Source organism: Cupressus sempervirens, chromosome 7 (genome assembly GCF_028749045.1).
Source record: "Cupressus sempervirens isolate cs-2001-9-10 chromosome 7, ASM2874904v1, whole genome shotgun sequence".
NCBI lineage: Eukaryota > Viridiplantae > Streptophyta > Pinopsida > Cupressales > Cupressaceae > Cupressus > Cupressus sempervirens.
This window is the reverse complement of record NC_143124.1, coordinates 408117282-408261460: the sequence shown is the minus strand read 5'-3', so window position 1 is coordinate 408261460 and position 144179 is coordinate 408117282.

Below are 144179 nucleotides of genomic sequence, written 5' to 3'. Positions count from 1 at the left end.
TCTCCTCCATATATATCTTTTATTTTGACCCACATTTCATGAGATATCTTGTAGTCTTTGAGTTCATCAAATTCAGTATAAGTAAGAGGATATGCAATATCAATCATGATGATGTTATGATTCTTCTTTTCAGCAATATCTTCAATAGATAATGTTTCAATGGGAGTCCTGTATTTAGTATCAAGATATTTTTTCTTTGAAACATTGATGATAGCCAAATGTAACCTCATAAGTCCTCGTCATGCTGCAAAACTGTCTCTATTTAGCTTGGGGATTTTTTTTCTATAAGAGATCCTAATCTTTAGCTTAGGTCCTTGAAACAATTTTCACAAGCACCAAAAGCTCTGATACCAACTACTAGAAATGTAAGAGGAGTAATTGAGAGGGGAGGGGTGAATCAATTACTACTAAAATAAAGTCTAAACTTTGAATATTGTTGATGCTTAGTAAACACACATACAAATGTTGTAACTCGGTAGTTAGTGATTATGAAAATCTTTAAATTTTATTTGTGATTATCATTACTTTAACTTAGTTTCAAACACATGAAATAAAATAGCATGAACACATTTGACACCAGGATTTAACATGGAAACTCAATTTGGGAAAAACTACCAATTGTAACTAGTTACTATTTTCACTCTTCTAAATTGAGCCCTATTAGGAGCTAGCCTTGTTAAAGGTTACAAAACACACTATTAAATGTGTGACCCTATTAAAGGATTTAATCACCCTATTAGGAGTGGACTTGTTAAAGGTCTTTAGATAATTCAATAGAACTACCGCCTTGTTGGATGGTTTGCATATAGTTGTTAAGCCAACTCTATTAGGAGATTTAGATCACTACAACAATGGTTAGAGAGTAATAATGATATGACCTAATTTGAATCCAACTAATTTTTTGATTATATATCTTTGTTCTAGCTTGTAGTTGATCCTTCCTAATTGAATGAAGCTTTTATACTCCACAAGTATATTCTATTTATCATTAAAATTCGCTTCCTCTCTCTTCATCTTCAATACATTCATAACTTCTTCATACTTACACACTTTGAATTAGCAACTCAACCTTATACTTATATCTTTCATATTGTCAAGTCAGCTCAAATACAACTTAGAATAATTAATATTCATTAGCTCATTTGGCTACAACCAATAGATAAATCAATTAAGCTTAATATGCCAAAATGATAAAATCGTTCATGACCCGAACCAAATCAATAGAAAATAACTCAAAAATGATTTCCTATGTTAACAAATAGAAGCTCAGTTAACACTACAAACTCACAAAAATTCTTTGGCAACTGAGTGATCTTAGTTAGCACTAGTTCCATCCAACTTTTCTTTATTAATCGAGTGATCTTGGTTAACACTAATTTTCTACTTACTTTCCTTCAAGACTCGAGTGAACTCAGTAGACACTACCTTTTGAACTAGGCAACCATATGAATGCTCAGTAGACATGGAAAACTATCTTCACTACCCAAGTGAGATTGACATATATTGACTACTAATGATATGACATTTGTGTAACATCAAACACAATACACAATTAATCAATTGTATCCAACAATCTCCCTCTTTGGCATTGATGACAACACATCATGTCATAGTATATTGAAATTTTTGATTTATTCTTGAGAACTCCCTCTGTTAGTATGAGCTCTTCCTTTTACTAGATTAACCAAGTGAGCTCGGTTAACACTCATTTTCTACATACTTTCCTTTGATGCCTGAGTGAACTTGGTTGACACTGCCTTCTAAACTAGGCAACCATAGGAATGCTTAGTAGACACATAAAACTATCTTCACTACACAAGTGAGCTCAACATATACTAACTGATAATGATATAACATTTTTGTAACATCAAAGACAATACACAATTAATCAATTGTATCCAACACTATAGAAATATATTTGTTCCCGAATGTAGAGCACTTATGATTTTACAAAATAATATTGAGGTTTTTGTACAAGAAAATGAACTATTGTGGAATTTTTTTTTTGCCTAAACATAAAAGATGTTAGCAAACAAGATGAACACAAGAGAAAGGAATAGACACAATAACTATTGAATATTTTCAAAGTGATGAAGAAAATTCAGGTGTACCAAGCTTATAGGGAAATGTATCACATATTCATGATACTACACCTACACTCCTATATTACAACAAATAAATGACTATCCTTATATAGGAGAAATACAAGTCCAAATTGTTTATTAAAATGAACAAGTAAAAAAGATGGAGCAAAAATGAAAACATGTTTCACAAACTAGAACATTGATAATAGACATTAAGGAGTAAGTAAACGAGAAACAATAACAAAAGGAACCAAATATAGAAAAGTCTACTATAGATTAAGAAGGACCACCTGTCTTAGGGTAAAAGCACAAATGTATGTCACTCTTTTGTAAATGAAAAGGCAAACAAAAGTATATCTATTCACCTTCAATGACATAAAATGGTATTATTATTTAGCATTTGAAAAGTAAGTAAACTAATGAAATGTGTACAAATCAATGAAGCTTAGGATTAGAATTTTTAATAATGATTTGGAATAAGAATTGATATATTTTCCTAATTTTTATAGGTAGTTTTTTTGGTTTCTAAAAAATGTTGAAAATTAGTGGTTTAGTTCCCAGCACAAAACCATTTGGAAATAAAATTATTTCCCTCTAATATTAGGCTATTTCATAGATAACATATATATCTAGTAAAAAGGGAATTGAGGAGACTAAATAGAAAGAGAAGGAAAAGGAAAAAGGAAAGCACAAAGGTTCATAGATAGTGCCAAGTGTAACTACTATTGTCTCTAGCATTGAAATATGAGTTAAACCGAGTGGTGGAACCTTCTTACCTACTTTGACTCTAGCAATGTCAAGAAGCCATACTTATAAGAAGAACAAAGGGAAAAAATGATAGTTCTCTAGTTAATACCATTACTCTAGATGAAGTTATTGAAATGTCAAAATGGGATCTAAACAATCTCACATTTGACTGGACTATCATTGTGCAAGATATATTAGTAAGAAATAAAAGAGAAAAAGAGTTAGGTAGAGAACATCAACATAAATAAGTGTTGCATGATATAAAATATATATTTGTTGATTCATGTCATCATTATCTCCAAGTTAATGCAAATAGTTGAAAAAATTCAACACTAGAGATACAGAAGAAATCGAAAAACTAATGACCTAGTCTAAAAATAAGTTTGAAAATAAACTAATACATAAATTTTATGTTGTAATTATATTAAGGAAAGAAAAATTATCGACAATTGTACAAAATATTGAATAAATTGTTCCAAAAATTCAAAATGTGTACAACATTCTTTGTGACATGCCAATATTCACAAATGAATTTTAGACAAACATTAAGAAGATTTAGGCTAATATGAAATTATCATGAAACACTATCTCTTAGTCAACTAAATTATGCTCAATGCACTATAGTAGATTATTATTTGCACAAGGAAGACTAGTCAAGCTACACATAGAAAATAGTAGAGTGAGGGGCAAGCTTATCTCCATACAGACCATGTTGATACCTCACTTGGATTTTATGCAATGTGAGTTGTTTTTAACAAAGGATCTAATTCAAAGAGATCATAATCTTTCTATTACAGATAGCTTACTTAAGAGACAATTTAGATATAAATATTCAAGTTTTGGAATTAGTGATAACCACATGGAATCATGCTCTTTCCATGATCATTCAAACACATAAACCATTTATTGAAAAATATGGTTTGATTCCATCTACACAGCCCCAGTAGCAGACATAAGTGTCAAAATCAAGGTAAATAGATAAGGAAGAAGTGAGAAGAAGTAAAGAGCCATTAATGGGGATAGATGAGAAAGAAATTGAAGCTTATCAGTTAGAACAAAGGTGTAATGCCCTGCCAAGGGATCCAAAGAATTTCACTAAGTTTACCAAACAATTTTTTTTTTAAACATGAAAGTAGAACCATACACAACACTTGCGGAAGCAATAGTAACATCTAACTAAAAATAACATAACATAATAGATTAAATTCTTCAAAGATCCCTTAACGTTGAATTACTTCTAATCATAACTTATTCTTCTAACATTACATCCTTAACAATGAAATAACAAGGATACATCCAATGTTCTTAAAACATATACACGTGTACATTTTAGATTTCTCAATCATCCACTATACATGTTACAAGGTATGAAAAGCTTAAAAGAATAAACATCCATTTAAATAAAGTACATCATCATCCAATATTAATCCATGATGTAATAACATAATGAAACCATAACCATACATGATACATCATCATCATAAAGATATAAACATCCATCATAAAAGATGACCATACATCACAAACATAAATAACTAAGTGCATGGTTCCTCCCAACCGTAAATAGCACCATTACACCATCATGGATCCTAGCCATCCCTTCGTGCATAACATTCCAAAGCACCGAAGAGATCATCGGTTACTAACATAGTAGGAATGTCACTCCTAAAAAAATCTTACTAAAATGCAAAGCAAAGCATAATATATCATCAACTAACATATACAAATCATTAATATAAGAAAGATATCAATAAATATATCCATCATAGGGTATATCATCTACCATAATGATCCAAGAACATAATGAAGATAAATACCAACCAAGAATACTCCAGCCATGGTGTCTCAATGGATCTCAAATGATAAGAGTGATAAAACACTACCACCCGACCGCGTGGAACCTAACTGGTCCACTCCCACCGTGCTGAGGAGATAATCTCAAGTCCCAAACATGATATCATAACCACAAAGCATAAATATCTATGAGTCCAAGAATCCTAAAAGTACACTAACTCAAAGGTTCCATCACACACAACACCGACATCTAATTCCTAGAGGCACAACAATGACATGCAGGAAACCTACTCTGCAAGTGGGAAAGTGTCATTGCATTTATCTTGTACAAGTTACCCTGGTAGTTAGCTAAACTCCATGGGTCCATACAAATCTCATGCGGCCACTAGTATCCTCTGATATTGACGAGGCATACTATGGAATGCAAGGTCGCAACCATGCATCTCACTACTCCCATCCTAGCCTGTACAAGTGCTCAAGGCATGGGCGAGAACATCAAAACAATTATCTTTTTAGGTTCATTTAATACACATTTAGTGTGTAAATGTTATCACTTATTAACCAAACTTAAAATGAGTTACCCTGGCAGCCACTTAGGGCCCCAGCCCCCATTGCAAGCCACTTTCTGACACTACAAGTAGATTACCTACCCTAATGCTCATGGAATCATAAATCACCATAGTCCTATTAAGCGACTGTAAAGAAAATTCAAAAGATAATCCAATAAAAAGAATAATCAAATATCCATGATAAAAGCATCAAATATCCATAATAAGAATCATCAAATCACCAAGATAAGAATCATCAAATCTCCATGAGCATCTGAAAAAGCATCCATAGAAAATCATGACCACAACAGTTCTCTATTGGCAACTGACGGCATCACTGATAATCAAAGTATCCATTGGTTCTCAATAACCAAAAATATCTCAAAATAAATCACCATATCCTTTGGTTCTCAATAAGCAACCAAGAATATCTCAAAATCATACTGATCAAAGACTCCAAAATGTTTGAGTGAAACATGTCACAACATGACATCATCAGGAAATAAATCCACATTTTAGTCCCATCATGGTGACTAGAAAATAATCCAAGGATAACTGATCGATGACCCAAAAATAGTTAGCTCAACTGTCTCGGATACATATACATCTTAGCTTCACACATGAAGATGGATGAACAATAAAAATTAGTAAATACAAACATTTCATAGAGCATACGATCGCATTACAATGGTTGCGCTTATAAAGATCGAGACCAAATAAAATCAACATGTCATCACATCTCATAACGTCCGAGCCTCTGGTAACAATCTAGGACTAGTCAACACTAATCAACCCAAAAACCCAAAACAAGAAGCATATAGAATACACTATGCAAACACATGTTTTTGTTTTGCTATATTACATAGTTGAATTGAGTGTGGAGCTTCAGTTTCCATTCTCAAGTGTAGGGGTTTCAATTTCCATTTTCAAGTATACTTCAAATGTCTAAGTTTTATCATTTGATCTACAAGTCAACCCATTTGTTCGCCGATAGCATTATCCTTCCATTATTAAGAATTACATTCTAGGAATAACTTTAGGATAAACATTACTCATTAAATTGATCATCATTGACCTTTAATTAAATTGTCCTCTATATTTAACCATGATCCATATTCTAATTGATTAACTCTTCCTTAATGTTACTTCAACTTTTTGAGACAATCAAGGATCATTATTCATTAAATTATAAGAGAACCAATTATCATTCATTGAAATAGGAGAATTATAACTTTATTAATATGATCAATTAAATCAATCAATTCTCATAAGTGCACAATCAATGACCTTTCAAAATTCTAATAGTTCTCAATTAGAAACTTAATTAAGTATTACTAAAGTTTGAGTTTTTTAATTTAATCGTTATCATCGTTGACAACCATATAATATCTAAGGTCATAATTCAAGTCATAAAACTTATCAATTAAATCTCTACTACATAACTTAATTATTAATTAAATCAAATTAACTCTCATTAATTGATTTAATTAATAATTACATAACCACAGCAATGTTCCAATTAATATAAGTTAACTAATAACTAACTATAATTTTGTAAGTTAAAAGTCAACTATAACTCAAATCTCTAATATTCATATTAATAGTTCAATAACGGCTTGTTATTATTTAATAGTAAGTTATAGGAAATCTATAATGACCACATACGTCTTTTTCAAAGAATACTAATATTCCCTTGACAAATTCATATTATCATTAACCATTTCAAATAAGACTCTATTGCATAACTATAAATAATCGATCTAGAGAATACCTCTATGAACTTCATTAGTTAGTATTTTTCTAACTCTTAACACCATTAAGGTATATCAATAATATATAATGTATTAATCATAACAATAATTCAAATCATAGTAATATTATAACAATGTTATAATGTACCCATGACCCCTGGTCAATAGATCTTAACCAATATCGTTAAAGTCTCTTAATTAAAATCATCATAATAATCATCATTAAATATCTTTACCATCCCTTAATTATCTTATACATATTAAATAGTATTTAATGTACATTAAATATTAAAAGTCCTCTATATAAACTATATTAATATCTCTTCTCTATTAATAATAATCGGCAAATTATTATTAATCATTTATCATTTATCTTTTCAATAAGTCAATTGAGAACCTAAAAATAATAGATAATAGCTCATTCTATTAGTTGTCTTGATTAATTACTTAAATAAAATTCTATTAATATTATATATATAATATTAATATTTAATAACTCCAAAATCAAATTACATACATAAACCTTCAAATGATATCTTTCTACAAAACTATTGTTAAACTCAACCGAAATCCAAACCTCATAACACACACACACACACACACACACACACACACATATATATTTACATACATATATATTTATGCTTATATTAAAAAACCATTAATATTTAATAATAATCATTATCAAATTTAACATTCAATTTATATATTAATACTAATGTAATGAAACATCGTCACCGTACCTTGCGCATTGTTTGTTATCGGTGTGGGTACCAGACTCTGAATCTCCCTATGACTACAGTACATTCTCCTGCAAATGTTGTCGCTACTTACATATTGTTATACCACGACTACCACAGGCATGTCGTCAGTCGCAGGTACCTTGTAACATCAAGTCGCAGGCTGGGGTTAAAAAGGATGGGGGTGCGGTTGGTGTAAACCCCACCCACCCAACATTGATATGAATTTTATTTTATTTTTAAATGAATTTCACTTTACAAATAATCCAATTCAAATTATATATATATAATTTCCACTGCGATATAAATATATATGTATATATAAATATATTTATATATGTGTGTATATATGTGTGTGTATATATATATATATATATTTATATTTATATATATATGTATGTGTATAAAAATATGAAGATTATTAATTATAACAACATATATGTATATGTGTGTGTATATATGTTTGTGTGTGTGTGTGTGTGTGTGTGTCTATATATATATATATATATATATATATATATATATATATATGTATGTATGCAGATTTGCATAACTTGATAAGAGAACAAACAAAAGTTTTCTAAATATATAAATTAAGAATTTCATAAAATAATTGTTCTCTAAATTTATCCATTAATTTCTCTAATAGGTTTGACTGTAGATTTAGAAACCCTTATCAAATCTATTTTATCAATTTGATTCCAATTCGAACCCAAACCCAATTCAACTCTAAATTCTTCCTCAATTGGATCTAATGTTTTCCATTGTTTTCTTCTCAAACAAATAAATACATATCTAGGTTCCGTTTCAAATTGAAAATTCATTCATGGAATATAATTAGACACATATAAAAAACATGATGAAGATAGGAAGAGAAATGACGCAAAGAGAATATGCGAATATCACGAGTGCACCTAGACACTGATGCTAATCCGCCATGTCTCAGAAGTCCATAGAAAAATTACTTCCTTCTCCAATCATTCACAATTCCTCCAAGATCCAAGCCAACTGAATCCTCCAAGTGACTAGAAATGCTAGAAGCAGCATAGAAGCATGTAGAAAATATATGAGCATATGAAGAAGAATATGAGATTGTAACTTGCAACTTCCATTCAGTTTCTACTTCAGCTTGTACAAACACACTAGGAGAGCCTCAATTTAAAGGCCTCTAAGATGCATCTAGAGTGTCTCTAGAGACAACTAGAAGATAAGCATGACAACTAAGCATGACCCTTCTCCAACCTTCTAGATAATTCTTAAGGTTGTAGACACCATGTGCTCAAATAAAAATGCTAACTACTAAGTGTAGACAACTAGTGCATTCTTAGAGTGCAAACTCCAATGTTGTCTTCATGACAACTCCCGATAATTTGCCAACTCCTATGTGAGCAAATATTAATATAATATTTAATTTACTCTTTTAAATTTTAATTAATTTATTTATTAAATCTCATGCACTTACTTTTATAATTCCACTTTTCAATCTTAATATATTTATATTTTAAGCACATGAAATTTAGAATCTTTTAATAATTTAAATATATTTTTCACTTTTAAATTTCATTTTCCAAAACTTAATTGCTAAAATATTTATTAGCTTTAATAATATTATTATTTAGTCATTTATTTAAAAATGAACTCCAAATATATTATTATTAAAATAAATATTGTCACATTCCAAATTTAAACTTTTAACTTTTATTTTCAAATTTAATTATTTTATTTAATTAATTTTCTAATTAATTAAATAAAATAAATATTAAAATATCATATTAATTTTCCATTTAATTAAACCATTAATTAGGCTTAATTAATAGAAGATACTCCAAAGACTCACAAGGTAAAAATATGAAAAATCCATCATAGCCAAAATACATACAAAATCAAACCAAGTGTTTATATCACGAATTACGTTATCTAACATATTCAGAGGGTACTCAACTCAGATACTTGTCCTAATTTTCAATTAGGACAAATGGCTTAAAAGGGTTGGGATTTGGACTTGAGAATTTATCTCCCCTCTCTTATCATTGAGATAATGTGATAGGGTATGCTCATCCTGGCAATTCAGGGAAGTCGATACCCGGTACCTACAACCTTCATAAAAACTATGCATGTACAAGCACAATATATACTAAACTAAATAGGCAATGGCAGGAAGTGGTGCATCGTGTAGATCCTGACTAGTAGGTGACTACGACTCCCTTCCTTAACCACATTAGACACACCATACAAAAGCAAACACACAAAGAAAATACACACACCATACACATGCAAGTATGGGGTAAGTATCCATAAGAAAACACATATGATAATAAATCATCTTACTAATCATCATTAATAACTAAAAGCAATGTAATAATCGTCATGCATGCATGAAATATAAAGTCTAAGTGATCTCATCACATAATAAACTGAATCCATAGCACAATATCTGTTAATCTCAAAAGAATGCTAGTAACCAACAACATGAAACTAGCTCTAAAAGAGTTCAACAATGTTAGCAAAATGCGAACTAGGGGTAGGCACTACATCCACCCCCCCTGGGATTAGGCTTACTCCTAGAAGCCTACAAGAATGACAAAATCAAGATACACACTTTGTGGGTCCCATTGAACCCTTTTCCTCTGTAGGGAGGCATGATTCCACTTAAGATATTACAACACCTTTAGAGCAGTATGATTCTGGTTTAATGGTAAATCGAAAACCATATCGATCCAACATCATTCCTTTAGCAACTACTAAAATATATCCCTTAATACATTCTAGACAAGAGCAACTTAATTCTTGCAAAGATAAACAAAGCCATACTACCTTAAAACATAGATAGAATGATACATGTTTTACAACTAGTATAGGTTTCAATTTTCAAGTTTCCCAAGTTTAGGTTTGCAGTAGAATTTTTAGTTTTGCCCTCATTTAGGTTTAAGTAAATTTTGTAGTTTTGAAAATCAAGTGTTGAAGTATGAAAAATATGCAAGTAACAGTTTTAAGTTTTGATTCAGTTCACCTAGTTTCAAGTTTTTAGTTTGATAGTTCAAAGTTTTTATTTTTTTCATCTAGTTGACAACTAGTGGTATTCAAATATACCCAGAGCTCCCAATGTTGAAACTCAGGCTCTGATACCAAATTTAATGCCCCGCCAAGGGATCCAAAGAATTTCACTAAGTTTACCAAACAATTTTTTTTTTTAAACATGAAAGTAGAACCATACACAACACTTGTGGAAGCAATAGTAACATCCAACTAAAAATAACATAACATAACAGATTACATTCTTCAAAGATCCCTTAACGTTGAATTACTTCTAATCATAACTTATTCTTCTAACATTACATCCTTAACAATGAACTAACAAGGATACATCCAATGTTCTTAAAACATATACAAGTGTACATTTTAGATTTTTCAATCATCCACTATACATGTTACAAGGTATGAAAAGCTTAAAAGAATAAACATCCATGTTAATAAAGTACATCATCATCCAATATTAATCCATGATGTAATAACATAATGAAACCATAACCATACATGATACATTATCACTGTGAAGATATAAACATCCATCATAAAAGATGACCATACATCACAAACATAAATAACTAAGTGCACGGTTCCTCCCAACCGTAAATAGCATCATTACACCATCATGGATCCTAGCCATCCCTCCATCTATAACATTCCAAAGCACCAAAGAGATCATCGGTTATTAACATAGTAGGAATGTCATTCCTAAAAACATCCTACTAACATGCAAAGAAAAACATAATATATCATCAACTAACATATGCAAATCATTAATATAAGAAACATACCAATAAATACATCCATCATATGGTATATCATCTACCCTAATGATCCAAGAACATAATGAAGATAAATACCAACCAAGAATACTCTAACCACGATGTCTTAATGGATGTCAAATGATAAGAGTGATAAAAAACTACCACCCAACCACGTGGAACTTAAGTGGTCCACTCCCACCGTGCTGAGGAGATAATCTCAAGTCCCAAATAGGATATCATAACCACAAAGCATAAATCTCTATGAGTCCAAGAATCCTAAAAGTACACTAACTCAAAGGTTCCATCACACACAAAATCGACATCTAATTCCAAGAGGCACAACAATGACATGTAGGAAACCTACTCTGCAAGTGAGAAAGTGTCATCACATTTATCTCATACAAGTTACTCTGGCAGTTAGCTAAACTCCACGGGTCCATACAGATCATATGTGGCCACTAGTATCCTCTCATACTGACGAGGTATAATATGGAATTCAAGGTCGCAACCATGCATCTCACTACTCCCATCCTAGCCTGTACAAGCGCTCAAGGCATGGGCGAGAACATCAAAACAATTATCTTTTTAGGTTCATTTAATACCCATTTAGTGTGTAAATGTTATCACTTATTAACCAAACTTACAATGAGTTACCTTGGCAACCACTTAGGGCCCCAACCCTCATTGCAAGCCACTTCCTGACACTACAAGTATATTACCTACCCTAATGCTCATGGAATCATAAATCACCATAGTCCTGTACAAGTGACTGTAAAGAAAATCCAAAAGATAATCCAATAAAAAGAATCATCAAATATCCATGATAAAAGCATCAAATATCCATAATAAGAATCATCAAATCACCAAGATAAGAATCATCAAATCTTCATGAGCATCTGAAAAAGCATCCATAGAAAATCATGACCACAATAGTTCTCTATTTGCTACTGAAGGCATCACTTATAATCGAAGTATCCATTGGTTCTCAATAAGCAACCAAGAATATCTCAAAATCATACTAATCAAAGACTCCAGAATGGTTCAGTCAAACATGTCACAACATGACATCATCAGAAAATAGATCCACATTTCAGTCTTATCATGATGACTAGAAAATAATCCAAGGATAACTGATCAATGACCCAAAAATGATTAGCTCAAGTGTCTTAGATACATATACATCTCAGCTTCACACATGAAAACGGATGAAGAATAACAATCACGAAATACAAACATTTCATAGAGCATATGATCACATTAGCATGGTTTGGCTTATAAAAATTGAGACCAAATAAAATTAACATGTCATCACATCTCATAACCCCTGAGCCTCTGGTAACAACCTAGGACTGGTCAACACTAGTCAACCCAAAAACCCAAAACAAGAAGCATATAGAACACATGATGCAAACACATGTTTTGGTTTTGCTATATTACATAGTTGAATTGAGTGTGGAGCTTTAGTTTCCATTCTCAAGTGTAGGGGTTTCAGTCTCCATTTCAAGTATACTTCAAATGTCTAAGTTTCATCATTTGACCTACAAGTCAACCCATTTGTTCCCCGATAGCATTATCCTTCCATTATTAAGAATTAAATTCTAAGAATAACTTAAAGATAAAAATTACTCATTAAATTGATCATCACTGACCTTTAATTAAATTGTCCTCTATATTTAACCATGATCCATATTCTAATTGATTAACTCTTCCTTAATGTTAATTCAACTTTTTGAAACAATCAAGGATCGTTATTCATTAAATTATAAGAGAACCAATTATCATTCTTCGAAATAGGAGAATTATAACTTTATTAAAATGATCAATTAAATCAATCAATTCTCATAAGTGCACAATCAATGACCTTTCAAAATTCTAATAGTTCTCAATTAGAAACTTAATTAAGTATTACTAAAGTTTGAGTTTTTTAATTTAATCGTTATCATCGTTGACAACCATATAATATCTAAGATCATAATTCAAGTCATCAAACTTATCAATCAGATCTCTACTACATAACTTAATTATTAATTAAATCAAATTAACTCTCATTAATTGATTTAATTAATAATTACATAACCATAGCAATGTTCCAATTAATATTAGTTGACTAATAACTAACTATAATTTTGTAAGTTAAAAGTCAACTATAACTCGAATCTCTAATATTCGTATTAATAGTTCAATAACGGCTTGTTATTATTTAATAGCAAGTTATAGAAAATCTATAATGACCACATATGTCTTTTTCAAAGAATACTAATATTCACTTGACAAATTCATATTATCATTAACCATTTCAAATAAGACTCTATTGCACAACTATAAATAATCGATCTACAGAATACCTCTGTGAACTTCATTAGTTAGTATTTTCTAACTCTTAACACCATTAAGGTATATCAATAATACATAATGTATTAATCATATCAATAATTCAAATCATAGTAATATTATAACAATGTTATAATGTACCCATGACCCCTGGTCAATAGATCTTAACCAATATCGTTAAAGTCTCTTAATTAAAATCATCATAATAATCATTATTAAATATCTTTACCATCCCTTAATTATCTAATACATATTAAATAGTATTTAATGCACATTAAATATTAAAAGTCCGCTATATAAACTATATTAATATCTCTTCTCTATTAATAATAGTTGACAAATTATTATTAATCATTAATCATTTATCTTTTCAATAAGTCGATTGAGAACCTAAAAATAATAGATAATAGCTCATTCTATTAGTTGCCTTGATTAATTACTTAACTAAAATTCTTTTAATATTATATATATATATATATATATATATATATATATATATATATATATATATATATATATATATATATATATATATATATATATATATATATATATATATAATATTAATATTTAATAACTCCAAAATCAAATTACATACATAAACCTTTAAATAATATCTTTCTACAAAACTATTGTTAAACTCAACTGAAACTAAACCATATATATTTGTATATATATATACATGTACATACATATATATTTATGCTTATATTAAAGAAACCATTAATATTTAATAATAATCATTATCAAATTTAACATTCCATTTTTATATTAATACCAATGTAATGAAACATCGTCACCGTACCCTACGCATTGTTTGTTATTGGCGTGGGTACCAGAGTCTGAATCTCCCTGTGACTGCAGTACATTCGCCCGCGGCTGCTGTCGCTACTTACATATTGTTGTACCACGACTGCCACAGGCATGTCGTCAGTTGCAAGTACCTTGGGACATCAAGTCGGAGGCCGGGGTTAAAAAGGATGGGGGTGCAGTTGGTGTAAACCCCGCCAACCCAACATTGATATGAATTTTATTTTATTTTTAAACGAATTTCGCTTTATAAATAATCCAATTCAAATTTTATGTATATAATTTCCACTGTAATTTAAATATATATGTATATATGTATATAAATGTTTATATATATATATATATATATATATATATGTATATATATATATATATATATATATATATATGTATATATATATATGCTGATTTGCATAACTTGATAAGAGAACAAACAATATTTTTTCTAAATCTATAAATTAAGAATTTCTTAAAATAATTGTTCTCTAAATTTATCCATTAATTTCTCTAATAGGTTTTACTATAGATTTAGAAATCCTTTTCAAATCTATTTTATCAATTTGATTCCAATTCGAACCCAAACCCATTTCAAATCTAAATTCTTCCTCAATTGGATCTAATGCTTTCTATTGTTTTCTTCTCAAACAAATAAATACATATCTAGATTCCGTTTCAAATTGCAAATTCATTCATGGAATATAATCAGACACATATAACAAACATGATAAAGAAAGGAAGAGAAATGGTGCAAAGAGAATATGCAAATATCACGAGTGCACCTAGACACTGATGCTAATCCGCCATATCTGAGAAGTACATAGAAAAATCCTTTCCTTCTCCAATCATTCGCAATTCCTCCAAGATCCAAGCCAACTGAATCCTCCAAGTGACTAGAAATGCTAGAAGGAGCATAGAAGCATGTAGAAAATATATGAGCATATGAAAAAGAATATGAGCTTGTAACTTGCAACTTCCATTCAGCTTCTACTTCAGCTTGTACAAACACACTAGTAGAGCCTCAATTTAAAGGCCTCTAAGATGCATCTAGAGTGTCTCTAGAGACAACTAGAAGATAAGAATGAGCCTTCTCCAACCTTCTAGATAAGTCTTAAGGTTGTAGACACCATGTGCTCAAATAAAAATGCTAACTCCTAAGTGTAGACAACTAGTGCATTCTTAGAGTGTGAACTGTAGTGTTGTCTTCATGACAACTCCCGATAATTTGCCAACTCCTATGTGAGCAAATATTAATATAATATTTAATTTACTCTTTTCAATTTTAATTAATTTATTTATTAAATCTCATGCACTTAATTTTATAATTCCACTTTTCAATCTTAATACATTTATATTTTAAGCACATCAAATTTAGAATCTTTTAATAATTTAAATATATTTTTCACTTTTAAATTTCATTTTCCAAAACTTAATTGCTAAAATATTTATTAGCTTTAATAATATTATTATTTAGTCATTTATTTAAAAATGAACTCCAAATATATTATTATTAAAATAAATATTGTCACATTCCAAATTTAAACTTTAAACTTTTATTTTAAAATTTAATTATTTTATTTAATTAATTTTCCAATTAATTAAATAAAATAAATATTAAAATATCATATTAATTTTCCATTTAATTAAACCATTAATCAGGCTTAATTAATAGAAGATACTCCAAAGACTCACAAGGTAAAAGTACGAAAATCCATCATAGCCAAAATACATACAAAATCAAACCAAGGGTTTATATCACGAATTATGTTATCCAACATATTCGGAGGGTACTCAACTCAGATACTTGTCCTAATTTTCAATTAGGACAAATGGCTTAAAAGGATTGGGATTTGGACTTGAGAATTTATCTCCCCTCTCTTATCATTGAGATAATGTGATAGGGTATGCTCATCCTGGCAACTCAGGGAACTCGATACCCGGTACTTGCAACCTGCATAAAAACCATGCATGTACAAGCACAATATATACTAAACTAAATAGGCAATGACAAGAAGTGGTGCATTGTGTAGATCCTGACTAGCAGGTGACTATTACTCCCTTCCTTAACCACATAAGACACACCATACACATGCAAGTATGGGGTAAGTATCCATAAGAAAACACATATGATAATAAATCATCTTACTAATCATCATTAATAACTGAAAGAAATGTAATAATCATCATACATACATGAAATATAAAGTCTAAGTGATCTCATCACATAATAAACTGAATCCAAAGCACAACATCCGATAATCTCAAAAGAATGCTGGTAACGAACAACATGAAACTAGCTCTAAAAGAGTTCAACAATGTTAGAAAAATGCGAACTAGGGGCAGGCACTACAAAAGGTATGACAAGAAACATCAAACTACTTGATTCATCTAATATATGTATTGTATAGTCTATTGTAAATAAGGTTTTGCAGTCATAGTCTTATGGGAGGGGGGGGTGGGTACTATTGTTTTTGAAATGTAAACATGTAATCATGACAAAGTATTTTTGCCACTAATTTCAAAGGGAGATATTGTTGGTTTCTCTATTTTTCATTGTCTAGTAGTTTCAAACACTTAGTCATATACAAAGAATATTTAGTTAGTCAATAATGTGACTGGTGTATTCTATTTAGGCCAAGTCATGTAAAGACTTTTAAATAATCATATAAATGTTGAGCTCGATAAGGGTCATGAAATTTTTTGGTCACCGAGTACTTTCATGTATAAGCTAAGTATAGTTAATGATAAGAACATAGAATACATCAATATTGAGTCATATAGAAGGAGACACATTTGTTAAGGTTGAGTAATAGTAGGAAGAACAATTATGAACAACCATTAGAGATGGTATATGCAAAGTAACACAAAGTAAAAACAAATTTCTAAAATGGTACAAAATTTGAGGTAAAATTTTTTTTAGCTGACATGTAAATAACTTAATTATTTTTTACAAAGGTTATTACATATTTTGACATGGATCGTTAATCCTATGAGGGACTTACAACAAATCGAATGAAGAGGCAAAAAGGAAAACATTTAGATCATTGATGTTAGTTTAGAAGACTCTACATATGTCTTTCAAAAGAGCGCATCTAAAACTTTTTTTTATATAGAGATGAAGAAGAGAAGATTATGCAAAAGTGAAGAAAAGTATTATGCAAAGGCATTAGGTTTTTGAGGTTGCATGTGAAAGTTGTGAAGGAATAGATGTTAGTGACTTGAATGAAGTAGTGAAGGACAAAATATAGATATATCAAATAATAGATCATATCATAAATAGCAAGGAGGGGATTTGTAATCAAAATTATAAGTGTAGACTAAAAGATTAGGTACAAAACCAATTTTGATAGAATTGAATCAAAGAAAATCTCTTAACAGGAGAGGTTTTAACAAACCTTTTAAAATCTCTTAATAGAGTCCTTACTTCATTGTAAGTGTTAAATCCTCTAATCAAGTTAGACATTATAGTTTTGTAAAGACTTTAACTTCGCATACCAATTATAGGGCATATCATCAGAAGTGATCAAATATGTAGTCCTAGTATGCTAAATTTATTACTATAGTAGTGAAGATTTGTGGGTGTCATCCCCATCCTAGTTTTACCATTACCTTAAAGGGTTTCTGGCTAACCAAAATCTTTTGGGTTATGTGTTTACATTTCATGGATGTGTTATATAGTTAAATTTATTTTTACATTTGATAAATCAAGTTATGTTATTCATGAACTAGATATGAGATGATTAATATGGTGAAGTACCCCCATCCCCTATTTTGAAAAATAGGCATACTAATATCTGCTCATATACCTTAGGTACCCAAGAACAACCACCTATTGGAAATATTAAAGATATGACAAGTTACTGAGAGGGAGGTTGGGGGGGGGGGGGGGGGGGGCGTGAATTAATAACTTCAAAAATTTCCTTTAAATTTACCACACATCCTTCTATGCTACTGCATACATTAGTACTAAAAGATAAAACATTTATCACATAAAAGAACACAATATTTTGATGACCTAGAAACCTTCAAAATAGAAAGTAAAACTAGGGTGAGAATGATACCCACAAAACTTCAATACTGAAGCATAAAGTTGAGCTATTAAGGCTTACATTGACCACTTCTGGTGATCTACCCTGTTAGGAGCACAAAGGACTACTAGGTCCACATTGTTAGAGGATTTACAAACATACAATGAAGTATGCATTTGGTTAAGAGATTTATACAAAGACTATTAAGTCTACCATGTTAGAGGATTTAGAAAATGATCCACTTGTTAAGATGAAGTAGTGGATCTACTTACAACTGATTTTTGATAAGATCCTTTATGCACTAATCACCTTATGTGATGGATATAACTTTTCTGCCTCTATAATGACCTTGTTGTATACCTTGAACTGCTACTAATAATCCTTTGTAGGCACTTCTCAAAATTACTTCACATTACTTTACTATTACTTCATACACAATTATATCTTACAATAGACCTTACATATATGTCTTTCAAATTCACAAAATTTCAAGGTTGGCCAAAACACAAGTGAACAACATATTAAAAAGTTGGCCTAATAGTAACAAACTGAAGTTCATTGAACTAACTTGGTAACCCTCTAATACATGATATCCATTGCATTACTCAACATCATGATGCACTTGATAGAAGTGAAGGCTTAGTCCATACTAATCACTCAATGTAGTTCTAAACTCGATAACCACTAGTGATTTGGTAGTTGTAGTGTCACTCGGTAGATACTACACACTGAGTTTACCTTACTTTACTTGGTAAACACTACTTCTCCCAATGCTCAGTTTACATTGAATCTCCATGACACAAACTTACTACTTGATAGACATTGTGAAGCATGGTAGAGACTGGAAAGCTCGGTAGAAACTCTAGTCTTCACATTGCCTATATTCACTCTGTAGCTTTAGGAATGCTCGGTGTAAACTACTTAACTGCTAAGCTTACAAAGTAACCACTGAATGTCTAATATAAATTGTAGACTGGGTGATGATCTTGGTAAGCATTCATAATCAAATAAGTGTTATCACTAATGATAAATACAACATAATGCCAACAATCTCCCCCTTTGGCATTGATGACAAAAACACTTATGAACCAGAACTTATGTTCACTGACATTCTAATTTTGATTTTTTAAAATTGATCTTTGTTAAGCTATTGAATATACATATCTTACATATCTCTCCCATACATATGGCATAATATATACATAGATTTAATTTGTATATATCAATTTATTTTCTTTCTTATTTCTCCACAAGTCTCTTTTACTCCCCATGTTCTCTTCCCTTGTTCATATCATACTCCCCCTTTCTGACAATAATGCCAAATAGTATATATAATAGATTCAAATAGAGACACTAAAATGTGAGAGAAATTAAGAGTGTACCTTGAGAATAAGAGACAATTTCTTATCCCAATTATCTTGCAAAATTTTGCAGTTGGAGACTTCCACTTGAACTTCTATAGAAAGTTCAATCATATGATCTTCTATTGAAAATTTGTTGTCTTGGATCAATTTTTTTGAATAAGCAATATGTTTCTACATTTGGTCCATAACTGGAAGGATCATATTCTAGATGTTAGTTAGTGTAGACCTAATCCTAGCTTCTTCTCTTAGTAGCTCTGCCTACATTTCTAACAAAAATTTCACCTTCATGTGATGTGATGAGCTTGAACTAGGGTCAAGCTATAACTTTTGAGCGTTAGCATTCATGTCCACATCAATATTATTTAATTTTTCTTTAACATCCTTGGTATATTTGGTAACATTACAAAGCTTTCCAAAAAGTAATGCTACATTTGTAAAGGATTGTTCAAGATTGCTCAAAATTGTGGATAATTCTACCTACTTTATTGCAATGTGCTCGACAATGTGATCAAGCAACTTATTGTCAAATTTATTCTCTGCTTTTTCAATGAGCTTCTCTTGGCCAAAGGTGTCCTCATTGAACTTATTTATAGCCTCTTCTAATTATAAAAAAATGTGTTGAGATTGATCAAAATCAGCACCTATAGCTTCAGTAATTATGTTTTTGGCATTCTTGATTATTGTGAATTCTCTATCCCTCTCTTCTCATAGCTACTTCTACATTGCCTTTTGCTCTAAAATTTGATTGACCAATCTCATTTCGTTGGCTGAGGTAGTGTCCAAATCTATCTTGGGAATAATAATTTCCTTATCCAAGTCTATATCTTCATCAATTTCCTTACTAGTAAGAATAAGTTCTAGAGGAGTCTTTGGTTTTACTTTAGTGCTTCCTTGAATTTAGAAATAGAAACAATAGATTTTAGAAATAATATATACATAGATTTTATCTGTATGTATCAATTTATTTTCTTTCTTATTTCTCCAAAAGTCTCCTTTACTCCCCCTATTCTCTTCCCTTGTTCATCTCATACTCCCCCTTTCTGAAAAAAATACCAAATAGTATATACACTAAATTCAAATAGAGACACTAAAATGTGAGAGAAATTAAGAGTGTACCTCAAGAATAAGAGACAATTTCTTATCCCAATTATCTTGCAAAATTTTGCACTTGGAGACTGCCACTTGAACTTCTACAGAAAGTTCAATCATATGATCTTCTATTGAAAAATTGTTGTCTTGGATCAATGTTTCTGAATAAGCAATATGTTTCTACATTTGGTCCATAACTGGAAGGATCATATTCTGGATGTTAGTTAGTGTAGACCTAATCTTGGTTTCTTCTTTGAGTAGCTCTACCTACATTTCTAACAAAAATTTCACCTTCATGTGATGTGATGAGCTTGAACTAGGGTCAAGCTATAACTTTTGAGCACTAGCCTTCATTTCCGCATCAATCTTATTTAATTTTTCTTTAACATCCTTGTTACATTTGGTAACATTACAAAGCTTGCCAAAAAGTAATGCTAAATTTGTAAAGGATTGTTCAAGATTGCTCAAAATTGTGGATAACTCTACCTACTTTATTGCAATGTGCTCGATAATGTGCTCAAGCAACTTATTGTCAAATTTCTTCTCTACCTTTTCAATGAGCTTCTCTTGGCCAAAAGTGTCCTCATTGAACTTATTTATAGCCTCTTCTAATTATAACAAAATGTGTTGAGATTGATCAACATCAACACCTATAGCTTTAGTGATTATGTTTTTGGCATTCTTGATTATTGTGAATTCTCTACCCCTCTCTTCTCATAGCTACTTCTATGTTGCCTTTTGCTCTAAAATTTGACTGACCAATCTCATTCTGTTGGCTGAGGTAGTGTCCAAATCTATCTTGGGAATAATAATTTCCTTATCCAAGTCTATATCTTCATCAATTTCCTTATTAGTAAGAAGAAGTTCTAGAGGAGTCTTTGGTTTTACTTCAGTGCTTCCTTGAATTTAGAAATAGAAACAATAGTTGATATAGATGGACTAGCAAAAAAGAATTGAATTGGTCCAACTAGAGGAAAATTGAGAGAAGTACCAATTGTATCCAAAATCGACGTGCTTCCCAAAAATGATGTACTAGTAGCTAATGTACAAGCTGGAATATTTACAATTGAATAACTAATAGAAATTGGTGCAATTAGAGGTGTGGTAGACAAAATTGTAGAATAAATTGGTAGATTTACTATACATGGACCAGAAGAAGTTGATATAGTTGTGGAACTAATACTTGTGGACATTGCTATAATGGATTGCTTGGGTGTTGATGAAGAGGACTAGGGCTTGGTAGATGAAGTAACTGATACTTCCATTGAAGATACTTGAAGTTGTGAGGTGGTAGGTTTAGATGATATTTTTGATGTAGATGCAATCAATTCCATTGAAGCTGACTCCAACCTTGATGATGTTGCCAGCTTAGGTGGAGAGTGAGGAAGGGAAGAATTTACTTCTACTGCAATCTTCATTGGATCATCTTCTTCATCCACTTACTCCTTGTCTTCCTCTTTAGCTTCTTCCCCTTTCTCTTCATCATTAGCCCTTAGTGCCTAATAATCTTCAACATCAATAATAGCACATAGAGTGCTATCATCTTCTTCATCATCACTATCACCATCATCATCCTTGATCTCAATTGGATCATCACTAGGCTTATGGAGATGATAGATATTCTTCCATATGTTTGCTAAATCTCTTACAACATGCTCAATGTCCTTAATTAAAACCAAACATGTGTGAAATCTGATCATTATTTTACCTTCCTTATTCTTCATGGTTGCCTTTACTTTTTCCTTAATGAGATTCGAGAATAGTTTCTTCAAGGATTGTTCATAGATATTCTTGGTTGTCTTTGTAGCTGACTCACACCTCAGTTGCAATCCTACTAACAATTCTTTTGAGATACAAGGAGCAATCTAGTTTGGGGAATACTTCCACTTTCCCATTTTGGTGAGTACCAGCTCCTCAATCTAGATCTTCTCAACATCAATTTTGGTTTCCAACATTAGAGACTTGAAGTTTGTGATGCCAACTCGTTCTTCCATCTGTTTCATCCTTTCTTGGAAGGTAAGTTGGGGCTTGTTAAATATTACTTCACCTTTATCTTTTCCTTTTCCTCTCTTGGTGAAAATAGTTGTGGAGGCCTTTGGAGGTTTAGTAATTTTAACCCTCCCTTTCTTCTTAGCTAGCTCTACCTCCTTTTTTGATTCATGCTCTTCTTCTTGTTGTTCTTGATCCTTTTCATCATCTTCTCCTTTTCACTAGGTAAGCATTGAGGGACCAATGGCAATTTTCATCTTAGCAATCTTCCTTTTTCCTTTACTAATTGCTTGAGGTAGCTTAATTTCCAATTCAATTTTGGCTTTTGTCTCATCATAAGTGCCAAATACTTGTTGCTTGGGATCTATAGGCTCATTTACCAATGCTTCAATGATGTCTCTAGTTTCATCAATATTGACCTCATAAGGGAGAGGTTTTGCCCATGCAACTCAGGGCCTGACTACTTGAATGTACACCCTATCATAGTCTACCATGAAACATACATCATCTTTATAATCCTCAACATGTTTAGGAGAAATCTTGAACCTATTCTTCATTCTTTCTTTGAAGTCTTTAAAATAATTATTCATTATACTATCAAAGTTTACACACATTTCTACAATAAAATCATTTATCTAATACAAAATAGTAACATCCTTTCTCCATACGATAGATTTGGATGAAAAGAATTTTTACACATAAAAGAAAAGACACATCAATGAAGAACCAAATTTGCAGGGATTATTCTTTGATGACTTGATGTTGTCCATATTCTTGTTTAGATTCTTTAGTAGTAGCTCTGACAGGTCAAATTCTAAGTTTTTCTTCACAACTTTGAATGCTAAGCCTATTGCCTCACATGACACACTATTTAAATGATTAGAACTATAAATTTTTTGTGCAATTACATGAATTTTGAACCTTAGCTCTACATTAGTAATAGTTCTAATTTTCAAACCTCTACCATCCCACTTGGTTAGGGTTTTCTTCAAGAGTTCATCCCAACCTAGGGTTTTGGTGGATTTAGCTTTGCTCAAAATGGGAAGGCCAGTAATCTTGTGAATCATCTTTTTGGTGATCAATATGGGCTACTCCAACCATAACTGACCATTGTGTATATGGCTATGAATATACCTAATAAATTTTATCTGAATGCTTCTTAGCAAGTGTGATATGCGTGTCAACCCTTTAGTTTCCAAATGCTTGTGCTCAGGTTTCAATGAACCATCAACACTCATTTCTTCTAAAGTAGTATCCATTTCTAGGGATCCTATCTCTTGAATTGAATACTCAAAATGAGTGTGGATATCATTAATTAGAAGTACCTTTGGTAGAATTTGTGATTGTGCACCATTAGTGTCGAGTTCCTCCATCACTATTGCAACTAACTTGAAATTTGGTGATTTCCACTCTACACCCTTGACCAACATCTTTGATCCACTTTTTGCCTTGCTTCTACTGATGCTTCCAGATGTCATTACTACTTAGTAAGTGATGGAAATCTTCAAAAAAATTCCCTAGTTTCAAATTCCCTCAAAATCACTTGGAATCGCTTGAATGTACCTGGAAATCTTTTTGCTCTTTAGATATGGTGAAAAATGAAGTCAATTTTTCCCCTTTTTGATGAAAATTTGTCATTAATACTAGGTACAATACTAATGTAGTACATGAAATATTTTCATCCACTAAGCTAACTCAGAAAGAGTATCAACTCGATAGATGAACCAAATTCCTTTTACTCTTGACCTCACTTGGTAAGGTCTTTAAACAACTTTTCTCAATCGAGTCTAATGCAACTTGGTGAAAACCTTTATATGATCTTGGTGTATCTAGAATATTGATTGGATCATTTGCATTCCTCATATTTCTTGGAACAACTTGTGATTTTCTTGTTGAGTATAGCTACAACACATTCTTAAGAATTTAGTTTGACGGGATGGAGTCACCCACTTCTTGAGTGACTTTACTTACATGATTTGAGCTTGTATCCTTAGTAGATTTAGGAATCCATTGCTACCTCATTTGTTTCCTTATGTTGTTAGCCCTTGCCTTCTTTTCATCTTCCATTTTGCCAATATTCATTCAATTTTTAGCTATATGACCAAATTTAGTACATGTGTAACACCTTATAGTAGTATCCTTCTTCCTTAAGTGATGTCTTGCATAATTTATGCCAGTGTGTCCATATTCTCCACAATAATGACATCTGCACTAGGTATTGTAGTCCCATCCAAATATTTCCTTTACAAGTTGTTCAGCTGGATTGAATGATTTGGATTTGCATTGAGATGCCTTGTGACCATGCCTTTTGCATTTATGACATTTGCCTTCAAATTTCAATTTCTCCTTGCATTCATTAGCTTTGTGACCATGCTGATTATAGTTATAGTAGTTTCCATTGAATTTTTCTTTGCCATTGCTCCAACATTTGTTTGATGTATGACCAATTTTCCCACAATGATTACATGAGGGTTTTTTATTCCTTTTTGCACCTTTCTTGGAAGATTCACCTTGTTCTTTATTGTATCCAAGTCCTGCTTTACCTTTTTTCTTAAGAAGATTTTGCTCATTTTGTTGATTCTATTGATTCATGTCTTCTTGTGATTTCAATATTGATGGGAGACCCCTCAAACATGGCCAATCACGGCAAAAGTTTTCAATATTATAATAATGGAGAAAATTTTAATCTCTGGGAACCATGGGTTAGACATATGTTTTAATGGTTATCTATAGTATTTAAGATGTAGTTCAAAGGCATTTCCATTAGAATAGGAAAGCGATCTGCATGAGGAGACAACGTGGGAAACATAGGGCTTAAAAAGTGGAAAGATGGTTTTAATAACCATCAGTATGTAACTAAAAACATCTCTTTAAAGAGAATGGAACCGAATAGAAAGGTAGAGAAAAGAAGTGTGGAGAGACTCTTGGGAGAAACTAAGAAGAGAGCGAAAAGAAGTGTAGAAAGGAGTCGGCTCTCTGGCTGAAGGCCAGAGAGCCACACATATCAATTATGTTTCTATGTATTTCAAGTTTTGGCTTTAGTAAATTTAAGATAGTAATTTTTGTTCTCTCTTTTCTCATCTATGTTCCATGCAAGTTAGTTTCATTTGTTGGCGGATTGCAAAGGTGGCAAATGATAACACCATGTACACTCCGTGTCAACACCAAGCATGAAGAACCCGATTTCTCCTTCGAGATTGTGAATTGCAATTTGTTCATTAAAGGTGGTGACTCCTTCAACCAGCCCAATAACTATGGTGGAAGAGATTTAATGTCTCTTAGTTAATTGCGTATGCATTGGCAGACTGAGTTTTTGTGCTAAGTGCAGCCCGAGTTGGAGGGCTGTATAAATGGGTGCTAAGAATGGAAAGACCTAATTTCAAGTAAGAAATAGTGATGAGGATTTGTTCTTTGGACAGTTAACAAAGCCCAAACTTTACAGATTATTCATCAATAAAGACCCGAAAGGTATGGAAACTCAATGAATGTAAATCATTGTTGGTGATTATGTTTATACAATAAAGAAAATGTGGTCAACATTTGAAATAAGATATGGACATGTTTAATGATCACAAGCCGTGGGTTGGTAGAGGTGATATCTGAGTTTATATAAACATATAGTGGTGAGTTTTGTTATACAATAATGATCTTTAAAGACCCGATTATGGGTGCAATGGATGGATGTGAAGATTTTAAGCCCATCATGTTGATGTGGGGTATCTCCGGTTACATTTTGTAGCCATGACCGTAAAATTAGAGAGCTTCAGCGAGCCTGTTACATCAGAGTGGTATCAGAGCTAGCGAATGGTCTGGTGATATCGAAGTGGGAAGAATTATAAATGGTTGCATTAATCCATCAAGCTAGAGAAAGAATGAAGAGAGTTCTTGGGAAGGTCTCAGGCAGAGATCTTAGTATTGTCTCCATGAGGATGAAGCTGGGTAGAAGGTACACGAAGCAACCACTGAGCGAGAGTGGGAAGCATCTTCCAGAATCCCCAATGGTTAAGATGCCAATATAGCAGTAGCATGCGAATTGTGGATAGTGACACTAATGAAGACGTCATTAGAGTGACAGCCAAAGTGGAGGAGCAACAGACCATGACAAAGAAGCCAACACATTTCCTTGGGACAAGGAAATTTGTTAGTCCGGGAGTTTGATGGGAGACCCCTCAAACATGGCCAATCACGGCAAAAGTTTTCAATATTGTAATAATGGAGAAAATTTTAATCTCTGGGAACCATGGGTTAGACATATGTTTTAATGGTTATCTATAGTATTTAAGATGTAGTTCAAAGGCATTTCCATTAGAATAGGAAAGCGATCTGCATGAGGAGACAACGTGGGAAACATAGGGCTTAAAAAGTGGAGACTAAAAACATCTCTTTAAAGAGAATGGAACCGAATAGAAAGGTAGAGAAAAGAAGTGTGGAGAGGCTCTTGGGAGAAATTAAGAAGAGAGCGAAAAGAAGTGTAGAAAGGAGTCGGCTCTCTGGCTGAAGGCCAGAGAGCCACACATATCAATTATGTTTCTATGTATTTCAAGTTTTGGCTTTAATAAATTAAAGATAGTAATTTTTGTTCTCTCTTTTCTCATCTATGTTCCATGCAAGTTAGTTTCGTTTGTTGGCAGACTGCAAAGGTGGCAAATGATAACACCATGTACACTCCGTGTCAACACCAAGCATGAAGAACCCGATTTCTCCTTCGAGATTGTGAATTGAAATTTTTTCATTAAAGGTGGCGACTCCTTCAACCAGCCCAATAACTATGGTGGAAGAGATTTAATGTCTCTTAGTTAATTGCGTATGCATTGGCAGACTGAGTTTTTGTGCTAAGTGCAGCCCGAGTTGGAGGGCTGTATAAATGGGTGCTAAGAATGGAAAGACCTAATTTCAAGTAAGAAATAGTGATGAGGATTTGTTCTTTGGACAGTTAACAAAGCCCAAACTTTATAGATTATTCATCAATAAAGACCCGAAAGGTATGGAAACTCAATGAATGTAAATCATTGTTGGTGATTATGTTTATACGATAAAGAAAATGTGGTCAACATTTGAAATAAGATATGGACATGTTTAATGATCACAAGACGTGGGTTGGCAGAGGTGATATTTGAGTTTATATAAACATATAGCGGTGAGGTTTGTTATACAATAATGATCTTTGAAGACCCGATTATGGGTGCAATGGATGGATGTGAAGATTTTAAGCCCATCATGTTGATGTGGGGTATCTCCGGTTACATTTTGTAGCCATGACCGTGGAATTAGAGAGCTTCAGTGAGCCTGTTACATCAAATATTCTGTCATTGATTTGTTTTTCAGCGTTTAGGTCATTCTTCAATTTTTCAACAATTTCCTTTTCACATCTTAGTTCTCTCATTATTCTTTCATTAATTTCCCTTTAATAATTTATAACAGTTCTTATTCTTTCATTCCGTGCTTTGAGAATCCTAATTTTTTTCATTTGCTCCAGTGATTTGATCAATGAGGTCTTCATGCTGATTGGATTGATTTTGTTCTTCATTGTTTCTTGCCTCCAAGTCTTAATTTTCCTTATTTCTTTGTTCCAAACTTTCACATAGCCTTATTGATTGAATTTCTTGTTCTCTTTTGAGTTTCCTCACTTCTTCTTGCAGAGAGCCATTCTTTGCTAGGAGTTCTTTGAGTGCCTCATTAGCTTAATCTAAGCTACTTGATGGGAAAAAGTCTTCAATCTTTTCTTCAACATACTGATGGTCATTCATTTGTCTTGCAAGTTCCTTTTTTCTTTTTAGGGATTGGGAAAGATGCTCCTTTTCTTCTTTGAGTCGAGCTATGGCCATCTCCAGATCTAGCTTTTCATTTTCAATTGCCTTGTCAAGTTTGAATATCTCCATTTTTCCTTAGATCTTTGCTCAAGCTGCCAAACTTTTATTCTAAGAACCACAAAGCTTTGATACCAATTGTTGGAAATATTGAAGATATGACAAGTTACTTAGAGGGGAGGGGTAAATTAGTAACTTCAACTCTTTCCTTTAAATTTACCACACATCTTTCTATGCTACTACATACATTAGTACTAAAAGATCAAACATTTATCATACAAAAGAACACAATATTTTGATGACCTAGAAACCTTCCAGATAGAAAGTAAAATTGGGGTGGGATGATACCCACAGAACTTCAATACTGCAGCATAAAGTTGACGTGTGAAGGCTTACTTTGACCACTTTTGGTGATCTACCCTATTAGGAGCACAAAGGACTACTAGGTCCACCTTGTTAGAGGATTTACAAACATACAATTAAGTATGCACTTAGTTAAGAGATTTATACAAAGACTGTTAAGTCTACCTATTTAGAGGATTTAGAAATAGATTCACCTATTAAGATGAAGCGGTGGATCTACTTACAACTAATTGCTGATAAGATCCTTTATGCACTAATCACCTTATGTGATGATATAAATTTTTTTTCCTTTGAAATGACCCTACTATATACCTTGAATTTTTGTTGATAATCCTTCATAGACACTTCTCAAAATCACTTCATATTACTTCACTATTGCTTCATACATAGTTATATCTTACAATATACACCTTACATATATGCCTTTCAAATTCAAAAAACTACAATGTCAGCCAAAACACAACTGAACAACATATTACAAAGTCGGCCTAATAGTAACTTACTCAGGTTCATTAAACAGGCTCGGTGACCTTCTGATACATGGCATCCACTACATTACTCGATATCATCATACACTTTGTAGAAGTGAATGTTTGGTCCTTACTAATCACTCGATGTAGTTTTGAACTTGGTAACCACTAGTGAATTTGTAACTGTAGTGTCACTCAATAGATATTGTACACTAAGTTTACCTTGTTTTACTTGGTAAATATTACTTCTTCCAATACTCAATTTACACTGAATTTCCATTACACAAAATTACTGCTCAATAGACACTGTGAAGCACAATAGATACTTGGAAGCTCGTTAGACACTGCTGGTCTTCACATTACCTGTACTCACTAAGTAGTTTTTGGAATGCTCAATGTAAACTACTTAACTACTAAGCTTACAAGGTAACCGCTGAATGTTTAGTATAAACTGTAGATTGAGTGATGAGCTCGGTAAGCATTCAGAATCAAATAAGTGTTATCACTAATGACAAATATGATGTAATGCCAACATCATCCCCATGAAACATTTCCATGTATTTTTAATCTAGAGGAAATTCATTTTTTTAGTTTATCATAATACAATTAAAATTTATCAAAAAAAATGGTTCTTATCTTTAACAATTTTGTATGACTTTTCTATGAATATTACATGGCATTTCCTTGTTTCCCCAATATCTTGATATTTATTTATGCTAGGATGTTTATATGCTCAAAATTAGACACTATCTTTTCTTTCTATACATATCTTATAGGTTTTAGGTATCTTGGATTCTATATGGTATAATGAAATTCATTTTCTTAAAAAACTCAAGCTTAGAGAGAAATTCTATGTTAGATAAACCAAGAAATGTGTGTAGGTAACAACTTATTTCTTTGGCTCCACACAATTATTTTTTTGCAAGTTAGGTAAGTGAAAAGGATGTAGTTTGGATATTATCATTCAGCTAAATATCAATATTTTAGAGGAAATAGTTTTTCTTATTTACTTTTTGGGCTCCCCGTTCAACTATAATAATTCATTTATTAGAGGGCTTTCAATACATCTTTTCTAAGCCATGAAATCATATTTTTCCTTGATTATAACCTTCATTTAGTTGATAGTTATAGAAGTATGAACATAGAGTATGTCCATGTAGTAAAGGCCTCTTAAAATTGGTAATACTACATATGCCTAAATTGGCATTCTACTACTCAATGAATTGCAACCAACATTTTTTAGTGATGGATACTAACATTAAAGAAATTTCATAACATGATATTTTGTAGTGTTTTGAAGTAGCAAGCATTCTTTAAGAGGTTTGTAGAGTAAATTAGACTTTATATCACTTTTAAGATTTTCTTTTTTCATGTGAACATTCTAGTGACACTAGAATATTTACACCACTACTAATCAAAGGAAAAAGAGCTTGAATGTATTGTCATATAATATCCCCATTTTGTATTTTAATTTGAAGTATATAAATGGAAGGCTATGAGTTCTTAAATTTTAGTATGCTACTTTTTGGCTTGGTATTTTAAGAATATTATAGTTTGATGTATGTACATCTCTACATTTTAAAGAAATACCATACCTTGTAAGTAAAATAACATAGTTTTATGAAAAAACATAGAATGTTGATGTTGTTATAAATAACATAAGTTGTATACAAATTTGATAAGTTATACAGTTTGAAACAAGAACCCATTAAAAGAGACATTACATTACCATAGATCAATTAGTGATTGCGAGTCCTTTTGGATGTATCATAATTTTATCATTAACATTCTACACTTTATGATCCACTTATATTTAAGAGTCATGATGCCTAGTTGCATATTTGTAAGAATTTGTGGAAATGTATCAATGTGATAATCCACTATGTGATCCATGAAACCCTCATGCCCGCAATCAATACTATATATATATATATATATATATATATATATATATATATATATATATATATATATATATATAATATTGAGAAATTTGATATGTAGAGCAATGTTCTTGTTGAATATGACATATTTTCATTATGATCCTCCTAATTTGATGTTTTGATAAACTTTCAAAACCATAGGGTTATGTTTGCATTTTGATGATCTGTACTTACATCTGCATAGTTAGGACCTAAATGATATAATTAATGATCTCGTGCATGTTCTAATCCTTTTCTTTGATAGAAGTAGAAATTCAAAAATACTTCTAATGTAAAAATTGTGATGTTTAAGTGGCAGTATGTTACATTCTCATATTTAGGATTTGGATATTTTTACATTTATAGTAGTATTCTACATCTATGATATGTACTATGAACCTAATATTGTGAATGAAATGATCAAACACATATGGATACAAATTTAGGACAAGATTGAATTAGATTAATATGTGATGTGAAATGTTAAGTTGATTAGGATGATTATGATTTAATGTGATATGCAGATTAATATAAATTTGATTATGATGGTTTATGATATGCAAATTTTGGTATTTTAATAGTTTGAATGATTTATTTGAAATGATAAGGAAAGGGAATTTGATTGAATTATGTTAATATCAATTACATAGCATTTAAGATTATATGAATTAATGATACATATTTTATATTACATCCTTGGACTACTAATGCATCAAGTTAATGTGCAGGAAGTGGAACCATGGAAATTCTTGGGGGAGGGAGAACAAGTTTCAAACTTATGTGAACATAGTTTAACCAAGGCGAATCTTTGTAAGATTTAAAAGCCTCATTGTGATGTATTTTATTTCATAAATGTAAATTTACTTATATGTTGAGATTTTTAATCATAAAGATGCATTAGGAACATGTCATGGTGATGTGGAATGTGCTTTAATGTGTCACTTGACACTTGTGGATTTTGTGTGGAATGACATGTCATTTAGTGTTTTGGTCATGGTGGCATTTTACCCTAGAACTAATTACCTTGTTAATGAGTAAGTAAAACCACTTGACAAGGGATAGGATGGATCACAATCAAGGGAATTTCAAAATTTTGACTTGAGTAGGGTTTTGAGGGGGTCATTAGCTGGTCCCAAAGTGTCTCTTAGGTGAAAATAAGTTACCCATATGATAGCACATCATGTTAGGGACCTAATTTTGACCATGTGAGTACCTAGATAGCCTAGGGGTTGCTTTACCCATGTATTCTTACACGAATTAGAAATTAGAGTTGTCACATGTGTTTCTCCCATGCTCCCACTAAGCCAAATATAGAGAACTTAGAGGGAGACAAGTTTGTAAGAGAAAGTGAGTTGATGTCCTTGCTGAAAATAGTTATTGGGAAGTACTTATTAGAGAGTCTTGGTCAAATTAGTGGGTGTTCAACCACTCTCTAAGTTTAGAGATAGTAAGGTTTTGGAGGGAGATTAAGGGAGCTCTACTACAACTATAATTTCCTTTAGCTTGGACCAAGGTTGGTGATTCAAACCATGTTCATTTTCCTTTCTTTTAGTATTGTAAAATAAATCTTCAAGCATGGAGTATGTGTCTTGGAATCATGCATTGTGTGATGAATCTTTGTATTGTAGATTTTGGTATGGAGTTGTGACAATGTAAATGTGTAGTGTGTTCATGTGAATTTATTGGTTTGCTTCTTGCTTGAATCTCCTTGTTTTGGAGTTGAATGTCAAGTGTTGTTATGGGTGTGAGGGCTTTACTCAACCTTTGGGAAAAGAAGAGAAGTCTAGGGTCAAGGGCTTGGTTGGGCTTGAACTATAGTTGAGAACCTTGGAGTATGGGCTCCATTGTATGCCATAGTCATTCATATCTTTCTTTGAGGGTGATAAGGGACATGATCATGTAGAAAGGAAGATTATGGAGTATGGGTATTCAAGGGTGCCATAGTTAATGGTGGTATGTTGGAGGATATTTGTGAAAGCCATGAAAGGTCATGAAATTGTTGATTTGTGAAAGGCTCAAAAGGGCATGAAAATTATTTATTGCAGATATGTGATGATATAGAAAGTCTCCTTTTTGAAAGCACACCTTCACTCTATGTTCAATGATTCTAATGGAGAGTCAATGTGTAAGCCATGAGAAGGATTTTTTTGTGTTATGTAATATGTTTAATGCATTGGAAAATGTTGTGTGTGCATAGCCCATTTGGACTTATTTCCCCTACTCAGTGGGTGGCTTCAAAGAAGCTTAGGATGGGAGGTGAGCCTCCATGGTTCCTAGATTGTGTGTATATGTAGGTTTTTTGAAGATGAATTCCTTGAAGACATTAGGGTTTCACCCTTGATAAAGTTGAAAAGATTGAAGTGTGTAAAGGGGGACCAATGTTTCATGTCATCTTAAAAGTGTTGTGATTTTAAGTCTACATTGTTATTTCAATGTGATGTAAAATGAAAATTTCAGATTATTGTATTTTGTTGAAAAGGTGTATTGAGAAGTTGTGTTGTAAAGAATTATTCATTGTAAGTCTTTACATTGAGGGATCGATGTAATATGAGAAATCATGTAAAAGAAACAATTCTCCTTACAATTCAATTAGTGTAAATCTTTCATAGTGGTTGTAATTTTTATTGTAATGAATGATTTGATTTAATACATAAGTGGTTATAGTGTAAATGTATATGTTATGCATTCATTATAATGGAAGGAAGATATCATAGTCCATTTCATGTTCAAAAAAATTAGTCCTTTTGGCCTTTCAAGTCCTAATAAAATTCATAGATTAGGTAACACTAGTACACTCTCAAAAAATATGCATTAAAATACCATGGTAGGATAAGAGGAACATAGTTTGGAAATGAATACATAGTTCAAAATCCATAAGAAGACAAGCCTATAGGTCCACATTAAGCCTCCAGAAAATGTATGGGAAAAGATAATAGTTCCCTCTCTTAGATTACAGAGTAATATTTTAATCAAGAGGATATACTAGGAATCTTGTGCTTCAAATTTTTTTTAATGATAAGAACACATGTATTAATAGTAAGGCTCAAATAGTAATAATAACTTACTCCCTAGATTGTTTGTAGGAAGATGCCATACTAATCTCGTGATCCTTAGATCATCATATTTGAAAATAACAAAATATATGTATGTATATATATATATATATATATACACACACACACACACACACACACACACACACAAATTATGGCTATGTCAAATCAAAAGAAAATAAACCTAGACACTCAATATTTTTAACAAAAAACTAGGAAGTACCCTATAAAATCCCCACCAAATAATAAAGTAAATCCAAATATAAAAATACATATATATAAAACCACACCCACCCAAGTGCTTACCTTTCCTTGGAGGAATTAGGTGCATGTGACAAGTAATCACGAGGGGGAAAAAATTATTGACATAAGTCTATCGCAAACCCCAAGCCACCTTCCATCTTGGATCTTGAGTAATGCATTTTTTCTAAGGGGAAGTGTGATGTTCCTTGAAAAAAGTTGTTCAATCATGAAATGTTTGTATCTCCCTAGGCACCAAGTGGTGGGAGTATGAACTTTGGTTAAAAAACAAAAGATAAAACAACCAACTTAGAATAACATCTTCCCCTCTTCAAAAGTCATCTTATGAAAGTTCATGTCATATATTGACACTGTCATAAAGTCAGAAAAAGTCTCCCCTTAGTGTCCATCTTGGGTAATGGGAAGATGGCTGCCCAACCAAATGATATCCACCTTGTAAAAAAGGTGTTAGACTAGGGGTAAAAAGGGGATAGCTGGATGTAGACTCTTTTCAATTTTATAATAAGGTATACATTGGTTAAGATGGGATGAGGACATGTGTAGGGTAGTGTTGGGACATGGAATTGTGACAAGAAAAAAAATTATGATTAGGAGTAAATTTACTAAATAATGTATGGAATAGTTAGGAATGCATTTCATTAATTGGGAATTATTGTGACTTATTTAATATATTATAGAGTAACTATGCTATAGATTAATTTTTTATAGTGAATAAGACATTGGATTATAGGATTAGTATAGTAATCATAGAGTAATTGATTTATATAAATAAATATTGGTGGATGGATGAGAATATGTAATGACAATGTTTTAGATAGTGGGTAATAGATGATGTTTTATAGTTAGAATATAATTTATTTATTTATTTGAGGTATAAAAAAATATTCATAGTTAAGAGTAATGATTATAGTTGATAAGAAAATCATTATTCTCAATTGGATATCTATGCATACCTTACTTATTACATTTAATCATTATAGGATGACTTCCAGATAATATTAAAAGATTAGTAAATAGTAATTCATTTCAAAATTTGGAAAGTGGATAAATGTTAAACAATGTAAAATACTATGTTGTAAAACATCTTCATCAAAACAACCATGGAACCATTTTAGCAACATTGATGCAAAAATTGTGCTTCCCAATTTGATCTGTAATATTTCACCTCAAGGATAGGTTGTGAATCAAAAATGAAACATCACCTATCCATTTTGTCATATCTAGATTGTCAATTAACATTAAAAGATATATTGGCACTAACGTCGAAAACTAAGATACATGCTTTCAAAAAAAAAATTTAAACATTTAGTTGTGTTTTACCTTGGTAAATTTAGGGCATGACATTGATATTAATTATAGAAATAATATGCAAGAGGTGTATTAAATCAAAGAGAAATGAATGAAGCCCTAACATCTTCTACATGACATTTTTGCATGCCCTAATGTCTTCTACATTGTAAGGTTAGGATCAAATATTCCTTTGCAGCTATGAAAGTGCATAATAGTCAATTAGAGCATAGAAGGATAATAGAAATGTCGCTTCCTCACCTCTACAATTAAGCAATGCATGTAGTATTAGCCCAACCTCCTACCTGTAATCTGCCCAAAAAATGAAGTGTGTTTCTTTTCTTTTTTATGTTTATGATCTTGTGTTTGTCAAAATTTTCACAAGAAAGTTAAGTTTGGTCCAATTTTGGACCAACAGTGAATCTTTAAAAAAAAAAAGAATTTAAAAAAGCCAATTGATTTAAACTAAAAAATCATTATTTTAAAATTGATTAAAGGTTCTTAGATAAAAAATGAAGGTAGAAAATTGACACTCAATGTATTAGTGTGATTTCATTAAAATTTCCATAATAACCTTAGCTGCCATCAAAAATTTTATAAAAAAACTTATGTAATGTAAAATATTGATAGTTTCTAGACATATAAGAAAAAAAAAAAAAGTCATTAGCCAAAATGATCTTTAGTCAAATATGTTGGTAAAAAATCAAGGGCAAATGTACTAGTTTAAAATTTAGGAGCCTAATTCCATACTAGATTTTAGATCTATCATCTTGTGTAATATTGCCTACAAAGTATTCCTTAATTTTTTAACCAATCATATCGAAACTCTACTGGATGAAAATAAAAAAACCTATGTAATGTAAAACATTGATAGTTTCTAGACATATAAGAAAAAAAGATTAAAATCATTAGCCAAAATGATCTTTGGTCAAATATGTTGGTAAAAAATCAAGGGCAAATGTACCAATGTAAAATTTAGGAGCCGAATTACATACTAAACTTTAGACATATCATCTTGTGTAATATTGTCTACAAAGTATTCCTTAATTTTTTAACCAATCATATCAAACCTCTAATGGATAAAAATATTGGCCTTACCAAGAAAGGTTTTGTCTCAGGTTGACAGTTTGTTGATGTGGCTATCTCAACTCATGAGATCATTCGCCATAAGGAAAGAAGTAGAAGACCAAGGATGGCCCTAAAATCGGATATCTTCAAATCGTAAGACAAAATCAACTAGGACTTACTATTTTTTTTCTATAACTCAAATTGGCTTTAATAAAAGAGTTATTAAATTGATGAGAATGATAATACAGATGAATGAACTCTATGTGATCACAAAAAGAACTCCCTAGGGCTCCTTCATAGTTAGAAGGGGTTTACATAAGGAGGATCCCCTTTTCTATTGCCTCTTTATTATGGTGGTGGAGGTCTTGGGAACAATATTTATTTGTAAATCTAAGTAGGGAGTATTATACTAGATTAAAGTGGTTATGTCTCTCCCCCATAGGGTTTCAGACAATAAATCATGGATGGAACCCTCCTCTTTAACATTTCCTTGCCTATTGAAGTTTGGCAATGGATGGGACTCATGGATTTTTATGAACACATCTTCAGGCAACATTTCAACTTTGAGAAAATAAAATTGTATTTCTCCACTGCTAAGTCCAAATTGTAAGATTGAACTATGCATATATTGGGATTCAATGTGTCTACCCTTCAAGAGACTTATTTGGGTCTTCCTCACACAAAAATTCTAGAACTCTATTTACAAGAGATTATAAAAGAAGCTTGCATGTGGAAAAGGAAAATTTCTTAGTAATGTGGGAAAAATAAAACTCCTTACAACTTCTCTTTGTGTTATCTTGGTCTATTTTCACTCCTTATTTAAAATTTCTAACTCTACAAGAATGATTTTGGATAAGATCCAAATGAATTTTGTTTGAACTATCCTGAAGCAGAAATTTAGGATCAGTCTAGTCAATTGCGACGCTATTTTCAAACCTTAAACTTTGGATGGTTTTGGCTTTAGAAAGGTGGGATATCTAAATATGGTGCTCCTCACTAAAATCACATTCTAGGTGGGTTATTGGATGGGATGGAAGCCTCCTTTTTTCTAAAAAAAAATTCATGTTATGAAAAATCTGAAGGATAATTTTGATTGTTGGTCTTGTACTACATGTCTTCTTGTCATGCATGGAAATCATGATTGAAAAAAAAATTAGGTGGTCTCCCTAGCAGATTGAGTTAGTGAGGGAACTTTGGAATTTGGTTAATCTGTCTACAATCCATGTTTATCTCACTTAAGATAAGATTTTTTTGGATGATATTTTAGTTTGGTGATTTCTTTGTCCAAATATCATATATCTTGTTAATGCGATCAAAGGATCTTCCTCTCTGCTAGAAAAGATTTTTCATAGAGAAACTAACACCCAAAATTAACTTCTTTTGGTGGGTGATAGTACATTAATTTTTATTCCTATGGATAATTTTAGGAGGGGCTTTCTTCTACCCAAAAGATGTGTCCTTTGAATGCTAGTAGAGGAGGAAATTTATCACCTCTTTTTCCCATCCCTTTTATCTTAGAAATATGGGTTGGAATCCAAAGAAGTTTCAAAGATCTTGGGTGTTTGAGGGAGTATTCAATAGTTTGTGATAGATAGAAAGATTCCTAGTTATCATCTTCCCTCCCTACTCCCTTGGAAATCAATCCCCCTACATACCTACTAGAATATTTGGATGGAAAGGAACAATAAGATATTTAGAGACATAACTAAATTTGAGGGTGTATTTTTTCTCATTCTTGTCAAATTGCTACAAGAAAAGATTAGTGTTTTAAGTTTGAAGAAACACTCTAACCCTCCTTCCCCATGGTATTTTCATGTGGTCCTAGAATGGTTGCTTCTTGAATCTGTCTACAATTATGAAAACTCAAACCACATGGATATGGCTATTATGTAATAGATTCTATCCCTCATTGATTGGCTGAAGATGAATTTTGATGGTGCTAGTTAAGATTGTATGGCTTCTCTTAGTAGAATCGTCAAAGATAGTTGTAGGAATTTTATCTTGGCTTTTTTTGGTAACTTTAGCATCAAGTCAAACAACATGGAGGAATTTTTAGCTATTTTATTTCACTCCACACTTTCATGTGGAAGAACGAGATATGGGTGGACGGGCATTCCAAGTTTTATCAATAATGTCAATCACTAGTTGATAATGGGATGATATTTGGTTAGTGCTTTGGTAAATATCATGCTTATCCTAGATAGGGTAGAGGAAACTAAGAGCCAATAAACATTTGGGGAAGGAAATAGGGTGGTAGAAAAGATAAAATATCTTGCCATAGAGATTGATGGGGTGGGTTATTTGCAGCAAATGATATCTCTCTCAGTAAAAGTTTAAACTCTCATTAAGAGAGAATTTTTACATAACACTCTAAATGGAAACTGAGCTATATAAAGTCTCCAACTAGCTCACTAGAGCTAGATTTTAATTGGACTTTTTTAGAGATTTTAAAGATGTATGGTTGGAACCTAGTCATTATTATTTCAACTTGGGTTTAATGTCACATTACTATCAATGATATTTGAGAAAGATTTGGGGAGATGGTGCCAAGTACACTCAAGGATTCCATATTAATTTTGACCTTAAAGATCATACCTTATATATTTTTCTTGATATTAAAAATTAAATATTGGGTTATGGTTTAGTTCAAAATGCTCCTTACATGTGGCTAAGTAGTGCCATAGTGTGTATTTATACTATCTCAATTTGACTAACCATTGTATGGGAAGGGATTTATGTGAAGGGACACATTTAAGTAACTTCACAAGAACATAACAGTGTAACTAGGTGAGTCTCTATATATTCTACCTCATCTTTAATTTATATAAAATTACTAACTTCATATTGGAACATCTCCAACAATTGGATTTATTGTTGATATGGGTGGTCAAATGATGAGTGTGGAACCCACACAAATTGAAGACATGTAACATCAGAACCTTTTCCCTAGATGACCATGGTTTATGGTAGGATTCTTCATTTAATTCAACATATGGAAGGGCATGGTGAAATGTTTTCAATGCAGCTTGTGAATACCTAGAAGGGTAAAAAAGTCACTATTATTGGCATCATATTCAAGATTAATGAAGATGTTATTACTTAGGTCACTAGGATTTCTCTAAATTGTAGGAAATGGAAAAGGAGTATTAGACAGTTGTCAATACAACCAATCTAGAACAATTTTTTAAGGTTGATGAAGATCTAGTTTGCATGCATAGGGGATTTGATAGAGAAAAGTTCTTAGAGCAGTGGAAATATGTCTGATTTTTTATTATAAAGTGTTTGACTCTAGAAGACTTGTTTAGGGGAAGCTACTACTGCCATTTTACCTTTCTTAATATTTTGTTTACATTGATAATATTTCCATTCCATTCTTTTAACTATGTGATCTTGAAGCTTCCATTACATAGGTTAGAATGTGTAGGGAGGAAGGAATAAAATTACTATCCTTTGCCAATGCCAAATTTTTTATGAATAGAAATTTTAGCATTCCTTCTCCTCTATCTGTAACATCATCTTATTACCCTCTTGTGTGTTATATCAACCATGTTTTTTTGTTTTCTTTCATCACCCCCTCCCCATAGGTCTCATACGATTCCCTATCATTAAGTGGAAAAAATTAAGGTCTCCCTCTATATGTATTTTAAAAGATTAACCTAAAGCTAGATTTGTCTATTTGTTATGGGGGACCTATACTAGAGTTCATTGGAGGGAATAGACAGCCCCACAAAATTTCTTCTAACCCTTTAAAGAAGATAATAATAGATAATAAAGTCAATCTAGATGAGGTGTAGTTCGAGTCTTAGTCTAAGGAATATCAAAAGAATGAGAATAAAGCCTAGAAAAAATAGACAGAAATGAGGGTAAATTATATTGAAAATGATAAAGATGGCTTACAACTAGATAGTATTAAATCCCTCCCTCCTAAGGATGATTCAATAATGTGCAAGGTGATCTTGCATGCCTCTATCAATTTTGAAAATAGAGACAATGAACCTTATTAAAATGAAGGGCAATTAGGGGTTGAAAGAATTTTCCCCCATGAAGGCCACTTCCCCCTTGATTAATCAAGGTCTAGCATTTCCTTCATCCCTTTCCTATCATCCCAAATCCCTTGCTAAGGATATGGATTCCTTTTAATCCCCCTGCCCTCCCCTCACCCCCTTCCCTTCCCCCAAATTTTATTAAGCCCTTCTTTGGGTAGAGAATGTTAAGTAGGTTCATATCTTGCAGGAGGAGAATCTAATGAATCTTAAAGAGGATTTTAGAAATTTTGAGAAGACACTCTTGAACCTGGACCTAAATTTCACCACTTTGGTGGATGTTGTAATTAAAGTCATGCACTTGTTAAAAACTACTCTTCAACTTCTCGACCAGGAGGAAGAAGATAGATTAAAATACCACATTTTTTGAAATAAATCTATTCTAACTAGAAGATACATTATACATTCTAGAAGAGGACTCTCTCCTCTAGAATGTAATATAGGTTTTTTTTTTATATGATTTAATATTTCCTTCTTTATAAAAATTGACATATTTTCAAGTGTTAAAATACATTCTTATAATTTTTTTTAATTACAATATACTATATCTAATTAAAACATTATAAAATCTATATGACAATATTCTTTTCTTTGGGCTCTATAAAATGGTGTTTATATGTTATTAAAAAAAATCATATAAAATAGTAAGATTTGTTGAAATTTTAGTTCTCTAAAATAATTTTATTTCTTTAGTAATTGAATACAAGCTAGTATAAAAACTACATTTAATAGACATTTCTAATTGGAAAGTATGACACCATATATAACTTAGCTAAAATGAATTTATTTGGATCATATGTTTGAACAATATTTATTTCTAGATAGAAATAATCAAATTTAGGAATTCTAATAACTCATCCTAAAAAGTGACATAGCCTTGTAATTTTACCCCACCTAGTTAAAGGATTTACAAATGACGTTTAGGTCAAAAATAATGCAAAGGATTTTATCTACACTAGTTCAATTGTTAGAAACCAATAGTATGACTTGATTTGATAAAAACTTACAACTCTCTTGCAGATTATAGATCTATGTTTTAATCCTCCATTCTCCTTGGCATTCATACTCTTCGTTTATAATAGTTTGTTCACCATTCAAGAATTCATCCCCTTACGTTTTCTTTGTCAACATGCCAAAAAAAATCTATTCTATTTAGCCACCAGATGAAGCAATACCTTACACGCCTTATCTTCCTTAGCTTCTTGAACATGCCAATCTTTTATTTTGGCTATCTATCTCTATAAATAGAGAATTTAGATCTTTTGCTGCTGAACCATAATCACCTATTTTAGGGTTAGGTAGGATTCAATGAATCTACCAAATTTTCTATATTTCTTCCTCTAGAATCTTCCTTAAATTCAACTCAAAATGTTTTAAATTGAATTTTGTGCCACTAGCTCATCATAGTTATCCTTCTCATGGTTCACATAATTCAAGATGTCAAATTAGTTATCTTAGATTCAATAAATAGTTGATCAAATATTTTACCATCACTCGACATCAATATGTTATCACTCAATACTCATAGTGTTGTGTCACTTGGCCAACAAGAGTTCACTCAAAAAACACTAAACTTTACTAATGCCCAACACCAACTAAACTTTACTCAACATATACTAACATTCACTCACCTTCCACTATTTTTATTCTTTTCTTGAAACCTATTTATTTTTACTTAACTTCTACTATTTTCTTCTTGACTTCCACTATCTTCTGCTTGACTTGCACTCAATTCTTAGCAAGGCTTGCAAAACACTTTACTCACTTGATCTTCTTCATATCTTTTTTTTTGTAATCTTTCATTTTAGACTTTAAATTATTATCAATTTCTTACTTACTCATAGTGCTCCTTTTATACACCAAATAACTCAACCTTTCCCTAGGTTCTCTTCTTATCTCCTCTTTTCAAATCCTCTTCATTAATCAACCACATGATAATATTCAAACCAAAAAGAAATTGTCTCACCAATAGGTAGCAGGTTTGACATCATTGAAAAAATAGTTATTGTTCCGTTAAAGGTTCCATACTTCAAAACAATCTCTTTTCAACAATCTCCCTATTTGGCATTAATGGAAAACTAATACCAATAACAATACAAAAAGGAAACTAATATCTTTGAAATTAATCCCTCTATTAGTATATGTCCTTCCTCTATATAGGGTAATGTAAAATTTGTCAATCTCCTTCAATCTCCCTCTTTGACAACAATCTTTATCTAATTTTCTCTGATATTATTTCTCCCTCATAGATATTTCTTCCTCTTTAGGTTACTTCTGCGTATATTTCTTCCTTTTTAGGTTACTTCTCCCTATATCTATTCCATTTTAGGTTACCTCTCCCTCTTTGAAAACAATGTCAAAGACTTTGGATTTGTTCATGCAAATATAATAAATTTAGGTTCTCCCTTTGATACTTTGTATATGATTATAAATCTTCTAATTCAGTTGCTCCATTATTTTAGGTAGCTACAAAAGTAAGATCCAATGCATCAAGTTGTAAGATACAATATTCAACTTAGTTTATGTAAGGCACTACTCATATTTCTTAAGTAGCTTGGGATTGGGTTACCGCCCCTAGTTTACCCCTAAGATATTCATGTGCATCCTTAGGTAAAGCTTCTGTGAATATATCAACTATCTATTCATTTGTATTCACATATTTCATCCTTGCTTCTTTCTCTTGAGCCAACTCTCTCAAGTAATGATACTTGATTAAAATGTTCTTTGTCTTTGTGTGCATCACACGATTCTTTGATATGTTATAGCACTTCTATTATCACAATAAAGTACCACAAGTTTAGTAGTTTCCCCCTTTATGCCTTTGAGTAGCTATTTGATCCATACCACATTTGTACAATTTACTAAAATAGTCACATATTTAGCTTCAACAATAGTTTGAGATATACAATTTTTCTTCTTACTAGTCCAAGTGACCAATCTCTTTGCTAAGAAAAATGCTCCACCACTTGTACCCTTTCTATCATAAATGTTTCTAACACAATCAACATCTATATGAGCTCTTAACTCAAACTTGTCATTTTTCTTGTAATATAGATCACAATATTCAGTTTTGTTCAAATATCTCATGTTTCTCTTAACATCCGTCAAATGATTTTCCTTAGGATTTGTAGAAACTCTTGCAACAATCTCAATCGCTAATGCAATGTTAGGTATATAATGTACTACATATTGAAATTTACCAATCATAAACCTATAAAATGTTTGATTCAATTCAGCAAATTGATCATTCTTTGAAAGTTTATGTCCTATTATCATAGGACTGCTAGTTGGTTTTGAATCCTCCATTCTAGAAGTTTTTAGTATTTCCTTCACATACTCAAACTAAGTAATGTATATCCCATATTTCATTTGATATACTCACAAACCAACAAAGAACTTGATCTCTCCAACTATATACATCTCAAATTATTTCTTCATTTCATTAGTAAATGTCTTACATAATGCCTTTTGACCTCCAAATATGATATCATTAACAAAAAATTCAGTTAGTAAATTACCTTTACCTCTTTCTTTCTTTAAATACAAATTTTTATCATCAATCTTCTCAAAACCAATCTTCATAAGATAATTGTAAATATTTTCATACAATGCTCTTGGGGCTTGCTTTAAACCATATAAAGCATTGTGTAGTATACATTCCATATTCTTATTGTTTAGATCAAAAAATCATTTTCGTTGTTCTATGTAAACCTCTTCTTCTAATATACCATTCACCAATGCTGACTTCATAGCCATTTGATAAACTTTGAAACCTTTCTATATATAGTGCACAAGTAGAGTTCTTACTCCTTCCAATCTTGCAAATAGGGAAAGTGTTTCTCTGTATTCAATTTCTTCTTCTTTTGCATACTCATTGAAAAATAATTTTTCCTTATTCCTTTTAACTTCACCATTCTCATCTAACTTGTTATGTACACCAACTTGGTTCCAATTACATGCTTGTTCTCTAGTCTAGATACCAGAGTCCATATTTTGTTATTTTCAATCTAATCAATATCTTCTTTCATGGATTTACTCTAGTCCTCCTTCTCTAAGGAATCTTTCATTGACTTGGGCTCATGCATGCTCAAAATTTTTTTATCGCTTCTCAACATATTACTCATCATTGGTCTAGCTTCTTTATCTCCAATAATTTGTTCAGCAAGGTTATGTCTTTTGACATACTTTGATAGTCTTGTTTCTACTCTTCTTTCTTCAATGTGTCTATCAATTTAATAATCACTATGTACTTCTCTATCATGCAGATTTACATTACATTCATGTACAATTATCTCATAATCATATTGTATGTTAGCTTCTATCTAGAACTTGGCTCCTAAAAGCAACTTAGTTCTTGAATGCAATTTGACATTCATTGTATGTAACTCAATAGTCACTGAAACTTGTTTCTGCTTATTTACAACTTGGTTCACAACACCTTCATTAGTAGCAATACCTTCATAAAGGTATACAAAGGATTTGAAATCTTCAGGTTCAATCATAGATTTAACTTCATGTAACTCTATATATTCATAAAACTTCATATTTGCACTTTCCACAATTTTATTAGTGTTAGTATTTAAACACCAATAAGCTTTACTTCTTGTGGAATAGCCTAGGAATATACCTTCTTCACTTTTAGCATCATGTTTACCAGTCATGAAGTCCTCAAGAATGTAGCACTTTCTTCCAAATACCTTTAAATATTTTACATTGGGTAAGTATCCATACCATAGTTCAAAAGGTGTAAAATAAATATCTTTCTTTACTTGTACATGGTTCAAGGTATAGATAATTGTACTTATAGCTTCTCTCTAGTATTTAAAGGAAAAAATCTTCTCCATCATGAGTGTTCTAGTATAGTCCATTATATATATGTTACTCCTTTTAACAATCTTATTTTGTGGAGGGGTCCTAGGTGTAGAAGTCTATATCTTTATTCCTCTATCATTATAGAATATCTCAAACTCATATGATGTAAGTTCTCTACCTCTATCAAATCTTAGACATTTTAAGCTATTGCATGTCCTCCTTTTCAACTCTTATGAACTACCACTTCAACATTTGGAAAGCATTATATTTTTATTTTAGAAATATGATTGTCATCATCCTAGAACAATCATCACAAGATATCATAATCTACATGTCACCTTTGTAACATTGCACATCAATTGATCCACACAAATTAGTATGAACTAATTCTAGAATTTCTTTACAAGAGTGAATCTTACTTTTAAAACTATATTTGGTCATCTTTGCTAACTAACATTGTTTGCAAATCTTATTTTTAGGTTTCTTCAATTTAGGCAAGCCTCTAACTCATTTCATCTTATTGATATTGATTTAGTTATCAATGTTAACATGACATAACCTCTTGTACCATTGTCACAGATCATGGAACTCTACAACAAGACAAGTACCGTCATTCATGTCAAGATAACATAGATTAGCTCTAGTCAAATCTCTATTTCCAATTAGTTTTCCATCAATAACATAGATATTTGCTTTCTTGTTCTCAAACTCAATTTTGCAATGTGAACTATTCAGTCATGACACACTCAAAAAAGTTATATTTAAGTCCTTCTAGATAATAACCATTGTAACTCATGATCTTTTCTACTCATTTTATTGATACTTTAGCTTTTATTAGATATGGTGGATCATTACTGAATATTATACTTTTACCATGTAATAATCAAGGGTAATGAACTTAGTTCTATCTCTAGACATGTGATGTGAGCATCTACTATCAATGATAAATCTATCACTCTTGTTCACATAAGATACTAGTGTAGTTCCCTCATCCTCATCATAATCACCCTTCATATAAACATACATCACTTCATCATCATGGTCATTAGATTCAGTTTTAGTTTCCTCCTTAGCAATGTAGCAATACTTCTTTTCTTTGTCTTTATAATATTTGTTGTTCTCATATCTTTTACTTTTGTGTTTGTCTCAACTTCTATTGTTCTTCTTCTATGGACATCTAGTAGAAATATGAGCAACCTCATTACAATTAAAGCACATGATAGGTAGCTAACCTTGAATTTTCCTCTCCCTCTATGAAATCTCCTTGCCAACAATGCTGCAAGATATTCTACATACTCCTCATCAGTATCAGTATCAATAGAAACATATTTCACCCTTTTATTTTATCTTTAGGTTCCTTGAATGATAGTTTAGCTTTCAAAGTAGATTCAACATTTTCAATTTTGAAATTATCAAAATTAGAGATTTAAAAGGCAGTGAGTCTACTCATCTATCCTTCAAGGATTAAATTACTACCAAGTATACATCTTAGTTTTTATATGGTAGAAAATCTAATAGCATAGATATACAGTAGCATTCTCAATATTTTTTTGATTATAGTCTCATCATCAATGATATCATTAGATCCTATAATATCATTCACAACGTCTATTATTCTAGTGCAATATCAAAAATGTTCTCAGCTACTTGTATTCTCATGTCATCAAACTTCCCTCTTAGACTTTTAGATTTGGCTGTCAAAACATTTGTATTTCCTCTATAAATTGTTTGTATAGCATCTAACATCTTCTCTGTGGTGCAACAATATTTGATTTCATCAAGCTTAAGTCACTTAGGGTAGAAAATGGTAGATTGAGCATAGTCTCTATGACTTCCTAGGTGTAGCTTCATCAAAATTTGTCATGCAAGAAATTTTTCCTTGTTTAATTTGGGGACCTCCCTTTTATACATCTTTATCTTTAGCTCTTAGTACCTTCAAACTATTTCCTCTGAACCATCGATGACTTTGATACTAATTATTCAAATTATTTAAAATAATTAAGAGGGGGGCTAAATCAGTTATCGAAGGTCCAAATTTACATATAAATTTTGTAATGGTAATTTGATTTATACCCATAAACCATAACATGCATGCATCTATTAGATCATATAATACCTTAACTTGGTATTGAGATGTTTTCCATGATTCTTAATGATAGGAATCCTTTCAAACTCCTATGTTGAAAGGATAATTTAGGATTAGCTCCAAGGTTCTAGGCAATCTTGTGACCTACTAGAATCTACTCAGTTGAAAATAAATATATTTGTTCCTAGGGAGGCCTTTTCTAGTGCAAACTAATTCGGATAAGATGTTTGATCTACTATAATGAAAATTAGCCACAAAAGAGATATATTTTGTTGGAATTATAATAGGAAAGGTAAACTTTTGAGAGGTGGAAGGGGTGAATCAGTAGTTTAAACTTTGACCCATAAAAAAATTCACCACACATCCATCTCATACATTCACTAAGTAAATTGAAAATAACATGTAAAGCATGTACATTTAAAACATGTAATCTAGTAAACATTCACACATATATGAAACTACATATGATTACCCAGAAAGCCTCCAATGAGAAGGTAAAATTGGGGTGGGGATGACACCCACAAATCTTCACTACTATAGTAATAAAGTATATCCAATGAAGGTTACACTGTTTGATCGTGAAACATGATCTACCCTGTGAAAGCTCTACCTTATAAAAGGCTTACAAAGAATGTCAGGTCTTACCCTATTAAAGGATTTCAACACCCTATTATAAGTTTTCCTATTAAAAGGACTTCAAATCACAATTAAGTAAGCACCTTGTTAGAGGATTTCAATACAACCTATTAGGACTACTCTTGTTAAGAGATTTAACTGATTCATCTAGTAGAATGACTTAGTATTGATCTTGCAATTACCACTTTGTTGCTTGATGAAGGACCATCTGTAAACTAATATATTCTTGATCCTTCTTGATCCTTTAACTGATTTTGCAATGCAATTACAATGCTATATAATTTTCCCTTTCTCTATTCTCCTTCAACTATTCTACAATGCAATTACAATTCACAATTTCTTAGCCACCATGAATGCTCTATTTGCACATGAAAACTTCTCTTTGCTCCTTCTACACTCCTTAGACAGTTTAGGGTTTTTCATCCCTAAGTAGACCTAAGTGACTTAGGGTTAGGTATGAATAAGTAGCGATGGTTCATCCATTTCACTGCTTAGTCCTTCCCTTTTCCTAAATGGTTGCATGTACTTCATAGGGATTTCAACTTAAGACTCATCGTTATCTCCAAAATATTATAATTCAATCTTTAGGTCAGCTAAAAAAAGGTTTACATAGTTGTTTGTGCCATTACAAAAAACTATGACAAAACTATCTTACTTGGCATCTGAAGTCTTTGATGCTTGATATATACTATTTTCTACACTGTGACTCAACATCTATATCACTCAACATCCACTGCTTAATTAGCTCTAGAATCACTTGGTGTACACTGTCTAGTTAGTACATGAGTGACTCAAAGAATGAATGGCTTGACACTCACTATGGACTTGGTATTCTCTATTATATACATATTGTGCTCAACATGTAGTACTTGTTTGACATGAATTAAGTAAATGACTAAAGTGTATAGACACTCACTAGTCAAAACCAATCTGAGATCAACAATCTTCCTCTTTGAAATGAGTGTCAAAAACACTTGTTGATGCATTAATATCCTTATTCTTATGTGCATAACATATCTCCTATTTCTCTTATGTACAAAATTTCAAAGATATCATAATTTTGTAATAACTTATACCTCAAAATCTTATAGCTCCCTAAGTTACTCATTCTATTTTGTACTCAAAATATTGTACTCCTACTGAGTATATATGCCTCAACTAATACTCTTTCATATAAGACTCTTTCATTTCATGCTTCCTCTTCCATGCTCTTACTCTATTTTAGCTTAACTTTCTTTTTCCCCCATTTCTTAAGCTCACTTTTCTCCCCCTTGAATCTTATACTACTTTATTTCTCCCATTTTTTTACACTTATGTCAATGGCTATACACTAATATTGTGTTTGTCCAAGAAATATTTATGGACCTCTAGTATAATCTTGAGACTTGCATCCCAATTCTTACATGCTACATCCAAAGACTTAATTTGGATAGCTAGCTTGACAACAACGTGAACTAGGTCATCTATTGTAGAAAGATTTGGTTCATTCTTCATAAGAGTTTCTCCATGTGTGGAGTCAATGTGGTTTGGATTTTAATCAGTTTGACCCTTATGTTTCCTTCTTTTACTAATAAAGCTGCTAACTAATTCTAGGTTTGCAACAAAGTTCTAAAATGCTTCTCACTTTGAGCTAGAGTCATAGGAAATTTTGCACTTGATGCATTAATTTGACTTTCCAAACTCAAAATGTGGCTTCTTGTCTCTTTTGTGAAGAGTGTGGGGTTGTATAGTTAGAAAATTTTCTAAAGGACCTTCTTCACACTTTCTATCTTAGTTGCCAATACAACTTCTGTAAGTGTTATATCACTTGATATTTTCTCATTCAGTTTACTTTGGAATTTATTTAGGGACCATTCTAATGATTTAGCATTTGTATCAAGGTCTACATCACTATTCTTTTCCACTATGTGTGTTAATTATTCAATAATTGGCTTTGTATCATCTAGAGTAGGTAGATTAAATGCATCTAAAAAGATGTCTTTAATATCCAATAAAGCATGTTTCTACCTATGCTCCCTTCTGAGTAGTTCTTGATTCTTCTTTCTAGCCAGGGCTTCTTATAGTATACCCATATGCTCTATTGTCATTATGGAATAATTATATCTAGGTAAAACAATTTCTTCACCCAGGCTTACATCTCCATATTGTATTACCTCTTCTTCCTTTGATGAACTTGGACTCAACACTAAGAATTGGAAAGGTTGTGCATCTGTGCTTACCTTCTAAAGAGTGTGACTAGGAGTGCGAGATTCTAGTAAAGTTACAAGGGCTTGATTTTCTACTTGCTCCTTCAACTTTGGTGTCAACTCAGTCCCTTCAAGCTTGTCCTTTTCTACCACAATGCCTTGAATTGTACCTTGTACTTGTGCTGAAGGTGTTGATAAGTCTACCTGACCTCCTTGGCTTTGTGTTTTAGTAATGCCTTCGGTTTCCACTATCCTTTGCAATTGTATCAACCTTTGTTGGTATAACTTGTGGTATTTTATCTAAAGGCTTTACACTACTAACTTGAGGGGTGATAGTAGGTGGTTCTTGTATTTTCACCTCTTCCCTTGCATTGTCAATCACTAATTTTTGAATCTCATCTATACTCACTAATACAAGATTGTCACACAATTTATCCTATAGTGTAGATTGATCAAGTATCTTTTCGAGATCTTCCTCTATTAGGGGATTGATGTTATGAATAGTTAGATGGAAAACATCCTTTCCTATGATTGTTTTAGTGTTTACACTTGGTCTTTGTTGAGGGCTAACATTTGTTAATTGTGTATCTTGCATACTCTATTTTTTTTGTTGTTCCACCTTAGCTATTGCGTTTTCATCTATATTCATTTCTATACCACCAACATTGTCATCTTCTTCATCATCCTTAACCTTACTAGGCTCTTGTTCTCCTTCTTTTACTATAGCAAGCCCATATGCAATTTTTGACATTTGTGTAGTCCTCTTTACAACATCTTCAATATTATTTTTTAATATGTTGTAGGCTCTATATTTTGTAACAAATCTAATAGAATGTTTCTTTACTACTTTAGCTATATGTGGCTTGCTCTATTTAGGAATAACTTGAGCAACTAATGTCTCTCTAATTTTTCTTTCTAGATTCAAACAATAATGCCATTTCTACTCCACTCTTTCATAAAAACTTTTGGGCATATAATTTCAAATCTCCAATGGAGCTTTCTTAAAATTTTCCATCATGGCATATATTGCCTCCTCCAATTGATTCTACATTATTTCTAAAATTTTCACGTAGGATTTCTAGATTTGATAATGGATTGTGTCTCACCACTTGGAATTGGCTATTATCATCAGATTTTGTTCTTTTCTCATAAAATTCATCTTGAGAAATGTATTTCCTCCTTGGTCTTTTCAATGCTCCTCATTCTTGCTATGTAGATTAGGTCTTCTCTTTTTCCTTTTATGCAGTGGTACGTGCACTAGCCCTTGTAGTAGGTATAATAGGTTTGGGTTGGCTTGGTTTAAGATTCTTTTAGGCCTTCTAATTGATTGAACCTTAGCCTTTCCCTTCTTTTGATTAGTAGGGATAGGCGCTTCTTCAACTTCTTCTTCCTCAACACCTTTTGCAACTTATATATCTTCCTCTTTCCGATCTTCACCCATTCCTTGTGTTAATACAAGTGGTGTTTGGGTTTGGATCTCTTCTTCCTCTTCATCCTCTTCTTGATTGACACCTTCACCAAATTTAGCTTTCAATTTCTTTGCCAACTTCTTCTTTTTCTTTACCCTGGTAATCTTAGATTTGGCCATCTCATAATTAAGAAATGCTTAAGCATCTTCATCAGTATCTTGTGTAGGTAATGTTGTTATTGTTTTTGAGGCTTCATCTACATTTATTTCATAGCCTAATCTCCTTATCCATATTACTCTTGGAGTTTCTTCTTACAAAAATTTATAATCAACATCAACTAGGAAACAAACATCATCATAATGGTTTTCCACTAAAGATACTAGAATTGTCAACCCCTTCTTCATAGATTGCTTAAAGTCCTCAAAGTAACTTTTCATTACTGACTCAAATTTTTCACCCAATTGTTCAATGAACTCACATATTTGGAACACTATTGACCTATTTTTTTCCATGCCATCATACCAAATGTAGGAAATTTGTTTTGAACATAAAAGAAGATACATATCAAGATTGATCAAAATTTTCATTGAGCACTCTTTGTCTTGCTTATTTCTCCTAGGTTTTTAATCAATTGTTGTAGTTGTAGCTTGATAAGATCATATATGTGATCTTTCTTGACAATCTTGCAACCCACATCCACTACAATATAGGGCACACTATTTAGTCTATTTTATTGGTAAAATTATGTGCAATTACCCTTACTATAAAGTCTATCGATGAATCTTTGATGGTGTCAATTATCATTCCTCCCTTATTCCACAAAAGTCCTATAGTTTTCTCAATAACATCTTTTGAATCACTCCTCAAAGTCTTAGGCTGATGTAGGGTTGGATACCTTATTAGCCTATGGATTACTCTTTTGGTGATTCTAATAGGTCCATTATCTAACCAAAGTGAACTATCATGAATCCTACTCAATACAATCCCAATTCATTTGGGTTTGAAAATATTCAAGAAATCTAGGGCACAAGTTAACCCTTTCTTCTCTACAATTTTGTATTCTTCCCATAGTACACTATTTTCACATAATCTATCATATGCTTTCCTAATCTCCATATCTTCAATACTTCAAATTTTCTAATTGTAACATTTCTTGACATCCTAAACCATTAAAACTTTCGTTGGTATCATGGATAATGCACCATACGGGTCTTGTTTGTATGCAAAATTAGGTATGGCCTTGAAAATTGGTCGTTTTACTTCAGTACTAACTAGTTGAACATTCAAAACCTCTTTACCCTCTACTTCTTTTTCGTTAGAAGAACTAGATGCCATTATGTAAAACTAGGGTTTATGAAATTTTAAAATAGCATAGCTTGGCACTTGATAAATACTTTTCAAGATCTAAAAAAATGGTGTTGAATTTCTATTCATATCTCTCTATGATTACTTTGGATGAATTTATAGACCGCCTCTTGCTCTTCTTGCTCTTTCATGATTTTGAAATGATGTAATATGAGCTGAAAATTGATCAAATACCTCCTTGGAGTACTACAATCAACGTTGAGTGCTTACATAGTTGTAAACTTGGCATCTAATAATTTTAGGCTCATGGCATCCACTAACATTTTATTCATTCAAAATTCATTATGAGCTTGGCATCAACTAGTTATTTTGTTAGCTCAACATCCTCTAGAACGTCACTTGGCAATCATAGGAACCTTTTCATGCTTGGAAATAACATGAAAAACATGAGTATTTACTTTGAGTCCTAATAAAATCTTGCATGTCTATTCATGATTATGTAATCTGTATAGTACTAAATCCTTTGGAACTGATGTATGATGTAACTTTTGAATATTAGTCCCACACACCTCTTGATTTCTTAGTTTTATCAAGTGTGATCACCTTACCCATCGGTTGAAGTGATCCCTTCTCTGCTTGATGTGCTGTAATCATCCTTTTTCTTCCATGTCTTGTTCATTTCATTTTCAACATTTTCCAACATCTGCATTGCCTTTGGCTTTATCAAACTGACAACTTGGTGCCTTTGACCATATTGGACAATATAGACTAATGTGACCAATCTTCAAATAGCTAAAACATGTTATTTGACTCAACCACCTTTTGTAGTGACTTCTAAAGTGTATCCTAATACAATTCTCATTAATATGTCCATAGACTTGAAAATAGTAACAACTATACCTTGCATTATAATCCTAGATCTAAGATTTTCCATTGTTCTTTACCTTTGTTTCCATATTTTATGACGGCATGGGTTTGGATATGCACTCAAAAGCTCTATGTCCATACTTCTCATAGTTATAACAATTTTCTTCAAATCTCTCTATACTCATGGTCTTAGTTATGCATTCATGTGCTTGATGACCTTATTTGTTGCACTTATGGAAGGGAACCATGCTCTTATGCTTGATATTTTGATTTTTAGTTTTGCTTCTGTGCACATTAGTTGTATGTCCTTTCTTACCACAATTATGACAACTAGGTTTGGAGCTCTTACCTTTGTTGGTCATTTCTTTTGCACTTTTGGATGACTCTCCTTCTTTGGCACTTGTGTATCTTAGTCTAGATGTATTGTTATTGGATCTAGGGGATCTCAATAATTACTCAAAGTATTTGATGGCTTCACTAGGTTTATTGAAACTTTTAACAAATTTCTTTTCACTTTTTAGGTAACCCTTTAGTTGCTCATTTTGCAACTTCAATGTTATTATCTAAATGTCTTGGACATTTAATTCATATTTGGCATTCATTATTTGAGTCAAAGTATCCAATTGCATGTTGGAAATAGTAGTTAGCTCTGATGATTTCTCTTCTAGTCTTCTGGTCAAAACTCTTTTGTCATCTTCAATCATGGATTTTTCTTCCATAGCTTTCTTCTTCTTCTCAGTCACCTCACATAGTAGTATGGCTTTTGATTCTTTCTCTAACTTGATATTTTTTATTTTTTCTCCTTGGGCTCTTTTCTTTTTCATTAGATCTGTAATTGTTACATCAAATTAATTGGAGTCTCCATTAGCAAATAGCTTAGTAGTGTCCATCTCTTTGTATTATGTGTCATTCTTCTCAATAGAGATTTCATTCCTTCTCTTCAAAGATTTATTTAAGTCTTCTCTTTCATCATTCAATTTATGTAGAATGAGTTTTATTTCAATTTTGTAACTCTCAATTATCTTTCCCAACTTGTATACTTCAATTTTCAAGATCTTTCCTCAAAGATGCAAATCTTCTCTTTTAGAGAAAAAGGATCTAATACCAATTGTTTGAATTATTATAGGAAAGTTAAACTGATGAGGGAGGTGAGGAGCAAATCAATACTTTAAAATTTGACCCATAAAAACATTCAATACACATCCATCTCATACATTCATTAAGTAAACTAAAAATACAATGTAAAGCATGTACATTTGAAATATGTAATCAAGTAAGCATTCACATATATGACACTAGATATGATTACCTAGAAACCCTCCATTGAGAAGGTAAAACTGGGGTCGGGATGACACCCACAAATCTTCACTACTATAGTAATAAAGTGTATCCAATGAAGGTTACAATATTTGATCATCAAACATGATCTACCCCATGAAAGGTCTACCTTTTTAAAGGCTTACAAATATTTTTAGGTCTTACTTTGTTAAAAGATTTCAACACCTTATTAGAAGTGTGCCTATTAAAAGGAATTCAACTCACAATTAACTAAGAACCTTGTTAGAAGATTTCAATATAGCCTATAGGACTACTCTATTAAGAGATTTAACTGATTCACCTATTAGAATGACTCAACATTGATCCTATGGTTAGCACTTTGCTTCTTGATGGTGGATCACCTCTAAACTGATATATTCTTGATCCTTCTTGATAAGATGTCTCACTTCTATATACTTAGCTGGTTTAGGGTTAGGTATGAATCAATGGGTGTGGCTCATCCATTTTTTTGCTTAATGCTTCCCTTTTCCTAATAGGCTGCATGTACAACATAGGGATTCAAACTTAACATGTGTCCTTATCTTCAAAATATCGTAATTCAATCTTTAAGTCAGCTAAAAAATGCTTTACATAGTTGTTTGTACCTTTAAAAACAACTATGAAAAATTTGTCTTACTTGACATCTAAAGTCTCTGATGCTTAGCATATACTATTTTCTATATTGTGACTTTACATCTATATCACTCGGCATTCATTGTTTACTTAGCTCCTAAATCACTCGGCATACACATACTGATCAACACTTGAGTGACTTAGCACATGAGTGGCTCGACACTCACTATGGACTTGGTATGCTCTATTAAATACATTTTTGGCTTGGCATGTACTATTTTATTAGAATCAACTAAGCAAATAACTTAAGTGTATAGTCACTCACTACTCAAAACCAATATGAGATCGATGATATTTTTGTTATTTTTTATTTTATGATGAGTGAAATTTAATAATGCAACTATATAAATTCCTAATTTTAACCAAGTGTTAGAAAAGGAAATAAAAAAGATAAGGTGATGAGAGATGAAAGAAAATAACTTGAAAGGAAAATTCCTAATAGACATTAACTATGGTAACAAGATGTTCGTGATTTAAATCATTGAAAATATCGAGTATGAAACCAATTAAAATAGGACTAGCGCTTCCTCAATTCCACTAATGTAATCATTGATGGGAAGTTAGTATTGTGATGTGGAGCCTAATCAGACTTAGAGGTTCACTCGGTGTGGTTCTTTCCCCATATTATTTCTTCAAGGGTTTGGGGGCAACATCCCTGTGGGGTTTTGGGGTAGTGGCCCAAGTGCACTCCTATTGTAGTACAACCCCCATGAGGGTTTTTGGGGCTAGTGCCCTTGAAGCCAAAAATTCCCTTATATTGTAAAAGACATTGACTATTATTTGTCTATTATTCTAACCCTAATTTTTAAAGTGGAAAATGCTTGTATAAAAATGCTTAGGATTAGAGATTTTAATTGTGTGTGTGATGCAAAAATTGGTTCTTGTAGTGGTATTGAGCTGTAAAGGATTATAGATTGTAATTAGGTTGTAATCACTAGATAATAACTATATTGGACTTGTTGTTGGTTGACACAGCCTAGGGATTGGATGAACCACGTTAAATCTTGGTGTCTTGTGTTCTCTTCTATGTGATCTACTACTTTTTGTTATTGGTTATATTTGCATGTAACTATTATTTCTTTTTGAGGTTAAATCCTAATAAGTGGTATCAGAGCAAGATGGTCGTCATTTTTTTATTTTAAATTTTAGCCAGACCATTGACAAATTTTTTTTGGGATCTTCTACAAGAAGGTCTCACAGTTGAGTGGGAGTCTCATGGTTAAGTGGGAGCAATGGTGGATAAGGGTATGTTGAGGGTTGAAAAATTTAATGGGAAGAACTTTTAGTTATGGAAGATGCAAATGGAAGACTATCTCTATCAAAAGGACTTATGTAAGATGTTGGAAGGAAAAACCAAAGAATTAGGGTTCTATGTCAAATGACACTAGGGATCTTTTGGAAAAAAAGGCACTTGGAAGCACATGATTATGCCTGGCACCATTGGTGGCATTTAATATTACAAAAGAGAAGATAATGGAAGAGTTGATGAAAACCCTAGGAACATTGTATGAAAAGCCCTCCACTTCAAATAAGGTTTTTCTCATGAAGCATTTATTTAATATGAAAATGTCAAAAGATTGATCTATTGCAAATCATTTAAATGAGTTCAATACTATTACTAGTCAGTTATCTTCTATGGGTATCAATTTTGATGAAGAAATTAGGGCTCTCTTGATTTTGTCTTCTTTGCCTGAAAGCTTGAATGACATGGTAATGGCTATGAGTAATTATGATTTTGGATCTAGTACCCTAAAATATAATGATATGATTAGTGTTATTTTGAGTGAGGAGGCTCGTAGGAAATCCTTAGGTGGACCTACATAGAAAGTGCTTTGAATGCAAAAAGTAGAAACAAAATGACTGAAAGAGGAAATAATTCCAAAAATCATGAGAAATCAAGAAGAAATTCAAAAGGGAGTTCTTAATCAAGAAGACTAAATGACTATTAGTACTATGGGAAATCAGGGCATACAAGGAAAGATTGTTAGACTAGAAAGAAAAATGAAGGAGATAAACCAAATGGAGATAAGGAGGAAAATGGGATAAGTAAAAAATCCAAAGAGGATGCTTTGCTTCTATCTTTAGAAAGTGTTGATCATTCATGGGTTTTAGATTCTTGTGCTTCATTTCATGCTACAGCTCATAGAGGATATTTCATTGATTATGTCCAAGGGGATTTTGGGCTTGTTTATTTGGAGGATAATGAACCTTGTCAAATTGTTGGAAAGGGAAAAGTTAAGTTTAAGTTATAGGATGGGAATCATTGGCTACTACATGAGTTAATACATTTCCAAGGCTAAGTAGGAATTTAATTTTAGTAGGGCAAGTTGGTGGTGGGGGTTGCGTAGTTACTTTTAATGATAAAAATTGGAAGGTTTCAAAAGGTTCCCTTGTAGTAGAAAAAGGTGTGAAAGTAGGCACCTTATATCTTTTTATAGGTCATATTGTTCCCTCTACTTTAACTGTTTCAGAGAAAAATGAATGTTTAGGAATAGTTGTTATAGTTGAGTAGGGAGAACAAATAGTTCTAAATTTTGATATAGCATTTTGGCACAACAAACTTGGGCACATGAGTGAGAAAGGTATGGAAGAAATTCATTCAAAGAAAATCTTACTAGGTTTGAAATGTGTTAATATGGATTTCTATGAAAGTTGTGTGTATGGAAAACAAACAAGAGTGAGTTTTGTGAAGACTAGGAAGGAAAATAAAAGGGAAAAATTAGAGCTTGTTTATAAAAATGTATGGGAACCAGCTCAGGTATCTTCCCTTGGTGGCTCTCATTATTATTTACATTTATTGATGATGTAAATAGAAAACTATGGATTTATTTCCTTAGATAAAAATCTGATGTATTTCAAACTTTTAAGAAATGGAAATGCTTTGTTGAAAATGAGATTGGTAAGAAATTAAAATGTCTAAGATCTAATAATGGTGGTGAGTATTATAATCATAAATTTGAAGATTATTGCTCCACTAATGGTATTCATAGATGGAAAACTACTCAAAGGGCTCCATAGGAAAATGGAGTGGCTAAATACATGAATAGGGCTATAGTGGAGCATGGAAGGAGCATTAGGTTGCATGCTAGGTTGCCCTTACACGTGTGGGTGGAGGCTATCAATACTATTGTATATTTGATTAATAAAGGTCCCTCTACTCCTTTGGGTTGTAGTATTCTAGAGGAAGCATTGACTGGTAAGAAGGTGAGTTATTCTTTTCTCAAAACCTTTAGTTGTGAAGCATTTTCTCATATAGATTATAAAAATAGAACCAAGCTGGAAGCTAAGTCAAAGAAATGTGTATTTTTTGGCTATGGCATTGATGAATTTGCTTATATGCTTTGAGATTTTGAAAATTGTGAAATTGTAAGAATCAAAGTTGTCATATTCAATGAGAAAGTGTTGTACAAAGATTTATTATAGCAACATGAGAAGAAAGAAGATGATTATGTAGTGACAGATGATACTCCAAAAGATGATATTCCAACAATTCCTCATGATGTGCAACAACCACAACAACAAATACCACCCACACTAGTGAATGTTAGATAGTCAGCAATGCTAATAAGACCTCTAGAAGTATTTCCTCCTTCCTTGTATTCAATTTCACTTACTGATAATGTGAACCTAAATGTTACGATGAAGCTATGCAGGTGGATACAAAGCTTCAATGGGAGTTTGAAATGAAAGAAGAAATGGACTCTTTGCTTAAAAATAAGACATGGGATTTATGCAAGTTGTCTACAAGTAAAAATGCTTTATAACATTAATGGGTTTATAGGTTGAAAGAAGAGGATGGAGGTAAGAAAATATTTAAAGCTAGATTAGTGGTAAAAAGATTTGCATAGAAAAAGGGCATTGATTTTGATGTGATATTTTCTCCTATTGTTAAAATGACTTCTAGTCACATTATTTTAACTATTGTGGCTACTAAAGATTTGCATTTAGAGTAGCTTGATGTTAAAAAACCTTCCTTCATGATGATTTGGATGAAGAGATATATATGGCATAGTCATAGGGCTTTGATGTCAAAGGTAAGGAGAACTTAGTGTGTAGATTAAAGAAAAGTTTATATGGCTTGAAGCAAGCACCTCAGAAATGGTATCTAAAATTTGACAAGTTTATGCATAAGCATGGATATAGTAGGTTTCATTTAGATCATTCTACTTATTTTAAAAGGTTGGATGATGACAGCTGCATTATTTTATGTTTATATGTTGATGATATGCTTGTAGCTAGGTCTAACATGGATCATATTAAGGGGCTGAAATGCTAGTTAGCTACATTCACTATAAAAAATATAGGGGCAAAAAAACAAATCCTTGGTATGAAGATTTGTAAAAATAGGAAGAATAGGAAATTGAAATTATCTCAGGCTAATTATATTGAGAAGGTGTTGCAATGTTTCTCTATAGAGAATGCTAAAGCTATGAGCACACCTTTACCTAGTCATTTGAAGTTGACTAAGGAGATGTGTCCCAAGAGACACAAGAAGAGGAGGATAAGATGTCCAAGGTAACTTAAGCTTTAGCTATAGAAGCTTGATGTATGCTATGGTATGTAAAAGGATAGATATTGCATATGCGGTAGGAGTTGTTAGTAGGTATATGAGTCATCCAAGAATTGAGCATTAGAATGCAGTTAAATGGATTCTTAAATATTTGAGAGGAACATCCAATACATGTTTACACTTTGGGGGTTCTACTACTAATTAATAGGGCTATGTTGACCTAGATTTGGTAGGGGATATTGATACTAGGTGGAGTACTATAGGTTATCAACTTACTATTGATGGGGCAGCAATGAGCTAGGTTTATAGGTTATAGAAGGTTAATTCTTTATAGACTTCAGAGGTAGAGTATGTTGCTGCTACATAAGTAGCCAAGGAGATGATATGGCTTTAGTTCTTCTTAGAAGAATAGGGACCTATTGGGCATTCATTTTGCATGAGGTCAATGGCAGGAATCCATAGTATAATTCGTTTCTTGAAACGAAAATCTGTTCAAGGATCCACTCAAAGGTTCAATGTTTGTCTTGTGACGTACCAAAATCTGCTCAGTAGAAGATAAATGTGAATGTTCATGAGGAGGCCTTTGCTGGTTCCAAAAACTCTTTTACCTTGGAATCAAGTAAAATATGTTTGTTGTCTCAAAATATCACACCAAAATAACAATATTTTTGTAGTTTTGTATTTTTTCAATGAATGCAATTCTAACAATGCAACTACTATGAGGTCCTATTCTAATAGGGGGGTTAGCAAAGAAAATAATGAAACTGAAAGAAAATAACATGAAATCAAATAACTTGAAAGTGAAATTCCTAAACAAACATAAGCTACAGAGCACAATATAGTGTGAGTTAAACCTTTGAAGAAATTAGTAGGAAACCAATGCAAATAGGATCAACGCTTCCTAGAATCCACTGATGCAATCATTTGTGAGAATCTTTAACAAATCGAATGATGTTTAACTCTTCATCAAATTGCAAGGCCACAAAAAGTATGCTCATGCGAGACAAAAAGCTATGTAGAGACAATCAGGTGATCTCTTCTCAAGCTTGTTACGTAAAATAAATTCATATATCTGTAGCAAACACCAGAACTAAAAGATCTCACAACCAGAAACAATGCAATAAACCTTTGGCTCAATCACAATCTCATGAATAAAATCCACAAAACAATTACATATCCAGGAAAGAATAACTACACTCTGAATGCTAGCATCAAAAGCATAACTTTATTGCATAATAGGAGTGACCCTTTTTACATTTTACAATAAGGTATTTATAAGAAATTGTCTCCTTAATTTGTGTTGAGAGTGAGAGATATCTTGATGCAATAAGATTCTTTTTAACAATAAAAACAAACTAAATATATACAAACTATCAATCTAACTATTGCTTAGAAGGACTCTATCCATATTTTATTCATTAATTAGATGCATGAGCCCTTACGTGTCAAAAACAATGAAAGAATGAGAGAGAAAGTAGGAGGAAGCCATCAGTCAAAGTAAAAGTGCATAGAGACACCAAAAATGGAAGATGGCCCTTCACTAGGCATGTGTCAGAGTTAACTCGCCATCAAAATGTGCTCCTAATGCATGGAAAGTGATATTTTTGGAACTGCCAGTCAACTGTCGGCACACCTCTAAATTGTGGAGGTACATGAAAATGTAGAGTTGCGGACCTGCAGACCTACATACCTACAGAGCTATGAACCTGTGGACCTGTAGACTTGCAGAGCTATGAACCTGTGGACCTACGTACCTACAGAGCTCAATTCACCAAAAAATCAAAGTTCAATTTTGAAAACGATTTCTGGGTTTTGCTCAAATGAGGTTTTAGATCACTTTTTGTATATGCTCCATGCCCTTTTTTGATGATTTGCACCCTCTTTATAACCAATTACTTTCATAAACTTGCACTCCCTCCACTTTTTTAATCAAAAATCTCAAGGCACCTACATTGAATATCGTCCCCAATAGCTGCATAAGATGAGGATCCTGTACCTCTGTATCTTTGACCTTTGTCTTCTCTCCACCTATCCAATCCTCCTTGATGAGAAACCAAGTGATCCAGATTATCCAAGATGATCAAATGTTTGCAACTTTTTCATTTTTTTTTCACAAATTTTCTAGGCATTTTTAAATGAAATTTTTGGATGTAATTTTCTCAAAATTTCAAGTCAAAACCTTTGTCGGTCCCTAAAATTGGGCATTTGAAGGCTCATTGTGTTATGGATTTGAAATTAGATCTTCAGTTCTTCTTTCCAATAGTGTAACCAGTTCTGAATTTCGAGGCTTGAGTCAAAAGTTATGATCTCGACAAGCTGAGAATGCCATTTTTACCTACAAAAGAAGAAAACATTAGACCATAAAGTTAACAATGCATAGTAAAAACACTAGCTACTCAAACAAAACTTGAAGTGAATCCTGAAATTTGGTCAAGTCTGAAATCCTAAAGCCTTGAAATTTCCTCGGAATCTTTACCTTATCTCTGGGAGGTCTGAAACCTATCTCAAAAGATTCGTTGCATATATTAAAATATATCTTAATTATAAGAAATTAACTTATACTTAAATGGTATATTTTAAACCCCTCTCATGACTATTCAGAAAAAATTGAAGGTGAAAAAATAGCTTGACAAGCACACAAGGCCCTTTGTCATGTGCGCACGCACACATACAAAATGCATCATAGTGCATGCATGAGGTGCAAACCTGTAGTAAAGCCATGGAAAAGTGTGGGTGTGTGAGGCACGACATGACAATGCACGAGAGCACATGCACGCAGTGCACATGAGGAGCAGCGACGCATGAGTGCACATGTGGGTGGCATGCATGCACAAGTGCGCGCAATGCTTGGCGTAGGTGCAGGCATGGTGCTATGGTGTGGGTGGAACTTGGAACTCTAGCGCATGGCATACATGGTGCTCACAACACTCGGTGTGAGTGCAGCCACGCAGTGCGAGAGTCGCAGCTGGGGTGTGTGGTGTAAGCGCGCGTTGTGCTTGCCTTTTTTTTTTTTTTGGTTTTTCAATTTTTCAATTTTTTTTTTTTTGATTTTTGGACTCAACTTTCAAACAAAAATTCTTCTCTTGACTTGAATTGTGAGTCTAGGAGTCGATAAAAAAAGGGGGTCCCCATTCCTAGTGAGGAATGGGGCGTGTGTTGTAGACACCACAACAGGTGCCCTTAGAGGGATAATTATTTGTTTACAAATAGCTAGAGTGCCATTCATCTTGCAAAGAATTCAGCTCTACATTCCAACACAAAACACATACAGTTGTGGTACCATTTCATTCGATTAGTTTTGGATAATAGACATTTAAAGCTAGATAAGATACATATAGATATCAATTCAATAGATATGTTTACAAAAATTGTGACAAGGGAGAAGTTGAATTCCTTTTTAGCTTTGGTTGGTCTTCTAGACTGAATAGGAATACAACAATAATAGAGTATAGGGTGGTTTGATATTTTCCAATGGGAGCTATAGGTTTAGCAGTACTATGATCAGTCTCCAAGTGGGAGATTATTTTTATAGAGTCTAACCAGTCTCCAAGTGGGAGATTGTTCTAATATAGAGTGTAATTAGACTCAAAGGTTCATTTAGCATAGTTTTCTCCCCATATTATTTCTACAGGGGTTTGGGGTAGTGCCCCTATGGGCTCCTAGGGTAGCACTCAAGGTGTCCTCCCTGTCACAGTACAAGGTGGGGTTGAGGGGCAACACCCCTATAGGGGCTTTTAGGGATGGATCCACCAAAGCCAAAAAATCTCTTATATTATAAGAGGTATTGGCTATTATTTTTCTATTATTCTAGCCCTCATTTTGTAAGCGGAAAAAGCTTGTATAAGAAGGCTTAGGGTTAGGGATTTTTATAGTGTCTGTGATGGAAAAAGTGGTTCTTGTAGTAGTATTGAGCTGTAAGGGATTATAGCTTGTAATCAAGTTGTAATTACTAGATAATAATAATATTGGACTTGTCATTGGTGGACATAGCCTAAGGATTGGGTGAACCATGTTAAATCTTGTTTTCTTGTGTTCTCTTTAGTGTGATCTACAACTTTCTAGTATTGGTTATATTTGCATGTAACTGTTATTTTTGTCTAAGGTTAAATCCTAACACTTAGAAAAAACCCATAGATGTTTCATTTCTCATCAAATCATAAGGCCATAGAATGTGCACTCATGTGAGAGAAGAAGTTGTGGAAGAACAATAGGGTGATGACTTTGCCAACTCGGTACATTAGTAGAATTCGTCAGCATGTAGAAAATACCATAACTAAAAGATCACATGATCAAATCAACTTAATAAAACCATTGCCTCCATTATTATTCATGAACATGCATTCACAATAATTACACACTCCAGTAAGAATAAATAAAATAAAAATGGGAGAAGCAATAACATATATTATTGCATCAAACTAATAGCCTAGATTACATTCTACATTCCTAAATTTTTAAGAAATCATCTCCTCAATTTGTATTGAGAGTGAGAGATATCTTTAAGAAAATACATGTAGTTATCTTCTCGATCCAATATTTTAGTTTATCAATCTCTTCCGATATATACACCTCCATGGATGTACAATACCTTTGACCCTTTATTATTTTCAAAATCTATAGGTCTTTTGCCCAAGTATGTAACTCGTCCACTAACCCAAAATCCTAGTTCACTACAGACACCAGTTTATCTACACTTGAATGAATATAATGCAATAGTTTCAAGTTACCATGTATTATATGTACATCCTTCTATTCAAAATTTTCATGCCATTATTGACATGCTCCTAAAACTAAATATATTTTTGTTCTCCCCTTTTCTATCCTGACTAATGTCAGAGTAAGAGTAATCTCTGGATGATCTAGGTCTATCGAGCCTACTACTTCATGCAAATAACCTTCCATAATCTAATTTTTTCTTCTAATCATCACCAATTCTAACTCATTATTATCCAAATTCTTGGACATTTCTCTTATGCCCATAGTTATTAAAACTTTGGTAGTATTTACCATAGGCTTCTCAAAGAAGACCTCCTCAATTTGGTAATCAATAGGAGTTAGATCTTTGATGTCAGCATGTGGAGGAGGGATGGAAATATGTGAAATAAAGTCCTAGTCTTGGTTCTTCATTATGAAATCCAATGGTTGCACATCACCCATAGGTTTCTTAGGCTTCTTGAAAGCTTTGACTAACTCTTCCATTCCCTCATCTATAGTTACATTTAGCTACCTCATTTCTCAAACCATAACCTCCCTCTTTAACCAAGCTGGCATGTGCCCATTAGACACATGTATTTGACTAAAGAGGGGGTTTGTAAATTAGTATAGTATGCCTTATCACTCCTTTCTAACATCTTCTCCTTCTGAGAAAGAACTATACTTGGAATCTTTATCTCTACTCTAGCCAAGATCCTAGCCTTTGTATCATGAGGAGGTTATTGGGGTTCTTCTAGTATTTGACCCTCCTTTGATACTTCATTGGCTAGCAATTGTTTGGGCTCTTCCTCCTCCTCTAGTGCTTGTTCTTCTACTTTAATAGTCAAAGGGAGTGGTTTTACTAATCTTTTTTCCATAAATGACTAATCTTGAGATGGCGATGAGGATAGATTGAAAGGTCCTTGAGGTAGAGGTGGTATTTGATTCTAGTCCTTGCTTAGGGATTGACTCGTTGGAGCATCCCTTATTTGGCCCCCTCCATATTAGTACCAATAGGAATGAAATCAAAATTGGACATGTTAAAAGCATTAGTCCTTTGTTTCTCCATGTCCTTGATCCACTATTGTTGCTCATTCTCAAAATTTGTAATCTGAAGAAATTATGTTGGACTGAATGACATTATTAATGTGAAACTCCTTCTCCTTTCCTCTTCTAAGGCTCTCATTTATTGATTCCTTTGATTCAAGGAAACATTAACAAATTATTCCTCATCTTCTTCTTCTTGATCCTCAAGAATGGTTTTAGGTACCTGTGGGTAGGAGTAGGAGTATTCTTTTTCTTCAATTTTCTTCTTTTTTGTGGCTCCCTCATAGTGAATTAAACCTTGTCCATCTTAGGATTTGAGGGGGAGGCTTCTTTCTCTTCTTTCCATTTGGGTGGAACCCTCTATTCTTCTTTTGTCTCTTTTTCCTCTCTTGTAGGAGGCCCTTTCTTAGTCTCATGGAGTTGGGCTACTTGTTCATCTTGAGACTCTTCTTGTTAAGGATCATGTTGTAGTTTTTGAGATGGTTGGGCTTAATCTATCTTTTTTCTATATGTTGTCACTCTCTTCCTCTTATCCTTCACTTTATCTATCCTAAAGTACTCAAAATCTCTCTCATGCACTTTTTTTGGTCTTATTGAGTGTTGAGCAGGGAAAGTTGATACTATGAATTTTTCACCTTTACACTTAGTTGGGCATATTATGGCTTGTAGATGAACAATTTGTGGAATGAGATCAAGTTTGAATGGTTTCTTGATCCATTCCCTTATCAACTAGACAATATGTGATGCTTCATTTTTCATATCTACATTATCATCTCCATCCATTTATGCATTCATTATAGGTCTATCATATATTTCATCCCTCTAATCTAGTGGATCCAAAACATGATTTGTGTCATTTTTGATAGTCTTGAGGGGAATTTTCATCTTAGGATCCTTTTCTACTAAATAGAGATTCATCCTAATATAGTTTCTAATTTGGACATCATAGTCATCTATTGATCTTCTAGCACATCCTCATGTACAAACTACTTTCCTTCCAGATATTGGACCCTTCAAATATTATCAAATTATGGGTGAGGGGAGTTTTATTCTTCCAAGCGATATTGATACCATTCTAAATCAAAGGTCATTATATCCTATTTCTATTTGACCTCAAAGGAACCTATGGTGATCAGGCACACCCATGTCTTCTTGTGTTCTTTCTTAACTTTGTCATATGCAAATGTGAGTTTCTTGTCAATCTCCATTGAAATGAACCTCTCAGAAGGATACCTTGGGATCTTCTTTGGGTTCACCATTGTACCTACTACCCTTAGGTACATGAATATTTTGAATAGAATGTAGTAGGCACCAATTTCTAGAATCGTTGTTGCTACCTCTACTAACATTATTTTAGCATAATCTCCCTCTATAAATTGGATGACTGCAAATATGAAACCATCATTCACCATCTTGTTCTCTTTTCTCTAACCCATGAGCTTATTTCTCACTAGCTAAGGATACACCAAATACGGCTAGGCATTTGAATCTTTCATGCTTCCGCTAATGTAAAGTCCTAGGTAGATGGAGAGGAATGCATTTTATTTGTCCTATCTTGGTGTCTCAAATTTTTGCATGTCCACGTTGGAAGTAGGATTTCTTTGGCACATCTTGGTAGTTAAACACTACTGGTTTGGGAGCCATCTTTTCTATGAGAAAGGACGTTGAGGATGCCATTTTATCTACATCAATGAGAAAAATGTTAGTCCTAAGAGCTAAAAATCTAACTCAAAGAAAACCCTAGTTATCAGAACACTTAATCCAGAAGACCAAAATAGTGAAAAATAATCTCAAATCCCCCTAGATATTTTTGATATGAAAAAAAAAAATCCTTGCACATATTAATAGGTGTGCTAGGTGCCCTAAAAAGGCATATAAAGGTTGTTTTAGTGCAATTGCACAGTCGGGAGCATGCACAACTTGATGAGGTGGGCACATGCACATGTGTGCAACTACAAACATGTGTTTTGTGCAAGTGTAATATGGGGGAAATTCACTTTTCTTCCCTTTCTTTGTGCTAAGGTAGCATAGATTCACATATTAATAAGATGCACATGTGTGCACCCTATAGTGTTCTGTTGTTCTAAAATTCAAAAAATAGTGTGCATCTAGAGAAGGTGCACATTTGTGCACCATCCTCTTGGGTGTTTAAGTTAAGTTCTTTATTTTCTAAACTTTCTTTTAGTTTTTAGCATAAAAAAGGTGCATGCATGCTCACATTTAATAGGTTCCCATGTGTGCACCTTTTATGACCTAGGTTTGTTGTTTTTCATAGGTTTTTGGCACACTTGAGAAGGTGTATAGGTGTAGTAAACTAGAGCATGCAAAGAATAATGAAGAAGGGGGGATGGGGTCCCTAGATTTTATAGGCTTAGGCCAATGTGCACCCTTCTGTGGTGTGCACCTATGTATGGGTAGTTGTGCATTTACAAATGAGAAAAGTGCACACATAGTGCATCTAATGCACTTGTGCACCTTGAATGGGTGTGCATGTGCACTAGTGCACCTTTTCGTACAAATGAACTTTAACTACTTAATATTTTAATTTTGGGACCAACTTATCATTAGTTAGAAGGAAAGTATGGATCCAAACTCTAGAAGGAGTCCCAAAATGACCCAAGCCCTATACTAGGGTTCTTGGAGATAAACAAATTTACTAGGGTGTCCCTATTTCTAGGAGAAATGGGCCATGAGTTATGAAACCATAACAAATAGCCCCAACAAAAAGGAAGAAATGACAAAGGCATTTCTATATCAACAATCCTTCATTTGACATTTGTCAAATAAAAACTAAATTTTGAACACTTCAAATAGCTTTGAAGTTCCTTGATAGTCAAAACATTAGAGTCTTAAATCTTCAAGTTCAATGTGTGCATAGTGTATTCATTTCCTTTGATGTTTGAAGATGTAATCTATCATGAGTTTGTAATAACTTAGAAAAAATCCTCCACTCCACTGGTTCATTCATCAATAATCCTCATAGATGATGTGTATCAATCACTATCTAATTATATGGGAGAGTCTATTTAGAGGGCTTTGAATGGGTTATCCTATTTTTCATGTCAGGTACTGGGTAATCTTTTGAATCCTTCTTCATTGAGCTTGCATGTTTTCATTTGGTTCTTCCATGAAGAAATTTGTATAAGTACTGGATAGCCATTTTGGAGGGCATATCCTTATTGTCAAATTATCTTTCATTGACCTTTTGGAATCTTTCATTCTTAACCCCATTTCTTTTTTTGTTCTCTTTATGTAGCTTGACCACACATAGTCTATGTGGCCAAGGCATTGGTGTCATTTCTTAGATTCCCTCTTTAGTTTGATAACCACTCCATTCCTCTTTTATGAAATTTTGGGAGCTCTGATGCCAAATAGTGACCTTAGCAATTCCTTGAAAAGACTTTTTGTCTAATTGACAAGTTTCATACTATCTATTTGTTGTAGTCCTTAGATTTGAATAACACCAAGATAGTTAATCTTCAAATTTGCTAGGTGTTGAGAACTATTGATATGCAATTCTGATTTCAAGATTGTAAGTCCTTTATGAATGAAAGTAATATTCAGTCTACCATTGGTAAAAGAAATAAAACCATTTGAATTCTTTGACAAAGAAATAGCTCTTTTGAAAAGTCAAAACCACAAGGAATGATTTATGAAAAGTGCCAAGAACAATTCTTGATTGCACCTAACCTTAGACTAACATGAATTTGAAAATAGAAACACAACTAAAAATAAACACACAACTGAAATAAAACACAAAAGTGAAAGTAAACACACTTGTAGAAAGGATTTTTTATTTTTTTATTTTTGATTTTTTTTGTTTCCTTCTTTTAGGCCTCAAAGTGATGTTTCAAGAGTTGTCCATTGATGGGAAATGCGACCAATTCCCCTTGTAAGGAACTCAACCTAAATCTATTTTCTCCCAAAATCTCTGCTATTTGATAAGGGCCAATTCACAAGCATTGAAACTCAGTATGATTGTCAGACTCTTCTTTTGCCTTATCCCATAGGAGAACGCCATCATATTCTCTAGAAGATTTTATCATGGCCTACAATTCGAACCACTTTTTGATGATAGCTTGATGTTCTTCCATGTGCTCCAAGATTGTTGTTCTTTTCTATTCCAATTCCAATAGATTCATTAATATAATTTGATCTCTATCTCTGTCCTCAATGTATCCCTTCATAAAATTTCAATTCTTGAATCTTGAGATTAAGTTGGAACACTGGCTCTTATTTATAGATGACTAAATAAGGATATTTCCCCAAATAATTTTTTATCCTCACACTATTTGTCAATAATGCATATTTAAGTTAAGTGTGCCAATATTTTGAATTTTCTCATAGTAATTTTTTATCACTTTGATCAAGTTCTTATTGGTGGACTCAACCACACCATTCCGTTGGGGATAGTAATTTTAAGAGAACTTGATTACAACCTAAATATCTAGTGCCCATTGAGTAAGGAAAATTGATGCAAATGATGATGCATTATCTCATACTAGGAAAAATGGCATAGCGAACCTTGTGACAACATGTTCTTCCAAGAAATCTATAACCACCTTTATTGTGCAATTTTGAAAGGCTTTAGCTTTTGTCTAGTATGTTCAATAGTCTGTAGCCATAAGGATGAACACATTGTTGGATACAATTGTTAATTTTGTATTGTCCTTGATGTTGCACAAATGTCATACCAGTCATCAGAGAGAGTCTACTGAGATCCCAAGGTTAACAAAGGAAAATTAATGTCTGCCGAGCTCCCAAGGTTAACAAAGGAAAATTAATTTATACCAAGCTTCCAAGGTTAACAAAGGAAAATTAATGTCTGCCGAGCTTCCAAGGTTAACAAAGGAAAGTTAATGTCTATTGAGCTCCCAAGGTTAACAAAGTAAAATTAATGTCTGCAGAGCTTCCAAGGTTAACAAAGGAAAATTAATGTCTACTGAGCTCCCAAGGTTAACAAAGGAAAGTTAATTTCTACCAAGCTCCCAAGGTTAACAAAGGAAAGTTAATGTCTACCGAGCTCCCAAGGTTCACAAAGGAAAGTTAATGTCTACTAAGCTCACATGGTCAGCAAAGGAAGGTCAGTGCTAACTGAGCTCACTCAGTCTCCAAAGGATTTTTGTAGGGTTTGCAGTGTTTACTGAGCTTCACTTCGTTAACACTAGAAATCAATTCTAGAGTAGTGGTTACCGAGCTGGGTTGGCTAGCAAAGGATTTTATTGTTTTGATATTAAGTTTAATTGTTTCATGCAGCTAATTGATGTAATGATTTTTTAGTTATTGTAACCTATATTTAAGACAACTTGATAGTCTAAAAGGTATATATATAGATTTTCAAGTTGTGAATTGGTGTGAGAGTGAATATATGGATGAGGATGAAATAAGCGAATATTGAGCAAATTTTGATGAAGGATTCGATATCCTAGAGGAGCTGTAAAGTTGTATTCGATCAGTAAGGATCTAGTAAAGAAAAAAAGAGATCTGTAATCAACAAAATATAAGTTGCATATCATTCAGGTCACCTCATTATTGCTTTCTAATCATTGCAATAGTGAATCTAGAATCTCTTAACAGAGTTGGTTTAACAGCCATTTTGTAAATCCTCTAACAAGGTGACAGTTTAGTTGAATTATTCTAAAGACCTCTAACCAGGCCACTCCTAACAGGGTGATTAGATCCTCTAACAAAGTCACACCAAACAGTGTGTTTTGTAACCTTTAACAAGGTTGGCTCCTAACAAGCCTCACTTCAGAAGAGTGAAAATTGGTGACTAGTTACTTGGTGGTTTTTCGCATATTGGATTTCCACGTTAAATCTGGTGTCTCTTGTGTTCATTTATTTTAATTTTTGCAAGATTATTAATTACTATGAATGCTAGATAATCAATAATTAGTTAATCTACCGAGTTGCTGTATTTCAGCACTATTTATCGAGTATTAGTAGTAAGTAAAAACATCTAAGCGATTTATTTTTGGAATTGAATTTTTTTGTAACTAGTTCACCCCTCCCCTCTCAATTACTTCATCTATATTTCAACAATTGGTATCAGAGCTTTTGGTGCTTGTAGGACAATATTTCAAGGATCTAAGCCAAAGATTAGGATGTCTAATAAGAGGGAAATTCCAAGACTTAACAGGGACAACTTCTCAGCATGGAAATGGTTGATGAGACTTCATCTAGCTTCTATTTGAGATATAGGACTAAAATACCTTTATGAAAAATATGCAAAACCAACTGGTACACTATCTATCAATGATATTGCTGAAAAGAAGACCCACAATATTATGATGATAGATATAGCATCTGCTCTAAGTTATGAAGAATTTGATGACATCAAAGAATGCAAATCTGCTTTTGAAATGTGGAAAAAGCTGAAAGAAATCTATGGAGGAGATGATAATGTAAGAAGATCCAAATCAGAAAGTTTGAGAGGACAATTTGATTAGATGAAGATCAGAGAGGATGAAAACATTGCCAAATATGTTGAAAGATTCAAAGCATGTGTTAGTGCAATCAAAGCATTTGGAGGAGATATCAAGGAAGAGATAGTTATAAGTAAAGTTCCTAGAACTCTACTTCCCATCTATGCAATCAGAGTTTCTGCAATTCAAGAGAGAAGATGTGAAGCAAATCATAAGATAAATCTAGAGGCCATAGTTGGAAGATTAACTGCATTTGAACTAGACAACTTTGACAACTATGTTCCAGATTCCAAAAACATTGAGTCAGCATTTGAAGCCAATTTCACTCAAGGAGAAAAGTAAAAAGAAAAAGGAATCTCAGTTAGAAAGTGAAGATGAATCAGACCAAATTTTAGACAGTGATCTTGGGTGATTGAAGCTCTACTAGCAAGGAAATATTCTAGAGGTAGAGAAAAATATAAAGGTAAAGTTCCTCTAATCTAATTTTTATGTGAAGAAGTTGGTCATATTGCTGCTAGGTGCCCAAACAAGTAGAATAAAGATGATGGGAAACGTTACAAGTACAATGGAAAGAAAAACTTAAAATCATTCAAGGATAAAGGTAAGAAAACATGTTTTATGGCTAAAGATTCTAATGATTCTAATGATGAAAAAGAAGATGAAATTGTTTACATTACTATGAAAGATGAGTCTCATAATGATGAGGAAATGGCACTCATTTCTCATATGAGAAAAATTGATACATGGATCATAGATAGTGGTTGTTCTCATCACATGATTGGTGATAAAACTAAGTTTGAATACTTTGAAGGCTATGATGGTGGCAGTGTAAGATTTGGTAACAATGAACCTTGGTATATAAAAGGAAGAGGAAGAATCTCTCTAACCAAAGAACTTAAATGTGATAATGCCTATTGGGTAGAAGGACTAAAGCATAATTTGTTGAGTGTGGCATAGCTACTCAATAATGGATTCAAAGTATAACTCATGCATTGAAAAGCAAGACTACTGGATGGCAAAGGAAAATTGATTGGATCAGGCACTCAAACAAAAGGTAACTTATTTTAACTTGAACTTGGTGAATGTCCATGTTTTAATGCTCAAGTTGAAGAAAGTTGGTTATGGCATAAAAAGTTATGTCATGTAAATTTTGATAACTTGGTAAAGATAAGAAAATTCAAGAAAGTGATAGGCATTCCTAACATAAAGAAACCTAAGGTTGGTTTATGCAAGAATTGTCAGATTGGTAAAATGAGAAAGACTAGTTTTAAAAGTAAAAACTATCAGTCTGAAGATATATTAGAAATTGTACATACTAATTTATGTGGACCCATTGGAATTGAAAGCTATACTGGAGAAAAATTCTTGATTCTTTTTGTTGACGATTACTCAAGAATGATGACTGTCATGTATCTAAGGAACAAATTAGAAGCATTTGAGAAATTCAAATGGTATTTGGCTAGAGTAGAAAAGGAAATAGGAAAAAGATTGAAATGCTTGAGGTTAGCCAGAGGAGGAGAATTCATTTCACATGAGTTCAATAACTTTTGCATTGAAACAAAAATCAAAAGATAGGTATTAGCCCTTGAAACTCTTGAACAAAATGGAATAGCTAAACAGAGGAATAAATCTATCATGGATTGTGTCAAAACCTTAATGATTGAAAAGAACATTGCTATCAAATACTGGAAGGAAGCTATCAACACTGCAGTTCATACCTTGAACCAAGTACAACTTAAAAATGAATAATTCAAGGCTCCTTATGAGCTATGGTATCGCTATAAACCTAATGTAAGTTATCTAAAAGTGATGCAGGAGCATCCAGAGGTATAAGGGCAATCCTATGTCACCCAAAAAATATACTTAGATTTAGTTTCTATTTCATGTGCTTTGATTTTTGGATACCCATTTGGGGCAAATAAAGGTTCCAACTCTCACAGTTCCACAATTAGTATTCGTGTAAATCTCAAAAAAATAGGAGTATGTAACTGAGCCATCATTTTGGTGAACTAGGAGGTGTAAATTGGCTGGATGAATGTAATTGTAATTTAGAGCATTCCAAAAAAAGAATCAAGTCAAAAGGTCCCACAGTTTGAAATTTATTACAGTTTTTTGAGTTGTGGAGACCTCCTAAGAATGCTTCAATGTTAGGTTAGGGGCATTAAATGACATTTAAAGGGCTTAAAAATAGAGGACAAGAAAAGATGGTCCATAGGGCTATAGAGTGCTTTGAGAGCTTTTCAAAAATGTAAACGGTTTGTCAATCGGAGCTACGGTTCAAAAGTTATGCCTCCCAAAAGTTTGGTTACCATTTCTAAATTCTTCTAGATTTGCGCCGACTTCTAACGCAGCTTCTAGAACCTTCTATTTGGTCGGTAAATGCCTACTAGCAATTTTTAGAATGTACTCCTAGTATGTAACCCTCTAGGGTCTATTTAAGGAGATTCCTGGCATTGTAAAAGATAGTTCGTATTAGTGTAGTTTTTTATTTTTCCTATTTTGCTAGGTTTTTCTTACACTTTTAATAATCTTGCTTAGATTAATAAAGCATGTCTTATTAGGTGAATGGTTGTGAGGTGTCACCTTCCTACATGTGAGCATCCATTAGCTATTTTGGGAAGATACTTTGCTATCTTTAGTCTGATAGATGGTTACTCCTCATTGGTTGGTGTTGCCACCTCGTCCCTCTTCCTAGCCTATATAAGCATGCTACTTGGCTTGTATTTGCATCTCTTGTTTTTGCATCCTCTTAATGCTATTTTGCTTCCAGCATTTGCATTACTATCTTGGAGACTAACTCTATGATGCTATTTTGATTTTGTATCATTTGCATTCATAGTTTAGATATTTACTCTTTGCACTAGTTTTCTGGGTTATTAATCTTATCAGATTCTAACTTGGTATCAGAGCTTTTCTATGTGCAAGAGTAGATTTTAGTTTCCTTATTTGAGAGATTTGGAGGGGGCTAATAAAATTAATTGTAGTTTTTTGAAAAATGAAGTATGCTCTTCTCTTGCATCTTTAGATGATCCTGAGAATCAGAAAAGTTTTGACAAAAATGATTTTTCTCTGGGGTTTCAATCTCAAATCTAACAACCAACTTGCATATTTGGAGTTTTCAATCAGTATTGAAAGTTCCAGCATGCCATTGATGGACTTAGGAAGCTGATCTAGCATTTGCATGTCATATTTTGGTTGCTGGGGTCAGTTTTTGATTTTTGGAGCCATTTTTTACTGTTAAAGGTGTCTAATTTACACTACAACAACATCTTCTATATATCAACAAGAAAAATGCTTTTTACGTTTTGTTTGCAGCCCCAAAAAATCATCTGGGTATCTTTTAGATTTTGCATGCAAGCTGTATATTTTGCAATATCGAGCATGCAAACTACAGCCATACGCCTCTCTGTTGGCAGTCGCAGATTTGAACGCAGTTTTCAAATGTCTCATTCTTGCTCATATGAACTTTGATTTTGATGATTTTTGTTATGAACTTGGCTATTTTTTTGTGCTCTATCCATTAGTGGAGTTTTTTTTGTTAATTTTCATGCATGAATTCTTAAAAAATTGCAGATTCTCAACCAAGACTGTGCACAATTCTCATTTTGGAAACTTCGGAGGATCATAACTTTCTCATAAGACCTCGTATCGAGGCAATTATTTTTTTGAAAGTGCATAGTTTTTCAAGTAGATCGTAGTGGTGCTATTTTTTCCCTTGATTATTGTGCCCAAATTTCACTTTTAGCATATGCTCTTCATGAGGAGGCCTTATTGGTTTTTCACTATAACTTGAGCATACAGACATATATTTTTGATCTAAAAAATGCATCCAAAAGTTGGTTCTGAGATGGAGATGATGGTACAGGTGTTTTTGATTTTTTTTGTAGTCTGGTTGCCTATTTTAGCAGTCAAAGCCAGATGTTCTATTTTTCCTTCCAGGAGCTATATCTTGCTCATTCAGACTCTTTGCTGGGCTCGCCGGATATCATTGGAAAGCTGGTTCTGTGAGATATTCAGTTGCAAAGGTCTTTTCTCTAGATTTTGCTCCAAGTTCTTTCTCCTTTGAGTTTTGCACTTTCACACTATGGCAGATTACTTGGATTCTATAGGTCTTGGAATCTCTTCTTCTGTTCTTTTGGCTCACTCTTCTTTCTGACTTCTGAGCATTGTATGCTTCTATTCTGCTGCATTCCTTTTTCTGTAAAAGCACTGAGATAAATGGCCTACTTTTGCATATCTGGGATCTTGTACACCTTGTGTTTGTTTGTACTTGCACTCAATTATAAAGTGCCATGGGGGGTCATGATGTTTTTCCATTTTGTGCTCATCCACCTTTGTCAAGTGAATTTTTCTTCCATGACATTAGCCCATGCAGTGTGTCGATGACACCGCCCTTTATCCTATGCTTGTACTTCTATTGCACTGTTGGTGTTCCTAATTCTTCTTCTTGCAGATGTTTTTGGCATTGCATTTCAGTGTTCCTGTCACCCCTCTCCCTATTCAGCATTATAGGTGGGTTCACCTATTGGCTCAATTGCTTCTTTGGTTTGGTTGAGGGATCTACATATTCAGTTTTTGTTCCTATGTACTAGGTGGATGCAGTGGCTAGGCACCTATGCATTTTGGTGAGATGGTTCATCTACTATATAGACACTCATTCATTCCTACCTTTGGAGTTCACCTCTTTGATTGATTAGCTCTTCAGACTTTGTCTTCTCTACCTAGTAATGCACTATTTCAATGGGAGTTCCAGCAGTTTCTTCTGATAGTGTATGCAGCTTCATGCTTTGGAGATGCTTCATGCTCTTTTTTTGTTCCTCTCTTTGGAACATTTTCTAGATTGGAGGCTTAGTTTCCTTCATCTAATTATTTTTCTTGTATTCGGTACTTGATCAAGCCTTGTTGTCGGACCCATTTTCCTGCTTTCATAGCTTTGCTAGGTTAGCATCCACCTAAGCTTCACTTATGGGGGGTGTTAGTGTAGTTTTTTATTTTTCCTATTTTGCTAGGCTTTTCTTACACTTTTAATAATCTCGCTTAGGTTAATAAAGCATGTCTTATTAGGTGAATGGTTGTGAGGTGTCAGCTTCCTACATGTGAGCATCCATTAGCTATCTTTGGAAGATACTTTGCTATCTTTAGTTCGATATATGGTTGCTCCTCATTGGTTGGTGTTGCCACCTCCTCCCTCTTCCTAGCCTATATAAGAATGCTACCTGGCTTGTATTTGCATCTCTTGTTTTTGCATCCTCTTAATGCTATTTGGCTTCCAGCATTTGCATTACTCTCTTGGAGACTAACTCTATGATGCTATTTTGATTTTGTATCATTTTCATTTATAGTTTAGATATTTACTCTTTGCACTAGTTTTTTGGGTTATTAATCTTATTAAATTCTAATAGTTTGGAGTGGAGTTTGAGAGGAGGTACTAAAAAGAGAAATTATCTCCAGATTTATGCTATTGTAAGCCCTTAGGGCATGTTTTGAAGTTTATTTTCTCTGTACTATTTTTACTAGCTTATTTTCTTAGCTAATATAATTTCCCTTTTTTATTCTGTCCATTCTGTGCTTGGGTTGTGTCCTCATCAGGTGGTATCAGAGCTAGTTTTCCTAAGTGTGTAGATAGAGCACCGACTGTGAGGAAGTTTACACTAGGATTGTGTGGTTGTGGGTTTGAGTTAAGAAGATGCCTCCACAAAGAGAGCATGGCGGAAGGGCTAGAGCTATTAATCCTGAGGAGGTTAGAGCTCTCCAAAGGTAGGTACCAACATTGCAGGAGGAGCTCCGTAGAGGAGCAACTGTGGCCGTAGGTGATGAAAGTGAAGCTGAAAACGAAGAAGATAAAATTGGACCAGAAGAAGAATTTGATAGGGAAGTTCTAAATCATGTAGAGGAAAGGCTTTTTAGGGCCATTACTAAGTTTGGGAAAAGACCTACAATTCAAGTGGGTGTATTTTCAGGAAATCTGAAACTAGATAAGTTGATCAATTGGATCAATGAACTGGAAGAATACTTTGAGTATGAGGACATTAGGGACCCAGATAGGGTTAAGTTTGCAAAGGCCAAACTGAAAGGCCATGCCAAAATTTGGTGGCAAGAGGTTCAATTGGAAAGAAATAGAAGAGGAAATGAGAAGATCAAAAGATGAGATCGCATGGTGGACAAATTGAAGAAGTAGTTCATTCCTATGGACTATGAGCTTGATTTGTTTAAGAAGATGCATGGGTTAAAGCAAGCAGGAAGATCAATCCAAGAATATATAGAGGAATTTTACCGACTCTTGATTAGAGAGAGGCATGTAGAAGCAAATAAGGAGAAGGTTTCTCGTTATATCAGTGGGTTGCGACCTAGCATCCAGGAGGAATTAAGTCTGGTGAGAATGACCAGCGTTGAAGAGACATACCAGTTTTCCCTATGAGTTGAAGAAAAGCTGAATAAAAGGTTTGAAGGAAGACAAAGAGGGCATGGTCAAGGAGGAAGGGGAAGTGGTAGATCATCTAGAGGCCACAATGAAACCCAAAAGAAAAATGAAGATGTGGGTACTAGCAGGAATGAGAGGAATGAGGGTTTCAACCGCTCCCATGATCAAGACTTTGAAAATCAGAGAGGAAGAGGTAGAGGACATGGAAAAGGAAGAGGAGGCTTTTTTGGTACCTATTTCCATTGCAATGAAGAAGGTCATCGTGCCTTTGAATGCCCTCAATGACAAGGAAGGATAGATAGGAGAGCTGAGGGCCAAGCTAGGGTTGCTCATGTGGATGAGGATGCACAATCATCACATTCAAAGGATGCAGATAGAGGAGAGATCTTGGTAAATGAAAGAGTCCTACTAAGTGGTGAGATTGAACCAGGACAATGAAGGAGTTTGTTTCATACCAGATGCAAGTGTGAGGATAAATGTTGTGATGTGATCATTGATGGTGGTAGCACTAATAACTTGGTATCAGAAGAGATGGTCTCTAAGTTGAATCTCAAGAGGGAGAAACATCCCTAGGCCTATCGAATTGCTTGGGTAAAAGATGATCATAAGGTCCTGGTAAGTGAACAATGTTTAGTGAAATTCAAAATTGGGAGTTACCATGATGAAGTTCTTTGTGATGTTATTTTGATGGATGTTTCCCATTTATTGTTGGGTAGACCATGGCAGTTTGATAGACATGCAATAGATGATGGACATGCAAACACATACTCTCTAACAAAGGATGGATTTTTCCACAAATTGAAGCCCATGAAAAAGGAAGGTGAAAAGGTATGTAGCAGTGCTAGGATTTGTCTTGTTGATGAAAGGAAGTTTTTAGATGGCATGAAACATCACCATATGTGCTATGCTTTGATTCCTAGGAAAGATAAAGAAGGTAGTAGTGAAATACTACTTAAAGTTTCAGATTTACTAGGGGAGTTTGGAGATATTATCTCTGATAATGTTCCAGATGGATTGCCACCAGTAAGGCAAATCAGTCGTCAGATAGATTTGATTCCAAGAGCTAGTTTTCCTAACAAGGCTGCTCACAGGATGACTCCTACTAAAATAGAGGAGCTAAATAGACATGTTCAAGAGCTATTGAGGAAGGGATTGATTCGAGAGAGCTTGAGTCCATGTGCAGTACCTGTAGTACTCACACCAAAGAAGGATGAAGAGTGGAGGATGTGTACAGATTCTTGAGCTATAAATAGGATAACCATCAAGTACTAGTTTTCTTTGCCAAGGATGGATGATCTTATGGGCTGCTTGAGTGGAGCTCAGTACTTTACAAAGATAGATCTCAAGAGTGGCTATCATTAGATATGGATTTGAGAAGGAGATGAGTGGAAAACATCCTTCAAGACCAAGGAGTGTCTTTATGAGTGGTTAGTCATGCCCTTTGGATTGACGAACACCCCAAGCACCTTCATGCGGCTCATGAATGAGGTACTTAAGAAGTTCTTGGGAAAAAAATTTATTGTCTATTTGGATGATATTTTAATTTTCAGAAAGACTTTGGAAGAACATTTATTGCATATTCGTAGTGTCCTTGAAAGGCTAAGGGAAGAAAAATTGTTAATTAATCTGAAGAAGTGTATCTTTACAAAAAGGGAGTTAGTCTATTTAGGGTTTGTTATATCACCTGAAGGTCTCAAAATGGATCCAGAGAAGGTAAAAGCCATCTTAGAACAGCCTACTCCAAGGTCTACTACTGAGGTAAGATCATTTCATGGTTTGGTTAGTTTTTACAGGAAGTTTATTAAAAAATTTAGTGGCATATGTGCACCCCTAACTGATACAATAAGAGGGGATATAAAAGAGTTCAAATGGACTGCAGTAGCTACAAGAAGTTTTGAATTGCTGAAGAAGAAGGTCACAGAACAGCCTACGTTGGCACTTCTAGATTTTAGAAAGGTTTTCCAGGTGGATTGTGATGCCAGTGGCAGTGCTATTGGGGTTGTATTAAGCCAAGAAGGTAAGCCTATTGCATATTTTAGTGAAAAATTGAATGATGCAAAGAAGAAGTATTCTATTTATGATCAAGAGTTCTGTGCAATAGTTAAAGCCTTAAAGAAATGGAGGCATTATTTATTGCTAAAGGAATTTTTTTTGTATACTAATCATTAGGCATTACAATACCTAAATAGCCAAGGTAAATTGAATCAGAGGCATATGAAGTGGGTAGAGTTCTTGCAGAGTTATACATTTGTGTTGAAGCGTAGAAGTGGAAAATCTAATAGGGTTGTAGATGCACTAAGTAGGAGATAGTTGTTGCTTATAGTAATGTAGGTTGAAGTAGTTGGATTTGATGAACTCAAGAATTTGTATCTCGAGGATCCTGATTTTGCTAAAGCATGGAAAGCTTGTAAAGAACCTGTTGCTATAGATAGAACCAAGTGGTTAGACTATTTGATTTAGGATGTCATGTTGTTCAAGGGTAGTCAATTGTGCATTCCAAGGAGTTCCATGAGGGAAAATATAATTAAGGAGAAACAAAGTGGAGGGATGGCAGGACATTTTGGTCGAGATAAGACCATTGCCATTCTTAGAGAACATTATGTTTGGCCTCAAATTTCACAGGATGCGAAGAAGTTTGTACAGAGTTGCCAAGTTTGTCAAGTTGCCAAGGGGTTTAGTCACAATACTGGCCTATATCAGCCATTTCCTATTCCATCAAGGCCATGGGAGGACATAAGTATGGATTTTTTTCTTGGATTTCCAAGGACACAAAGGGGTAATGACTCAGTATTCGTGGTGGTTGATAGGTTCTCCAAAATGGAACATTTCATTGCATGCCACAAAACTCATGATGATGTCCATATTGCAGACTTGTTTTTCAAAGAGGTGGTAAGACTACATGGTCTTCCAAGGAGCATAGTTTTTGATAGAGATACTAAATTTGTGGGGTATTTCTAGAGGAAATTGTGAAAAAAATTAAGAACTGACTTAAAATTCAGTTCCATGCATCACCCACAAACTGATGACCAAACATAAGTGGTAAACATAATTCTGGCCAATTTGCTGAGATGTTTAGTTGGGGATAAGCCCAAGGGATGGGATTTGATTCTACCACAAGCAGAGTTTTCATACAATAACTCTATAAATAGGAGTACTAGAAAATCACAATTCCAAATTGTATATGGGAATAGCCCAAGGACTGCACTAGAATTGAGGAAGATAGAGCAAGGGTCTGAGGACAAGTGCTGAAGCGGAAGAATTTGCTGAACATATCAAGCATCTACATGAGGAGATTAAAGCACACATTACCAAGATGAATCAAGAGTATAAAGCTAGGGCTGATCAAAGGAGAAGACATAAGGAATTCCAAGTAGGGGATCTAGTCATGGTGCACTTACAAAAAGAAATATTTCCAGCCGGTACTTACAACAAGCTAAAAATGAAGAAATTTGGCCCATGCAAAATTTTGAAGAAACATGACTCAGGAAATGCATATGAATTGGAGCTGCCAGATGGTATTCAGATTTCTCCCATTTTCAACATTGCAAATTTAACAAAGTATCATGATGATGGTGCAGATGAGGAGCTAGTGTTAGAGCCATGTCCAATTCCTGCTACTAAGAAGGAAGAGATACAAGACATTCTAGATCATCGTGTGGGTAGGAGTACCAGAAATAGACAATATGAAGAGTATTGGGTCAAATGAAAAGGACGATCGATCGAGGACTCAACTTGGATTTCAGTAGCTGAGGTTTCCCATTTGAGATTTCCTCTACCATTCATAAAGTGACAGAGTCACTTTTCAATCTACCCTAGGTGTCTGATGTAGGAGCATCCAGAGGTATAAGGGAAATCCTATGTCACCCAAAAAAATACTTAGAATTAGTTTTTGTTTCATGTGTTTTCATTTTTGGATACCCATTCGAGCCAAATAAAGTTTCCAACTCTAACAGTACCACTATCAGTGTTCGTGTAAATTCCAAAAAAATAGGAGTATGTAATTGAGCCATCATTTTGGTGAACTAAGAGGTGTAAATTGGCTAGATGAATGCAATTGTAATTTAGAGCATTCCAGAAAAAGAATCAAGTCAAAAGGTCCCACAGTTTGAAAGTTATTGCAATTTTTTGGGTTGTGGAGACCTCTTGAGAATACTTCAAAGTCAAGTTAGGGGCATTAAATTACCTTGAAAAGGGCCAAAAAAAGAGGGATGAGAAAAGCTGGTCCTTAGGGCTATAGAGCACTTCGAGATCTTTCCAAAAATGTAAACAGTTCATCAATCAGAGCTACGGTTCAAAAGTTATGCCTCCTGAAAGTTTGGTTATCATTTCTGGATTCTTCTAGATTTGTGCTGACTTCTAATGCAGCTTTTGGAACCTTCTATTTGGTTGGTGGATGCGTACTAGCACTTTCTAGAATGTACTCCTAGTCTATAACCCTTCGGGGTCTATTTAAGGAGATTTCTAGCATTGTAAAAGGCAGTTTGAAGTGGAGCTTGAGAGGAGATACTGAAAGGAGAAATTATCTCCAAATTTATGCTATTGTAAGCCCTTAGGGCATGTTTTGAAGTTTATTTTCTCTGTACTATTTGTACTAGCTTATTTTCTTAGTTAATATAATTTCCCTTTTCTGTTGTTTCCATTCTATGCTTGGGTTGTGTCCCAATCAAAAAAATTTTGGAAGTAAATGTTACATTTTGAAAGAATCTAGAAAAGGAAAATTTGATGTAAAAGGTGATGAAAGAATATTTTTGGGATACTCTTGCAAAAGTAAATCATATAGATGTTTGAACTTGTCTACTTACAAAGTCATAGAGAGTGCACATGTGAAAGTTGATGAGTTTCCAAAAAAGACTGAAGAAGAAAGCAAAAAGGAACCAAAAGATTATAGAAGGTTTGTTTTCACTGAACCTAATATAGTACTAGTCAATTAGTAATCTTCTACTCCTGAGTCATTAGTAACTGAGTTATAGGTAGTTAAAACCAAGCTACAACAACCCGAGTTACATTTAGATGCTACTAAGCAAGTGTCTACTAAGTCTGAAGGACCTGAGCCAATATCTACCGAGCTAGAATAGCCAGAACCTAAAATTGAAGTACAAGAGGATAGCAATGAAATTATTTCAAAAGGCAAGGAACCTGTATTAGCAAAATATGTTAGGAGACATCATTTAGTAGATTAGATCATTGGAGACAAATTTGAAGGAACCATGACAAGAAGCAAGTTGAAAGGTACTTGTTTACTTGCTGATATTGAACCTAGAAATATTAATGATGCATTGGAAAATGATAGTCAGATTGAGACTATGAATGAAGAGATAGAACAGATAGAGAAAAAAGGGACATGGACTCTTGTACCTAGGCCTAAAGATAAAAATGTGATTGGAACTACGTGGGTTATAGAAACAAGTTGGATGAAGATGGTAAGGTATCAAGAAACAAAGCAAGACTAGTATGCAAGGTTATAATCAAGAAGAAGAAATAGACTATGGAAAAACTTTTGCTCCTATTGCAAGATTGGAAGGAGTCAGAACCTTACTACCATATGTTACACACAAAGGATTCAAAGTTTTTCAGATGGATGTCAAGTCAGCATTCCTCAATGGTATACTAGATGAAAAGGTTTACTGAACAAAATGAAGGTTTTGTTGATCCAGATAAGAAGAACATGGTCTGCAAATTACACAAGGCATTGTATGGTCTGAAACAAGCCCTTAGAGCATGGTATGAAAGATTGCATAACTATCTTATTCAGATTAGTTTTCAATGAACTAATGATAACATCAGCTTGTATATGAAGGAAGGACCAGATAATAAGATTGTTTTGGCAAAAATATTTGTAGATGATATTTTTTTCACAGGGAATGATGATCTATGCAAAGAATTTTTAGAGCAAATAAAGAAGGAATTTGAAATGTCTATGTTTGGTGAAATCAAATTCCTTGTTGGTCTTCAAATTCAGCAAAATAAAAATGGTATCTACATCACTCAATCAAAATACATCAAGGAGATATTGAAAAAGTTTGGTATGGAAGATTGTAAACTAGTTGGGACTCCTATGTGTACTGGATTAAAACTTACCAAGGAAAATGAATCAAAAAAAGTAGATCAAACATAGTTTGTACGAGGCCAAATATTTCCCTTGTAGTTGGTATTGTAGCAAGATTTTCAGCAAAACCAAGAGAAAATCACATAATGGCAATCAAAAGAATAATGAGATATTTGAAAGGGACTAAAGATTATGGTTTATTGTACAAACTTGGAGTTAATATATATTTAAAAGTGTTTACTGATGTTGATTGGGTAGGAAACCTTGATGACAAAAAAAGTACACGTGGAGGAGCATTCTTTCTTGGAAAGAGGTTGGTTTCTTGAACAATCAAAAAGAAAAATTGTACATCCCAATCTACAGCAGAGTATGTTGCTGCAACAGTAAACTATTCTAATATTGTTTGGTTTAAAAAGTTGTCAGGAGGAATGAAGGTAGAAATCAAAGAACCAATTGTTATGTTCTATGATAATACAAGTGCAATCAACATATCTAAGAGTTGGAGTTTTTAAAAATAAACTTAAAACTACTAAGCAACAAAATGCTTAATACCAAGTTGACATTACTCACACAATCTAAAGACTAGCCAATTCTTATTAACAATTTTATGTGCAAAGCATTTGAGCCCAACTTCAACAAAACCAAGGGTGGTTTTCTACTCTTTTGGCTCTGCAAAGCTAGGGTAGGTGTACACTGGGATGATTCATGACTGTATGAGGATTATTTTAGTTTCATTCTGATTCTCATCACAAATTCTCAAATACATGCATAATTCATGAAAATTTGCTAAATACATCCCATATAATAGATATGGCCAAAAATTCTTCTATAGATCTACAGATGTTCTCAACAACAGTCGCTAACTAAAGCTAAAACATTCCATGCAAACAAGTACTGGCTAGATTTGAAGATCTATAGGAAATAAAAGTAAAATTTGATTTGATGATGCATTTTGATAACCATTTGTGACATACTTCTCCTTCAGCTGAATCAATTTGATCAGTGCCTAACCCATTGGGGTTCAGAGTCTATAGAAAATTCTTAGATCTAACCTGTTGCCTTGCAACAAATTCTATCAGCAATTCTTATCAAAATTTATCATTTAAAACCCTTTCCACTACTAAAGAAACCTTATTAAATTCACCAAAGCTTTTATTTAACCAATTGAATTAATAGCCATGATAAATAGATATACAACCTAACTAGATTTCATTCAATTTCACAAGCCTTTACTTATACAATATCAAGATAACCAAGTAATAAAAAGGAGACAAGATTCAGAAAAGGAATGATATGGGGATAGTTCACAATTTGTATTTATTTTCTTTGAAAATTGTATACCATTTACAATAGACTCAGAATGACCTTTAGACAGAAACACATCTCATTCTATATTTGTGTATTCATTAAGAATTGACAAAGAAAATACATCATAAACTTGCTTTCAAAATTTTGGACCAAAGACAGACTAAGCATATCACATAGAAAAAATAGAATTCGAACCATTCTTTAGCCTTGGAATCTAACTTAAATTGTGTGAGATGCAACAAGCTTCAGGCAAAAAAAAAGTTACAGGTGTCTTCTAAAAGATACCAACATACATCTATCACTTTAGACAAAACCAAATAACAGAAAGGCTATTACATTGGACATTCCTTGGTGGGTCCCTTTCTGTTACACTTGTCAATTGTCGAGACAAGAAAATATGATCTGATTCTTCATATATTCTTCATCCTTAGAATAAGTATCCATGAGGTTTAAAAGTGATGTATCATCTTCAATTACCTTAAAACTTACTATAATTTGGGGATTTTTCATGTCTTCATTACTAACTATGAGGGTAACTTTTACTTTTGTATCTTCCTCCTCATCATCTTCTGACATTTGTTCTACAAACTAATTTTTCCATTCATTATAAACAACATCATCTGGCCAATCAAAATTTACAGCCTCTCTTTTTATAATCACTAAAGAATTTGCAAATTCCTCTAAATCGTCAAGCTCTTTTCTCTTGCCACTATACAATAATTGTATCTTTACCGACTCTTTCTTTGTCCTTTCCCAGAACCAGTGGCCAGTTTCACTCATGATGTTCTTGATCCTTTCATAAAATATTTCATCCAACACTTTTTATCACTTTTCCTTTTCCTTTATTGTATCAATAGATTCTAAGGAACAAGGAAATAAAATGAATTTTTCAGCAATATACTGGGAAAAACAATGTGTTAATCTTTTCTGCAAAGAATCCCTTTTATCATCAAAATCTTCTAGTTTATTTAACAAATCAAAAATTTTCTCTACTTGATGATAAGGCATTTGGATGGCAGATATACACATGATTGTGATATCATTATTTCTCTCCCTCAACTTTTGTGCAAGAGGAGTCAATTTATCCTCATCTCTGTTCAACTCATCCATGAGGGTTGCAATTCTTGTCAACTGATCAAAAAAGGTTGACCATTGTATATTATCCCTTAAATACATCATACCCTACTTTAATTTCCCTTCATATTGATTTTTTAATTCTTCCTACGGGTAAGTGCACCAAGTTGTGGTGCCAAAAAGATGACACCATTTTTTTCTTTGTAGTTTTAAATAGTACGCATGCACTATAGTACGGTCCCACTATAGTGCACATGCTCTATGCCTTGGGTATACCAAGCCATAGTGTGCACGCACTATAGTGTGTATGCACCATAGCGCGTACGTGTTTTTTGAAAAAAAAAAAATTTACAAAGCGCGTACACACTATTTGAAAGTAAATTTAACAAGCTTTAAATAGTGCATGTGCACTATAGCGTGCGCACACTATATCCCACATGCGCTATTTAAAGATTTAAATTCTACCAAGTCTAACTTTTGGTTTTTCCTTGGGGATCCAAACCAAAGCTTTGGAGTCCATAAACTGGTTTGAGACGTGTTTTGCTGCAAACATACAAAAAATGATTGATTTTTCTTGTGTGCTCTCCTTCTAGTTTCTTTGTGGTTGAGCATCAATAAGATCGAGTTACATGACATTGTAGGTCTCTTTGTTAGCTACACAACCATATAATTTATTTTTAATTTGAACTATTTTAAGCCTTTCATCAATAATTTCTTTTGAATGTATGTCCATTTTTTGTCGAAAACCAAAATGTACTAATTGGGTTGTAGATTTTAGCTCGTTCATCAAATTTTGAAACAACTTAGTTTTTTAGAAACTAGACTCCATTCTACACACTTTGAAATAAAGAAGTTTTGATTTTAGATTAGTTTTCAATCATTTCTAGGGGGATCACACAGATATTTCACATTTTTCAAATGTGTCTAATTAAAAAATTCATTAAAAAAAAATACACATTATAAAATTACCCAAAAAATTTGGGATAAACTAGATAGTGTTAGGTAACTTTTGACTAGAGCGATTAAAGAATTTCAAAAAAAAAGTTAAAATTTTAGGGAGGCCACACTTTGTACTATGTTATGCTTTTCTAGAATAAACAACACCACTTTTTGTGGCCCCCTTTTTTGAGGACCTAAAACTAAACCATTTTGAAAAAAAATTAGTAGTTTAGAAACTAGATTCAGAGGACTATGACTTTTGTATTTGTCATATCTTAAAATTTTGAGCGTAACTATCTTCAAATTCTTGTTGAAGTCCAAAAATTTCTGATTTCAGGAAAAAGGTGTCCACTTATACCCCCTTTTTGGCACCACAAATTGGTGCACTTACCCCTACAACTCATGTAATTTGGGTTTTTCTTCTTCAAAGTCTTCTGCAGTATAGAATTGAGGCCTTTCAGCGGTGTCTAGTATTTCAACAATAGGGGTTGCTCTAACAAATGACTATTGAGGGTATGCAATTCTAGGTGCATTGGATTCTCCCACCTTTCTTCTTTTAGCACTTCTTCAAATCTAGCATTTAGTTGGGAAAATTTATCTTCTTCCTGGCCAAATACCACACTGCCAAATTTTAGCATTTCTGAAGCCATTCCCATTATCTGTTTACTACCAACCTCACCATCCCTATCTACTATTAAAGCACCAAAATATTTTGTAGTAGAGATTTCTTGCATCCTACTTTTATCCCTATTCTCAATTGACCAAATTACAAGAGCTTTGTGATCATCACTAAATTTGATCCCTCTGTGAGCCTGTAGTATCTGTTCTTTAGTTTGTAACTGGACATCCTTTTGTTTTCTTACTGAATCAAAAACTATAGCATTCACTATATCCCATTCAAGTAAGATAAGGACCCATGATTGTTTAACTAATTGCCTCTCGGCCTCAAGTGTAAATTGAGAAAAATCATTCAAAATTTTAGATTTTACCTCTTCTTTAATAATAGAGTCTGGTTTATCTAGTTGCTCTGCTTTTATTTTTTCACAAGTATTTTCAAAATTGCCTACATTCAACCCGCACAAAAATTGTGCAAATGCTCTAGATTTCACAAAATTTTCATCATTTATAAACCTAGTAGAGGCTTGGGCAACTATAGGATCAATTTCCTTACCTTTATATTCATCAACAGTAATCTGCAAGGAAGGTGTAGGGGGTTCTTGTGGTTTCCCAATCTCTAGATCTATGGAAGTAACAATTATATCCCCTTCTCCACCAATTTGTCTTAATTGTTCCCCTAAAGATGCTTCATTGTCTATGCTGATTGGGGATTGGCTCAGGGAGTATTGTTCTGGCTCAGAAGAAGAAGATCCCTATTCTAACTTCTACCTTTTTGGAGCACCGGTTGTAGATGGACTTCCTAGTCTTTTTTCTTGATGAAGAGGACCCTGTTGCACACTCTAAATCATTACATAACCTAACCTTTTCTGCAAGGTATATTGGCCAGGAGCTACTATGTTTTTACTATTAATTCTTTTCTGCACTTTTGCAGCCTTGTTTTGGTATGCCCTAACATATGTAGCCCTTTTTTCATTCATAGCATATGTTATCTCAGCAAAATTATTCATCAAGGCCTGCATCTTGGCTCCCCAGTATTTCTTTTCTTTCAATGGGTCATAGTGGGGATCAAAAGCATTAATGAATTCAAGGGTTTTGCTAAAAACCATCCACTTTTCCTTTCTCAATTCTTGTTCTTGTAAGGTGAAAATGTTTCTAATCACATCTTCAGGTTAGTAGAGTTGTTGGACCATGCAAGAAGCTTTTATTCTCTCCCTGAAGACATCATAGAAACCTTCAAGATCAATAAATCTAGCATGAGATTTTGCCATGTTATATTTGTCTAAAAATAAGTTCAGATGTTTCCAACCTTTCCTTACAAAAACAAAATCATGGGCCACAGTGACAATTGGAAAAAATGTGCCCTTCCTAGACAATTCCCTCTCATCTATTGTACCTATCTACCATAACAGGTCATCTATTCCTATCTTCAAAGGCACATGAAACGGTAGCACATAAGGTTTTCCAAAAAAACCATATACTCTTATCACTATTGAAACATTGTAGGGAATTATATCCCCCCAGATATGATTGAAAAGTAGCCCTTTAGCATGGTCCTTAAGTCTAACCAATTCTAACAATGCTTGTGGGATTCTAGGGCTATCTCCTCTTAAAAGCAGTCTAAGCTTTGAAGCAAAATACCTATCAAACCTCACATAACTAGAACCTGTGGCTCCTAAGGTCATATATACACTCCACAATTGTACTAGATTCTTCTCCCCTTCCTTAGTTGTTTCCAATTCCATAACTTTGGAGAAAAATGTAAATCCCTTGTACAAGCACACATGCATAAGCAATGAATACCAACAGAATGTTATCTACTTTTTGCTTTGCTATCCCAACCAAACCATTATGAATTTCTCTTACAAGGAATGTTGCAAAATCTAGAAAAGAGCTTATTCCAAATTGAAGAGTTTGTGCCATGATGACGACAAGTGAGCCTGGAATTTGTTCTATCTCATCTATTTCAAAAATCTTACAAAGAGAAACATATAATGCCTTAGCCCTAATGTTAAAATTTCTTTTTAATAGTGGCTTTGGGTGCTGATAATAATTACAGACAAATTACCAACCTTGGCAGCATGCTTGTATAGTGGCCCCCTTTTCAAGTAGGATTTTTGTGCATCATACCTTGCTTGTAGGTTATCCATGTCAATGGTTTCATGCATAGCATGGTTAGGGTTAAGATTGAAAACTTATCTAATTAGTTCAAGGCAGACTTGAAGAGGTTTACTCTACCATGATTCTTTATCCAGCCTATAATTGGTTCATACTTCTTGGCCAAATCCATTAATAAATCACTGTCAAAGAAAACTGTAGGGATTGTCAACTTCCCAATATCGAACTCCCAGACATTGCTTAGAGGAGTGTCCATTTTTTGTTTTGAAAACCACTTTTTGAATAATTCCAAACCTTCGATGAATACCTAAGCATCTCGTACCCAATTGGCGTTGTCATAGAAACCCTCTGCTATAGCTACTCTAGGGTTTATAGGAATCAACTTCCTCCCCTTAGTTATCTCATGTACTGACAAAGGAAATTGTTCCATAAAATCATCATGCATACCCCTTTTTGAATATTTAGTTTGCTTAGAAAAGTCCTTTCATGGAGGCATCTTTAAGAATACATAAACTTTTACAATAGGAAATTTCTTGATTTCTACTGGTTACAGATCACTTACCCACCAAATTTTCCCTCCTTTCTCTGCAATTTTTTTAATGATTTTTTTTTAAATCCTTGAAAAATTATGTGCCATAGCTCTAGAAATCCTTTTGCACTGAGAAAATCTGTAACTATGCTTTAACAATGGAAAATTCACATGTTATATCAGAGTATTTAGGTCGCATGAAGGAAACTCTATATAATATTTATTTTTGCAAGTGTTATTTTCATGTTGTATCTTGAATTTGAATTTTACCCATTGATCTCCCTTTGATCGAATGGTTTAGTTTGAAAAATAGAAAGTCTCTTAAAACTCTGGGATCTTCGGCCACACGTTAGAAGCCCACATGCCCACATTATTTAAAAACCTCACATTTTAAAAAAGTGAGAATGTGGGCACCATCGATCTTACCTTAATCGACGGCAAAGCAAGATATCTTTATTTGGTGGCCCACTAAACGAACTTGACCAATGAAAATGTTACCCTTTAATCCATGTGCTCTGACAATTTTAATTGCAATAATTGAAGTTCTTGTGCCCATGACATCATTGCTTCCAACTTGGTAAACCTGTCACCTTCCACCCATGAGTGTACTTTATTAATTTTAATTTATTCCAGCATGGCATGACTCAGTGCATTTCCTAAGATAGGTTTAGGTCCCACCATGCCCACTTGCCTGCATTATTTAAAAATTAAGCAGCTTGATAATGCGAGAAAGTGGAATCCATTGATCTTTCTTTAATCAACGGTGATCAAAATCTTGCAATGACTATGCACTTTAATCAATTCGAATGGACCAATGAAACACTTCCTCTTCATTCCATGTCATTTGACAACTACCACGGAGGACACACTGTTATTACCTTTCTGCAAAAGGTGGGCCCATGATGTCACCGTTGCCAAGTGTCATGCGCCTATTTCCTCGCACTATTTAAAGACCTCACAACTTGATAATGTGGGCATGTAGGAACTAAAAATCTAAACAAGATCCATGGTTGATGAATATTAATCATAAGGTGAAGTTTTCATTGATTTGAATAACCAATGACAGTGTAGGAAAATAAAATGTGTCCTGACAAATCTGGAAAAAGTGTCTTGACCCATGTTGATATACCAGACGTTTTGCGGTGCACTGAATCTCAAAAACCATCAAGGGCTATGTGTCACAAATCCATTTCCCCACATTATTTAAAGACCTTGCAACTTGATAGTGTAGGAATGTGGGAACCCTTGATCTTCAAAAAATCAATGATGTTGAAAAATATTTCAACTTGGCATCCTTTTTAGAAATAAAATATCCAAATAAACTGCATAAAGGTTTATCATAAGGATAAAACGGTATTCTGATGCAAACAAATCTTTAGGATAAAATGTCCCACCAAAATATTTGAAACAATACCTTTTGAAAATTTGAAAACTAGGGCAACACAAAACAAAGGTATAAGGGCTTTTACACACTTAGGGCCTTTTCAAGGATAATTTGAGAGACAAACCCTAAGAATTTAAAGGGAAAATACAACCCACAAAATAGGGTACAACTAGGGTAACCTAATAATTTTTAGGATTTCATAAGATAAAACCCTAATCTGCAAGAATCAAAGATTTAATTGATTTTTCACACAAATATTAGAATTTTTTCTATACTATGAAAAATCACACTAACAGTGGCTCTGTCTGGGGATGATAGACCACTTGGGTCTATGCAAGAATTCAAGATCTATGGAAGATCAGACCACACACTTGGTGCAAACATGAAAACTTCTTCAGAGAGCACAAAACAACACAGCAGAACAAGAAACCAAACTGTACAAGGTAGCTCATAGGAAAAAGAATTTACAGATACATACAAGGAAACCCTAAACTACTGCTCATGGAAATAATAATTATTCTTTAAGAAAAATACCTCTTCAAGAATTGTCCATGAACTGGTAGTTCAAGAATATTATCTGAAAAATCCTTGAGTACATAAGAATCCTCATCCCAAGTAGTTTCAATCAAATAAGGGCCTAACCAGATAGGATCAAATTTGCCATGTTTCCCTTTATCTTCAATTTTGGCATTCCACATTAAGACTAGATCTCCATCTTGAAACTTTTTTCTTACAGTTTTTCTACCATATAGTATCTTAACTTGCAGTTGCAACTTTTGGTTCCTAAGGGAAGCTTCTCTTCTAGTTTTTGTCAGTCCTACCAATTCATCCATCCTTTCTTGCATTTCATCAGTAGTATCTTCATCATACAAATGAGTGTAATTGTAGAGTCCCACAAGTTGTTCTGACGCATTCTGGCTTGAATTCCATACACTGAATCAAATGGAGCTACACCAATGGCTTTTTTCATAATTACCCTGTCAGCCCATATTGCTAATTGTAATTTTGAATCTATGCCTTTTTGTTATCATCCAAGGTTCTCTTAATAACCTTCAACAAGATCTTATTTGTTGATTCAGCTTGTCCATTCCCTTTTGGATGATAAGGAGAAGATGATGACCTTGTTATTCCATATTTATCACAAATTTTAATAAATTCCTCAGACCTGAAGCACATAGCATTGTCTATTACAATTTTCTAAGGACAACCAAATCTAGAGATAATATTATTTAGTAGGAAATTATTAACAACTCTACTTGTTGCATTTCTTGTGGGGATAGCCTCTACCTACTTTGTAAAGTAATTAGTAGCCACTAGAATCCAAGAATAGCCCATGCTAGACTTGGGGAAAATCTCTCCTATGAAATCCAGACCCCATTGTTGAAAGGGTGCTTGAACCTCTACTGGCTTCAATTGAGTATTACCTGAGAACTTCATTTTTCCAAAAAACCTCTAACAAGGGGGGTGAACCCACAATAGTGGGTTACACTTTTTTGGAGGAAGAAATTCCTCCAAAATCATGAAAGATGATTGTTTTGCCTAAAAACTTTGGATAGAAAGTACCCATATAGTTTCTATCAAAACTAAGTAAATGGAAGAAAAGGGTCCTTAATAGTTTCAATAGAAACTATTTAGCTTCTATCAAAACTAAATATTAATATTTTCTATCGAAACTAAATATTAATAGTTTCTATCGAAACTATGTAAAAACTTTCATAGAAAGTTAGTTTCTATCGAAACTAGAAAACTAGATGTCTTTTGCAAATTCTATAATAGTTTTAATTATTTTCATGGCTTCCAGGCTCAATTACTAGGTCCAGATGGAGCACTAAAATCATGTCATTTTTCATGATAGAAGTACTCTAAACAAGCTTTCTAATGACTATGTATTTGATACTTTTTGAATTTGTTAGGTATATGTTTTTGCTTGTGAATTGAAAAGAGGTTCATTCTAAAAAATAAATCTCTATATTGAACACTCATGGAAAAATAGTAAATAAGAGAAAACAAAATTTGAAAAATAACTACGGTCTTTGTATTCAAGTCCTCTATCAATCAAAAAAAGAAATTTTGAAATCAGGTAAATATATAATAAGTTACATGTGTCAAAAAGCCATGTATGTCCAGATTCATGTTAGGTCAACTTTAAACGCTAATAAAATATGAAATACTAAGGATAAAAACATCAGATCACCTTTATCGTTTTGGTATGGATGTTAACAAACTAAATTTGAAAGAATCACATTGATATCTATTGTAGAAAGAAAGATATGTGTATAAAAAATAATGTCACTTTTTAAAAACCAGGTTTTTGATAACATACCAGCTTTCATGGGAGAAAAAATAATTCAATCAAATTGAGTCAAATTTTCTTTAAAAAAATATATTTAGATTCTACATAGAAAATTCTAAAAGACTCTAGTTTAGTTCATCTTCAAATTCCTAATTGTTAAATGGCAATTTGCATCTAAAAGTGAAAGTTTTCTTGAAAATTCATAGTTCATTGTCACTTTAGGAAAAAAAGTGTAACCCACTATTGTGGGTTCACCTAGGGTCACATTTTCTAATCATAATCTAAGCATCCTTAAAAAGGGAAGGCCACCCTCATTATTTTATGTGCAGTAGTTTTGGCCATATCGTGTCCCCCACACACTCCAGCATGCATTTCCTTTAAGACCTCTTTTGCCTTTTCTTGATCAACACATTTCAACAATAGTCCCTCAAAATTTCTCCACCATAGGTTGCCTTGGACAATTGTATACCTGATGGCTTACAATTTAGTACTCCTCTTCTCATTTTTAGGCAAATGAGGGGAAGCTTCCATGTGTTGTAGATAATATATAACATTGGTGTACCAATCACACTGATCCATGTCACATAAGTCAACTCTGAGATCATCACTTACCAGATTTATCTAATTAGCCTCTAGATTAGTTTCAGCCATGATTTTGGCCAAATCTTGACCTCTTACCAACTTAGTTATATGTATGTCAATATTAAATTCTTGGATCCTATTGATCCATCTACACCTTCTGCTTGATACTTCCTGTTGAGAAAATATATCTTTCATGGCAGCACTAGGTACAAAGGCAATGATAGTAGCATCTACTAGGTAGCATCTAAAAGCTTTTACAGCCTTTACTAAAGCATATGCCTACTTTTCATTTATCTCATATTTTAATTCAGCAGGCTACAATGACTTACTAAAAAAGGCAATGGGTTGCTCATATCCTTCTTGATTTTTTTGCATTAAAACTGCAGCTATAGTGTGAAAAGATGGAAAAGAAAAGATATGCATAGGCTTTGTGTAATTTGGAGTTCTCAATACTGGAGCATTTTTTATTGTAGTTTTAATATCCTAGAATGCTTGTGAAGGTTCACCATTCCAATTTATAGTGGCTCCCTTCTTAAGCATCTTTGAGATAGGTCTACTGATGTCAGCAAAATTTGTAACAAATCTCCTAAGGATATTGACTTGACCAAAGAAGGATGGAATTCCTTTTACATTTTTCAGCTTGGGGACTTTATCAATAGCTACTACTCTTTCAGGATCTATTTTCACCCCATCCTTAGACACTATATGTCCTAGTAATTTACCTTCTGTCACCCCAAATGTGCATTTCTTTGGGTTCAAGGATACTCCATATTCCAGAGCTTTGATAAAGATTTTTGCCAAGTGTCTAAATGCTCCTCAGTGTTCTTAGAATATGTTGTAAGAGCATCCTAGTATACAACCATAAATTTTTAATATAATCATGAAATGCCACATCCATGGCTCTTTGATAAGTAGCTCCTGCATTAATCAAGCCAAATGGCATCCTTACATATACATATGTTCCCCATGGAGTTGTGAAGGTTGTCTTGAATTGTTCACTTTCCTTTACTAGAACTTGATTATATCCAGAGAAACCATCCATCATTGACATTAACTTAGAACAAATCACTTGCTGCAACATGGCTTCCATATTGGGCAATCCATTATTGTCTTTTAAAGAAGCAATGTTTAAGTTCCTGAAATCAAAACACAATTTTATATCTCCATTCTTCTTTTTGACATCTACCAAATTTGAAACCCAGGTGGAATTCCTAATTGGTTTAATTATTCCCCCACACCTTAGTTTAATAAACTCTTCTTGCATTTTGGGAGCTAGGGTAGGGTTTACTAGTAAACATTTTTGTCTAAAAGGTTTTACATTATCTTTTAAGGGTATGACATGCTAGAATAGATCTTCCCTATAAGCTTTAAGGTCTTCATATGGCCATGCAAAAACATGTCTATACTTTCTAAGCAAGTCAATCAATGTTTGTTTGATTTTAACAGGTAGATTTTGGCCAATATAAACCTTTTTGGGGGCTTCATTAGTACCTAGGTTTATCTCTTCTAATTCTTGAGGTTTAAGATCCTTAATTCCTAGTTTTACTCTGTCCTAGTGATCAAAAATGTTTTCCCAGTCCACTATCCCCTTAGGCATTTTATTGGTTTTCAATTGCATAATCTCTTGGCCAAAAATTGGTTTCCTTACCATCTATGGTTTCAATCAGTTTGCTGCAATCCATTTCCTGACCATAGTACTTATCTTCATTTAATAAAAAAATTGTAATGTCTTTGTCATCTTCAAAGACTTGCCAGTTTTCAATGTTATCAGGTATAGAAGGCCTATTTTGTACCTCAATTTGAGATTTTCCTGCAAATGATATTTCCTTAGGCTTGATTGCTACATTTCTTAACAAATTAGTCATCTTATTTTGAGTCCTATCTCTCCATGAGATACCAAATGCATCAAAGGATTCTATCTAATCCCAAACTACATTTCTATACTACTTTAGTATCCTATTCTTAGATGCATAAGTTTTTTTTATCTGGGAGATAACTAACTATGAATCCCCTATAACATGTAACTTATTAATCCCATGATGTGTGGAAACTTTCAATCCTAGCAACAATGCCTCATATTCTACAATATTATTTGTGCAGGAAAACTTCAACGTGAATGAAGTATTATTCTCAAGGGAGACAAAAACTACACCTGCCCCTGCACCCTCTTTAGAACTAGCCCCATCAAAGGACATTGTCCATAATTTTGGTGAGTTCGTAAACCATTCAACTTCATGTTTAATTATAGTAGATAAATTCTCAACTTCTTGAATAATCAATTTAGCTCTGAAAGAATTAACCCTAGTATCTAAGAAACAAGTGGCATCTTTGTAAATTTCTTCCCCTAAAATGTGATTAACCCTTGGTTCTCTATTTACCCTGACAGCTTTATTCCCAATGTGGAAAGTAGCATAGGTTAAGTCACACTACAGGCTTCCCCCCATGGTAGCACTCCATTTTCTGGAGAGTAACATTCTATAGTGTGGAGTTATATCCACCACTAAGACATACATGGTTAACTCTATGTTAGGATATGCAACTAGTTTGAATGGTAAAGCATTTATGGTACCTATGACTGGGACTTCCCTAGCATTCATTCCTTTGCATCTGCCCTGCTTGGTATCCACTTTCAATCCTAAGGCTTCCATTACTTTGAAAGGCATTATGGTGTTAGAAGCTCCTGAGTCTATCATATAATTTTTTAGGGTGTTCCCTTTTATGATTAGACTAAGGAGAAAAGGGTCAATATCTTCTATAAATGCCACTAAGGAATCATCTAAAAATATTTGGGGAATTTGGGATATGATACCACTATGCTCTATTACTAATAGGGTTTCTTGGGCAATAGTTTGATCTACAATAATATTATTGTTTCCTATCCCACCCAACTATGATAAAGCCTTGCTCTTATTCTCTTCAATTCTAAGAAGTTCAGAAAAAGGTACTTTCACAGTTATTTGGGATAACATAGATACCATATCAACATGTTCAGTAATAGTGGGTTTTACAAGAGTACCTGACTTTGGAGTCTTTTGAATAGCAGGCACCACTATTCGCTTGATAGTATCAGGTTCTGATTTCTTTGGTTGCACAACTGCTTTTGCTATCTCATTTGTTTGAAACTGAACCTTCTTTTTAGGTTCCCATTTCTTACCCTTATTGTACTTGATCTTAGACACATCTTCATTGACTCTCTCATTTTGATCATTCATCTTATGGGCGATATCTTTGATGAATACACTAGATGGCTTTCTTGCATTATTATTTACTATTCTATTTCTCAAATTGTAGTTACTATGGACTTGTGAGATCATTTTTGCTATAATTTTGTCAATGTCATCTTTGGAGGGCATTCTTAAGCTTGTGAGACCTACATCAGAGGATGTAATGCATACCTTATCTGTAGCATACCCTTCATCATCTGAAAGCACTTGTTGATGATGTAAATGATAAGCAATTCTCTAATTGGTAATGTCATTTTCAGGCTCTTATAAATCAAAATCTATCAAATCATCACACATGATTACCATATTGCAACTTATATCATCATGGCTTTTTTCTTCACTTTCTTCTTCAGGTTGCACACCTTAACCTTGGGCAAATGACTAAGCAATAACACAATAATCAGTAGAATGAGGTGACTAACATATAATGCACCATGGTACATCATCATTCATATTTACAGTGTTCCTTTGTAGGGGATTTGGAGTACCCTTATCCTTCACATTTTGGGTTTGATTGGGAACTAGCTTACCATATTTCCACTAAGTGGTGTAAGGGTAATTTTCCATTCTAGGCTACCTATTGAAATTTTTGTTATTCATAGGGGTTCTCTCAGCAACATTTGGCTTATTAAAATTAGTGGGATTCATCTTTTCGAGCAATTCCAAAACCTAGCCTATAGTGGGTTCTTTTGGCTTCTTTCCTATAGGGGTTTTATCAGCCTCCCTTTTATTATTGTTCTTAGGACTAAAAAGTTTTAGATCATCCCTCCTAACCATTTTTCTAGACGTCTTCCTATTATTCTCTATATTTACTACAATTTTATAAGCATCTGTTAAAGTCTTGGGATCCTTATCTCTCAATTGATAAGCCATTTTACTATCAAAAGAATTGAAATATGTTGTGAGACAGACATCTTCATTCAACCTCATAACTTGAAATAGTCTATACATACGTTTCTGGAATCTTACATTGAAATCAAATGTGGACTCATTTAGATTCTTCTTCATGTTGTTGAATTCATTTAACATAAATCATGCATTAGTGTTGTATTGATATTGCTCCTTGAACAATTTCTCCAAGTCATTCCATGAGGTAATATTGTCATCAAGCAACCTCCTAAACCAATCCCTTGCATCCTCAGTTATTGAATGCACAAACAATTTCATTACCATATCTTCATGTTCAACTTCATAGTCATTCAACATATCAATGAAAATTCTCAAATGTTCTTCACTAGTAACAACATTATTCCTAGAGAACTTAACCACTTTGTCTCTTAAATCAAACGATATGGGATGTGGAGCACCAGGAATACTAGCAAATGATATTTTTCTATACTTTTCTAGGGATACAGGCTTCTTCTAGAAACCAGGAAAATTTGAGGTACTAGCTATATTAGCTTGACTCAAAGGAGCAGCTTGGGATTGTTGAGGTGGGATAAATGGGACTTGGGTGCTAGTAGTGGAAGATGAGGTAGGAGAAGATTGGGGTATTCCCTGAGTTGAGATTATTGGACCACTAGCCGGTGTAGGAATTGCAGGTGGGATAGAAAAATTGGGCCATGAAGCCAATGCAGAATTAGATTTTATGAATTGGATTTTTCTCCTAGTATTTGCAGCTTGAGCTTCATTCTCAACCTTCTCAAGCTCTTTTGCAAGATCTTCCTTCTCTTTTCTAGCCTTCTCTAGATCTAAGTCTAATTTTGACATGGAGGGTTGTATGGGTTTTCTTGGTAGAGCTCGTGGTTCATTTATTTGGATTCCTATAGCCTTGCCTTTCCCTTTATCTAGAGCTTTTGCAGTGGACTCTACACAGTCCACTTGAACAGGTTTATAAGCTTGGATTTGAGCAATGACTGGTTCTTGCCTTTGATTTAGGCATTTTGCTTGTTCCTGAACTTTAGCTCTTAAATTGCCTACATCTCCAAATACATCAGTACGGAGAGTTGTGGTATTTTCTTCTAACTTTTTATTCTTCTCCTTCAAAGTAGCCATCATTTTCAGCAAAGCATCCCTTTCTATTATGGCATCCAAAGTGGCTTTCTTCTTTTCCTTTTCAAGAAGAATGTGTTTAGCTTCTTCCTCAGCAATCCATTTCTTCAAAACTCCTATGTTAGAATGCACTTCTTTAGGATCTACAGAAGTAGCTTATGAATTAGCAGGATCATCCAGATCTATAAGATTTGGTTCCATGCATGGGGCTACTTTGGGATTAAAAGGATTATCAAACGAACTCCTAAATCCTAGCCTATAGTTCATATCTACTACAAGATCTAGTCTTGATCAAGCAATTCCTACGATGGACACATCTTTGTCCTAAAACACTCTCTCATCTGGTAATGGGGTACTAAAAATGCTTGCTAAGATTCTTGTAGTTTCAGATTCAGAACTAAGTGAAGAAGACTCTCTTCCTAATACTGGTTGATACTGACAATTGACAAATGCATTGCCTCTGGGTTTCTAGGTGGGATTTGGATCTGTCTTTTTCTTATTTTGGTTCTTCTTACCACCTTGGGGTAGATCAGTATACATTGATACATAAGGATTGGCTCTCATGTAAGATCTTATGTTCTATCTCTTGTTAGCCATATTCACCTTTTGTTAAAATAAGCACTGGCTTCAAAACCTTAACTGAGTCACCACCCTATTCTTGAGAAAATATATAATGACACTTATTACTAACTCAAAGAAAACAACACACAAGTAAAATGAAAATATTGGCATAGATAGAACAATCATTGATGATGTAAGACTGCAACTCTTGCTTATTAGATAAGACACTTGGATAGGATGGATACGTCAGTGTGTAGCTATGGTACTTGGGCTTTATCTTCTTTAAATTATCAAGGGTTATCACTAAAAGATTCCATTATAACCATAGGCAAACCTTAGATAACATGACACACACATACATAGCAAGACCAAAGAAACTACAGTACTCTTCACATATGTGTTGGACAACTCCCCAGTAGAGTCACCATTTTCTTGGTGTTTAAAAATTGAACTTAAAACTACTAAGCAAAAAAATACTTAATACCAAGTTGACATTACTCGAACAATCTAAAGACTAGCTCATTCTTATTAACAATTGTATGTGCAAAGCATTTGGGACCAACTTCAACAAAACCAAGGGTGGTTTTCTACTCTTCTGGCTCTGCAAAGTTAGGGTGGGCGTACCTAGGGATGATTCATGACTAGGAAAGACTATATGAGGATTATTTTAGTTTCATTCTGATTCTCATCTCAAATCCTCAAATACATACATAATTCATGACAATTTGCTAAATACATCCCATATAATAGATATGACCAAAAATTCTTCTATAGATCTATAGATGTTCTCAACAACAGTGGCTAACTGAAGCTAAAACATTCCATCTAGACAAGTACTGGCCAAATTTGAAGATCTACAAGAAATAAAAGTAAAATTTGATTTGATGCTGCATTTTGATAACAATTTGTGACATACTTCTCTTTCAGCTGAATCAATTTGATCAGTGCCTATTCCATTGGGGTTCAAAGTCTATAGCAAATTCTTAGATCTAAATTGTTGCCTTGTAACAAATTCTATCAGCGATTCTTATCAGAATTTATCATTCAAAACCCTTTCCACTACTAAAAAAACCTTATTAGATCCACCAAAGCTTTTGTTTAATCCATTGAATTAATAGCAGTGATAAACAGACATACAACCTAACTAGATTGCATTCCATTGCATGAGCCTTTACTTATACAATATCAAGATAACCAAGTAATAAAAAGGAGACAATATTCTGAAAGGGAATGATATGGGGATAGTTCACAATTTGTATTTATTTTCTTTGAAAATTGTATACCATTTACAATAGACTGAGAATGACCTTCAGAAAGAAATAAAACTCATTCTATTTTCATGTATTCTCAGAGAATTGACAGAGAAAATACATCATAAAATTTCTTTCAAAATTTTGGACCAAAGACATACTAAGCATATTACTTAGAAAAAATAGAATTCAGACCATTCTTTAGCCTTGGAATCTCACATAAATAGTGTGAGATGCAATAAGCTTCAAGCTAAAAAAAAGTGACATGTGTCTTCTAAAAGATACTGACATATATCTATCACTTTAGACAAAATCAAATAACAGAAAGGCTATTACATTGGACATTCCTTGGTAGGTCCCTTTTTGTTATACTTCTCAATTGTTGAGACAAGAAAATATGATTTGATTCTTCATTTTTTCTTCATCCTTTGAGTAAGTGGCCATGAGGTTTAAAAGTGACATATCATCTTCAATTACCTGCAAACTTACTTTAATCTAGGGATTTTCCATGTCTTCATTACTAACTATGAGGGTAACTTTTACTTTTGCATCTTCCTCCTCATCATCTTCTGACATTTGTTCTACAAACTGATTTTTCTATTCATTATAAGCAGCATCATCTAGCCAATCAAAATTTAGAGCCTCTCTTTGTATAATCACTAAAGAATTTTCAAATTCCTCTAAATCATCAGCTCTTTTCTCTTGCTATTATAAAATAACTGTATCTTTACCAACTCTTCGTTTGTCCTTGCCTAGAACAAGTGGCTAGTTTCACTCCTGCTATTCTTGATCCTTTCATCAAATATTTCATCCAACTCTTTTTTCCACTTTTCCTTTTCCTTTATTGTATCAACAGATTCTAAATCACAAGGAAATAAAATGAATTTTTCAGCAATATACTGGGAAAAACAATGTGTTAATCTTTTCTGCAAAGAATCCCTTTTATCATCAAAATCTTCTAGTTTATTTAACAAATCAAAAAATTTCTCTACTTGATGATAAGGCATTTGGATGGTAGATATACACATGATTGTGATATCATTATATCTCTCCCTCCACTTCTGTGCAAGAGGAGTCAATTTATCCTCATCTCTATTCAACTCATCCATGAGGGTTGCAATTCTTTTCAACTAATCAAAGAAGGTTGACCATTGTATTTTATCCCTTAAATGCATCACACCCTACTTTAATTTTCCTTCATATTGATTTTTTAATTCTACCTACAACTCATTTAATTTGGTTTTTTCTTCTTCAAAGTCCTCTGCAGTATAGAATTGAGGCCTTTCAGGGGTGTCTGGTATTTCAACAATACAGATTTCTCTAACAAATGACTATGGAGGGTATGCAATTCTAGGTGCACTGGATTCTCCCACCTTTCTCTTCCCAAGTATCTTCTCCATTTGAGACACCTAATTTTTCAAATTTTGTATGCGTGTGCCCCGCTCTTCATATGCCTTCAATACTTCTTTGAATCTAGCATTTAGCTAGGCAAATTTATCTTCTTCCTGGCTAGATACCACACTGCCAAATTTTAGCATTTTTGAAGCCATTCCTATTATCTATTTACTACAAACCTGACAAGCCCTATATACTATTAAAGCACCAGTATGTTCTATAGTAGAGATTTCCTACATCCTAGTTTTATCCCTTTTCTTAATTGACTAAATTACAAGGGCTTGGTGATCATCACTAAAACTGATCCCTCTATGAGCCTATAGTATATGTTCTTTAGTTTGTAACTGGACATCCTTTTGTTTTCTTACTGAATCAAAAACCATAGCATTCACTATATCCCATTCAAGTAAGATAAGGACTCCTGATTGTTTAACTAATTGTCTCCCAGCCTCAGGTGTAAATTGGGCAAAATCATTCAAAAATTTAGATTTTAACTCTTCTTTAAGAACAGAGTCTGGTTTATCTAGTTGCTCTGCTTTTATTTTTTCACAAGTATTTTCAAAAAAATTTATATTCAACCTCCACAAAAATTGTGCAAATGCTCTAGATTTCACAAAATTTTCATCATTTACAAACCTCCCAGAGGCTTGGGCAACTATAGGATCAATTTCCTTACCTTTATAATCATCAATAGTAAGCTCCAAGGAAGGTGCAGGGGGTTCGTGTGGTTCCCCAATCTCTAGATCTATGGAAGTAATAATTATATCCCCTTCTCCACCAATTTATCATAATTGTTCCCCTAAAGATGCTTCATCATATATCCTAATTGGGGATTGGCTCGAGGAGTATTGTTTTGGCTGAGAAGAAGAAGATCCCTGTTCTAACTTCTGCCTTTTTGGAGCATTGGTTGTAGATGGACTTCCTAGTCTTTTTCTTGATGAAGAGGACCATGTTCCACACTCTGAATCATTACATAACCTGACCTTTTCTGTAAGGTATATTTCCTAGGAGCTACTATGTGTTTACTATTAATTCTTTTTTGCACTTCTGCAACCTTGTCTTGGTATGCCCTAACATATGTAGCCCTTTTTTCATTCATAGCCTATGTTATCTCAACAAAATTATTCATCAAGGCCTACATTTTGGCTCCCTAGTATTTCTTTTCTTTCAATGGGTCATAGTGGGGATCAAAAGCATTAATGAATTCAAGGGTTTTTCTAAACACCATCCACTTTTCCTTTCTCAATTCTTGTTCTTGTAAGGTGAAAATGTTTCTAGTCACATCTTCAAGATAGTAGACTTGTTGGACCGTGCGAGAAGATTTTATTCTCTACCTAAAGACATCATAGAAACCTTTAGGATCAATAAATCTGGCACGAGATTCTGCCATCTTATATTTTTCTAAAAACAAGTTCAAATGTTTCCAACCTTTCCTTAAAAAAACAAAATCATGGGCTGTAGTGACAATTGGAAAAATTGTGCCCTTCCTAGTCAACTCCCTCTCATCTATGGTACCTATCTACCATAACAGCTCAACTATTCCTATCTTCAAAGGCACATGAAACGGTAGCACATGAGGTTTTCCCAAAAAACCATACACTCTTATCACTATTGAAACATTGTAGGGAATTATATACCCCTAGTTATGACTGACAAGTAGCCCTTTAGTATGGTCCTTGAGTCTGACCAATTATAACAATGCTTGTGGGATTCTAGGGCTATCTCCTCTTAAAATAAGTCTAAGCTTTGAAGAAAAATACCTATCAAACCTCACATAACTGGCACCTATGACTTCTGAGGTCATATCTATGCTCCACAACTATACTAGATTATTCTCCTCCTCCCTGGTTGTTTCCAATTCCATACCTATGGAGAAAAATGTAAATCTCTTGTACATGCACACATGCATAAGCAATGCATACCAACATAATGGTTTATCTACTTTTCCCTTTGCTATCCCAACCAAACCATTATGAATTTCTCTTGCGTGAAATGTTGCAAAATCTAGAATAGAGCTCATTCAAAATTGAAGAATTTGTGCCATGATGAGGACAATTGAGGATGGAATTTGTTCTATCTCATTTATTCCAAAAATATTACAAAGAGAAACATATAACGCCTTAGCCCTAATGTTAAAATGTCTTTTTAATAGTGGTTTTGGGGTGTTGATAGTAATTACAGACAAATTACCAACCTTGTCAGCATGCTCCTATAGTGGCTCTCTTTTCAGGTAGGTTTTTTGTGCATCATACCTTGCTTGTAGGTTATCCATGTCAATGGTTTCATGCACAGCATGGTTAGGGTTAAGATTAAAAACTTCTCTAGTTAGTTCAGGGCAGACGCTGAAGAGGTTTACTCCAGCATGATTATTTATCTACCCTGTAATTGGGTCATACTTCTTGGCCAAATCCATTAATAAATCACTGTTGAAGAAAATTGTAGGGATTGTCAACTTTCCAATATCAATCTCCTAGACATTTCTCAAAAGAGTATCCAGTTTTCACTCTGAAAACGACTTTATAAATAATTCCAAACCTCCCATAGATACCTGAGCATCTCGTACCCAATTTGTCTTGTCATAGAAAAACTCTGCTACAACTACTCTAGGGTTTTTACGAATCAAATCCCTCCCCTTAGTTATCTCATGTACTGACAAAGGAAATTGTTCTTGAAAATCATCATGCAAACCTCTTTTTGAATATTTAGTTTTCCTAGAAAAGTCCTTTCATGGAGGCATCTTTAAGAATTCAAAAACTTCTACAACAGGAAATTTCTTGATTTATATTGGTTATAAATCACTTACCTGTCAAAATTTCCCTCCTTTCTTTGTAGTTTTTTTTGTGAATTTTGCTGAAAACCTTGAAAAATCTCGTACCCTAGCTTTGAAAATCCTTTTGCACTGAGAAAATTTGTAACTATGCTTTAACAATGGAAAATTAGCATGGTATATCAGAGTATTTAGGTCGCACGAAGGAATCTCTATATCATATTTATTTGTACAACTGCTATTTTCATGTTGTATCTTGAATTTGAATTCTACCTGTTGGTCTCCCTTTTATCAAACAGTTTCATTTCAAAAATAGAAAGTCTCTTGAAACTCTGGGATCTCTGGCCATGTGTTAGAAGCTTGCTTACTTGCATTATTTAAAAACCTCGCATTTTGAAAATGCGGGAATGCGGGAAACGTCGATCTTACCTTGATTGACGACGAATGAAGATATTTTTATTTGGCAGCTCACTAAACCAACTTGACCAATGAAAATGTTACCCTTTAATCCATGTGCTCTAAAAATTTTAATTGTAGCAATTGAAGTTTTTGTGCCCATGACATTGCTACTTCCAACTTGGCAAACCTGTCACCTTCCACCCATGAGCATACTTCATTACTTTTAATTTCTTCTAGCATGGCATGACTCAACGCATTTCCTAAAGATTGGTTTAGGTCCCACCATGCCCACTTGCCTGCATTATTTAAAAATCAAGTAGCTTGATAATGCATGAAACCGTAATCTATTGATCTCTCTTTAATCAACGGTGGTCAGTATCTTGCAATGACTATGCACCTTAATCAATTCAAACATACCAATGAAATGCTTCCTCTTCATTCCATGTCATCTGCCAACTACCACAAAGGACACACTATTATTACCTTTCTACAAAAGTTGGGCCCATGATGTCACCATTGCCACATGTTATGTGCCCATTTCCCCACATTATTTAAAGACCTCACAACTTGATAATGCAGGAATATGGGAACCGTAGATCTAAACAAGATCCACGGTTGATGAATATTGATCATAAGGTGAAGTTTTCATTGATTTGAATAACCAATGTCAGCGCAGGAAAATAAAATGTGTCTTGACAAATCTGATCAATCTACAAAAAGTGTCCTAACCCATGCTAACATACCAGACCTTTTGCAGCACACTGAATCTCAAAAACCATCAGGGGCTAAGTGTCACAAATCCATTTCCCCGCATTATTTAAAGACCTCGCAACTTGATAATGCAAGAATGTGGGAACCCTTGATCTTGAGAAAATCAACAGTGTTGAAAAACATTTCAACTTGGCATCCTTTTTTAAAATAAAATATCCAATTAAAATGCATAAAGGTTTATCATAAGGATAAAAAGGTATTTTGATGCAAGCAAATATTTAGGATAAAATGCCCTACCAAAATATTTGAAATAATACCTTTTGAAAATTTGAAAACTAGGGAAACACAAATCAAAGGTATAAGGGTTTTTACACACTTAGGGCCTTTTCAAGGATAATTTCAGAGACAAACCCTACAAATTGAAAGGAAAAATACAACCCATAGAATAGGGCACAACTAGGGTAATCTAACAATTTTTAGGATTTCATAAGATAAAACACTAATCAACAAGAAACAAAGATTTAACTGATATTTCACCCAAATATCAGAATTTTTTCTATACTATGAAAAATCACACCAACACTAAGAATCCAGTGATGCATTCCAAAACCAAGCACATTGCAATAAAATATCATTTTGTCAGAGAATTGGTGCAAAACAAGGAGATTAGATTGGAATATGTTCATACAAAGGAACAAATTGCTGACATATTCACAAAGCCATTACCTAAGGATGCATTCTTGTATCTAAGATTTAAGTTAGGGGTCACTCACCTATCTGAAGTTCACTTAAAAATTAAGTTTTAGTGATGCATCAATGCATACCAAGTTGAAGATCTATCAGTTGATGCAACATAATCAGGTAATATTGCATATGAATTAGTACTAAAGGTACATTCAAATCCATTTGAGTTGTGTTGTCTTTGGCGTGTGTTGTCAAAGAGGGAGAGTTTTACTATCATATCTTTCTAAAATTTATTTGAGAGGAAGAGTTTGCTATGGAATTCCTTCACAAAGGGAGATTATTGAAAGAGGGAGAGTTTGATGTCTAATAAAGAAAGTTGTCTTGACAGATAAGACTTGTTAGACTTGTTTTCAAATTTCATTTTGCTATGAGATGTTGCTTTGCCATCAATGCCAAAGAGGGAGATTGTTGGATATAATTGTTAATTGTGTATTGTCCTTGATGTTGCACAAATGTCATATCAGTCATCAAACAGAGTCTACTGAGCTCCCAAGGTTAACAAAGGAAAATTAATGTCCACCAAGCTCCCAAGGTTAACAAGGGAAAATTAATGTTTACCAAGCTTCCAAGGTTAACAAAGGAAAATTAATATCTACTGAGCTTCCAAGGTTAAAAAAGAAAAGTTAATGTCGACTAAAAGCCCAAGGTTAACAAAGGAAAATTAATGTCTACCGAGATTTCAAGGTTAACAAAGGAAAGTTAATGTCTACCAAGCTCCCAGGTTAACAAAGGAAAGTTAATGTCTACCGAGCTCCCGAGGTTAACAAAGGAAAGTTAATGTTTATCGAGCTCCCAAGGTTCACAAAGGATAGTTGATTTCTACCAAGCTCCGAAGGTTCACAAAGGAAAGTTAATGTCTACCGAGCTCACATGATCAGCAAAGGAAGGTCAGTGCTAATCGAGCTCACTCGGTCCAAAGGATTTTTGTAGGGTTTGTAGTGTTTACCAAGCTTCACTTGGTTAACACTAGAAAACAATTCTAGAGTAGTGGTTATCGAGCTGGGTTGGTCAACAAAGGATTTTACTATTTTTATATTAAGTTTAATTATTTCATGCGACCGACTGATGTAATGATTTTTTAGTTATTGTAACCTATATTTAAGCTGACTTGATAATCTGAAAGGTATATATACAGATGTTAAAGTTGTGAATTGGTGTGAGAGTGAATATATGGATGATGATGAAATAAGTGAATATTGAGAAAATTTTGATGAAGGATTAGATATCCTGGAGGAACTACAAAGCTGTATTCGATCAGTAAGAATCGAGTAAAGAAGAAAAGAGATCTGTAATTAGTGAAAGTTGCATATCATTTAGGTCACCTCATTGTTACTTTCTAATCATTGTAATAGTGAATCTAGAATCTCTTAATAGAGTTGGTTTAACAACCATTTTGTAAATCCTCTAACAAGGTGACAATTCAGTTGAATTATTCTCAAGACCTCTAACTAGGCCACTCCTAACAAGGTGATTAAATCCTCTAACAAGGTCACACCTAACAGTGTGTTTTGTAATCTTTAACAGGGTTGGCTCCTAATAGGGCTCACTTCATAAGAGTGAAAATTGGTGACTAGTTACTTGATGGTTTTTCTCATATTGGATTTCCAAATTAAATTCGGTGTCTCTTTTGTTCATTTATTTTAATCTTTGCAAGCATAGTAATGACTATGAATGCTAGATAATTAGTAATTAGTTAATCTACCGAGTTCTAGTATTCCTGCATTGTTTACCGAGTATCAGCGGTAAGTAAAGACATCTAAGGGATTTATTTTTGGAATTGAATTTTGTGGTAATTGATTCATCCCTCCCCTCTCAGTTACTTCATCTCTATTTCAACACACATGTTTTGTAGATGATGATGGGTTTACTAGTCCAACCCCCACTTATCAAAAAGGTATACCTCTAACATTGTTTAAAATGGCATAGCTAAATGCCTCTCTCTATTTGTTCTTGTTTGACACATATAGCAAGAACATACATGTTCAAAAGTGTCCTTAAAAATGGTGGTCCAAAAATAATCTAATATCAAAATCATATATGTTGCAGCTCTTGTTGATCCATGTCCTATGCCATATCTATCATGAAACTATTCCAAAATCACTTTCACTTCTTCATGTCCCAAGCACTTCAAATAAATTCCCTCAGAGTTCCTTTTGTGTATTTTTCTATCTTGCAATAAGTAGGATTCACATTTCATCTTGAGTCCTTTATGTTGGGAACTATTAATCTAATTGGTGTATTGGTTTTGCAAAATATAGTAAACAATATCTTGATACCAAACATCAATGATTATTCCTTGATCAATACCCACTTGAGACACTATGATCTTTCATTGGTTATTAGTGTCTATTACATCATTAAACCTAATTTTATTATCATTACCGAACTCATTATCAGCTATCCTCTTAGTCAATCCTTATCCTCTTACCAAATTCATATGTTGAATGTCCAAGTCAAACTCTTGTAATATAGCCATCCATTTTCCTCAGCTCTAGCCTAGTTCATTTTGCATCAGTATTGTATTGATCACAGGGTCATACACAATTGCATACATCTTTCTTCTAACTATGTAATGAAAAAACTTATTAACTACTTTTATCAATGCAAAAGATTATTTGTAAATATTAGAATAGTTCAACTCTGCATTCTTGAGTAGGAAACTCATGAATGCAACTGGCCTCTCATCCTCTTTGTCTTTCTTTTGAGTAAGAATCCTAGCACATGAATGTTCTAAATCAAATCAATAAATTTTTTTATTGTAAGTTGTAGTTGGGACTTACAAGAATTGGGGCTATAGAGATTGCCAGTTTGATGTCTTCGAAAGATTTCTTTATTTGAGGAATCTATTTAGTCTTTGTTCCTTTCTTGAGCATATCATTAAGAGGAAACATTATCATAGAAAATCCACTAATGAATTTCCATAAAAAATTTATTTTTCAAAGAAAAATTTCATCTCTTTATGACTATGAGGACGTGCCAGATTAAGAATGGTGTCTATCCTTTTAGGATCAATAGATATCCAAACTTTAGAAATAATATGACCAAGCATCTATCCTAAGGTGAACTTAAATAAACACTATTTTGGATTTAGTGATATACCATACCTTCACCATCGGTTGAACACTTGCTTCAAGTCTAAAATATGAGTACTTCTTTCTTTAGAAAAGATAGTGAGGTCATCCATGTAAATGACTATGCACTTGTTTATCAACCCTTTGACTACTTTTTCCATCACCCTTTAGAAGGAAACTCCTTCATTGATCATCCTAAAAGGCATCCTTCGATATGCAAAGGTTCCCCATTTTACACTTAAAAGTATAATACAATTATGAAATTGAACTAATTACTTAAATAATGTCAATCTAGATTGTACGTGGACACAATCAACCAAAGATATGGATCTATAGTAAATATATGAAACAAAATGAAATATGAAAGAATCAGCCTGAAATGCATAGATCAAGATGTATTTTAGATTAAAAGAAACTAATATATCAGAACTTTTTCTAAATATTTGTTCATGAATGTTTTAAAAAAATTATAAAAGGAACAAAACCTATAAATATTTGTAAAAATAGATATTGAAAGACTAGGCCAACTTTCAAAGACATCGTACAACTACGTTGATGTAGTTCAGAAACCTCAAACTAACCTCTCTAGAAAGCTCTTGAAAAGTAGGTTCCAGGTTCCACATCCATAAACCTTTCATTGATATCCTACAAAATTAACATAGCAAAGAATGGTTTTTGGGTTGGGGTTTTATGAGGGATTTCATTGGTTAATCACTAGTTTAAGGAATTAATAGAAACTTCAATGTAATTAATAAAGAAAATTTAATCATATAGTAGATTTTAAAAATATCAAGTAAAATATACAATTACATTTAAATATATAATTGAATTTGATATATGATCAAGTATATAAATGTAATAGTCTTGACTCAAAGAAACCATAAGGAAATGAAAGAACTTGAAAAGTCATGTATGGAAATATATCTAACATACCATGAATACTTTAATCGATTAGAAGAATGGATCTCTTCCTTAGAGCCAAACTCCATTAAGCCATTGATGGAAGAAGCTTGTTTAAAGAAGAAGATGCTTAGAATTGAATTCTTGAAGAAGGACACCATGAATAATGTCTTGTGGGGATGAGATAAAATGAGAATGAGATGAGATTTGAAAAAATGAGATATCAAAATGAATCCCACAAGCCTCCTTATATACTAATTTTTATGTGGGAAAACAACTTCAAGCTGGTGAAGAAGAATATAATAATTCAAAAACTTGATAAATTTTGGGCCTTAATCCTTACAATCAATAGGAATTAGGTCAACCTAGGTTGATGTTGTGCTAGACTACATTGACTTGGGTTAGCCTAGTCCTAGAGGACTAGAAAGGAAATCCAAAAAAATCTCTAGAAGGTTGTGTAGATGAAACTAAAAGATTTAGAATTGAACATGATATATGGTCAAAAGGATATTAGAATAAAACCTAGAAGACCATTACAGAAATTAAGAGATGAAAAAGTTGAGTGAAGTGGAAGTGAAGAGGAGAAAAGTAGATAGAAACTACACTAACAAGTTCTAAAAGTTCTCATAATTAAGTGTGTCTATTTTAAGATGATGCATTTAGCCCTCACTTTATTAGGATTATGAGGCAAATCATGCTCTTAGCAAAGGAGGAAGAGAAGAAAGAAAATGTCACATGAGGGTAGAACATCACCAATATTAAGGACATAAGCCATCAAACCTAGGATGCTAACTCCATTCCCATGTATAACAGAATGGAAATAAATCATAAGAAAAGAAAAATAAAATAAAAGGGAAATCAAAGTTAGAAAGACATGAAAGAGGGTTACTATGAAATCCCAAATAAATTAGTCAAAATGACCTTATCTAAGGAAATTTCTAACTCACTAATTTCATATTTGGAGGGATATTACAAAACATAAGTTATCATATGAGGAAGGAATGGGAACCACATATAAGGAAGGAATGAGCACCAAAAAGGATTATATCCCTCTTATGCCCCTATCAATGGATGATGGATGCATGTATGTGTATATGTGTTTAGCACAAACTAAATGTGTGTGTGTGTGTGTGTGTGTGTGTGTGTGTGTGTGTGTGTGTGTGTGTGTGTGTGTTACCCTATGAGGGATTTATGAAAACATAAGAAAAAAGGTGAATTTCCTCAAGATGGAGAAGTATCAATGATACTCATAGAGGATCACTATAAGAACATATAAAATAACATCTCATGAAACATGAGGGTGAGTACACAACTTTTACTAGGGTAGAGTATTGAAAAGCCATCTGTATTAGGTATATCCCACTTTGACAAAAAGGAAATGAACATACCCCAACAAGGTTTTGAAAATTAAATTATGTTCAAAATAATATAAAAAATCTTATCTTAGTTAATATTAGTCATCAGTAGCAATCCTTCTAACTAAAAACACGTAAAATATTACTCAAGAGAATCTTTGAGAAAATACATTAACACAACCCACTCACAAAACATATTCCCTTAAAGGTCCCAAATTAGTTAAATCACTAAATAAATTCTCCTTAAATATTCTCATAAAGGAACTATCCTCATTTTATTATTTAATTAGTTCTATCCACAACATGCACTCAAGCTTATAGTTTATTTACTTCAAATTAAATTGTTATTTTATTGATGGATTATTACCCACCTAAATATATGAAACTAAGTAGTTAAATATAATAGGTGCTAGTACCTCATTCTATAAGAGAAATTAGTACAAGGATATCTCTATTAAGATGTTAACACTTAATAATTATCAAAATATCCACAAGTATTAATTATGTCTATTTAAACTTAAGTAAACCCTTATTGCCCAATTATGATCCTTCTATTAAATCTTATTAGAAACATATTTTGCAATACTAAGAATAAATGTTCTAAACCATATTTATATATAATTTTCTCATATATTAGTACCTACTTAATAAATCAAAAATATTATCAAAATGATCTATCAATTTCTTCCATTCATTCTAATTAGAATGATCTTAAAACAAATTTAGAAAATTACGCACACACACACACACACAATATTAATAATTATGTTTGCTTTTAAAACTATAGGTTACAAAAACCCAATGCTGAAAAAAAAAACATCTAGGGGAAGCTAATTCCCATTTTCAACATACTTGTTCAAACACCAGGGCCAACTATAAGGCTATACTCCAACTTTAGGCTTTGGAAAACCTAGGTGGGTAAACCTCAGATTCGTTCATATGGTACTAGTTTCAAAAGCATACAATTTGAATCTATACAAAGTAGATAAAACCCTAAATCTTCTATTCTTATGCAAGCACCATAGACATGAAATATCTAATAACATGACCTATGAACTTGACAAGCTAAGTGAGGGTAAATCATTTTAGATCTTCAACATAAAAGGGAAAGGACTTTGATTATAAGATTGGTTTCAGCATAACCAAGATGTCAATAACAATACACATAGATCCTATTGCAGATTAGTGCCCTATCTATTTGGAAATTATGTAAATTACTAACACACATCCTTGGAAATCATTTATACATCTCATATATCAAGAGTCTATATCTATCCATTCACCTTGTGAATCAGACATCTACATCAATTCTAAATCTCATACTCAACCTATCCTTTTGTAAAATCAACAACCCTATCAACTATACCAAGCATTTACTTGTCTCTTTGTTCGAACAACAAAACATATTGAGTCATACAACCTAAAAGGAGTTTCAAATGGTCTTAAACTCTTTTTTTGGAAACCATAAAACATTACAAACAACCTAAATAGGAGACAAGAAATCAAACTAAAGATAAAACTCAAATGTTGCATTTTATTTATTTCATTGAAATAAATACATAGGGATGCATGAAAAATAGCTCAGAAAATAATTCAATAGACTAAAGTTATCTCTAAAATTCATTAATTATTGTTTGTTACAAGAGAGAAATAGTGGGCATGAATGGTGGGATCATAGCTAGAGCTCTACTTAAAAGTCTAGAAACAACCAACCATCATCAACCCTAAAGAAAGAGAAGAGAAGATACTATAAAGAATGGAAGAAATCTTAGATCTATTATGTTGCTAACATTTTACTAATTGAAAATCTCTATATGCTAATGTAAAGTTTCTCTCTACTCTCTTCCTGCAACTAAAAATTAGATCTTTATCAATGTTGTTGAAGAATTATTGAAATATCCTAAAAATGATGGAATCACCAACTGTAAAAGATGTTGAATCTGATACTAAAAACAAGAGCCAAAACATCTAAAAAATGATTTTTATAGGAAAAGTAATACTTTTTGGATCAGTTCCCCCAAATCTATAGCCAACAAACTTCCCTATCTACTTTCTAACTAATTCTAAAGCTCAATCATGAAAAACAATTATTCTGATAAGAATGCCCTAGAATTTACAAATCTTCCTATGAATTCTAACATTGAAGGCCTACACACATTTTGACTACAAAAATTAAAAATTCATCTTCTTCTCTTTTCAATGGTTTATTGCACTCCATATTCTAAATAAAAATGGCCCCTTGGTGCTCATTTGAAAAATCTAGCCCTTGGCCATGAAAAGGGATTTTAAATTGAAAAATTCAAAAATTTATATAGTTAGGACTATACAATAATAAAATTCATTTTAAATTATCATCTCTGAATGAGCTCTTAGTTTGGAAACTAATTAAATTTTAATAATCATTTTATATCTAACCTTATCCCTCCATTTCTACTTGGGTGACATCTGGTGCATTTTCATTTGTCATCTTCACCCAGTTGGGCCCCATATTTCCCTAAGCATAACATCAAAAGATTTGAATTATTTCCTCTCAAACTTAAAAAGATCTTGATCTTACTATTTTTTAAAGATTGTAGTACCTTCTTTAACCCTCACCACCCCCACGAACTCCTGCTTATCCAATCTTAAGATTCTTGTAAGATCTTAAATTTACCTTTTTTAGTCTTATGATCTTACACTAGTGCATCATTGTATCCTCTCTATCTCAAGACTTATGACCACTCAAATTTTCCATAGCATTTTAATTATATGATTTAAATGTCTTGACTATACAAAATATAATAGCATATTGTCTCTCCAACCTCAACTTCTTGATCACATGCTATGTCATAGGTTTTCAAAACTCAAACTCAAGCCTCTTAATAATATGCTATTTTCATATCATAAGTCTTAAGATCTGGCTTTTTGATCTCATGGATTGCTTCTCTTATTCCATGTGGCACCCTCTTCCTTATGCCTGATTAGTCAAAATTATCTTCCATCATTGTCCAGTTGTCCACAGGTAGGTCCCTCCATGTGAATCTTGTGTTGCCTTTAAAAAGTGTGCCTCTTATGACACTAGTTATAATTGCATCTAGGCATATTAAAAAATTAAATTCTCCCAGTTGACTAAATATGGGAAAGAAGGCCTTGAGTTCTTTTCATAAAAATAGTGTGAGAATTTCTTTGAATATACCATCCATCTTAAAAAGAACAAATATCAAAATCTTGTTGAAAATTTTGTTGTTTGTGATGTTGATGTTTAATGAAAAGTCATAGTTTTCCTGTCACCATAATGACATGCAATTTGGAAAGCTTAAATATAATAGTTAAAGGCCCTCACATTTTGTCTTCCTTCTATTTCTACACACCAAGCATCAATTTGAGCAACTATCACAAGTTTATTTAGTGAAGGAATTTGGATATTTTGGTTTCTCTCTCAAGTTCCTTCTTATTTGAATTTTTTCTCCATGTGAGAAACCTAGGACTAACTATATCAAATGGTACCAAATCTCATTTCTCACTCATTCACATATCTACTACTTTACCCTATGGGTTACTACCATCTCCCTTAATGGCATCCTATGGTAGATTGCTAGGGCTATATTCAAAAGACATAGAGCTATCTAACGTCTTTTCATTTGACTCTTCAGGAGGAGAATCCCCTATTTTCTAGATTTGGATTTAGCTTCTAGATATTACTGAATTCTTTTTCTTACACTAAAACTAGTGAGGATGAGTTCATCATTAAATCACAAGAGCACAAACACCTAAAAATATCACTATTGTTCCTCTCAAATATAAATGTGTTTGATGAATGCTTATCATGTTTTCCATCCTTACCAATTTCCATCTTCACCAAGAATTAACTTAACTTTCAAAGATAAGAAATTTTGAATGACACGAATTGTGGTGCTTCTAAAGCTATAGGAGAATCCCCTTTAGTTGCATCTAGCCAATATTGGAACAACTTCTCCAAGGCAACACTTAGTAAATTTGAACTATACCTTAATTGTTTAGAAAATATCTTTGATATAGTTCTTCCACATGCACATTCATAAAAAAGAATTTCTTTTCAATTAAAAGAAAACTCTTGGATGGAATTTGTGTTAATATATTTTTCCTCAAAATGTGTACAAATCTCCAGTGGGTTGTGATAAAGTTTCATGTTCATGTCATCCACATTTCTTCCCACCTTTTCCTAATCAAGAGGTAAGTTTGGTTGAATAAAAATCCCTGCAATAAGCTGTTACAATGATCCTATTTGAAAATAAATATTCCTTAAACTCTAACTATCAATTCTAAAGGTTGAACCTTCATGAGCTATGATTTCAGTACACTATAGATGCATATCTCCACTTTGAACTGCAATTATTTCTATCACTGAGATTAAATACAATTGAAAAGGATTGTCACCTATCTATGTTAAGAAAAGGATAGTTGACATTCATGTCTCATCCATTTGATGATATTAGTTATGTTAAAATAGCAATCCGCCAAGATAATTGAGAGCGATAGGGGGGTAGGTGGGGGATGATTCAATTATCCAATAATTAAAACATTTATCTTCCTTAAATAAAATTAACCATTCAACCAAAGAAAACAACAACCATACAATGATGGACATAGACAATTACACTAGATATGTTGATTAGGAAAACCCTTGATTAGAGTGAAAACCACAATGGGAATGATGTGCACTAGATGATGTACTAATATAGATATTCCTTGTTGGAGGATGGACCCTATTAGGAGCCTATTACAAAATTTAGTACATATGACCACTATTAGGAGACTTTGAATCCCTATTGGAACATTCTAGCCCTATTAGGAGTTATGCCAACCCTATAAGGAGTTGTAGAACAATGTATGCAAGATGAGCCCACTACCCAAACATGAAATTTCAACTAGAAGAAGAGCTAATTGCTCAAACATGCAATTTAATGTTATGTTCCTCTTTCATTTATTGTGTTAAATAGGGTAGTTTCTATTAGACCTTGCAGACTACGTCATGAACCTCATATCCAAATATCAAACCTTGGAACACTCATCAAAACCTTGGCAATGAAGTTTACTTCACTTCCATTCTTGTATGCTTAACTTTACATTTTACTCTCTTTTTTGTTTAAAATAATTTCACATCAATATAATTCCATGTCCATGGTAAAGGAAAATAAACCTATTCCTTGAGTTGGCTATTAGACTTTCTCAACTAATCATTATTGGACCACATTAAGAACACATTACACTTAGCAATAACATTAATGTTTCATTTTGAAACTCAAATAACTTTCCATACATGTAATATTATGATGGGTGAGCTTAGCCACCTCATCACCAATATGTCTTATACATATCCTCTACCTTGATTCTCAGAATAACATCTCTACTAAGAGATATAGCAAGCTTATCAAAAAATGCCTATGAAACTCTATCTCAAAATAATGATCACCAAAACTTACATAACTTCTTCTAGAGTTATAATTTCTTCATCTGACATTAACTACATACAATAGATACTTGAATGTATCTCTCATAACCTTAGATAGTTAGAATACTCAACTAATCATTTGTGCCAACTTGATATTTCTATCGTTCTTCTATGAGATACCACATAAAATAGCTATGTAGAAATCAATGACAAACTTAGTCATGAATGTAACATATCACATAGTCACATATTTACAATACTCCCCCATAGGAATATTATCAATATTCATGCTTTGAACAATCTCCCCCTTTGGCATTGAAGTCAACATGCATGAAAAACATCTAGTTCCAAGAATACCTACTACAAAGGATGATTAATATTTCTTTTCAAATCATCTTCCTCAATTGTCCAATAATTCTTCACCATTGATATAGCTCAATATGCTTTTTTTCAAAGTCCTATTATATGTTGTGCTTGTTCTTTCTTGTCTTCTTCTCATGGCGCTCTTCCTCATGATCATTTCTCATGATGTTTTTCATGCCGAACTTCTACCCCATTGACATCAATGTCAAAGGTTTCAACAACCATAAAACTTTGATGCAGCTGATTCTTACTAGCTCAAGTGTCCAAAGACACTATTCAAAACAACATCTAGAAAGACTCCTAGATGACTTTTTCCATCACAAATACTCCCCCCTACATGAAGTATCAACATTTAGTCGACACAAACTATGGTGCTCTGCTACACTAGACTGATTCACTCTTGCATCTTCTACTCTTATGTAAGAAGGGGCATAACCTATAGCATACCTCACAAATACTCAAAAGTCTCTTTGTGAAGAGGCTTAGTGAATATATCTACAATCTTCTCTTTAGTTCTTACATACTCTAATCTAATTTTCTTTTCTGAAACTTTCTCTCTCAACATGTGATACTTAGTAGGAATGTGCTTGGTCTTCAAATGCAACACTAGATTTTTAGAAATATTTATTGTACTTGTGTTGTCACAATATATGATAATACATTCACTAATTTATATCCTTATATTCTTTAGTATCCACTTCATCCAAATCACTTGATTATAATTGCTTGCTACTACAATATATTCTAATTCTATTATACTTTGTGATGTACAATCCTTCTTCTTTCTTAGCCAAGAAACCAATCTTCCTAAAATAAAGAAGGTTCCAACAGTAGTGTTCTTTCTATCATTCATACTACCTACCCAATTAGTATCAATATAAGCACTTAGAGTAAAATCATTAGATCTATCATACCATAATCTAAACTCAGATGTTCCTTTTAGATATCTAAATATCCTTTTGAGTCTTGCATAATGTGCTTGAATGGGATAGGCTTGGAATCTTGCAACAATTCCAACTACATTTTCTATATCTAGTCTTATATGAGTCAAATATTTCAAACCTCCAATCATAGATCTATACTTCTTATACTCAACAATAGACATCTCATTCTTCGTAGATAATTTGTGTCTAGTTACCATAGGTGTTCTAATGGGTTTACATGTTTCCAAACTAAACCTTTCAGTAGATCCTTCAAATATTTAGTCTAATAAATAAAGATTCCTTCTTTATCCTGACAATCTGAAATCATAGAAAATATTTCATTTCTCCTATCATCGCCATCTCAAATTCCTTCTTCATCTCTTCAACAAACTTGTCACTTTCATCATCATTTCCTTCAAATTTGATATCATCAACAAAATTAACAAAATCATCAAACCATCACCAATTTCTTTCCAATAGAGATTACTATCCATCATACTATTTATATACCTCTTCTTCGAGTTCTCCATTCAAAAATGTTGACTTGATATCCATCTAATACACATTGAATTTCTTTTGTGTCTGATAGGCTAAGAATAATCTTACTACTTCTATTCTAGCCACTAGAGCATATGTCTCATCATAGTCTATTGCTTCTTATTGTTAGTAACCTTTACATACCAATTTTTCCTTGTGCCTTACAACTTTTCCTTTCTAATTCATCTTGTTCTTCAATACCCATTTAATTCCTATCAAATTTTTATCTTCTAGTCTAGGAAACAATTCCCATGTCTCGTTCTTTACTACTTGATCCAATTCCTCTATCATAGATTGTTTCCAATAATCATCTTTACATTCTTCATTTACATTCTTAGGTTCAAATTGTAATATCAAACACATTTCTTCATTGACTATGCTTCTTTTCATTACACCTTTATCTCTACTTCTAATGATCTACTCAAATGGGTGATTCTTTATTATATTCTTTCTTGAAGTAGGATTTTCTATCTCAACTCTAGTTTTGAGATTTGTTCCTACCATATCTCTCCTTCATTGTACAAATCATTGTTAGTCTCAAGAAATACTTCATCATTCCTTGGCTTAGTAACAACATCATCATCTAAACCATAATCAACTATTCTTTCTTATATCTTGAATTTCTCATCAACTCTCACATTAGCAATGTCCATAATGGTCACCAAAGTTGTCTCTTCTATTACTTTGTCTTCATTAACCAATTTAGAATCATTATCATACTCATTCAAGAATCTTTCCATACCTACTTTAAATTCTTCAACTTCATTAGAGAGTAAACTATTTCTAGTTTTCCTTACTCTTTTAGGACATCTAGACATAAAATGACCAAACTTTGTACATGTCCAACAAATAAAATTTTTCATACTTTTTGGTTCTCTCTTCATAAGGAGATCAATACATTAATTTATCTTCATGTGTTCTTTAGAGTTGGATCTATATATACTTGTGTTTTTGTTCTCTTCTATACAATAGAAGGATTCTAGATTTGAAAACTCAATTCTCTACTCTTTACAAAAGTATGATAACTAACCAATAATTTCCATCATTTAGGTGTCAAAATTTCCTCTGTTAAATGTAGGAATATCTTTTGTAAACATGTTCCCAAAGTTGTTAAACTTTATGTTCAAGGACCTAATGCTCTCATACCAATTTTTAGAAACTTTATTCCACCAAGATAATTGCAAGAGGGGGGGGAAGGGTTGAATAAGTTATCCAACAATTAAAACATTTATTTTCCTTAAAAAAACATAACCATTCAACCAAAGTAAATAGCAACCATACAAAGATGCACATAGACAATTACACTAGATGTGTTGACTAGGGAAACCCTTGATCAGAGGGAATACATCAATGGGAATGATGCCCACTAGATGATGTACTAATATAAAAATTCCTTTTTAGAGGATGGACCCTATTGTTCTAATATAAATATTTCTTTTTAGAGGATGGACCCTATTGAGAGTCTATTACAATGTTTAGTACATATGAGTCCCTATTAGGAGACTTTGAATCCTTTTTAGGAGATTTCAACCCTATTAGGAGTTGTTATACAATGTATGCAAGATGAGCATACATCCCAAACATGCAATTTCAACTACAGGAATAACTCACTACTTAAACATGCAATTTACTATTATGTTCCTCTTTCCTTTGTTCTATCAACAAAACTAGTCAATATTAGAACTTGTATACTAGGTCATGACCCTTAGATCCAAATATCAAACCTTGGATCACCGAAAAAAGCCTTGGCAATGATGTTTCCTTCACTTCAGCTTTGTTCTGCTCAACTTTGCATTTTTCTCTCTCTGCTACTTGCAATCATTTTGCATCAATACAATTCCATCTCCATCATAAAATAAAATGTCCTTGCTTTATATTGAGTCCATAAAACAATTCCCTAAGTCAATTGTTAGACTTCTCAATTAATCATTATAGGACAACATTAAAAATACATTACACTTAGTGATAACATTAATCTTTCATCTTGCAACTTAAATAACTTTTAGTACATGTAATATTATTATGAGCAACCTTAGCCACATCATCACCAAAATTTCTTCTACATATCCTTAGCCTTGATTCTTAGAATAACAACCCTAATATGAGATATAACAAGTTTAGTAGAACATGCCTTTATAAACTCTATCTCAAAATATTCATAACCAAAACTTGCATAACTTCTTCCATACTTATCATTTCTTCATTTGACATTAATTTCATATACTACATACTTAGATTCATCTCCCATAACCTTAGATAGTTAGACTACTCAACTAGTCATTCATACTACCTTGGTCTTTTTGATGTTCTTCTATCAGATACAATAGAAAACTGCTATGTTGAGATTAATGACAAACTCAATGATGAATGTAACATATCATCATAGTAACATATCTATAATACTCCCCCATATGAATATCATCAGCACTCATGCTTCTAAAAAGTTGGGCCCCAAAGTGAATTTGGCCCCTTTTTCCCTTAATCAATCATTTAAAACTCACTTTATGCCCTTTTTTCAAACTATAACTTTCTATCAGGGAAGCCTCTAAGTTAGCTTTAAAAAATAATTGAAAAAAATAGTTAGGCTCTATAATCTGGCATACTAACTCTCTAATCCACATTATTGTACCCTATTAGATTTTGTCTCATGATGCCATCTAGGTCAAAAGACATTTACCATCAAATTTACTTTTTCTAAACTACCTACAAACAAACATTTTAGAAAACCATTAAATGCATTTGATTTTGGCTTTGAAAATATGTTAAGTGGGCACTTGGGGCCATGAACTATCATGAGGAGAGTATAAATCTATGATTTTGGCTGATGATGAATAACAAGGCACATTTGGTAGGTGTTTGAAGTGGGGTACTTAGAATTGCAAAACTAGGAACACTGTGAGGACATTGATTTTCACAGAAGGAATTGACCTACAAAAGTGTCTAGATGGATTCATGAAGACTTGAAAAATAGAATACTTAAACTATTTTTAAAGTAGAATGCAATGGTATAACCCATTTGGTTTAAGAATTATGACATTTTGAACATGGCTTCTGATCAATGTATACTCTTAGACACCATTAAAACCTTAGAAATTGCATTTGAAAACTAGTCAAATGGATTCATAATAGGCCCAAATAGAGAAAATAGAAAGTGTTTGGCCCCTAGAATGTTGTACAAAAGAAATATTCAATTTTTTCTCAACTGGGTCAAAGTTATAACTAGTGACACAAGGCTTCCTAGAATTTAGAGAAAAACACATCAACATGACAATATTAAGAAACTAACTTTGAGGGGTTCAAAACTTAGACAAAAAATATTGAAATAACTTGAAATATCAAACATAGGTTCTCTAATTTCCATAATAAACACTCCCAAAGAAGCAATTTAAGAGACATAACTAGATGCAATATATTAAAATGCAAACTAGGCTTCTTGTTGTTGTTTGACACTTGGGCAAAATGCAGATCTAAACAATGCTCAAAATGACACTTCACAAAATGATTTAAAATGACAATTTATCATCATAGGATGCATGGAAATTCTAAATGATAAGTTTTATAAACATAAAACACCTCATTGGCCTTGAAGTGATACTGGAGTACACATGGATTAAAAGCTCTTTTAGGGGCTCAAATTTCAAAATAGTACTCAAAATCATGGATGCTTTTTTGAGCCCCATCAAATTAAATATATTCAATATAGCCATATCTTTAGAAAATAAGATTCTAATTAATTTTACAATTACTAAGATAAGATATAAGTGAAATAATACTAAGACAAAGTAACATAAATATTCAAATCCTATAAAGATTCCATTCTATACTCTAAAAAATATATAATAAATTTAATATATGTAATACATGTATAAAGAATTTAATTACTAAAGTTATATTTAATAGGACAATAGTTATAAAGGAAAGAAATTGGTTATATACTGGGTAAAGTATAAATACAACATAACAATCAAAGTATTGTACTAATACTTTGGCATTCTTACCAAAGTATATTTTCTATTTTAATTTTACATGAAACTTCAGAAACTTGGTTGTTATATAGTTATATAGAAATTCTTGGAATTATTTAGAATAATTGTTGGTGGGGGGGGGGAGGGGGGGGGAGGGGGGCAGATGTAAATCAGTTATCCAAGGTCTAGATATAAAAATAAAACTTTTCATAGCTTAGTGAACCTATAAAACATTTACACATATGCATACATCCATAATATTATTCAATAAATTAAAACTTGCACCTTACTATCAAATCAATTTGTAGAAATGTAAAGCATTAAACATAATAGAATCAACAACGCATATAACACAATGATCTATGTGGAAATCCAATTTGGGAAAAATAACTAGTAACATGCAACCACTTTTTCACTCTTTTAAAGTAATGCCATATAAAAGGCTAACATTGTTAAAAGTTACAATAAACACTATTAAAGGATTTCAATCACTCTATTAGATATGAGATTGGTTAAAGGACTTTAGCCAATTCACTTTGAATGCCACCCTATTAAAGAATTTACAAATGACTGTTAAGTCAACATTAATCCAAAGGATTTACCTAAACTAGTTACAATTGCTAGAGAGTAACGATAAGGCTTGATCTGATACAAATTTACAACTATACTTATAGATTTTAGATCTCAATCTCAATTCTCCATTTTTCTTGGCTTAAACTCTTTCCAACTCTAATAGCTTATTCACCCTTCAAGAATTCATCTTCTTAAGCCTTCTTGCTTAGCATGCCATCACATACTCTTTTCCTAGATCACTTGATGAAACAAAACAACTTATCTCTTCTTCTCCCTTAGGTTCTCGCCCATGACAACCTTTGCTTCATAACCAAACACTCCTTATAAAGGAAATTAGGATATTTTGTGGCTCATTTCCCATCATCCAAATTAGGGTTAAAATGGATTAGGTAGGATACAATGTATCTACCCTATATGTTGTCCATTCTAGAAACTTCCTCTAGAATCCATTTTGAATTTGCCTCAAAATGGTTTACCTAGAATTTTTTGCCACCAGCTCATCATCCTTATCTTTCACCTGGTTCAAAAAATTCAAGAAAACAAATTTGTTGGCTCAGATTTGTCAAATTTGGGATCTTTTTAAATAATGCAACAACTTGACGCTATCTCATTTCTGATGCTTAGACACACTAGATTGCTCAACATACACTACAAAATCACTCAGCATCAACTAAAGTTTACTGGTGCTCAGTACCTATAAACTTTACTCAACACTAACTAGCTTACTCGACATCTGTTAGAATTTTCATTTGTTCAACACTAATTGAATTTCTACTCAGCTTGCACTAACTTTGCTTGGCTCCTTCCATCCACTTGGTGAAGCTTAGCAGACAATCTTTGTATCACATGTTCCTTCTTTTCTTTCTAAGTGTAGCTAACATTTTTAACCTCAAGTAGATAATTAATACATCATTTTACCATTGTCTTAATTAATTGTTGTACTTCATTACATTAACATACTTGAACCTTTCGTCTAGGTGTCTTTGTTACATCTATTGATCAAATCCTCTTCATCAATCAACTAAGTGATAGTAGTTGAATCTATAAGAAATTGTCTCACCAAAAAATAATGGGTTTATCATGTTTGACATTAGTGAGAAAGAAATGATTGAAACATATAACAAACTCCCTCATAAAAATCTATTCCATCATATGATCTTTTCAATCAGATTTAAACAATCTCCATCTTTGGCATTATTGGCAAAACAAACTGATCAACCCAAAGACAAATCAAATGATGAACATCATGTTCAATAAATCTAACTAGGTTAAAATAGTAAGAAAATACCAAAAAGAAATTTTGTATTAGCATTACTTCCTCTCTCAACATCTTCCATCTTTTGATTAGGTTACAAAAACTCTTACTTATAACTCCCTCTAAGTTTCTTCTCTTGCATCTCCCTCTTAGTAGATCAAGATTTCTCCCTCTTTCTTGTACTTCCTCTCTCTCTGATCAAAAACAATATTAGTAACTTCATCTCCCCTTTTAATAACAACATTGATGATCTAAAAATCTCTCCCTCTTTGACCACAATCTTTCTTGATCCTTCTTAATTAGTTTATCAATATCTCCCTCTTTGACAACAATGCCAAGGAAATATAACATCTTAACATGAAAATATAGATTTGTGCAGTATCTCCAATTTCTCCAATAGCTTCCTCTATCACCTTGCTTATGACTAATTTGGAAATTTTAGCTCTTCCTATAGTTTAGGTAGCTAGTAAAGTAAGATCCTCTCCATCATTGTGTAAGATATGTCAATCAACTGGTTTGATGCATGGCATTCCCTTTGTTACTTAGATAGCCTTAGATAGGGGTATCAACCTTAGTTTACCTCTTAGATACTCATGAGAATTCTTAGATAATTCTTTTGTGAAGATGTTAGCAATCTTCTCCTTTGTGTTAACAAATTTCATCTTCACCTCTTTATCTTCAACCAATTCTCTTACATAATGATACTTGATTCTAATGTGCTTAGTCTTGGCATGCATAATTGGGTTCTTTGATATGTTTATAGTGCTTGTATTATCATAGCAAACTATCATTGGATCTATGATCTCCTCCTTCATTACTTTGAATAATTGTTTGATCCATATAATGTTTGAACAATTTATAGCAGCAACAACATATTCAACTTTCAATAGTAGGTTGTGATGTGCAATTTTGTTTCTTACTAGTCCATGAAACTAGTCTCTTGCCTAAGAAAAATGCTCCTCCACTAGTGCTCTTTATGACATCAATGTTTCTAGCCCAATCAACATTAGTGTAGGTTCTTAATTCAAATTTATCATTTTTCTTGTAGTATAGAGAAAACTCTTGTGTTCCTTTCAGATATCTCATTATTCTCTTCATATCCATTAAATGATTCTCCCTAGGGTTAGTAGAGAATCTTTCAACGATCCCTACAAATAATGCAATGTCAGGTTTTATGTGTACAACATATTGTAATTTTGCAATCATAGACCTGTATAATGTTTGATTCACCTTAGTTGAATCATCATTCTTTGACAACTTCTGTGTTGTCACTATAGGTGCACTTACTAGTTTGGAATCCTGCAATCCAAAAAATTTCAATATCTTCTTCACATATTATGATTGAGTGATATATATACCATATTTCATCTAATATACTTGCAAGCCCACAAAAAATTTGATCTCTCCAAATATAGACATTTCAAATACTTGCTTCATCTAATTTTCAAAATCCTTACATAAAGCATCTTCACCTCCAAATATGATATCATCAAAAAAAAAAAAGATAGTAAAATACCTTTGTCTTTATCTATCTTCATATACATATTGTTGTTATCATCAACCCTTTCAAATTGAATCTTCACAAGATAGCTATGAAGTCTCATACCATGCTCTTGATGCTTGCTTTAAACAATGTAAAGATTTGTGAAGCCTACATACTATGTTCTTATTGTTAACATCAAAAAATGCTTCTGGCTATTCTATATAAACTTCTTCCTCCAATATGTCATTCAAAAATACAAACTTAACATCCATTTGATAAACCTTAAAACCTTTGTATGTAGAGTAGCAAGTAGAGTTCTTACTCCTTCCATTCTTGCAAATGTTTCACTATAGTCTATTCCTCCTTTTTGTAAATATCCCTTGCTAGCTAATCTTGCTTTGTTCCTTGTCACTTCACCATTTTCATCTACCTTGTTTCTAAATACCCATTTTGTACCAATCACATTTTTATTTTCAGGTCTAGAAACTAGACTCCATGTTTTATTCTTCTAAATTTGTTCAATCTCTTCTTCCTTGGCCTTGTACCAATCATCATTTTCGAATGAATCTTTAACTTTTTCGGGCTCCTTTATACTTATCAAACATGTATCACTTCTCAATCTATTTCTTGTCATCGGCTTAGCATCTTTGCATCCAATGATTTGATCTATAGTATGATGTCTCTTGACATATTTACACAATATTGGTTTAGTTCTGGTTTGTTCATTCTCTCTTAGCTTAGAATCACTATGTGCATCTCTATCATGTATCTTAGTATTTATTTCATTTCCACCAAATTTAGAATTAGAACATGTGTTCTCTCCATTTCATAACTCAGCATCTGAATGTGACTCAATTCCAGATGTAACTTGACATTCACAAGATGTGATTCAACAGTCATTGAAACTTGTTCTTTATTTGTAGCTTGATTTGAAGCATCTTCTTTAGTAGGCATACCTTCATAAAAATATACAAATTATTTGTATACATCTAGTTCTTTCATAGGTTTAGCTTCATGTACTTTTGTATATTCATCAAAGTTCACATATGCACTTTCCACAATTTTGTTAGTGTTATGATTCAAACACTTATAAGCTTTAATTCTTATGGAATAACCAAGGAATATACCTTTTTCACTTTGTGCATCAAGTCTACCATTCCTAAAATCTTTAAGAATGTAACATTTTCTTCCAAATACCTTAAAATATTTCACATTGGGTGAGTATCCATACCATAGTTCTAAAGGTGTTGTTTGAGTACCTTTCTTGACTTACACTTGGTTCAAGGTTTAGATAGTTGTACTTACAAATTCTCCCTAGCATTTCAAAGAAACATTCTTTTCCATCATGAGTGTCCTAGCACAGTCCATTATAGACCTATTCCTTCTTTTAGCAATTCCATTTTGTGGAGGGGTTCTAGGTTTATATGTCTATCTTTTGATTCTTCTATCATTACAAAACATCTCAAACTCATGTGATGTGAATTCTCCTCCTCTATAAAATCTCAAGCACTTAAGACTCTTATCAGCTTCTTTCTTAACTCTTGCTAAGTACCACTTGAACATTTGAAAAGCATCAAATTTCTATTTCAGAAACATAGTTGTCATCATTGTAGAATAATCATCAACAAATAACTTAATGTACTTATCTCCTTTGTAGCTTTGCATATCTATTGGTCCACACAAGTTAGTATGAAAAATCTCAAGTATTTCATTAGAGGTATACATTTTACTCTTAAAACTTGACTTTTTCATTTTGCTTATCTAACATTATTTTCACATTGTATTGTTAAGTTTCTTCAATTTAGGAAAACCTCTTTCTTCATGATACTGATACTAACCAAGTTATCAAATTTAACATGACATAACCTCTTACGCCATAGCCATACATCATCAGATTTTACAATTAGACAAGTAGCATCATATATGTCAAGATAGAATAGATTTTGTCTAGTTTGATCACCTTTACCAATTAGCATTCCATCAGTGTCAAATATCCTAGTAGTCTTATTCACAAAGTCAACCTTAGATCCCGAGTTATTCAGTTGTGACAAACTCAAAAGATTATAGTTTAGTCCTTCAACATAGTAAGCATTGTCACATGAAATCTTGTCTCTGAGTTTGATGGAACCTTTTCTTTCTATCAGACATGGTGCATAATTAGCAAATCTTACACTACTTCCTTCATAACAATTTAAGGTAATGAACATACTTTTGTCTCCATTCATGTAATGTGAGCACCCACTGTCAATGATCCATCTATCATTCATTTTCACATATGTCACAAGTACAACTACCACATCTTCATCAAATTTGTCCTTCATTACAACATGCACCACTTCATCATCATGATCATAAGAGTCATCTATAGTATCCTCTTCAGCAATGTAGCATGACTTCTTTCCTTTATCTCTACAGTCCTTGTTGTTATCTTCTCTTCTACTCCTGTATTTGTCACCACCTTTATAGTTCTTCTATGCACATCTAGCAAGAATATGACCAATCTCATTACAATTAAAACAAAAGATAGATAACTTACCTTTGAATTTTCCTTTTCCTCTATGGAATCTTCTTGCCAAAAATACTTCAAGATGATCAACATCTTCCTCATCAGTATCACCTTCACTAGATAAACATTTTTCCTTTCTCCTTTTTTTTTTTGCTTGTAAGGCTGTTTAGAATCCTTCAATAGTAGTTTAGCTTTGAAATAAAATTCAAGAGCTTCAAGTTTGTAATTATGAAAGTTAGATAGGTCAAAAGAAGCCAGTCTACCTACCAGACCTTCAAGGGTTAAATCATTTCCTTGCATACATCTTAGTTCTTGAATTGTAGAAAATCTAATAGCATAGATAGGAAACAATGTCCTTAAGAATATACTTAACACAATATCATCATCTATTTTACTAGTAGCACCTCTTATTGCAATTACAAATTTTTTTATGCTAGCAACATATTAAGCAATATTTTCACCTTCGTCCATTATCATGTCATCAAGCTTACCTCTAAGACTTTTAGATTTGGCTCTTTGGACATTCTTTTCTCCACCATAGATAGTGGTTAGGACATCCCACATTTTCTTTGCAAAGTCATAGCCTTTGATATCATCAAATTTGGCATAGCTTAGGGTAGAGGCAATCTCCACCATCACCTAGTTGTGTTGTTTCTTTTTGTTCAAATCATCAATAGTTAGGGCACCTCCTAGATCAACATGTTCCACATCAATGGTAGTTTGCACAAGATCTGCAATACCTCCAAGGTGTATCTTCATCAAAATTTTCTATTTATAAATGTTATCTCTATTTATATTGGGTACATCTTTTTTTGACATCTTGATCTTTATGCTCCTAGTACCTTCAAACTAGTCCTCTTAAGTAGATGGATCTAATACCAATTGGTGGAATTCTTTAGAATAACTAAGAGGGGTGGAGCTGAATCAATTATCCAAGGTCTAGATGAAAAAATGAAACTTTTCATAGCTTATTTCACCTAGAAAAAATTTACACATATCCATACATCCATAAGATTATGCAATGACTTAAAACTTGTAGCTTACTAACAAATCAATTTGTAGAAATCTAAAGCATGAAACATAATAGAATCAACAACACACATAACAAAATGATTTATATGGAAACCCAATTTGTGAAAAACCACTAGTAACATGCTACCACTTTTTCACTCTTTTGAGGTGATGCCCTATGAAAGGCCAACCTTGTTAAAGGTTACAATACACACTATTAAGTGCCCTATTAAAGGATTTTAATCACTCTATTAGAAGTGAGCCTGGTTAAAGGACTTTAGTCCATCACTTGGAATGCCACCCTATTAAAAGATTTACAAATGACTATTAAGTCAACCTCAATCTAAAGGATTTACCTAATTTTTTTACAATTGCTATAGAGCAATAATAAGTCTTGATCTGATACAAATTTACAACTATACTTGTAGATTTCAAATCCCAGTGCTAGTTCTCCATTCTTCTTGGCTTAAAATCTTTGTAGCTCTGATAGCTTGTTTGCTCTTCAAACATTTATCTTCTTAAGCCTTCTTGCTTGACATACCATGGCATACTCTTCTCCTAGGTCATTTGATGAAGAAAAACCTCTTATCTCTTCTTCTCCCTTAGGTTCTCACCCATGATGACCTTTTCTTCATGACCAAACATTCCTTATGAAGGAAATTAAAATATTTTTCAACTCATTCTCCATTTTCCAAATTAGGGTTAAGATGGATTAGGTAGGATACAATGTATCTACCCCATATCTTGTCCATTCTAGAAACTTCCTCTAGAATCCACTTTGAATTCACCTCAAAATAGTTTACTTAGAATTTTGTGCCACCAGTCATCATCCATATCTTCCACCTCATTCATAAAATTCAAGAAAACAAACTTGTTGGCTCATATTCATTGAATTCACGATCTTGTTAAATAATGTAGTAGCTCAACACTATCTCATTTCTAATTCTCAGCATACATTGGGTTGCTTGACATCCATTGCAAAATCACTTGGTATCAACTAAGGTTTACTATTACTAACCACCTACTAAACTTTACTCGAAACTAACTAGCTTGCTCAGCATCCATTAGAATTTTTATTTTCTCTACACTAACTAATTCTTTGCTCAGCTTTTACTAACTTTGGTCAGCTCGTTCTATCCACTCGTTCAAGCTTAGTAGCCATATTAGTCAATTACTAATATAAATATACTAATTATAGATGTACTAATATAAATATTCCTTGTTAGAGGATGGACCCTGTTAGAGGATGCACCCTGTTAGTGGATTTTTAAGCTCCTTATAGATGTACTAATATAAATATTCCCTATTAGATTATGGACACTATTAGGAGTCAATTACACCTTTTAGTACATATGAGTCCCTTTTAGGAGACTTTGAATCCCTGTTAAAAGATTCCAACCCTATTAGGAGTTGTAGAAGACAGAATGACGCACTGTCCAAACAACTTCAAGGGCCAAATCACCAAACACACTAGTCAATTGATCTCTTAACTATTCCTTATATAATAAATGTTTATACTATAGTTTAACTTCCTTTCTCTATCCTATTAGCCAGACCAAACACTATCTAACCTTGTAGATTAGGTCATGAACATTAGATTTAAGTATCAAAATTTGAATCACATAATAAAACTTTGGAAATGAAGATTCCTTTACCTTCACTCTTCTCTCCTTATCTTTGCATTCCACTCTTTGAAATCATTGATACATTTCATCACCTATCATCATGATAAAGAAAAATTTCCTTCCTTTATTCCAAATCAATAAAACAATTCCCTGAGTCAACTATTACACCTTCTCATTTAATTATTATGGGACCACATTAAGGACAAGTTACACTTGGTGATGACATTAATCTTTCAACTTGTAACTTGAATATATTTCCGTACATGTAACATTAGGATGAATGAACTTAGATACATCATCTCTAGAATGTCTTCCTCGCATCTTTAACTTCAGCTTCTTACAATACTAAGAGATATAACAAGTTTACTAGAACATGCCTTTGTAAACTCTATCTCAAAATAGTCTTCACCAAAATTTGCATAACTTATTCCAAGCTTAATATCTTGTGCTTTTGAAGTTAGTTGCATATACTAGACACTTAGTAGCATCTCCATTAACCTCACTTAGTGAAATTATTTGATGATCTATCCATACCAACTTGATCTTCCCATTGTTCTTTTATCAAATACCATAGAAAATTTCCATGATGACATCAATGACAAACACCATCACGACTATAACATATCATCATGATAATGATCTAATCATGTTTCTACAATGCTCCCTAATAGAAATATCATCAGCATTAATGCTTCCAAAAATCTCCCCCTTTTGCATTGATGGCAACATAGACAAAAAATATCTAGTTCCAAAAATACAAACTATAAAATATTGTTAACCTTTCTTTTCAAATCCTCTTCATCAATCATTCTTCCCTGTTGATATATCTCAATTCTCTATATCAACCATTTTTTCTTCTAACAAACTAATTTTCTTCTCCCAAACTATTTTTTACATTGTACTTCTCCCCCATTGACATCAATGTCAAAGGTTTCAGTAACCCTCAATCTCTATAGTAATTGTCTTTGACTTGCTCAAGGGTCCAAAGAAATTGTTAAAAATAACATCCAATAAGAGTCCTAGATGACTCTATCCATCATAGATACTCCCCCATATAGGAACAATCAACATTCAATCCAGACAAACAATAGTGCTCTATTATAGTAAACTAATATACTCTTGCATTATCTACACTAATGTAGGAATGGCCATAACTCCTAGCATACCTTGCAAATACTCAAAGGTCTCTTTATGAAGAGGTTTAATAAAAATATCTGATATCTACTCTTTGGTGCTTACATACTCCAAATTAATTTCCTTTTCTAAATATTTCTCTCTCAATATGTGATACTTGATAGAAATGTGCTTACTCTTAGAATGCAACATAGGATTTTTAAACATATTCACTGTGCTTGTGTTGTCACAATGTATGGCAATAGATTCATTGAATTCTATCCTTCTATCCTTCAACATCTACTTCATCCAAACAACTTGATTACAATTATTTTCTTCTGCAACATATTATGCTTCAATTATACTTTTTGAGGTATAGTCATGCTTCTTGCTTAGCCAAGAAACTAATCTTCCTCCAAGAAAGAAGGCTGCACCACTTGTGCTTTTTGTGTCATCCATATTGCCTACCCAATTAGTATTAGTGTATGCATACAAAGTGAAATCATTAGATATATAATAGCACAATACAAACTATAGTGTTCCTTTTAGGTATCTAAATATCTTTTTGACTAATGCATGACATGCTTATCTAGGCTCAGCTTGAAATCTTCTAACAATTCCAACTATGTTTTCTATAAATGGCCTTGTGTGAGTTAAATATTGCAATCCTTGGATCATAGATCTATACTTCTTCTCCTCAATAGTAGATGTCTCATCCTTTGTAGATAAATTTTGTCCAATTATCATATGTGTTCCAATGGGTTTACATGTTTCCAAACCAAACCATTTTAGTAGATCTTTCAAATACTTAGTCTAAGAAATAAATATTCCTTCTTTGTCCTACACAATTTGTAATCCTAAAAAGTATTTCATTTCTCCTATCATGCTGATTTCAAATTCCTTCTTCATTTCTTTAGCAAACTTGTCACTTTCATCATCATTTCCTCCAAATATGATATCATAAACAAATATTACCAAAATCATCAATTGATCCATCATCAATTTCTTTCTAATAAAGATTACTATCTGTCATAGCTTTGTTATATCCAAGCTTTGTCAAATGCTTGTCCAACCTTGCATACCAACTTCTAGGTGTTTTCTTCAAACCATAAAATTATTTATTCAATCAACATACTATGTCTTTGTTATATGTTAAAGGTGATGCAAGGAAGGATAGGGAAAACTAAGGCCAATTGCACACCAAGCTCTCTAAACCACTTTGCAGGAGTTAACACAACGAAAGCAAACACAAAGAATAGTAACCAAAGGAGGAAGAAGAGTAAAATAATTTTATTGATTCTTCAAATATTCAACATACATTCCCAACTATAAAGCCTTCTAGGTTATAGCCAAATACAAATACATTCAAATCCAAGATACATAAGCAAATTCACACTTTGTAGTTCTACTCTGCAATCCTCTTCAAAACTCTTCCAAAAACTCTTTAACAACCCTAGGTCCTAGCCTAAACACTCTATTTATACTAAAAAAATGGCTTTAAAATCATTATTGACCATGGAGAAACCACAAGTCAGCTCTTAGAAAATATTCAATGAAGCTAAACCAAACATTAAATATGCAAGTCAACCTATATCAACAATTAACTATCCATAAATTGATACCCGAGAAAAAATGTGATATCTCATAGCTCTTATTGAGTTAGAACTCATGATTTAAAATACAAGTATATATATAGGTCCTCTAAAAACCCTTATGTGTTCAAATTCTTATTCATCTGGGAAATGTGTGCATCCATTCCAAAAGTTGAGCACAAAAAATTGTCACGTAGAATTGCCAAAAATTGATGTTCTTGGAGAATTGCCATAACTCCCAACCTATTAGGAGTTAGAACTTGTGCCTTGGACTATAGATATTATTATAGGCCCTCTTAAACTTTTTATGTTTCAAATCCTTCATTCATTATGGAAAGTTAGTTACCCAATCTGTAATAGGCATCCACAAACTAGAAAACACAGTTTTGACAGCAAGATGAAAATTGAAAACATGTAGGATAGCAGTGCAACCTAGGATGCTCCTACATTATGCAACTAGGGTTGCAAGAAATTATTCTCCTAAATCATTGAGATGTCACAACTTGAGCTAAATCTAACTCATATTGAGAAACCCGTGAAGCATCTTCGATAGGTCTATTTTTTTTTACTCCAAGATTGTTCATAGTATTCTTTTCCTCTTGTGCTCTTACCAATTCTCTGATCTAATATCTATTCAAATTCTTCAATCTACTTATTAGGATATTACTCTAATACAATAACTTCATCATCTAACTCATGATACTTGTATAAATCAAGAACATTGAATATAGTAGATATATCCATGTTATCAAGTAACTCAACTTCATAAACATTTCCACAGTCAAATTTCTTCAAGATCTTACAACGTCCAAACTTCTTCATCTTCAAATTACTATATGTCCCAAGTAGAAATACTCCTTTCTTCAAATGAACCATCACCTCATCACCGACTTGAAAATCATGATGTATCTTAGGCTAATCTACATTCTCCTTATACTTTTGATTACTTTGTTCTATCCTCAACTTCACTTCCTTATTCAAAAACTCCATAAAATCAACAAATTATTCTCCTACAACACTTCTCTTTTCTTCACTAGAAACATCTCTCAAATTTGATATTTCTCTAGTCTTTATTCTAGTAACAATCTCAAAAGGTGTCTTTCTTGTAGTCCTATTCATAGAATTATCATATGAAAATTTAGCTTGTGCCAATACCATCTCCCAATTACTTGGCTTATTCCCAACTATATATCTCAGAAAATTACCCAAGCTTCTATTCACAACCTCTTTCTATCCATCTATTTATGGATGGAATGTAGAACTAACTTTAGCTTAGTGCCCATCTTCTTCCATAAAGTCTTTCAAAAATAACCAACAAACCTATTGTCTCTATAAGAAATAATACTTCTTGGTAATCCATGCAATATTACAATCTTTTTGAAGAAGTGTTCAACAACATGCTCAGCATCTAATGTATTGTTAGATGGTATGAAATGAGTCATCTTGGAAAATTTTTCCACTACAACAAATATAGAATCATACCCCTTCATTATTTTAGGTAATTCAAGAACAAAATCCATACTAATGTCACTCCAAGGTTTCTCAGGTATAGTAATAGGTGTATACAAACTAGTATTTTGACTCACTCCCTTTGCAACTTGAAAAACTCCATAGCTCTTTATAAGTTTTTGAACATCCTTATACATTTTTGTCCAATAATACTTCTCTTTCAACAAACTTAATGTATGATCAATTCCAAAATGTCCAGCCAATCCACTAGTATGCTTTTCCTTAATTAGGTTCAACCTCATAGAACTTCTAGGAATACACAACTAAATACCTTTGAACAACATACATTCTTGAATGAAATATTCATCGTACTTACTTATGTGATTGGTAAGATTTAGTGCTCTGCACTCTCTCCACACCTTAGAAAAATTAGGATCAACATCATACAAATCTTTAATTTCATCAAAACCAAGAACTTCAGCCTTCCTTTCAGTCAAAAAAGAATATCTTCTACTCAATGCATCAGCAACTCTATTAGTAACTCCACTCTTATGCTTAATGAAAAATGTAAAGTTTTCCAAATACTCAACCCACTTCATATGCCTCTGATTTAGGTTATGTTCACTTCCCAAGTATTGTAAACGTTTATGATCAATATAGAGCACAAACTCCTTAGGAATTAGATAATGTCTCGACTTCTCCAATGCTTGAAAAATAGCATAAAACTCTTGATCACACATAGATTACTTCCCATTAGCATCATTCAACTTTTCACTAAAGAAAGAAATGGGTTTACCTTCTTCACTTAATATAGCTCTGATTACAATACCACATGCATCACATTCAACTTGAAATACTTTGCTAAAATTAGGCAATGCTAATACAGGTAATTCAACAACCTTTTGTTTTAAAGTATAAAAACTATTATCAGCTCCATATGTCCAGTTGAATTCCTTTCTATCTCCCCTCATCATCTCAGTCATTCTTGTAAAAACTAGTGAAACCATGAAATGGTCTTACCTCACCCACATTCTCAAGTGTAGGCCACTCCAAAATTGCTTTAATCACAATTCTCAATTACACAATCTCCTCTTGCATAAAAGAATATTGTTTTAGATTAATCAAGAACTTTTCCTCTTTCTACGTCTACAATACTTGTCTAATATGCTCAAGATGTTCTTCCTTAGTCTTACTGAATATCAGAATATCATCCAAATAAACAATCACAAACTTACCCAAGAATCTTTTTAGAACTTCATTCATCAACGTCATGAAAGTACTAGGTGCATTATTCAAACCAATAGTAAAAACCAACCATTCATACAAACTATCTTTTGTCTTGAAAGCAGTCTTCCATTCATTACCTTCTCTAATTCTAATTTGATGATAGCCACTCTTCAAATAAATCTTTTTAAAATACTTTTCTTCACTCAAACAATCTATTATGTCATTCATCCTTGGCATAGGAAACCTATATTTCACTATGATTTTGTTAATAGTTCTAGAATTAGTACAAATTCTCCATTCTCCATTCTTTTTTAGTTGCTAATACAGTAGGAACAATCAAAATTTCTATGATTAATCCCTTCTATAGCAATTCAAGCACTTGTCTATTAAGTTCTTCATTCTCTATAGGTTCCAATCTATATGGTGCTTTGTTCATCAAACTAGCTCCAATAATTAGATCCATACAATGACTTATGCTTCTTACTGGAGGTAAACTATTAGGAATATCATTAGCAACAATATCTCTATATTCATTTATAAATTCTACAATTTTTTATGTCATTCTGTCATTACCAACTTTTTTTCTTGGTCATTACTACCAACACTCAATCCTCTAAGAACTATAGTAAAACAAACTTGATTCTTCTTTACTTCCTTCTCAAATTGCTTTCCATTAACTATGCACACATTTACTATAGCACAACTGACCTCACTTGGACTTTCAATCAAAAGCAACAATATTTGGTTCTTCCCATTTATCCAAAGAGTGTAATTATTCAATCTTCCATCATGCACAACATATCTATCATATTCCCAAGGTCTACCCAACAAGATATGACAACTATCCATAGGCATAATATCACACAACACTTCATCAAAATAATATCCAATCTTAAACTTGACAACACATTACTCACTTACCAATATCTTATGCTCATGTTTGATCCATGAAATATGATAAGGTTTGAGATGTTTTAGCCTCTACAACTGCAACTTTGTAACCAACCCTTTTGATGCCAAATTCGTAGAACTTCTTCTATCAATGATCACCTTGCAACACTTTCTAGCCATCTTACATCTGGTCTTGAAAAGACTTCTTCTAAGGACATATTCCTCACCCCTTCCCTTATTAAATCAGGTTCTTCTCACTGTCAAGCTTTCTCCAACCTCAGGTCCACTTATATTTATATTATTTTGCCCACTTTTAGAAGATCTACACTCAAAAGATCTATTCCTTCTTTACCACATCTGAAACAATTACCATGAAAACTAACTCTAAGATAAGAATTACCTCTTCCTAGATAAAATCTAGTACCCCCTTAGTATGAGCTACCACCTCTACACTCAGTCTTGTCAAGTTGTCATCATTCTTCCATTTAGATTTGCCTTTATCTTGCACAAAACTTTTAGATTTGCCACCTTCACTATAAGATCTACCTCTGCCTCTTTGTCTTTGTTCATGCTTCTTTGATAAGATCTCATCAACTTTCAAGGCATATTAATATGCTTTTTTTACACTTTCCAAATTCACAAAACTTACTTCATCTTGAATTCGACATCTCAATCCATTTATTTACCTTGCAGTTTTCTCAACATCATCATCCACATGTTCAAATCTGATGTCCAATCTATTAAAGTCCACAGTATAATATTTCATAATCATATCCTTTTGTTTCAAAATTTGTATCTTTCTCAACGATCTAATTTGGTAATCAATAGGAAGGAATTTATTCTTTACATTGTTTACCATCTTTGGCCAAGTTCTAATCTTTGTCTTTTCTCTCCTTTGTTTATTAGTTTGCAAATGTTCCCACCATAGTAAAGCATGACCTTTCAAACTAGTAACTGCAATCTTCACCTTCTTATTATCATGAGTATTTTCATACTCAAAAAACTTCTCCATATCTAAGATCTAATCTAACACAACATTGGTATCCAATTTTCCATCATAAGGAACAACTTCTATAGTAGGCTTCGAATTTTTCCTAGACAACAATCGTAACAATATTTCCTCATCTTGATCTTCTTCAAGTTCCAAATTTAGGTTTGGTGTTGCTACTTACATCTTTAAGACATTCTTCTCTCATTTGGGTTGTCTCCATAGCATCTAATCTAACTACAATTTGTCTTAATTCATTTAATATAGCATGATCAACATTTCCTCTACCGTGAACCATCTTTACAAATTAGGTTCCTACAAGATCATAACCCTCTACAAGTTATAGGTCAAATCCATAGATCTAGTACCCTACAACCAAATTTAAATTAGGGTTCTAGAAAATCAAATCTTCATAAGGATGAACCTTTAGCTCTGATACCACTAGATGCAAGGAAGGAAAGGGAAAACTAGGGCCAATGGCACACCAAGCTCTCTAAACCACCCTACAAGAGTTAACACAATGGAAGAAAACATAAAGAATAGCAACCAAAGGAGGAAGAAGAGTAAAACACTTTTATTGATTCTTAATATTTTCAACATAAATTCCTAGCTATAAGGCTTTTGGGTTACATCCAGATACAAATACATTCAAAGCCAAGATGCAACAATTTTTTTCACTTTCCAGTTCTACTTTGTAATCCTCTTCAAAACTCTTCCAAAAACTCTTTAACTACCCTAAGTCCTAGCCTAAACACTCTATTTATACTAGCCAAAATGTCTTATAGATCACTCTATAATATGGAGAAGCCACGAGTTGGCTCTCCAAAAATATTAAATGAAAATAAACATAACATTAAATACAAAAATTAGCCTAAATTAGCAATTAATTGTCCAAAAATTGATGTCTGAGAAACATTTGATATCTCCTAGCTCTGATTAAGTTAGAACTCATGCTTTGAACTTTGGGTATACATCTAGATCCTCTACAACCAGTTAAGTCCACAAAGTCTGATTCATCAAGGAAAAGTGCGCATCTATTCCAAAAGTTGAGCATAGAAAATTGTAGCACAAAACTACTAGAAATTAATGTTCTAGGATAATTGCCATAACTCCCAAGTTGTTAGGATTTAGAACTTGTTCCTTCGAACATAGATATACTCTAGGCCCTCTTCAATCCTTCAAGTCCAAATCTCTTCATTCATTATAAAAATTAATTACACAATCTGTAATAGGCACCTAGAAACCAAAAAACACAATTTTAGTAGCAAGATGAAAATTTAAAACATGCATGATAGCAATGCAACCCAGGATGATCCTACATTGAAAGGACAATCTTTAGGTTGTTATATGTATACCTCTTCTTCTAGTTCTCCATTTAAAAATGTTGACTTCAAATCCATCTGATATACTTTGAATTTCCTATATGTTGCATATGTTAAGAATAACCTTACTGCTTCTATTCTTGCCACAAGAGCATAGGTTTCATCATAGTATTCTCCTTCTTGTAATGAATAACCTTTACATACCAATCTTTCTTTGTTCCTTACAACTTTAGCTTGTTTATTCATCTTGTTCCTAAACACAATTTTTTTTCCTATCACACTTTTGTGTACTAGCATCAGGACCAATTCCCATTTCTCATTCTTCACTATCTAATCTAATTCATCTTTCATAGCTTGCTTCCAATAGAGATATTTGAATGCTTCATTTACATTCTTTGGTTCAACTTGAGAGATCAAACATAGTTCTTCATTGATTTTTCTTCTTATCATCACACCTTTATCTCTACTTCCAATGATCTAGTCAAGTAGATGATTCTTTGTCATATTTTTAGTATAAGTAGGAGTTGTTCTATCAACTCTTCCCCATATTGAAGGTTCTAAGATTTGTTCCACCTTATCTCTCCTTCATTCTACAAATAATTATTAATTTCAATGAATACTTCATCATTCTTGGTTTAGTAGCAACCTTCTCATCATCTAATTGTAGTCATCTATTCTTTCCTATATCCTAAATATCTCATCCACTCTTACATTTGCATTTTAAACAATAGTCTTAGCTCTCAAATTATAACATCTATAGTCCTTGCTTTTCAATGAATAACCAAGAAAAATACCTTCATTACTTCTAGCATCAAACTTACCAATATCATCATCTCTTTTGATATAACATTTACTACCAAAATTGTTGAAATACTTAATTATAGGTGAGTGACCAAACCATGGTTCATAAGGGGGATTTTTATATCTTTCTTGGCTTGTACTGTATTCATAGTTTAGACATTTTTATTCATATCTGCTCTCAAAAACATCTTAGATACATCATTCT